We start from the raw sequence: 144,179 nt of genomic DNA, 5'->3' as shown, positions 1-144,179 counted from the left end.
TTGGGAATCACTGAGTCTTTACTCAGGGTCCATCCCTGCAGAAATATAGATGACTTTACTACCATTAACTCTACAAAGTGCTTTAAATTATCCATAAGGTGCTTTATATAACTGGAGTATTTTAATGAGTAATAATATACGAAGATGGTGTTGTCTATATATTTGCAGTTTTCATTGTCTCATAAATAAAGTACAACTTGGGCTTCCAGTTCACGAACAAGCAACTTGATCTCATAATTTGTTCCAACACCCACTTCTAAAAGCCAACCTATGACCTTCCAGAAGGATCTGTTTCTAAGAACATTACAGGATGACTTCAATTTTATGAGGCTTTGGGTAGCCTTCTCAGAATTCTGACTTGTATTTCACTTCAATAGTATGGTAAAAAAATATATATATATACATATATATATATATATTTAATTTTAGGCATATAAAAAAGTATAAATAATTTAAAGAAGTATAAAACCCATGTATTCATGAATTAGTTTGATACTTTATACATTATCACTCCCCCCTTTTTTTTATTTTTTTTTAAGTTTATTTATTTATAGAGAGACAGAATGAGCAGGGGAGGGGAAGAGAGGAGACCCTAAGCAGGTTATGCACTGTCAGCGCAGAGCCCAATGTGGGGCTCAAACTCACGAACTGCAGGTCATGACCTGAGCCAAAACCAAGAGTCAGAGGCTTAACCGACTGAGCCACCCAGGAGCCGCCCTCCCCCACCCCCTGTGTTTTAAATTTTTTTTTTATCACTCCCCTTTTTAATTTGGTGTTATCATTCCAGTTTTATACTTTTAATTCACACTTATGTATTCTTTTTTTTTAATGTTTATTCATTTTTGAGAGAAACAGAAAGACAGAGCATGAGTAGGGGAGGGGCAGAGAGAGAGGGAGACACAGAATCCAAAGCAAACTCCAGGCTCTGAGTGTCAGCACAGAGCCAGATGCGGGGCTAGAAACTCACCAGTCGTGAGATCATGACCTGAGCCAAAGTTGAACACTCAACTGACTGAACCATCCAGGCACCCCAATACTTATATATTCTTAAACAACATAAATTATTATTCCACACAGCCTGAAACTATACATATCCTCCTAAAACTTGCTTAAAGACATCATGTTTTAGACAGAAACATGTTTGTGAGATTTATCCATGATTATCATGTAGCGCTATTTCATTTTCACTATTGCTTATTTTATGAACATGTCAAAATTTATTTATTCTCCTCCATTAGCGGATATTTGGGCTTTTTCCTATCTTTCCCTCTTTTAAAGTATACTGCAGTGAATGATACCATAAATGTTTCCTTGTAGAAATATGCTTACATTTCTGACCAAAGATTTTTAACTTCCCAACAGTCCTCCATCAAGCCAGCTAAAAGGGCAAACTTCACATTTACCCAAACATAGAACTGATAGTTTACCTGAACAGATCAAAGATAAGGAGAAATTATTTTGACATCCAAGATAAACTGCTGCTCAACACTTTGAAAGTGCACTGGATTTTGCCCTTTTCCACTACAATCTGATCATATCAGACCAAACAAGTAAAATTCAGTCATGTCTGCTATGTCAATAATTTTCACAACTGGAAAACAACCAAGCTCTAGCTGGATTTAAGCTAATTCTTAAGAAAATAGAAAAGGGTTAACCATAATATAGGTAATGATCCTATCTATCTCCAGATTTGTCCCTTGTGCTATCATTCAGCTGACAGTCCTTTTTCTAAATAACTTTAATGAGATATTTATTAATCACTTATACACTTGTGCCTGGAGAAAAGGCCACCAGGAAAGCAGTTATCAACAACTCTGTAAGACTCTACCAAACCCAACTGGATTTTTTCAAATCTGCCTGAGGTGGTCACTTCAAGAAATGTCATTGAGGATTTTTTAAATTACCTTACAAAAGCCCTTTTTAATTGTACTGAAGTCAGGCAAAACATAGTCTATCATTACTGTATTTTCTTCTCCTTTCAACCTGGAAAACGAAATAGAGATACGTGAAATAATTAACTATGTATAAAATTACCCAAGAATCAACTTTCTGATTCTTAGATTACTATTATACATACTTTGCAATATCCATATCTCTATAAAAATCCTGAGACACATAGCATACATCTTCTTTCACTTGATTAATCACATGCGTTTCATCCATAACATGTAGCTGCCTAAATGGAAATAAAAACAGTAAAATTTGAAATGGAAAAATGTAAGTCTAATTTATAATTACCACTTAAAATATTTTTTCTGGGATGCCTGGGTGGCTCAGTTGGTTAAGCGTCCAACTTCAGCTCAGGTCTCAAACTCTCGGTTTGTGAGTTTGAGCCATGCATCAGACTTTGTGCAACAGCTTGGAGCCTGGAGATGGTTTTGGATTCTGTGTCTCCCTCTCTCTCTGAGCCTCCCCTGCTTATGCTCTGTCTCTCTCTCTCAAAAATAAAGATTAAAAAAAATTTTTTTAATAAAAAAAATAAAATATTTTTTCTGGAATTAAATCTGTGGGTAATTGATTTTTTTAATATTAAATTTCTGAATGTGTAAGATATTTTCAACTTTATGGAATAATTATACTTCAATTGTATATAATCTCCACATTACCCCTCTGAGGGCACATATCAGTTCAGTTTGCACAAAGAAATTGAAAATGAAGGCTTTAAGTATGGTAAGGCTTATCCAATTAGAGAGCAAACCTTTTCCTCTAACCATTCTGAATAGAATCTTGCTAAAATGACTTAATTCTTTACCCTTTCTTTTCTGATTATAGCAGTATTGTGGGTTAGCACACAGTACCTGGCACATAGTAGATGCCTAATAAATATCTGATGAGTGAATCCAAGAAAACACAGGCTTAATGAAGAAAACAAAGATGCTTTAAAACCAAAACTGAAGACAACACAAACAAATGGAAAGATATTCCATGCTCATGGCTTAGAACAATAAATGTTATTAAAATGCCCACACTACCCAAAGCAATCTACAAATTCAATGTAATCTCTATCAAAATACCAAAGTATCTTTCAGAGAACTAGGACAAATAATCCTAAAATTTGTATGGAACAACAAAAGACACCAAAAAGCCAAAGCAATCTTGAAAAAGAACAAAGCTGGGGCGGTATCATAATCCCAGACTTCAAGATATGCAACAAGATAAACTACAAAGTTATAGTAATAAGAACAGCATGGTACTGGCAGAAAAACAGCCACATAGATCAATGGAAGAACATTGAGCCCAGAAATAAACCCATGTTTATATGGTCAATTAATCTACAACAAAGGAAGCAAGGATATATAATGGGGAAAAGATAGTCTCTTCATTTGGTGTTGGGAACACTGGAGAGATACATGCAAAAGAATGAACCTGGGCGACTTTCTTACTCTATACACAAAAACAAACTCAAAATAGATTATTAAAGACCTAAATGTGAGATCTGAAACCATAAAACTCCTTAAAGAAAACAAGCAGTAATATTTTGGACACTGGCTTCAGCAACATTTTCCTAGATATGTCTCCTCAGGCCAAGGAAACAAGCAAAACAGAAACTATTGGGAGTACACCAATATAAAAATCTTTCACACAGTGAAAGGAACCATTAACAAAATGAAAAGACAACCTACTGAATGGGAGAAGATATTTATAAATGATATATCTGAAATGATGTATCTGATAAGGGGTTAATATCCAAAATATATAAAGATATTTTATAACTCAACACCAAAACAAACAAAGAAAAAAACAAACAAATAATCTGATTAAAAATGGGAAGAGGACCTGGATAGACATTTTACCAAAGACAACATGCAGAGGCCACGAGACACATGAAGACACTCAACATCACTCTCATCAGGGAGATGCAAATCAAAACCACAGTGAGATATCACCTCACACCTGTCAAAATGGCTAGTATCAAAAAGACAAAAAATAACAGGTGTTGGCAACAATATAGAAAAAGAAAAACTCTCAAGCGCTATTGGTGGGAATGTAAATTTGTACAGCCACTGTGGAAAATAGCATGGAGTCCTCAAAAAATTAAGAATAGAGGGGTACCTGGTTGGCTCAGTTGGTTAAGCGTCTGGCTTGGGTTCAGGTCATGATCTCAGTTTGTGAGTTCGAGCCCCACATTAGGCTCTCTGCTGTCAGCCCAGAGCCCACTTTGGATCCTCTGTCTCCCTCTCTCTCTGTCCCTCCCTCACTCTCTCTCGCTCTCAAAAATAAACCTTTTTTTTTTTTTTACAGTTAAAAACAGAAATATCATATGATCCACTAATTTACCCAAAGAAAACAAAAAGCCTAATTTGAAAAAATATATGTACCCCTTTTTTTGAAGCATTATTTATAATAGACAAAATATGGTAGCAACTTTATTGCCAATTGATAAATGGATAAAGAAAATGTAATGTACACCCACACCCACACCCACACACTGAAATACTAAGCTGTCATAAAAAAGAATGAGATCTTGCCATTTGTGACAACATGGATAAACTTAGATGATTTTATGCTAAATGAAATAAGTCAGATAAAGACAAATCATACATGATTTCACTTCTTTGTGGAATCTAAAGAACAAAACAAAGCAAAAACTGACCTGTTAATACAGAGAACTGGTAGTTGCCAAAGGGGAGAAGGTGGGGGGATGGGCAAAATAGGTGAAGAGGTGTAGGAGGTACAGGCTTCCAGTTATGGAATAAGTCACGGACATGAAAGGTACAGCATAGAGAATATAGTCAATGGTAGTGGTGACAGATGGTAGTTACACTTATAGTAAGACAACATGGAGTTGTCAAATTACTATGTTGTACACCTGAAATCAATGTAACATGTGAACTATGCTTCAATTAAAAAAATGCAAAAGAAAGAACAAAAATGTGAAGTTATTTCCTTTGAATATTTTTCTCTACACATATATACTACATTTACTTTTTTAGACTAAACATCATCTCACATTTTCTTATGCTATGATTCTTTAAAAATATGGTTATTTATGGTCCCATGATATTTATTAGAGCGATCTATGAGTATGTACTTATTAGCATTCCTAGTGTTGGAAGTTTAGGTAAGGAAAGAAAGATACTTGTGTGTGTATAAACATGGACTTTGGTTTTGTTGTTGTTTTTTTTAAATACGCTCTATGGCCAACTTGGGGCTTGAACTCATGACCCCAAGATCAAAAGTTGCATGCTCTACTGACTGAGCCAGCCAGGCACCCCAGACACCTTGGTTGAATCACAACTTAGCAACCAAGCTACTTGACCTCTCTGGGACTCAATCTCTTCAGCTCTAAAGGGGTCATGATAATAAGATCACCGACAACACGTCTGTGAGAAGTAAATTATTCTAATTATACATAAAGTATTTAGCATAATCCTTATACTTAATAAGTAAAAAACATTATTATTGCTTCCTTTTGCTTTTTGTTACCTTCATATACACCATGTTTTACCTTAAGACTCACTATTGCACCAATGAAAAGAAAAGATGGTAATTAAACTATGACAATTCTAAGGTATCAACAGCTGGAAGATCTGTCCCAACTAGAGATGTGGAAAAAGTATACCTCAAAATCGAAGCACTACAGGTATTTTTATCTATATCTCGGATTATCTCGTTATTTATTCACACTCTAGAACACAGAATTTGAAATACTGTTAGTATATTGGTATATTGCCAAACTGTTTACCAGAAAAGATATTTCAAGTTATGCTCTGATCGGCAGCTCTACTAGGAAGTACCATGAAAAAGAGGAACACTAGGGGTGCCTGGGTGGCTCAGTCGGTTAAGCATCTGACTTCAGCTCAGGCTGTGATCTTACAGTTCACGAGTTCGAGCCCTGCATCAGGCTTGTACTGACAGCTCAGAGCCTGGAGTCTGCTTCAGATTCTGTGTCTCCCTCTCTCTCTGACCCTCCCCTGCTCGCACTCTGTCCCTCTCTCTCAAAAATAAACATTAGAAAATTTTTTTTCGAAAAGAAACAGAGGAACTCTTATTGTTAACCCATATATCCCAACCTCCTAAATAAATGCTCAATAAATATTTTAACTGAATCTGTAGTTACTACAGATGTTTAACATTTTTTTTTATGTCTGAGAATTATCCATTTATATATTGTGACTGTATGTAACCCTAATGATTGTGCTACTGAACATTTGTTTTCTGAGAATCATCTAGTAACCATTTCATACCAAGGTAATGCTTTTTTTATGGATCAATAAGAGCCCTTAATATATTAAAGATAACAATTTGGTGTCACATTTATTCCAAATTTCTCAGGATTATGTTTGTATTTGTTTTCTTTACAAATGCTTGAAATTAGTGGTTTTCCAGACTAGAAGGGGACAAAGAGGGATGAGAATGCTGGTAATATTCTCCTTGAACTGTGTTCTGGTTACCTGGGTATATTGTTTTTAAAAATTCATTGGATTATACATTCCAGGCTTGTAAACTTTACTCTTTTAATTAAATATTTTCTTGTTGTGGTTTTATTTTTATATTTAAGTCTTGAATCCATTTGAACTTTAGAATATGAAGCAAAGGAAAATTTTTCTCCAAACAGCCAACTTTCCCTGTATCCTTTCTTAATCAATCTCCTCTTCAATGGTTTCTGATGCTTTTTTTTTTTTTTTTAATTTTTTTAACGTTTATTTATTTCTGAGACAGTGAGAGACAGAGCATGAACGGGGGAGGGCCAGAGAGAGGGAGACACAGAATCCGAAGCAGGCTCCAGGCTCTGAGCTGTCAGCACAGAGCCCTACGTGGGGCTTGAACCCACAAACCGTGAGATCATGACCTGAGCTGAATGAAGTCCGACGCTCAACCAACTGAGCCAATGAGGCTCATAACTGTTTCTAAGTATTTTCGCCACCTTGTTCTTTTCAAGCTGAACTTCAACAGCCTTCCTTTTTAAAATATATGAATTTTTTCCACTCAGCATGGAGAAATGATTAAGTGCACAGGCTCTGGACTCAGACTGTCTGGGGTTTGATTAACATCTTCATCTGCCTGAACTTTCTCTGCCTTTCCGATTTGCTGCTTCTAATCTGATGGGGATAGAGGAACTAAATATCCAAACCTTTTGAAACTGAGCCCAATTCTGTTTGGTTCTACAGTGAATAATATTCACATAATCTTAACACTGTAAATGCTACTTGTGAGCCTTCCACTTTTAGAATTAATATATAAGCAAGGCAAGAAGAGTTAACTATAGTAAAAAGTAATATGTAAATGTTATCTCAATAGTTAAGAAGTGGTATAGTATTATGTTTAATGAAAAAAGTGACTCTATGAAGGTTGCATACTATAGGATTCTGTTTCTTGAAACAACAAAACCACAGAAGTGGGAAACAAATTAGAGATTGCCAGGGGAGAGGGACACGGTGGGAAAGCAAATATAAAGGATTAGCAGCACAAAGGAGTTCCTTCGGAGCGATGGAATAGTTCTGTATCTTGACTGTGGTGGTGTTTACATGAATCTATACATGGGATAAAGTTGCATGGAAATACACACACATGAATGCATGTAAAAAATGTTGAACACCTAACATTACCTGTAGTCTGGGTAACAATATTATACCAGAGTCAATGTCATCATTTTTATATTGTAATAGTTATATAAGATGTTACTAAGGGTACACAGAGCTCAATGTACTATTCTACAACTTCCTGGGTCTGTTATTATTTAAAAATAAAAAATTTTTTACAAATGTACTAGAGGGGCGCCTGGGTGGCTCAGTTGGTTGAGCCTCCGACTTCAGCTCAGGTCATGGTCTCGCAGGTTGAGTGGGTTTGGGCCACACGATGGGCTCTGTGCTGGCAGCTTGGAGACTGGAGCCTGCTTCAGATTCTGTGTCTCCCTCTCTCTCTGTCCCTCCCTGCTTGTGCTCTCTCAAAGATAAATAAACATTTAAAAAAATTTAAAAAACAAAAACAAATGTACTAGAGCCACGAGGGATGGCTAAGGGGAGTGGGTTTCTTTTGGGGGTAATGAAAACATTCTAAAAATGTTCTAATACACTACAACCCATTGAAAATGTACCCTATGGGATGTGAATTATCTCTCAATAAAATTGTTTAAAAAACTGGGGCGCCTGGGTGGCTCAGTCGGTTAAGCGTCTGACTTCGGCCCAGGTCATGATCTCACATGAGTTTGTGTGTGAGTTCGAGCCCCACATCAGGCTCTGTGCTGACAGCTTGGAGCCTGGAGCCTGCTTCGGATTCTGTATCTCCCTCTCTCTTTCTCTCTGCCCCTCCCCAGCTGATGCTCGCACTCTGTCTCTGTCAAAAATAAATAAACTTAAAAAAAATTTTTTTTAAATAAAAAAAAAATTGTTTAAAAAACTAATGGTACATCTGACAGAATAAAGAAGGAAAATGTGGGAGGAAAGGTAGAAGGAAATGCAGATTCACTTATTTTTTCATATGACATAGAGGGGAACTGAGAGAAAGTGACAGTGTCATACAAGCCAAAGTTAATGTAGCAAGAAATTGAGATTTAAGAATCCTACTTACAAAACAAAACAAAAAAATCCCACTTACACTTTTAAACAAAATAAAATATAAAATAATAGCATAAATAAAATTTAGGAGCAGGAAAAGAGTTGGATGTGGCTAAGTACACTAATTCCTCATCTTTTAACAATGGGCAGTCAACTAATACTGGTTAATCCACAAACAGAAATATCAATATATTATTAAGGCTCATAGAGACTAAAAATATAAAAAAATACAGTTTAAAGATGATACTTTGTGTGGAATGGAACGGACATGAGAAACAGGGGAGGTAGAGATTTGTTTTCCTTTGAAACTCTTATTCCCTTAAATGCATTTTTAATTTGTTTTATAATATATAACATTTATAGTTTTTATAACATTTATAATTTTAAAATATTATAAACATATTAAACTCCCTAGAGTTTGGAGATACCCAAACTATGGTGGACATTAGCATTTTATATGCTAGAAAGCTTTTCTTTCTTTTCTTTCTTCCTTCCTTCCTTCTTTCCTTCCTTCCTTTTTTTTTTTTTAGTGAGCTCTACATCCAATGTGGAGTTTGAACTCCCAACCTAGAGATCAAGAGTTGTATGCTTCATCGACTGAGCCAGCCAGGCACCCTACTAGAAAGCTTTTCAAGTTGAACATCATTTGTATTTATATTATATGATACAGTTTTTAAAGCAATAGTATACAACTGTTACCTGAAGTTACAACTAATGGTTAAAGAATTACTTTATTATGTTTTTAAAAATAATTTTAAATTACTTTAAAAAGTTCATCACCAGCAGCCAACCCACCCAAGGACTCAAGTTAAGTATTACCTGTAAGATATAATCTCCTTTAGATGATTGGTTAGGAGTTTTCCTCCCACATTTATCCTAAAAAGGGAGAATGCAAATTTGGTTCAGTTTATCACACCTTTCATTCAGTTTTATCCTATGAAAGACATGAAAATTAAGTACAACTCACCGAATAATTGCTTCTTTTTTCTTTTTACTTCTACAGTAAGGAACTATATGTGTAAAGGAATATCCACTATCTACAATGATACAGCATAATTCGGAAGGATTATCTCGAAAATACCTATGTGCACTGAGAGCACCAGCTATTAAAAAAAAGATAAAAAAAACTGCATTAAATAAAAGTATAATTAATTTAAAGCAATAAAGAAAGGTAACAAATTAAGGCAAGCACAAAAACAAAAACTTTCTTTTATTTCTATATGCTAGTTTAAAACAATATCCACATGGGGCACCTGGGTGGCTCAGTCGGTTAAGCATCTGCTTTCGGCTCAGGTCATGATATCACGGTTCATAAGCTCAAGCCCTGCATCAGGCACTGTGATGCCAGCTCAGAGCCTGAAGTCTGCTTTGGATTCTGTGTCTCCATCTCTCTCTGCCCCTCCCCCCCCCCTTGTGTGTGTGTGTGTGTGTGTGTGTGTGTGTGTGTGTGCTCTCTCTCTCTCAAAAGTAAATAAACATTAAAAAAATTTTTAAAGATTGTGCTCTTAACCATTGTAGTATAGTATCGCTCATATAGACTCAACACCTGCAAGTTAAATATTTCAATACTTTCATTGTACAGTCCTGTAATGTAATTCTAGCTTTTAACAAACTTACTTCTAGATGGTATTTTCAGATTGTTTTTCCTCATATTGTCAGGCTAAGTAAGCTATTAACATTATTTCAATGAATGATAATAATAACAAACACATCAGTGACAGAAAAGATAACTACCACCGAAACAATAATCTTTTAGAAATTAAAAATATGTGGCTAGTGGAATCCCTAGCTGGCTTACTCAGTAGAGCATGGAACGCCTAACCTAGGGGTTGTGAGTCTGAATCCCACATTGGGCATAGAGATTACTTAAAAAATATATACATGTTGGGGAGCCTGCCTGGCTCAGTCAGTTAAGCCTCTGACTCTTGATTTTGGCTCAGGTCATAATCTCAAGGTTTGTGGGATCGAGCCCCACATCGGGGCTGTCAGCGCTGAGCCTGTTTGGGATTCTCTCTCCCTCTCTCTCTGCCCCTCCCCTGCTCACATGCGTGCACACTCTTTCTCTCTCAAAATAAATAAACTTAAAAAAAAATGTTGTGGGGCTCCTGGGTGGCTCAGTCGGGTGAGCATCCAACTTCGGCTCAGGTCATGATCTCACAGTCTGTGAGTTCAAGCCCCACATTGGGTTCTGTGCTGACAGCTCAGAACCTGGAGCCTGCTTCAAATTCTGTCTGCCCCTCCCCCGCTCATGCTCTGTCTCTCTCTCTCTGTCAAAAATAAATAAACATTAACAAAAAAATTTTTTTTAAATATGTTGCTAGTAACTTCACTGGGGAGAAAATATTGTACTAGTAAAAAGATGAAGTAAAATAAGTCTGACTAGATAATCTCTAAGAGTCCATCTAATTTTTAAATCCCATATTTTATTTCCTCCAAATCTAAAAGAATGTCACCCAGTATTCTTGGATTTTGAATGTTCCTCTTTATTCATTCCATATTTCTGTAACTTAATTGCAATCAAAATTTTAACTCACCATTTACTCTTAAGACTGCTTGGAACTGATATTCTTCAAATAGGATTTCATTCATTGATTCTTGAATTGAAGTGAAGTTAAAATATGGTTCTGTGATAATAATATTGGTATCTAAAAAATCAACCTATGAGACAAAAAAATCCCAGAAGTTTTATAACTTTGCAGTTATAAATACTTGTTTTACATATATAAACAAATGTATTAAATCCTCAAAATAATCATAGAAAACAAGCCTTATTACTATCTCCATTTAATCAGAGGGCAATCTGAGGTACAGAAGAGTTGAATAAGTTACCAAGCTTCATGGAACTAGTTAGGGACATAGCTAGGGTTTGAACCCAGAAAATTTGGTCACAAAATTCATGCGCTTCATTATTTAATTTTAACTCTCTTAATGGTAGCATTAATAAAATGGAACTGTCAAATTGCTTGAAGATCACTATGTAAAAGTAATGAACAGTATAATTACAAGCATTAGGGATGTTATCTTGTTTTCAAAGTTAAAAGACCAGAAGCTTTAGGATATTTAATGTTTAGATAATTCTCTACCACACTCTTCAGAAGCATTAAAAACTGAATATTCACTCACTATTCCTAAAGTTACACTACAGATATTAAAAGCACAAAATTCTCACATAATATTCACAATTCAGATATGTGGACAAAAATATTTTATTGTGAAAACAAAAATGAGATAGTGAATTGATCTAATAGTAGACATGTGAAGTGAAATTTTAATCTTGAGTTTCACAGACCATCTCTTAACCTCCAATTCCACTTCAAAATGGAAATTCTATTCACTTGCACTTATTTTATTTTTAAAAAATCACAGCTAATAACAGTATATGAAGTGACTTAAATATATACTAGAAATATGTTTAAAAGTTAAAGCTAGGCACCTCAATTCTCTTCAACTCCAATCCTTGACTTACTGTCTAGAATTAGTCCTTGACCTTTCCTCTCTATTCATACTGCCTTATCTTTCACCTGAAATCATGCCACTGCCTTCCCAATGCCCTTTCTACCTCCATTCTTTTCACCTTCTGATCTGTCTTCCGTACTGCTAGCATAATTATCACCAGATATTTTCCTAATTCAGAAATCTGATCATCCTCCCCAAATGTATTACTCACCACAGAAGTCTTCTCTTCCATGGCTTGACAATGCGTATGAAATAATGTCCATACATTTGCAATCTCACCCCCTTCGCCCCATCTTATAGTGTGTGCTGGTAAATGTTCAATAACCAGATTTCCAGAAAAAAAGAAAGCGCCCTGATTTGTAGAGCTTACCACAGTTATAAATATGGCCACAAAGACCGATTTCAAGCTATCCTGAAGTCACCAAACACTGAACACAGTTAGGAAGAGATGCACGTAATTGGTTCTCATGAGCCAGTATGAGGAACTTCAGCACAGGACTATTCAGTAAAAACTCTGACTCCATTCACCTTCATACCATGCACTCTCCCCCTGTAGACTTTAGCATAAATAATCTCAAGCATGTATTACTTTTCAGATACATGCATATTGTCACAGTATGCATAATCTTAAAAGTTAAAAATATGATTGTTATATACAATGAACATGTACAATAAGATTTATTTATGACATATTAATGAGTGAACTAGCTTCATATCCTATCTTATTGGTTCTCTTATTAACATTAGTTAATACATCTTTGATGCTGTAACTTTTCATTTGAATAAGACATGGAAATAGAAATTTGAATACATACTCCAATTTGTTACCTGATACATTTCTTTTCCAAAAAGGTAATCCCAAACTTGTCTTTGAACATCCCAATTCACCAAGTAGCCCTAAAAAAATTCTTGTATAAATTATCACAAATATTTGAACATTTAAAAATGACATTAATATATTATAAACCATTAATTTCTCTTTATGGTTACCTCCAAACCAATTATAATGGCATGTTTTTCTCCTTTTAAATATTCTAAAATTTACAAATTAACAATAAGCAAACATCAAAGATTCAAAAGACATATCAGTATATGGAGATGCCACTCCATTCTTACTTTTATTTTAATGTGTTCATCTCATTTAACTTTAACATAAACAAGTAAAATTCAGTACCCACAATCAGCAACTAAGCCATGGTCATTTATTGCTAACAAGACAAGTTAATTTCAATTTTTGGATAATAAGACCTTATATAAATTTTGAATAACTTTTCTCTGAGATCTAAAAATATTTACATACATACTAAATCTTAATTATACATTTAAAAATTGTTTTCAAATTTAGGTTTAGATTGCTAGAAATGACATATAATTGAATTACCTTCTGAAAAGGAAGAATATAAAAGAGTCCAGAAGGGTCCTTTATTTCATCTATCTGGTTGGCGGTAAAAGTTTTAAGACGTGCCGTTTTTGACCTGAACTGACAGTTAGGAATTACCCTATTAACAAAGAAACACATAATATAATTATTCCCTAAATACTTCCTAAAAATGCAATTACTTAACCACCCCACTGCAGGCAAAAAATATCCACAGTGTTTCTCATTCTGTCTTCAAATAATTTAAAAAAAATTTTTTTAAGTTCTAATACATACCACATTTTACACTGGACCCTTTATTTTTCTCGAGTACTCTTTAAGAAACTCTTCTAGAAAGAAAGAAAGAAAGAAAGAAAGAAAGAAAGAAAGAAAGAAAGAAAGAAAGAAGGAAGAAAGAAATTCTTCTAAGTGGGTGCTGATCCTGCCACCACATAGATGACAGGGCTCACGTAAAGTCATTCTGGCTTTAATGTGGAAATCTTAATACCACTCTGGTAAAAGATTTACAGGTTCAAAGTTCTAGCTATTAAAATTAAGTCACTAGGAAGTCAAAGATTTTCAATTAGCAAGATGTTATAAGGTACAGAAGTAGGAAGTAGTTTTAAATATGGTTGCTGCCCACCATAAGCTTACAATCTTGTTAGGAAGACAAACTAGAGTCATATCAACCATACACAGGTGTACACATGTATGTGTGTGTGGAGAAAGAGGGGAACAGAGAGAGAGAGGGAATTGGGACAATTCTATGTCCCAATAGTATTGGGACAATACTATGCTGTCACTTTTCTATATGTTTAAATATTCTTTGAGGACATGATTTTTTAAAACTGCATTGTTATCAATCTTATGGTTGTATTATAATTGTAGTCAATTTTCTATTCTTAATTATTTAGCTTGCTTTCTTTTTTTTTTAACTACATACACAATGTCTAAAATATAGAGCATGCTGTATTTACTCTTATCAAACACTTCTTATTTATTCCTTAGGTAACTGATAACAGAATTGCTGTGTCAAAGGATAAAAACAATCATACACATTGCAAAACATTTTCCAGACGACTGTTATCAATTTACATTCCTAAGCGGTCTGATTGTCCTCTTTAAAAAAGAAAGGAAAGGAGAAAGGGGGGGAAACCCTCTGTAAACATGATATATTCTACATATATAACATAAATATTTTGATTGCCATTGTAGTAATTCTGTTAAATCGACTCTATCAACCAGGTCAGCCGTTGAGCACTACGAAGGACTTAGGCACAAAGCCTTCAATGTTTCCAATTATTAAGGCCATTGTTTTTAAACTTTTGGGGGGTCACAGAACCCATCGAGAATCTGATAAAAGCCATAATTGCGTCCTCAAGAATATGCATACACACAAATGTCCACGATTCCTGAGGGTTCATGAATTTTGTGTATGCACCCCTCCTTCAGGAACCGCTTCTCTAGAAGCCTATTTTCCTGAGCTATTTCCTGTTATGAAAGGAAACACATGTCCCACTTCCGGGGCCGCGTAGCCTAAATTAACGCCAAAATCCCAGTTCAAAGCATCCCAGTCTCCCAACTCCAACCAGAGCATCCCTCTGGCTCAGGTTAGGGCCACGTAGGGGCATTTGCAATTTACTGTGATCCCAAAATGAAGCGTAGCATGTGAAACCATTAAGGGTCTGTCTTGTCCTAAGGAGCGAGAGAACACTTACGACACATTTTCATGGCTGTAACCGATTTTGGCATTATAGGCTCCGTTATCCAGCACTAAGGTTGTCATCTTAACGTGAACCAAACTGCACTCGCTTTCCCCTTCTGACACTTCCGTTCACTCTTTTTCCGGTACTCTATGGTTTGCATGGGCAGAGCGTAAGCGCGCTTCCGGTCTCCCTTAGCAACTGAGGACGCCGGAAGCCAGAGACTGCACAGTCTCTCGGCGGGTCCTTGAGTCCTGCAGTGCTTCTAAGACTAGCCTTTTTACGTCGGGGCAAGATCCAACAAGAATGGAAACGGCTAAGTGCTTTTTCGCCCATTGCATGTTTGTCCTCTACTTCGCAGATTGACTCGTCCCTGCAAATTTCTTCTAATCCCTGTAGCAAACCTGTAGCTTTGTGCCTCTCTCCCTGTGTGTGTGTTAACAATAGTATTGTTCAGTGACCTTTCCTAAAGTGCAAAACCATAAGCAATATGGAATTGGATATGAAGTCTCTTCAGCTTCATTTCCCGCCACTGCCCATTCGACTGTGGGGTCCAACCACCCTTAAATTACAAATATTTGTTCCCTCGACCGTCTTGCTTTTCTATTCAATCAGACTCTTTCCCTGCGTACCTGTTCTTCATAACACTACTCTCTCATTCTTATCTAAAAAGGTTTCTTAACATCTAACAACTACTCCGTTCTCCGTCTTAAAATTGGGTGCTCCTCCTCTGTGTTCCCCTAATGCCTGGGGCTAACTCCCACGTATAATAATGGTTAAGAGAATGAAATTTTAATCCGGATTCCACCACAAAATGTGTAACCTTGGGCAATGAAGATGATAATGGGTAACACTTACAAAAAGCTTAATATCTGTGGGTAAACTTTCTTAGAGGTTTATAGACATGTATATACACATACGTGTGTGTGTGTGTGTGTGTGTATACTAACTTAATTTTTAAATTTATGAAGTATTATTGAAATCAAAGAGATAGTGATTAATAGTGCAATCTCTGCATTCAAACTCCTGGGCCAAATCCTGGCTTTTAGTAGATGCTGTGGACAGGCTAGTTACTCTATGCCTTAGTTTCCTCATCTATAAAATAGAGTAAGCTAAATAACACTCCCTTGCAGAATTGTTTTATGAATAGTAAAAGATAAAATTCAAGTACCTGGTAGTAGTAATGATCATCATCATTTCATCATATAATCGTCTTTTTTTCTTAAGATTTTCTTTTTAAGTAATCTTTACACCTAACCTGAGGCTCGAACTCACAATCCTGACATCAAGAGTCACATGTTCCATAACTGAGCCAGCCATGCACCCCGTATAATCATTCTCATAACGTGCGTAGATGGAAAACTTCTTGAAGTCAGGCACTTTATTCCATTAGTGTCTATATCCTTTGTATCAAAGTCATTGAATGGCCAAATTTAATTATGTCCAATTTTAGTCATTCTATTTGCTCTATTATTAAATTGATAAAAATCCCTTACTATAAACATGTAAACAATATTTTATAAATCTTACATCATAGAGCTGCCCATCATTTCTTTTTTTTTTTAATTTTTAAAAAATTGTTTCAGGAGTAGAATTTAGTGATTCATCACGTATATATAACACCCAGTGTTCATCCCAACAAGTGCCCTCCTTAGTACCCATCACTCATTTAGCAACCCCCCCCCCACCTCCACCTCCTCTCCAGCAACTCTTAGTTTGTTCTCTATGGTTAAGAGTCTATTTCTTGGTTTGTATCTCTCCCCCAGCCGTGTTGTGTTCATTTGTTCTGTTTCTTAAATTCCACATATGAGTGAAATCATATGGTATTCATCTTTCTCTTATTTTGCTTAGCATAACACATTCTAGTTCCATCCACGTTGTTGCAAATGGCAAGATTTAATTCTTTTTAATTGCAGAGTAATATTCCACTGTATATATGCACCACATCTTCTTTATCCATTCATCAGTCAATGGAAATTTGGGCTCTTTCCATAATTTGGCTATTGATAATGCTGCTATAAACATTGGGATGCATGTGCCCCTTTTAATCAGCATTTATGTATCCCTTGGATAAATACCTAGTAGTGCAATTTCTGGATTGTAGGGTAGTTCTACTTTTAATTTTTTGAGGACCCTCCATATTGTTCTCTAGAGCGGTTGCACCAGTTTGCATTTCCACCAACAGTGCTGAAGTGTCCCCTTTCTCCCCATCCTCGCCAACATCTGTTGTTTCCTGAGTTGTTAATTCAGCCATTCTGACAGATGTGAGGTGGTATCTCATTATGGTTTTGATTTGTATTTCTTTGATTATGAGTGATGTTGAGCATCTTTTCATGTGTCTGTTAGCCTTCTGGGTGTCTTCCTTGGAAAAGTGTCTATTCGTGTGTTTTGCCCATTTCTTCCCCGGATTATTTGGGTTTTTTTGGGTGTTGAATTTGATAAGTTATTTATAAATTTTGGATACTAACCCTTTATCAGATATGTCATTTGCAAATATCTTCTCCCATTCCATTGGCTGCCTTTTAGTTTTGTTGGTTGTTTATGAGCTGCCATCATTTATATTCATCTCTCATCTTTTAAAATATGCTCTTTCCTTCTGAAAAAAAAATAAAATATGCTCTTTCCTTCTCGTTATCAGACCTTTCTCATTTAAGGTTCTCTTTTTGCTTTCCTCAACATTTACATACTCCTTGATCAAGATCATTTTTGTTCTTGGTTTCAGATATCATTAAATACTGATAAATCCTAAAGCAAAATTTCCACCTCCAACTGTAACCTGAATGTTTCTACCCAGATATCCTAAAATAACTTCAAAGGCAACAAATCCAAAACTTAATCTTATCTCCAAAACTGTTTGTTCCACCTAAATACTTACCTATCTATATTAGTGGTGTGTCCCAAGACCCACTTGATGCCCCAAGTTAGATACCTCAATTACCTTCAACTCTAACTTTTGACCTACTCTCTGGAATCTGACCTTGACCTTTCCTCTCTATTGATACTGCCTTATCTTTCAACTGAAATAATGTCACTGCCTTCCCAATGCCCTTTCTGCCTCCATTTTCTTTTCCTTCTGATCTGTCTTCTGTACTGCTGTCATAATTTTCACCAAATATTTTTCTAAATCAGAAATCTGACCATTCTCCCCAAATGTATTACTCACCACAGAAGTCTTCTCTTCCATGGCTTGACATTGTCTATGAAATAATGTCCATACATTTGCAATCTCATTCCCTTCACCCCATCTTACAGTGTGTGCTGGTAAATGTTTAACAACCAGATCTCCAGTAAAAAAAAAAGTTCTGATTTGTAGTGCTTACCACAGTTATAAATATAGTCACAAAGGGCAATTTCAAGCTATCCTGAAGTCACCAAACACTGAACACAGAGTTGGGAAGAGATGCATGCATTTGGTTCTCATGAACTAGTAGGAGCCAACTTCAGAATAAAACTGTTCAGTAAAAACTCTGATTCTATTTATCTTCACACCATGCACTCTCTCCTACAAGATTTTAGCACGAATAATCTCAAGCATGTACTACTTCTGTTAAATATAATGTAACTGAGAAAATTTGAAGATGTAACTGGCTTTACTGAAGAAACAATAATTGGCTTTACTGAAAGATTCATGAACTAGGCAGTATCCAATCTAGCAACTAGAGGGGAACTCCAAGGAGAGGTGTTGTACAAAATGGAAGGTTTTTATAGGAAGGAGGGTGGGGCTGGGAATGCAAGCTGGTCCAGCCACTCTGGAAAACAGTATGGAGGTTCCTCAAAAAGCTAAAAATAGAACTACCCTATAGGACCCAGCAATTGCACTACTAGTCATTTATCCACAGGATACAGTGGTGCTGTTTCAAAGGGACACATGCACCCCCATGTTTATAGCAGCACTATCAACAATAGTCAAAGTATGGAAAGAGCCTAAATGTCCGTCAATGGATGAATGGATAAAGAAGATGTGGTATACATACATATATATATATATACACACATATATATAATGGAGTATTACTCGGCAGTCAAAAAGAATGAAATCTTGCCATTTGCAACTACATGGATGGAACTGGAGGGTATTATGCTAAGTGAAATTAGTCAGAGAAAGACAAAAATCATGACTTCACTCATGAGGACTTTAAGAGACAAAACAGATGAACATAAAGGAAGGCAAATAAAAATAATATAAAAACAGGGAAGGGGACAAAACAGAAGAGACTCATAAATATGGAGAACAAACTGAGGGTTACTGGAGGGTTTGTTGGAGGGGGGATGGGCTAAATGGGTAAGGGGCACTAAGGAGTCTACTCCTGAAATCATTGTTGCACTGTATGGTAACTAATTTGGATGTAAATTTAAAAAAATAAAAAATAAAACAAGTTAATAAAAAAAAAAAAGGAAGGAGGGTGGGGCAAGAAAATATTGTCAAAGGACAAGAAAGGATTGTTTCAGGCAAGGTCATGTTCCCTGAAGGTGTAGGGCATGGGGTCTTATTAGGTGGATTACGTCATCTTCCTTTGTGGGGGGGTGGGGGATGGAGGGTCCATGTGACAGATTACCTCTTTGGTGCTGATCAGAAAATTCCTGACTGATCAGTTAAGACTATATTTCCCGAGGGAGTTTTAAACTTTAATTAGGTTAGTTATTAAGCATTGGTTTTATGACATGGCCTAGCACAAATGATTTCATTTTGGGCATGTCTTTTTTCTTTTCTTTTTTTAAATGTTTATTTGTTTATTTTGAGAGAGAGAGAGAGAGAGAGAGAGAGAAGACATGCAGGGGAGGGGCAGAGAGAGAGAGAGAGAGAGAGAATCCCAAGTAGGCTCCATCACAGAGCCCAAAGTGGAGCTCAGTCTCACGATGGTGAGATCGTGACTGAGCTGAAATCAAGAGCCAGACGGATGCTCAACCAACTGAGCCACCCAGGTGCCCCTCTATGGTTTCCTTTTTAACACTTTTCATGTACATGTATATTTTGGCAATGTATAATTGTTACCTGAAACTGTGTCCACCTCTTGGTGGGCAGTGAGCCAAAAGACACAACCAATACAAAAAATAAGAAAAGGAAAGGTTTTACTTGCAAGAAGTGAAGGAGACCACCAAGGATCTTTCCCAAAGCAGTGTCTCCTGAACAACAAAACTGGGGGAGTTATAACTTAAGAGTGCATAGATATTCATGAAGGGGCTTGTGCAATGGGGAATACAGCATAGAACTGGAGCAAAAGTTATTTTAAGGTGACCAGGTCAAAGTTGGAAGGGCAGCAAGGGTTAGCATCATCAATTCTCTGGCTCTAGTTGGCTTGGTATCTGGGTGCTCAAAGGAGCTTAGATCTTGTAGATAACTCAAGTGTGTGAGTCAGGTCAGGCTTCACTTGTGAATATGATTAGGCTATCTCCTGGCCTTATGGTGTCTGTTATATTCTTTCAGAAGATGGCTGGGAGGCTAAAATGACTTATGTGAAGGAAGTTATGTCTGTCTTTTTCGAGACACTCCTAACTCCTTCTGCTTACATAATCTTAAAAGACTTAAGGGGCATCTGGGTGGCTCAGTTAAGTGTCCGACTTCGGCTCAGGTCATGATCTCACGGTTCATGATTTTGAGTCCCGTATGGGGCTCTGTGCTGACAGCTCTTAGCCTGGAGTTTGCTTCGGATTCTGTGTCTCCCTCTCTCTCTGCCCCTCCCCGGCTCGTGCTCTGTCTCTCTCTTTCTCAAAAATAAATAAACATTAAAAAAATAAAATAAAATAAATAAAAGAGTTAAAAATATGACTTTGCTATAGGTACATAATAAACAGGTGCAGCAGATTTATTTAAGTCATGTTAGTGAGTGAACTAGCTCTATATCCTATTTTGTTGGCTTTTGAGTTAATATGAGTTAATAAATCTTTGGTGCGCCTTGATTATATAGTTGTCTGACGGTCATGTTTTTAACTTTCTAGAAATTATACTTTAATAATTAAAAAGCAATTAAGAGAAATGTAAACTAATATAAAACACTGAATTTGTAGTGGTTTTGTGACATTATATGTTCTCTCAATCCAGGGAGAGAAGAATTGAAGATGCATTTTCTCAGTAAAAAGATATTATTGAAAAGAAAACCACAGGCTCAAGGTAGAGTCAGTTGCCCACAGCAAACCAAGACCTAATTGCAGTTTCAACCTCTCTAGGTGTGGAATTGTAAGCCAATTAGCCTGGAATTTTCTGGTCTGCACCAATGAGGTAATCTGTTACTCAGGAGGTCCTTCCACCTGCCACTCCCCTCCCCCAAGATAAAGTAATCCACCTAATAGGACTCTCTGCCTTTCCCTCTAAGGAAAGGTGACCTTGACTGAAACAATCTTTTCTTTCTTTCTCCCTTTTCTTGCTAATAGCTTTCTGCCTCACCTTCCTTCCTATAAATACTTCCCATTTTGTATAACTCCTCTCCTGGGATCTTCCTTCTACTTGCTATGTGGGATGATCCTCCATTCATGAATTGCTTAATAAAGCCAATTAAATTCTCAGATTTCCTCAGTTGAACTTCTTAAAAAATATTATAACTAGAGTTATTAAGCTGTGAGATTCTTTGACACTTATTACTTTCAGGTTTTTTGTTTATTTATTTAGTTATTTATAAGTAGGATTCATACCCAGTGCAGAGACCATCATGGGGCCTGAACTCATGACCCTGAGATCAAGAACTGAACTGAGATCAAAAGTTGGACACTTAGCCAACTGAGCCACCCAGGTGCCCCTCGTATTACTTTGAAAAGGAATCCAGGTTTTGTTCTAGCCACAACAGTAAGCCACTTGCCATTTATAAGCCATGAATTTTGACACTCCCACCTGCTTGAAACATCCTCTTCTAGGTAGTGAATTAATAATAATAGCTTCCATTCTATTGTGTCGGGCACTCATCTTAAGTACTCAACCTTCATTAGCTTGGTTTAATCTTCACAGCAACTATCATGGAGCCTGAGTTTCCATACTTCTACAATCACATAGCTAAAAATCTGCAAGGCTAGGTTTTATATACAAATCTTGGACTTCAAGGTCTGTTCTGGTAACACATTGGGCTGATTTAGTCTCATTTTTGAAATAACATCTCCACTGTAAATCCGTCAATGACTCAAGGTTGAAGGAATCATTTCTTCCTTTGTGTTCTCACACACTTTGCTTCTGTTTTCAACAACGCTAATGATAACAATGACATTATTAAGAGCTTGTCATGTGCGGAGCACTTTGCTGAAAACTTTATATGCATAATCTCATTTAGACCTCATAAAGTTCTGAGTTAGAAAGTTTTAATATTATTTCCAATAGATGAGATAACTGAGGCTGACAGATTAAATGATTTCCGCAAGTTTACATAGCTACAAAACGGCTGAGATACCACTTGGCCCATAGACTAATGACATAGCTCAAGGTCTTAGCACTAAGACCTTGCTAGGCTGTTAACTCTTTCATGACAGAACAGGTTTTTTTGTCCCCCCCCCCCCCCCCCGCCAATAGTTTTTGGGGGGGGGGTTGTTTAGGTAATCCTAGATACTTGAATAGTGCTTAGGTTATAGTGCATGATAGTCAACCCACTATCTCCTTTCCTCTTTAAAAAAGGCCAGGTTGTTAGACTAGGTGAAAACTATCCCCACTCCTCCATACATAACCACATTCTTCCTGATACATTCCTGAGAGGTAGTCTAATTTCTTTCCCTCCTTTAGACATCACTGGGTGATCATTTTCACCTCAGAAAATGTTGGTTTAAGGCTGAGGGGGAGGAAGGATGGAGTTCAGAGCTGTAATAGTTCTCCCTATTTCAGGAATTTCCTTTCTTTTTATAGAAATTTTCAAGTGAAATTTTACATTCTGATTTCCTTAGGTACAACAACCTAAAGAGATGAGTAAGGAATACATTATTAACCTATTTTATAGATGATTAAACCAAAGCGAAAAGTAAGGAAATTATTTTCTCCACCCTAATGCGGCTAGAATAAAATATAGCTAGGACTTGAATTTAGGACTTCTAATTCCTAGGTCCTGGAATCTTTTAAGATAAGTTGTCAACTTTTACTTCCCTTAGGATTGGAATCACCAGAGGAAACATTAAATTATAGCATTGAGGGGTGGGGGGAAGGAGGGAGCAGTATATCTTAGCAAAGGGGAAGAAACTGAGGCAAGAATATGAAGAAAGCTGAGTAGAGCAGGTAGAGAGCAATGCATGCAGGGCAGTTTGTGGAGTAAATTATGAAAAATGAAAGACGAGTAGGATGTGGAAGGAATACTTGGTGATGGAGACCGGAACAGGACCAGAGAGTGGAGAGGGAGGACTGTAAAGCCCAAGAAGGTTCCGGGACTGGGAGTCGAAACACCCAGTGGCGTCAAGCGAGCTGAGGACGCACGCCCAGCCCCGGGCAAGGGTGGCGGGGCAGCACCTCTCCTGCGCCTGCCAGAGACCGCCTAGCTCCGCCCCGCGCGGAGTCCGCGCCGCCCCGCCCTCCCCCAGGTCGCTTAGGTGATGCTGCAGCCAAGATGGCGCCGGCAGCAGCCACGGAGGCTTGAGCGCGATGCTCCCGGTCTTCCGCAGCAGCGGCGGCGGCTGTGGCCTCGGCCGGGGCGTCCGGTCTCTCCCGGGCGTGAGCGCTCAGGCGACTCTCCTCCGGCCGGGTTAGCCCGGGTAACGAAGAGGCAGCCACGAAGAGAGGAGGCAGTGAGAACCGCAGAAAGAGAGTGGCGCCTCCTGCCCCGGCACCATGGCTGGGCTCATCAAGAAACAGATCCTGAAGCACCTCTCCAGGTCAGCAAGAGCTTCGGGTGTCGGGTGGGGGCCAGTCCGCCTCCGCCCTAGCCGGCACCGGTGGTTGCTTGCAGCCTCGGGGGCGGCGGGGACTGGCAGCCGTGTGGGAGGCGACTCTTGAGCTCCGGGATCCAGCCGAGGCTGGGTTCGCCGCCCCGATCTCCCGTCGCCTGCGGCGTCCGGCGCCGGCCTCGCGAGTCGGCCCCTTGGACGGCTTCTCCCCCACCCCGCTCGCAGAGGAGCGTGGAGGGCGGCCGGGGGAGGCATCGGGCTGAGATCGCTCCCCCACGCGGCGTCTGGGGGCGTCCCGGGGACCGCGCTTGGGTGGTCCTGTGCGGAGGCTGGGGTTGACTTTTGTGGCAGCGTGAACCCGAGCTCGGTGCTCGGCTCCCTTCGGGGCAGAGCGGTTCCGTTAACCGAGGGCGTCTGGAGCAGTGTGGACTCTTTGGGCCTCATGAGGCTTGTCTTATCCGTGAAATGTTAACCTTGTTATTTTCTGAATTCACCCCCACCTCGCCGGCCCGCTCTGATGCATTAGAGGGTGTGCCTGTTTGCACAGTTAGGATTTGTTTTAGGTAAATAGCCAGTTTTCAGCTTTGGCAGGTTCTTTCTGGAATCGTTTTAGCTCCACATCATTCTTGCAAAAACAGTTTTTTGCTTTTTAAAATTTGAGGTCTGTGAATTCAGGGATTCAACAGCTGCGGTGATAAACACAATACTTGTCATTCTTTCCATTTCATAACGCGGTTTTAGTCAGAAACATGACTCAGTAAAGCTGGCAGTTTGTTACTTCTGGCTTCTCCATATTTGTCTCAAGACACAGGCTAAATGTGGGATCTTGTTTCCAACTTGTTAACAGCGAATTCAAAGCACTTGGTTATGGCCCTTTTCTCTGTTATTAGTAAGTTAATGATATTAGGAGAGAACTTGGGTATACTGGTATGTTTATATGGTAAAGACAATTCTTGATTCTCCAGATCATTGAGTACCACAGGTTGTATTTTGGGGAATAAAATCAATATTTCTGTGAATCAGCAAATGTTTCCTTTACTTAAAACATTGAATAGAATGTAACATCGTTTTTTAAAATATAGCCAATTATAGCAGCATTTATGAATATACATTTCTGAATATTAGCATTAATTGGAAAATTTTTATATTGTACCTGATGGTCCAGTACTGAATTACCTTGTTTTGGAAAAGTTTTATCTTTACCTTTTAATTATTATTTAGGTAACGTCTGACTTATCAGATGTCCTTCAGCCTTTGTCATACTCTGTTTCACGAGAAAATTCAGAACTACAGAAAATGATTTGACTGTCCTCTTCCTCTTCCAAGGATGAGGGTACATAGCTAGTTTCATTCCAGGTGCATCGGAGAAAAGTTAATTCAGTCAGTGAGTGGCTTAGGGCGTTAGTTTAATTCTCTTCTAGAGCTCTAGTTGAGAAAGACTCTTAAAAATTAATAGCAACGGTGATGGCTTACTTCACAAAAGAGACCACGAATACACGTTCAGAATTAGGTTCTTAGTCCTTTTTAATCCGTATGATTTCTAATAGCTGTGCGGTAAATAGTAATGATATTTTCAGAGGTGAGGGTTTTTGTTTTTGCACCTTTGGCTTTTCCTTCTTTTTTCTTTCTTTCTCTTTCGACTTCGAGTTGACACACAATGTGAAAATTAGTTTCAGGTGTATAGCATAGTAATTTGACAACTCTATCGGTTATGCTATGCTTACCACAAGCGTAGCCACCGTCTGTCACCATCCAGTGTTATCACAGTACCATTGACCGAATTCCCTGTGTTGTGCCTTTCATCTCTGTGATTTATTCATTACATGCTGGAAGCTTGTACCTCCCACTTCCCTTCACCTATTTTGCCCATCCCCCAGCCTTTACTTTGGCAACCATCAGTTTGTTCTTTGTATTTATGGATCTGGTTCTGCTTTTTGTTTGTTTTCTTCTTTAGATTACACATATAAGTGAAATCATATGTTACTTGTTTTTCTCTGGGTGACTTATTCCACTTAGCATAAAACCTTCTAGGTCCATGTTGTTGCAAATGGCAGGATCTCATTCTTTTTTATGGCTGAGTACAGAGATGAGTTTTTGAAACACTTGATTTTTTAGTTATTTCATATTTCAAAACTTAACTGAGATAAATGAAGAGTGTCAAATTCATATTCTTGGTTAATGTATTAATCTTACTGCTATTACTGTTAACTCTTAAGAAAAATAAAGTTTCTTATGAATTTAAAGGACAATAGGTGAAACGAGATGGATATTATAATAAATTACAGTTATTCAAGTAGTGATGAACTTTTGAAATTACTTGGGTCAAGCTTAATTTTACAACTTATTCAGTAATAAAGATGTCTCTATATTGATATAATCATCGGTGGACAGTTTAATAATGTTTAACAGGAAATAGAACAACACATTACCTTCCAATAATAGACATTGCTTATGGCCAGTGGATGCCCCTCATGACATCTTCTCAAAGGAGGCCTTATGTGACCACCCTTCCCATTCTTCTCTGCCCATATATATGCTTGGTCTTTGTCTTCTCCACTTGAATGTAAAACTACATGGTGGCAGGGAGTTCAAGTCTAGCATAACATAGGCACTCAACAACTTTTTTTTAAAAAATAAATGTCACCAAAGCATTGACTTTCCCTCACATTTTCTTAACTAAGACTATATGCCACCAATATTATCACAGGTATTGAGTATGACCACTTTCCTTGTGGTTTGAGGAAGCATTGGGTAATTGAATCATTGAATAAATATGCCTTTGTTGTCCTGGAAAGGAAGGACTAGGAAAATGACCCTTTCTATATGGGGTCTTCTAATAAGGAAAAAGACTATATAGAAACCAACAGGAAAAAGAGAATACTTACTCTGAGCCTTGAGATTGAAGTATGGTGAAATTTTAACAGTAAAACCAGTGTTGGTGTGCTCAGGTCATGATCTCACAGTTTGTGAGTTCAAGCCCTGCATTGGGCTCTCTGGTGTCATCTGGGAGCCTGCTCTGGATCCTCTGTCTTCCTCTCTCTCTCTGCCCCTTCCCCACTTGTGCACACAGGTTCTCTCTCTCAAAAAATAAACTTAAAAAGTAAAATAATGTTTTTAAAAAAAAAGTGTTACCCAGATATAGGAACTTGAGACTCTGGTATATGAGAAAAGTATAGAAGAGAAATTATTAAAAAAAAAATTTTTTTAACATTTATTTATTTTTGAGAGAGAGACACGAAGCGTGAGTGGGTGAGGGGCCAAGAGAGAGGGAGACACAGAATCTGGAAGCAGGTTCCAGGCTCTGAGCTGTCAGCATAGAGCCCATTGTGGGGCTCGAACTCACTGCCAGATCATGACCTGAGCCGAAGTTGGATGCTCAACCGACTGAGCCACCCAGGCGCCCCTAGAAGAGAAATTCTTAAGAGATTAATAAATGCTTTAAGAAAATGCTAAACTATTTGAGAAGTGTAAGTCTGTATACTTGTCCCTGCCTAATTGTTTAGTTTGTAAACCAACCATGTGTTGCATTCTTAATGAAATTGGTTATGTACTTGGAACTGATCTGAAACTGAACAGAGAGAGAGAGAGAGAGCGTGCGCACAAGGGCAAGGCCGAGAGGGCAAGGAGTATGTGGGGAGGGGAGGTTGAACTAGTTACATTTTAAGAGAAGTGAAACAGGAAAAGTCTTTGAAGAGAAATTACAGTGATCTTTCATACTATAACAAGCACAGAATATATTTTGGAGTCTTTTCCAGGAGAGGATTTCTCCCCCAAGGGAACGGAGAGTTCTAAAGAAAAGTTATAACAAATATGAGAAAGGAAATAAGAACAAAAGCTACCTTTCAAGGCCTCATTATCTGTTAATGTGGCATTTGTACTTGTATGCTAGAGCAAAGGAGAAGAGGAGGAACATAGAAGCTGGAAGATGGAGAATAGTATATTTAAGCCAGGACCTGAAAAGGAGTAGGGAAGATTCAGATACAAATGCTCCTTCTCCTGGGGTACCTGGGTGGCTCAGTCAGTTAAGCTTCTTTTTTTTTAAAAAGAAAAATTTTTTTTCATTACTTATTTTTGAGAGAGAGAGAGAGAGAGCATGAGTAGGGCAGGGGCAGAGAGAGGAAGACACAGAATATGAAATAGTCTCCAGGCTCTGAGCTACCAGCACAGAACCTGATGTGGGGCTTGAACTCACGAACCTAGATCATGACCTGAGCTGAAGTCAGATACTCAACCGACTGAGCCACCCAGGCGCCCCCCCCCCCTTTTTTTGGGGTCAGTTAAGCTTCTGACTCTTGGTTTAGACTCAGGTCATGATCTTGGAATTTGTGGGTTTGAGCCCTGGCTGGGCTCTGCACTGATAGAGCTTGGGATTCTCTCCCTCTCTCTGCCCCTCCCCTGCTTGAGCTCTCTTTTTCTCTCAAAATAAACAAACTTAAAATGCTCCCTTTTCCCTTCTCCCTCCTCCTCCCCCCATGCTTTCCCTTTGGCTTATACCAACTTGTGCTGGACACAAGGTTTACTGGACGTGAGAGCTCGGAAGACGGACTTTGACCACACATGGGTGGAGTCTTTGTATAAAGTTTAAAGCTGTGGTTTTCAATTAGAGGTGATTTTGCCCCTTAAGGGACATTTGGCAATGTCTGGAGACATTTCCTATTGTCACAACTTTTTTTGGGGGGGGTGTAGAGGCCAAGGATGCTGTTAAACATCCTGTAGTGCATAGCACAGTCCCCACGACAAATAATTATTTGGCCCAAATGTCAATAGTTTTGAGGTTGAGAAACTGGTTTGAAGTATACAAATGTGTCAGATGATTGAACTAAGGTACTGTGCTGCTTAAGGTTATTTTGTCTGCAAACAGCAAAAACCTCCAACTTAGGTAATAAGGGAAATGTAACAGAAAGCTTCAGGCATGGGTCACAAAGTGTGGGAAAGGCAGGACCTTAACCAGCTCCTGAAACCTCATTGGACAAGATAATTCTTTGTTGTGAATTGCTGCCCTGTTTTTGTAGGATGCTTAACAGCATCTCTGGTCTCTACCAGATGCCAGTAGCACTCACAGCCTTGACAATGAAAAATTCTCCAGGCATTGCCAATTGTCTCCTGAGAGTAAAATCTCTCTCAGTTGAAAACTACTGCTTCCACCTCTCACAACTCCTAATCTGTGATCTTTCGTGTCAAGTTTTAGATTCTTGGGGGAGAGAATTTGTTTGGCCCACTTCTACTTGCCCGTGAATCAGTAACAAAGATAAAGGGTCATAAAGCAAAGATACAGTCATAGGGAGACCTATTTTGAGTCAGGTTTGCAGTTCCATTTGGTGTCTTTAATAGGCACTGAACTAAATTAGATTTCAGAGGGTCTTATTTGCTATATGAAAGAAATTGAACTTCATCCCAGGAGGTGACTGCTAATAAAGAATTCCGGACAAAAGAGGGACATGATCATTAAAAAATGCTTGGTTATCAGTTTGGTTTTTGCAATCCAGGGTTCAGGAGCAGTCAACTGGGGTGGAAATATAGAGTCTGTAGAGGGTCTCTGTTTAAGTGGAAAAGTAATGTATTAGAAGGATATCAGTACCCGCAGAATTTATGGGCCATACTTGGAAAGGGATTAAATCCAGGCCAGTTCCAAGGATCTAGGTAGGAGAACCCACTGGATAGTCTCAACAAGATATGTTCCCTAAACTAAGGGGAAGGAGCAAATAGAGTGGTTTGAGAAGATTGTTGAATATTTGGAATATTTGTTAGGGAGATTAGGAATAGTCGAACATTTGCCAGATCTTGTGACTGAATGGCAAGGTAATAGAGAGTTTAGGGTGCCTCACAGTGTATCGTGGACTAGCTTAAACTATGTGGGGGAGAAAAGGGGGGAGCAGTAGCTGATAGTCTGGAAAGAACCATCAAAGGATTGGAAATTTTATCTGGTGGGAGAGCAGTTGAGGAAAACAAATGTGAGAACTGGAAGGATTGGGGATTTTGTCTGAAAGTGTCATATTAAAGTTCAAAATTTTAGAGGAGGATTAAGACCTAGTTTAGGGCAAGGTATTCATTAAGGCCATGGAACTGAATTGCTGAAGAGAAGTTAAGGTGCATATAATTGGAGATGATTACTGCTAGGTCTGGAATCATTCCTGAATTAAACATTCTTAAGAGGAAACACAACATTATTTAGACTATCATATTATTTTTCGAATGATAATTTTGTATATTTATTGATGGGGTAATTACATCGTTCACTTTTATGGCAAAACTCAATAAATAATTTTGAGAGTTTATGTTTATCAGATCCTTGAATGCTAGGCATTGGAGATACAAAGATGGGTATGACACGGTCTCACCTCTTAGGAATCTTCAGCAATTCCTATCTGGGTATAGGATCACTGAATATAGCTGATTTCTAGAATTTTACTGCCATATGAAATTTGCGAGGTTTGATTTACTCGGATTGGTCAACTGAGAAAAAAATAGAGTTAATTATTACCTTTTAGGATTAGAAATAAATTTACTTTGTAAGTAAATTGGTGATTTTTTTTTATTTTTGATTAAAAAAAATTTTTTTTAATCTTTATTTATTTTTGGAGAGAGACAGAGACAGAGTGTGAGTGGGGGGAGGAACAGAGGGAGGGAGACACAATCTGAAGCAGGCTCTAGGCTCCGAGCTGTCAGCACAGAGCCCAATGCGGGGCTCAAACTCACAAACTGTGAGATCATGACCTGAGCTGAAGTCAGACGCTTGACCGACTGAGCCACCCAGGCGCCCCAGTTTGGTGACTTTTTTAAAAGTAATTTTTAGTTACTTAAGTTGACAGTATTTAAAAAAAAAAAATAACCTCCAATACTGTTGATTTTGACACTAGATATGTAACAGTTGTTTATTTAACAAATATTTACTAAGTGCTACTTTGTACCAGGTACTAGTCCATACTGCTGTGGCAAGAATCCCTGCCCTCAGTAGAGTTTACATTTTAATCAGAGGAGGCTGATAATAAAAAAGTGAAGGACATTGTATCAGTTTGTGGCAAGTGCTATTTTAAAAAATAACACAGTGGGGGGTGGGGGGGTGCCTGGGTGGTTCAGTCTGAAAAAAAAATAACAGAGGGTGCCTTGGGTGGTTTAGTCAGTTAAGCTTCCAATGTCAGATCAGGTCATAATCTCACAGTTCCATGTGTTCGAGTGCTGCATCAGCTGCTCTGCTGTCAGTGTGGAGCCCACTTCAGATCCTCTGTCCCCCCTCTTTCTGTCCCTCCCCCACTCATATTCTGTCTCTTTGTCAAAATAAATAAATAAATAACTTAAAATTTTTTTTTAGATAACACAGGGAAAGTGGATAGGAAGTGCAGGGAGGTAGAGATGGAGTTTGCAATTTTATTTATTTTTAATGTTTATTTTTGAGATAGAGTGTGTGTGCATGTGAGAGGGGCAGAGAGAGAGAGGCAGACACAGAATCTGAAGCAAGCTGCTGCCAACACAGCCCAACGCAGGGCTCGAACTCACGAACCGTGTGTGAGATCATGACCTGAGCCAAAGTCGGACGCTTACTTGACCGAGCCACCTAGGTGCCTGAAGTTTGCAGTTTTAAATCTGGTGATCAAGAAGTCCTAATTGAGAAGGTGGTATTTGAGAAAAGATATGAAAGAGGTGGTGGAAGCAAATGCAAAGATCCAAATGTGGAAGCTTGCTTGTCACTTTTGAAATATAGGCCACCAACATGAGTGAAGTAGAGTGAGGAGTGAAGGAAGATGAGGTCAAAGAGGAAATAGGGCCAGACCTTGTGGGGCCTTGTAATGACTTTGGCTTTTACCCTGAGTGAGGTTGGAAGCCGCTGGAAGGCTTTGAGCCAAGGATCACTCTGCAGCTATGTGGGAAATAAATAATAGGAGGACAAGGGCAGAAGCAGGAGTCCAATTAATAGTGTTAACAAGGGGCGCCTGGGTGGCTCAGTCGGTTAAGTATCTGACTTCAGCTCAGGTCATAATCTCAAGGTTCGTGGGTTTGAGCCCCTCATCGGGCTCTGTGCTGACAGCTCAAAGCCTGGAACCTACCTCAGATTCTGTTTCCCTCTCTCTCTGCCCCTCCCCCACTCGTGCTTTGTCTCTCTTTCTCAAAAATAAACATTAAAAATAAATAAATGTGTTAACTATCCAGGTGAGAAAGGGTTTGGCTTGGACCTAGGTCAATGCAGTGGACTTATTGAGATATAGTAAGGTTCTAGATGTATTTCAAAGGTAGAGCCACAGGATTTTCTGACAGATAAGATGTGGCTTGAGAGAGAAAGAGTGGTCATGACATAAACAACTGACAAGATGGAGTTGCTGTTAACTAAGTAGAAGACTGCAGGAGGGGCAGACTTATGGTAGAGGGCTGAAGAGTTTGGTTTTGGATGTATCAATTTGAATGCCTGTTAGATATCTGAATGGAGATCCCTTTTATTTGCGAACTGATTTAAGACTACACATTTTATTTTAGTCTACTCTTCTGTAAAATGGAAGTTTATGCAGAATGACCTTCAAAGACCCAAGGAGCCATAAGACCAAGAAAAACACCGCAAGTTCAGCTTGATGGGAAATAGTTTTATTAAGGGGACTTATGGACAGAAGCATGTCTTGGGTGGCTGCAAGGCGGGTAGATCTCCACACCCCACTTCCTGTAAAACCTGCTTTTATAGCTCTAGAGGCAGGGGAGTACATACTAGGAGACCACCAGGGAGGAAACTGAGAGAATGGGTATGTGATGTAGTCAAACTTCCAGAGCAGATAAAAAAAATGTTGTGTATCTGAAGGATGTACTTAAGGGTGCTGTCAAACAAAAGGAGAGAATGAGGGTGGGGCCTATTATCAAGAAGGCTTCAGATCACAGAGCAGTCATCATGGTATCAGTATGGTTTACGTGGCTAGCGGCACCAATGCCAAGGGTTTTGTGTGTGGTTGTGCTTTGATTCATACCGTGCATAATTACAGCGAAGTGAATTGTGAAATGAATTTTAAGGGGTAGACTTTATTATGTTGTATTTTTTGTTGTTAAGCACACTATGTAGAGGTACTGAGCAGGTGCCCATTTCTTTCACACTAATTTCCAACTAAAACCAGATATTCTTTGAAAGTTAGTTTCAAGAGATTGATTTGCAAACATTAGTTGAAAGGGGACGTGGATGCCTGGTCCATTGGATGTTGTAATGTTACCATTCTAGAATCAGAATGGGTTTGTTCCATTCCCTGAGACAAATTATTAAAATGCTGAGATTTGTGATTTGCCCAAGGTTTGACAGGGTAGTGTTGACTGGTTAAGTCACTGATCCAGTAGCCTTTGAATTTGATTATTCTATGCTGCCTGCTCAGGCTGATGTTCCTACCTAACAGTTTGCTTTTCTTTTACTCAGTTTTCAGCATTTATTTACTTATTTTTAAATAAATAATTTTTTTAATGTTTATTCCTTTTTGAGAGAGAGACAGACAAAGCTTGAGCGGGCGAGGGGGACACAGAGAGGGAGACACAGAATTTGAAACAGGCTCCAGGCTCAGAGCTATCAGCGCAGAGCCCAAAGCAGGGCTCAAACTCATGAACCGTGAGATCATGACCTGAGCTGAAGTCCAACACTCACCCGACTGAGCCACCCAGGCGTCTCTCAGCATTTATTTATTGTAAAATTTCAATCTTAGTATTTTGTGGTGTTTCACCATCCTGTTGCAGTATCCTTTAGGAGATTCTTTTATTATTTGGGAATTTTTTGACTCTGTAGTCCTTTGAAGCTTGGGAAACATAGTCTTTTGACTTAGCAATTCTGTGACATTGGGAAAGCACAATTTCTCCATTTCTTTATACTTGCATAATTTTTTTGCAATATTTCTTTTTGCAATATTACACTTTGCCTTAATACTGCAGTTTCCAATCTAAACATTTCCTTAATAAGTTGATCTGTTATGAGTTCTATATGTACTATAGTCTGCATATTATATTGCATATATTAGGATGAATAATTTGATATTTCTGTTAAATATTGGTATTTAACCAGTTGGTATTAGTGACTGAGCTCAGATGAACGTAAGTAACAGGTGGAAGACTTCATGAGTATTTCCATGAGTGAAATATGAGCAGTTATCACATCAAGACCAAGTTATTAAAACAAAATTGAAAGCTGCAGCAAATATGATTCAGGATATAATAATTATTGTTTATTTTTTCCAGACATTAGATTTACTGTTAGTCTGTCTGTTGATTTATTTTGAGATTTCTCCAAGCCAAAATGAATGTTATATATAAATTTTGAATCTCTAGATTAGTCTATTCTTTAAGACTTAATTTTAGCTATATGTTTATGTACTCTTTTCTACCCAAAAATACCATTAAGAGAGAGCTCTCTGGCTTCTTTTTGCCACTGCTAGCATAGCATCAAGTGTTGTTTTCCTCTACTCTCATGTCTTTGTAAACCTTTTGTTTTTGTAATTTTATTGTTAGGAATTAATATTTAGAGAAATACCAGAAAATTACCAGAAAATTCAGAAATACCAGAAAAATTCAGTCATTTTTAAATTTGGTAAAACTGTACTGTTAGATGTTAAATTCAGTTTCTGTTCCTAAGTTTTCTTCTGCTATGATGCAACTTCATATATAAGCTACACTATAAAAAAGGGGCATCATAAAATATGATTTATATTATTTTTAAGATTATAGGTATAATTATTCCCACTGATAAGTCATTTATTTATTCTTTCTACCAATACTTAAAGAGGATCTATTAGATATATAATTAAAATTAAGAATCTAGAAATGCCTTCTGAAAACAGTATGGTAGATGAGCAAATAGAAATCAAGGTAAAAAGTGAGTCTTAAGAGAGAGGCACAAAGTACTATATGCAACTTTAACAGAAATATAGACATTGAGACAGACAGAGGTGGTCTAAGTCCAGAGAAACTTATAAAGAAATAAGGAAATAAAAGCACACAAACAACAGCATATCATATGTGATATAAAATGGATAGTTATTAAATCTGTTTGCTTGGACAGTGGCATGTATACCAAGGGAATATTTAAAGCAATCATTTAGAGAAGTTAAGGATACTTTAGACCTTAGAAACTTGACTGCAATTTTTTCCCACTATTTTTCAATACTACACTTTTTCTCCCTTTTTTGTTTTACACCCATCTTTTGTTGTCTTATTTACTGCAGCCAGATTGTTTACATTCCTTCCTGACAGGTCACCCTCTTGTGCTTCATTTTACATGTACATCTTACACAGGCAGCTTTAACTAGGCTAGTCTTCCCTGGTCTTTTTCATTTTTTTAACTCCTTTAGGTCTTAAAATATATTGTTTTATTACAATAAAAGTTTTATGCCTTTAGTTCTACAGATTGTCATCTCTGGAGTAGCATGCAGGTGCCCCCTAGATTGTCCTCTCTTTAAGCACAGAATCACCCTGATAGACTGAATTCTGAAGGCAGTGATTATACTTCTCTTATTCGCTGTTGTACCTTTAGCATCTGCCACAGTACTGTTGTATGTAGTAGTTGTTCAGAAACATTTTCAGCTGACTGGAGAAGAGATTTATATTACTTTGGCCTTCATAGAATACACAGGATATATAGGTTGCCCCAAATACACTTTTGGCAGATGACTCACACCCCAAAAATTTAAAGTAAAAACTTTTTTTCTGATAAATACGGTAGTTCTCTGATTTGCTTTTTAGTATATATAGATATAATTTATTGCCAGATGTCTCTTTGGTTTGTGGGTTACTTTTCATAGCTAACTTTACTCTTTGGTATTCTCCATTAAATGGATTGAGGATTACAATTTTAAGTGGGTTTTTTGGCAGTTAAACTAATTTGGATAAATTTGTAAATCGCTTGTCTTTTAGAGTGCTTGTCCTAATTGGTTTCATTTGATGTTTAATTATACAGTTCAGTCTTGTATAACTTTTGTACAATAGAGCTATCTCATTTTTGTTAATATTTTTAATATAAAAAAATTTAAAAATATTTATTAGAGTAGTAGTAATACCAGTGGTAGAGAGAATGAAGGAAATCATAAATGGTTAATTTATCTTAGAATTTAAGCAGTAGTATTATTCCAGTGTGAAATACAACTGTATTTTTTAAAAGTGCATCACAGCTAAATATTTTTATCATATCATTCCTTTCCTCTTCCTTCCCTTAAACTTGCTCCCTCCTATGTCCCCTGTGTACCCATTCCCTACAGCGATCCCTGCTGGCTGTGGTGGAGATTGGTGTGCTGTGAATTTCCTAATCAAGGAATCTAAGAAACCCTGGCAACTGACTACTTGCTTTCACCAGGAATAGGGACCTTTTGTCTGAATTTCCTGCCCTCAGGTAATACCTCTATTCCCCATCATTTTGGGTTTCTTTTTCTTTTTATAAATGCAAGCGCTTATTATGCCCCACATAAAGATACTTTGAGAGTATTTTCTAATTCTTACTGTATTAGTCATACTGATCCCCCCCCCCCCACCCCCGTGTAGCTGCAGGCTCATGCAATTCCTCTCTTAGAATGTCTTTTCTAATACATGAGGTTTAGCAATGCACTTAGAGTTATAACCAAATCTTTGTTGTTAAAAGAAAGTTTTATAACTTAGAGTTAGCTATTTGGAAATAGTAATTAGCATTTGATGTAGTCTTTCATGGGTGAGATTTCATAGTCTAATGTAATTAATGAGGTATGAAGGCTCTTTTGATAAAGAGAATGTTTTCATCACTTTTCTTATTGAAGAACTTAAGAGTTTATTTTGTGTACTTAATGTTAATTGTAATCTTTATCAAACAGGTTTAAGTAAGTCTCAGGAATAGCAGTGAAAATAGAATTCATTTCTGAGGAATGTAAGGGCTTGTCACCCCATTTATTCCTTCTCTTCTCACCTACCCGTTTTAAAAATTTATTATCAGGGGAAGTATGTTGTAAAACCAGATACATGGAAATGGCACTGAATTTCTTTCAAGTTGGACTCAATGAAAAACCTAGAAACATCATTGAACACTTTTAGTGCCTGGGAAATTTATCCACAGAAATAATTTGAACCTATTCTAAAAGTCTAGTAAGAAATTAGTAATTAGAGATTAACCATGATTGAGGCTCCTGGCTGGCTCAGTCAGTGGAACACGTGATTCTTGATCTCAGGGTTGTGAGTTTGAGCCCCACGGTAGGTGTAGTGATTACTTAAAAATAAACAAATCCTTGGGGCTCCTGGGTGGCTCAGTCGGTTGTGTCCAACTTCGGCTCAAGCCATGATCTCCTGGTCGCAAGTTTGAGCCCTACATCAGGCTTTGTACTGACAGCTCAGAGCCTGGAGTCTGCTTCAGATTCTGTGTCTCTCTCTCTGCTCCTCCCCCACTCGTTCTCTCTTCTCTCTCTCTTAAAAGTAAATAAACATTTAAAAAATCCTTAAAAAAAAGATTAACCATAAGCAGAATTACCTAGTTACCTAGGAGTAATGTGACATTTGATAAATTTACTGGCCATATGTTGGCAATTGTATGGATATGATCAATTAAATATTGTTTTCTAATATTCTTGTTTACCTGGATTCTATGCTATCATATAGGTATCTGGATCTAAACCAAAATTGCCAAGGGAAAGATGTCAAGCTTTAACCTTAGATAGACTGTTACGGAAACCTTTGTGATTATCTCTAGGATATTGATAGTTAAGGATATTGTTTATAAAGGCATTCAAAGATGGTTCTGATTTTGTATATAGTTCTAGTAAATCCCCTAAGACCTTTGTTACTGAAGTATAGTCATAGCTGTAGTCCTTTGCTTTTTTTAATAATGATTTTTTTTAAGTTTATTTATTTTGAGAGAGAGAGCCTGCGAGAGCAGAGGAAGGGCAGAGGTAGAGAGAGAATCCCAAGAAGGCTGTACGCTGTCAGTGCAGACCCCAACATTGGACTTGAACTCATGAATCTTTTTTTTTTTAATGTTTATTTATTTTTGAGAGAGAGAGCACAAGCCAGGGAGGGGCAGAGAAAGAGGGAGACACAGAATCTGAAGCAGTCTCCAGGCTCTGAGCTGTCAGCATAGAGCCCAATGCAGGGCTTAAGCTCACGAACCATGAGATGATAACCAGAGCCAAAGTCGGATGCTTAACTGACTGAGCGACTCAGGCGTCCTCCAACTCATAAATCTTGAGATCGTGACTTGAGCTGAAGTCAAGAGTCAGACGCTTAACTAACTGAGCCACTCACACACCCCCTTTGCTTTTCTTAGATTACACTTTAACATACCTTTTTTGGCCTGATTTGTGCTTAGCTTATTGAAGATGAGGTGTTACGATTTACACCACATTGTTTATTCAAGTCACCTACCAAACTTAATTCCTTTTTTCTCTTTATATTCTTATTTTAATCATTTATGATGCCTTTTTATTTAAATAACTCATAGATTTATCTTCCTTATCCTGAATCTAGTACATAGTAGACTAATTGGCACAAAGTAGATACCAGTAAGACTCAAATGTCTCTTTTGTTATGACCCAGATTTAACTCAGCATTTCTTGCATTACTCTTGTAAATAAGAGTAATACTTCTGGTCTAATACTTCTTTATTCTATACTTGGCAATGTTACTAGACATACCTTTCCAAAACACTAATTTTATTATTTAATTTCTTGTTAAATTTTTAAAAAATATTTATTTGAATTCTAGTTGGTTAATATATTGTGCAATACTGGTTTCAGGAGTCGAATTCACTGATTCATCACTTATATATAACACCCAGTGCTCATCACAACATGTGCCCTCCTTAATACCCATCACCCATCTAGCCCATCCCCCACCTGCTTGTCTCCATCAACCCTCAGTTTATTCTCAATTCTTAAGAGTCTCTTATGGTTTGTTACCCTCTCTTTTTTTCTTTTATTCCCCCTTCCCATATGTTCATCTGCTTTGTTTCTTAAATTCCACATATGAGTGAAATCATATGGTATTTGTCTTTCTCTGATTGACTTATTTTGCTTTGCATAGTAGTACACTCTAGCTCCATTCCTATCCTTGGAAATGGCAAGATTTCATTCTTTTTTTTTTTTTTTAATGTTTATTTATTTATTTGAAGGGGGGGAGGGGCAGAGAAGTGGCTGGGAGAGAGAGAATCCCAAGCAATCTCTGTATTATCAGTGCAGAGCCTGACTTGGATCATGATCGTACAAACTGGGAGGTCATGACCTGAGCCAAAATCAAGAGTCAGACCCTCCACCGACTGAACCACCAATGTGCCCCAAGATTTCATTCTTTTTGATGACTAATGTTCTATTATACACACGCACACACACACACCATGTCTTCTTTATCCATTCAGCAGTTGATGGACATTTGGGCTCTTGCCATTATCTGGCTGTTGTTATTAATGCTGCTGTAAACATTAAGGGGCACGTACCCCTTCAGATCTGTATTTTTGTACCTTTTTGGTAAATACCTAGTAGTGTAATTGATGTGTCATAGTGTAGTTCTATTTTAGCTTTTTGAGGAATGTTCATACTGTTTTCCAGAGTGGCTACACCAGTTTGCATTCCTACCAACAGTGCAAGAGGGTTCCCCTTTTTCCACATCCTTACCAATACCTGTTGTTTCTTGTACTGTTAATGTTAACAATTCTGGCAGGTGTGAGGTGGTATCTCATTGTGATTTTGATTTGTATTTCCCTGATAATGAGTGATGTTGAGCATCTTTTCAATATTTTCTTTAGAAAGTGTCTATTCATGTCTTCTGCCCATTTGTCCCTGGATTATTTGGGTTTTTGGGGTTTTGAGTTTGAAGTTTTTATACATTTTGGATACTAACCTTTATCAGCTATGTCATTTGCAAATATGTTCTTCCATTCTGCAGGCTGCCTTTTAGTTTTGTTGATTGTTTCCTTCACTGTGAAGAAACTTTTTATCTTGATGAAGTCCCAATAGTTTATTTTTGCTTTTGTTTCCTTTGCCTCTGGCCACTTGTCTAGTAAGAAGTTTCTGTGGCCAATGTCAAAGAGGTTGCTGCCTGTGTTCTATAGGATTTATTGGTTTCCTGGCTCACATTTAGGTCTTCAATCCATTTTGAATTTATTTTATTTTATAAAAAAAATTTTTTTAATGTTTATTTTTGAGAGAGAGAGAGAGAGAACATGAGTGGGGAGGGGCAGAGAGAGAGGGAGACACAGAATCTGAATCAGGCTCCAGGCTCTGAGCTGTCTGCACAGAGCCTGACATGGGATTCGAACTCAGGAACTGTGAGATCATGACCTGAGCGGAAGTTGGATGCTTAACCGACTGAGTCACCCAGGTGCCCCTTGAATTTATTTTTGTGTATGGTGTAAGAAAGTGGTCCAGTTTCATTTGTCTGCGTGTCACTGTCCAGTTTTCCCAACAATATTTGTTGAAGAGACTGTTTTTCATTGGATATTCTTTCCTGCTTTGTTGAAGAATAGTTGACCATATAGTTAATCGTGGGTCCATTTCTGGGTTTTCTGTTCTGTTGCATTGATCTGTGTGTCTGTTTCTGTGGCAGTACCATACTGTCTTGATTACTACAGTTTGTAATATAGCTTGAAATCTGGAATCATGAAGCCTCCAGTTTTGTTTTTCTTTTTCAGGATCATTTTGGCTATTCAGGGTCTTTTTTGGTTCTACACAAATTTTAGGATTGTTTGTTCTGGCTCTGTGAAAACTGCTGGTGATATTTTGATAGGGACTGCATTAAATGTGTAGATTGTTTGGGGTAGTATAGACATTTTAATAATGTTTGTTCTTCCAATTCATAAGCATGGAATGTTTTTCCATTTCTTAGTGTCCTCTTTAATTTCTTTCCTGAGTGTTCTGTAGTTTTTAGGTATCAGGTCTTTCACCTTTTTGGTTAGGTTTATTGCAGGGTATCTTATTGTTTTTGGTGCAATTGCAAATGTGATCAATTCCTTGATTTCTTTTTCTGCTGCTTTGTTATTGGTGTACAGAAATGTAACTGATTTCTGTACATTGATTTTATATCCTGTGACTTTGCTGAATTCATGTATTCTAGCAATTTTTTTGAGTTTTCCATATAGAGTATCATTTCATCTGCAAATGGTGAAAGTTTGACTTCTTCCTTGCCATTGTGGATGCCTTTTATTTCTTTTAGTTGTCTGATTGCTGAGGCTAAGACTTCCAGTACTATAATAAATAGTAATGGTGAGAGTGGACATCCTCGTCTTGTTTTTGACCATAGAGGAAAGGCTCTCAGTTTTTCCCCATTGAGGATATTAGCTGTGGCTCTTTCATATGTGGCCTTTATGATGTTGAGGTATGTTCCATCTATCCCTACTTTGTTGATGGTTTTTGTCAAGAATGGATGCTGTATTTTGTCAGAATCTTTTTATCCATCTGTTGACAGGATCAATGGTTCTTATCCTTTCTTTTATTAATGTTGATAAAATGTTGATTGATTTGCAGATATTGAACCAGCTCTGCAGCCCAGGAATAAATTCCACTTGATTTTGGTGAATACTTTTAATGTACTTTTGAATTTGATTTGCTAGTATCTTGTTGAGAATTTTTGCATCCATGTTCATCAGGGATATTGGCCTGTAATTCTCTGTTTTAGTTGGTTCTTTGTCTGATTTTGGAATCAAGGTAATGCTGATCTCGTAGAATGAGTTTGGACGTTTTCCTTCCATTTCTATTTTTTGAGACAGTTTGAGAAGAATAGGTATTAACTCTTCTTTAAATGTCTGGCAAAATTCCCCTGGGAAGCCATCGGTCCCAGGGTTTTTGTTTGTTGGGAGATTTTTGAATATTGACTCAGTTTCTTTGCTGGTTATCTGTTCAAAGTTTTTATTTCTTCCTGTTTCAGTTTGGTAGTGTTTAAGTGTCTAGGAATTTGTCCATTTCTTCCAGATTGTACAGTTTGTTGGCATATAACTTTTCATAGTGTTCTCTTATAATAACTATATTTCTGTGGTGTTGGTTGTTATCTCCCCTTTCATTCATGGTTTTAATTATTTGGGTCCTTTCTCTTTTCTTTTTTGATAAGTCTGGCTAGGGGTTTACCAATTTTATTAACTCTTTTGAAGAACCAACTCTTAGTTTTGTTGATCTCTTATACTGTTTTTGTTTGTTTGTTTTTATATCATTTATTTCTGCTCTAATCTTTATTATTCCCCTTCTTCTGCTAGCTTTATGCTTTATTTGCTTTCCTTTTCTAGCTCCTTTAGGTGTAAGGTCAGTTTGTGTATTTGAGACTTTTCTTGCCTATATTGCAATATACTTTTCCCTTAGGGGGAAGCAGCCTTTGCTGCATCCCAAAGGTTTTGGACCATCTTGTTTTCATTTTCATATGCTTCCATCTATTTTATATTTCTTTTTTAATTTCCTGGTTAATCCGCTCATTCTTTAGTAGTATGTTCTTTAATCTCCATGTATTTATGGTCTTTCCAAATTTTTTCTTGTGCTTGAGTTCAAGTTTCATAGTGTTGTGGTCTGAAAATATGCACAGTATGAGTTCAATCTTTTTGTACGTGTTGAGACCTGATTTGTGACACAGTATATGATATATTCTGGGTAATGGTCCATGTGCATTTGAGAAGAATGTATATTCTGCTTTAGGATGAAATGTTCTGAACATATCTGTTAAGTCCATCTAGTCCAATGTGTCATTCAGAGCCATTGCTTCCTTGTTGATTTTCTGCTTAGATGATCTATAAGTGGGGTATTAAAGTCCCTTACTATTATTGTATTATTAACAATGAGTTAGTTTATGTTTGTTATTAATTGATTTATATATTTGGGTACTTCCAAGTTGGGGGCATAAATATTTACAATCATTAGATCTTCTTGATGGATAGACCCCTTATTTATGATGTAATGCCCTTCTTCATCTCTTGTTATAATCATTGGTTTAAAATCTCATTTTTCTGACATAAGATGGCTATTCCAGATTTCTTTTGATGTCCATTATCATGATAGATGGTTCTTCATCCCTCACTTTCCATCTGCAGGTGTCTTTGGATCCAAAATGAGGTTTGTAGGGGCACCTGGGTGGCTCATTCGGTTAAGCATCTGACTTCACCTCAGGCCATGATCTCTCAGTCCATGAGTTTGAGCCCCGCGTTGGGCTCTATGCTGACAGCTCGGAGCCTGGAGCCTGCTTCAGATTCTGTCTCCTTCTCTCTTTGCCCCTCCCCCACTTGCACTCTGTCTTTCTCTCTCTCAAAAATAAATAAACGTTAAAAAAATAAATGAGTTTTGTAGGCAGCATATATAGATGGATCTTGTTTTTTTTTTTTTTTTTTTTTTAATCCATTCTGACACCCTGTGTTTTTTGATTGGAGCATTTAGCCCATTTACATTCAGAGTGATAATTTAAAGATATGAATTTAGTGCTATTGTGTTACCTGTAAAGTTGGTTCTGGTGATGTTCTCTGTTCCTTTCTAATCTTTGTTCCTTTTGGTCTTTTTTCCCCCCAACTCAAAGTGTCCCCCTTAAAGTCTCCTTTAATATTTCTTGCAGGGCTGGTTTAGTGGTCATGAACTGTTTTAGGTTTTTTTTGTTGTTTGTCTGGTAAACTCTTTATCTCTCTTTCTATTCTGATTTCTATGCCTTGTTGGATAAGGTATTCTTGGCTGCATATTATTCCCATTCAGCAGTTGAATATATCCTGCCTTTCTCTTCTGGCCTGCCGAGTTTCTGTGGACAGATCTGCTGACCTGATCTGCCTTCGTTTGTAGGTGAAGGGCTTATTTTTCCCTTGCTGCTGTCAGGATTTCTTCCTTCTCTGTATTTTATGAATTTGACTATGATATGCCTTGGCCTTGGCTGGCTTTTATTGAATTTAATGGGAGTTCTCTGTGCTTTTCTTGGATTTTGATGTCTTTGTCTTTCCCCAGATTATGGATGTTTTCAGCTATAATTTGTTCAAATAAACCTTCTGCCCCTTTTTCTCTCTCTCTTCATTTTCTGGGACTCTTATGATGCAAATATTAATTATGTTTTATAAGTTGCTGAGTTCTCTAAATTCACCTTTGTAACCTATTACCTTTGTTTCTCTCGTATTTCCAGCTTCATTATTTTCCATAGTTTTATCTTTATCACTGATTTATTCCTCTGCTTCATCCGTCTTTGTTCTTGTGGCATCTATTCGAGTTTGCATCTCAGTTATAACATTTTTAATTGACTAGATTTTAGTTTTTTTATGTTTGCAGTAAGGGATTCTCTAGTGTCTCCTATGCTTTTTTCCAAGCCCAGCTAGAATCCTTATAATTATTGTTTTATTCTAGTTCAGACATCTTACTTACATTTCTACTGATTAAATCTCTGGCTGCCATTTCTTCCTGTTCTTTCTTTTGTGGTGAATTCCTCCATCTTGTTATTTTGGAGGTCAAAAAAATAAAATAAAAAATAAAATAAATTTAAAAATTAAAAAAGCATAAAGGAAGTAGATCCTGGATGTGTTTTGGTCTTCTTGTTAAGAGAAGCTTGATAGGAAAAAAAAACCCAAAAAGGATAATAAAATTTAAAGTAATTAAAATTAAAATTACTCTTTCTGTATACAAAACAAAAAACAAAAATAAAACAAACTCAAAGGAAGTTAGATCCAGTTTCCCCAAGAGCTGACGCTTTGCAGCACTCTATGATCAGTAGGCTTGGTGCCTCTGAGAGGCTTGTGCTGGTCATCTGAGGGAAGGGGCCTGCTGCTCAGATTCTCTGGTGCACTTGCCCAAGTGGAGATGGTGTCTGCAGGGTGCAGGTGGGCAGAGCTTGGTGTAAGTGGTTCTGGTCTTCATTCGGTGGTGCTGTTTTTGTCTCACTGAGGCCCACCACTGCTGGTTGACAAGGGGTAAATATTGCTTCGCCCCACTCTACCATCTTTAGATAAGGAAGCCCATGCCTGGCACTCCCTAGGAAGCCTTCACAGATGAACAAATTATTGCCCCCCTGTGTCCCCAGCTTCCATCAGATTTCTGCCCTCACCTTTTGTCTGAGCTGTCCACCTGTCAGCACTCCTGTGTTTTATCTCCTGTGAGGCTGGGTTTCAAAACTACACTTCAGTGAATCCAGCGGAACAGACCCACGCTGATCCTTTGGGGGAGGGTTTTGTGGCCATGTATCCTGTGCTGGCTTATCCCAGAAAACAGTTGTGCCACAGCACAGTGTTTGGATTTTATGGTAACTTGTAAAACACAGCCAGTGCCAGGGTTTGCTGCTCTCAACCTGTGTCTTTGTTCCCATGCCAGTAAATGGGGTAGCTTGATGGTGCCAGCAGGGTCCTTTGAGTGCGGAGAGGCTGTATCACCTCTACCAAATGTACTCTAAGCAGGGGAACCGCTGCTTCTCCTGCACTCAGGAGATCCTGAGACTGCCTAGCCAGCTTCTAGGGCTCCACCCTCTTTCCCCCAAGCAGTGTTAGGCGTGACCCTGGCAACAGCACTAACTTCTCAAACTTCATACTCTGTGCTGGACTGTTTATAAAAATTGGTAGTATTTTAACCCTCCCCTTTTTCCCAGTCAATGGTTTTGGGGAACAGTTTTCGTGTGCAGGTCCCTGTGCATGTTTTCACTTTTTTATTTTTATTTTTTTTTTGCTTTTTCTGTCTTATTCTCTCTCACTCCTCTGCGATCTGGGCTGTCTCCTCTGCTGCGGCTGTGGCACTTTTCTCCTCCAAATCAACTCTCTGCAACGCCTACCTTCCATGGGTCATTTTTTCTGCTTGTAGACTTGCAACTTTGTTCTCTAAGACCTCTGATTGATTTCTTGGGTATTCAGAATGATTTGATATTTATCTAGCTGTGTTCAAGGTAGGAGGCAAGCTTAGGGTCACTCTACTCCTCCACAATCTTAACTTTCTCCTCAAAGTCTTTCATTTTTTTAATTGAAATATAATTGACACACAATATTCCATTAATTTTAGGTGTACATCATAGTGAAATTTTATACAGTTCATTTAAAAACGATCCCACAATAAGTCATCATCTGTCACCATACAAAATTGTTACAATATTGTTGGCTATAGTACTTATGGTGTGCGTTACATCCCCATGGCATACTTATGTTGTAACTGGAAATATGTACCTCTTAAAATCCTTCACCTATTTTGCCCAGCCCCCAACCCCTCTCCAGTCTGATAGCTTGCTTCCTACATCTGTGAGTCTCTTTCTTTTTTGTTTGTTCATTTGCTTTGCTTTTTAGATTCTACATATAAGTCAAGTCCTATGGTATTTGTCTTTGACTTCTTGTAACATAAAACCCTCTAGGTCTATCCATGTTTTAAATGTCAAGATTTCATTCTTTTTTATGGCTGAGTAATATTCCATTGTGTATATATACACCACATCTTGTTTATCCATTCATCTATTGATGGACAGTTAGATTGCTTCCTTCCCTTGGCTAATGCTACAGTGAACATAGATGTGCATATATCTCTTTGAATTGGTGGTTGTTGGTTTTCTTGGATAAATACCTAGAAATTTAATTGATGGATTGTGCGGTAGCTCTAATTTTAATTTTTTGAGGTGCCTCCATATTGTTTTACATAGTGGCTGCACCACTTTACATTCCTACCAACAGTGTATGAAGGTTCCCTTTTCTTCACATCCTTGCCAACACCTGTTATTTTTTGTCCTTTTTATAATAGCCATTCTGACTGGTATGAAGTGATATCTCCTTGTGCTTTTGCTCTGTATTTCCCTGATGATTAGTGGTGTTGAGCATCTTTTCATGTGTCTGTTGGCCATTTGTATGTCTTCCTTAGGAGAATATTCAGATCCTTTCCTCATTTTTAAGTAGGTTTTTTTTTTTAAATATATGTATTAAGTTGTGTAAGTTCATTGTATATTTTGGATATTAATCCCTTATCAGATGTATAATTTGTAAATGTCTTCTTCCATTCAGTTAGGTTGTTTTTTATTTTGTTTAGGGTTTCTTCTGCTGTGCAAAAGCTGGTAGCTTGATATGATGCCGTTTATTCATTTTACCTTTTGTTGCCCTTGCCTGAGAAGACTGGTTCAAAAAAATATGAGTAAGACCAATGTTAAAAGGCTTATCATCTGTTTTCTTTCCCCCCACCCCTAGGGATTTCATGGTTTCTGGCCTCACATTCAAATCCTTAATTCATTTTGAGTTTGTTTTTGTGGTCCAGTTTAATTTTTTTGCACATGGCTGTCCAGTTTTCCCAATACCATTTATTGAAGAGACTATTTTTCCCCATTGTATATTCTTGCTTTCTTTGTTATAGATAGATTGAACATCTATGCGTGGGTTTATTTCTGAGCTCTCTTTTCTGTTTCACTGATATATGTGTCTGCGTTTTAATGCCAGTACCATACTGTTTTGATTACTGCAGCTTTGTAGTATTTGAAATCAGGAAGTGTGATAATCTCCAGCTTTGTTTTTTCTCAAGATTGTTTTGGCTGTTCAGGGTCTTTTCGTGGATCCATGCAAGTTTTGGGATTCTTTGTTTCAGTTCTATGAAAAATTCCATTGGTGTTTTGATGGGGATTGTGTTGAATCTATAGATTGCTTTGGGTAATATGGACATTTAAACACTATTAATTCTTCCATTCCATGAGCACAGAATATCTTTCCATTTATTTTTGCTGTCTTCAATTTCTTTCATCAATGTTTTACAGAATGTAGGTCTTTCATTCCCTAATAAAATTTATTCCTAGATATTTTATTCTTTTTGGTGCAGTTGTAAATGGGATTGTTTTCTTAATTTCTTTCTGATAGTTCATTATTAGTGCAACCTATTTCTGTATGTTAATTTTCATTTATTAGTTTGTATTAGTAGCTTTTTTTTGTGTGGAATCTGTAGGGTTTTCTATATATTGTATTATGTCATCTACAAATTGACAATTTTATTTCTTCCTTTCCAATTCTTGACTAACTACTATGGCTAGGACTTTGAATACTATGTTGAATAAAAGTGGTGAGAGTGGGCATCATTGTCTTAGAGGAAATTCCTTCAGCTTTTCACTTTTAAGTATGATGTTAGCTGTGGATTTGTCATAGGGCCTGTATTATGTTGAGGGGTAGATTTCTTCTATAACCACTTTGTTGAGGGTTTTTGTCATAAATAGATGTTGAATTTTGTCAAATGCTTTTTCTGCATCTATTTAGATGATCATATGATTTTTATCCTTTGTTTTGTTAATGTAGTGTATGGGTAAAGATTGGTAAAATATTTTTAATGGCTCATGTTCAAGCTTTTTAAAAAATAAATTTGTTTATAACAGAATTTTTTTGTTCAAAGAAATTTTAAAATAGAACAACTACATAAGGTAGGCAAAGTAGGGCTCCACTTGTTCTGTTAACAGAACAAGGATCAGGCTAAGTTCATAAATTATCTTTTAGTAATTTAGTTGAATCAGTAACTAGGGCAATTAGCTATTATACCTTTTCCCTTTTTATTTGTTTTCACAGCTATGTTGAATCATGAGTAATCTCCTTAGCACTGTGAGAACAATACTGATGTATAGGATGAAACTCACATTCCTCAGCATCGGATACAAGAGTCCTTCTTGATCTGGCCTTCAGTCCATCTTTCAAAGGCATACTATTTCTTCACAAACTGCATGATGCCTTGTATTTCAACCATGCCTACTTATGTGATCCTATAACCGTGAACATGGCAGTTGGCTGTTCCTAAAATGTCCTCTTCTCTCCTGTTCACCTGGAAGAAACATTACTCTTAAAAAACACAGCTCAAGTTCTTTCTTCTCCATGAAGCCTTCCCAAAACAGTATTTTTAGCAAATGATTATCACTTCTTTGGTACCTCCATCTTACTCTATTTTCATTTTTTTAAACAATTTTTTTTAACATGTGTTTATTTTTTGAGAGACAGAGAGAGACAGAGCATGAGCAGGGGAGGGGCAGAGAGAGAGAGAGGGAGTCACAGAATCCAAAGCAGGCTCCAGGCTCTGGGCTGTCAGCACAGAGCCCGACGCGGGACTTGAACTCACCAGCCGTGAGATCATGACCTAAGCTGAAGTCGGACGCTTAACTGACTGAGCCACCCAGGTGCCCCTATTTTCATTTTTAGTGTAATATCTGTCACACAGTGTTTGGCACATAGTAAAACTGTAACAGACTGCCATGATTTGCTTATGTGCTTGTCTCTAATAATAAACTGTGAGGTTTTTGAAAGTTGTAATTATGTCTTATTTGTCTAAGGTATCCAAGAGTATAATCATTGCTCCGTTTTTGCCATGAAGGATGCATGTCTCGTTGTGTCAGATCTTCCAGTGTTTCAACAAAATTAGGAAACTCAGATTTTAATACAAGGTGTGCTAATTGTAAATGTTAGCCACACATTTAGGTTTTTTAAAACACTATGCAGACAGACAAAATGTACTTGTGGGTAAAACATAGCTCACAGGCTGCCAACTTTGCAACCTTTCCATTCTTTAAAAGTGTTCAATTCTATAAATGTGAAAAAATTGGCTAGACAAGATTGGTTGATTTCCTTTATATGTGTATTATAAAAATAACCAAGCCAGACAAACTCTGTAAATTGAGAATACTTAAAAAAAAAAAAGAGAGAATTTATTATGAGCATAACTTGATCCTTCTATTAACGCCAGAGGTTTCTTTAAAGAAAATAGCACTTATGACTGAAATATTTAATAGGCCTCAAATTGACATTGAAAACTTGAAGGTAAGAATTGCCATATACTCCTACAATGCCTAAGAAATGTTCCTTAAATATTGTTGAATTGAAAATTGGTCAGTATGATAATGAAATGATGATTGATCTTGAAATACCTTTTAAATTAAAATTCTACAAATTTGATTATAGTCTTGGCTCTGCCTTGATGTGACCTTAGCAGTTGACTTAAACCCTTCTGGGCTTCACATTTTATACTGTAAAATGAAGATGTTGGATTAGAGGAACTTTTCAGGTGCTAAAATTCTAAAATTATTTGATATTCTTTGATAGTATGAAGGCTGCTTATGGATCTACTCAGTTTTGTTTTTTTTTTAACTTGGCTTAAAACTGCCCATATCTTCAGATGATGAGTAGTATGCTTTTCAAAAAGCTGTGACTCAAATATCTTAAAAATTTTTTTTTAATTTTTATTTTTTTAACGTTTATTTATTATTGAGAGAGAGAGCATGAGCATGGGAGGGGCAGAGAGGGAGACAGAATCTGAAGCAGGCTCCAGGCTTCCGAGCTGTCAGACAGAGCCTCCCAAACCGTGAGATCATAACCTGAGCTGAAGTCAGACGCTTAACCGACTGAGCCACCCAGGAGCCCCTTAAAAATTCTTAAAAAAAAAAAAAAATGTTTATTTTGAGAGAAAGCATGCACATGTATAAGCCAGGAAGGGACAGAGAGAGAATCCCAAGCAGGCTCCACGATTGGTGTAGAACCTGACATGGGGCTCAGTCTTACCACTGTGAGGTCATGACCTAAGTTGAAACCAAGAGTTGGATGCTTAACCAACTGAGCCAACCAGGTGCCCCTTAAAAATTCTTATTTCCTTGTATTTCATTAAGTTAACTAGTCCATTTTCTTTTTTATTAGGAAGTATGTATACACCTGTACACATAGGTTTGTGTGTGTGTGTGTGTGTGTGTGTGTGTGTGTGAAGGTGTGTTCATTATAAATTACCTTCATTTTTGAGCATTCTCAATTTATAGTTTATCTTGATTATTTTTGTAATATGCAATAAAGGGATTCCTGTCTCCCTGCCTCTACTCCACTTGCACACACCAACACTCCCCACCGCCCCCGAATAAATAAACATTTAAAAAAAAAAAAGTGGGGAAGCTTGGTGGCTCAGTTGGTTGAGCATCCAACTTGGTTTCAGCTCAGGTCATGATCTCACAGTTCATGGGTTTGAGCCCTGTGTTGGGCTCTGCTTGCAGTGTGGATCCTATTTGGGAATCTTTGTCTTCCTCTTTGCCCCTCCCCTGCCACTGATTGTGTGCATGCATGCAATCTCTGACTCTCTCAAAAATAAATAAACATTTAAAAAAGTATATATGACTTAAACAGATTTATTGAAATATAATTGATTTACATGCAATTAAACTGCACATATTTAAGGTATACAGCTTGATAAATTTTGACATATGCCCTTAAGTTTCCTCATGCCCCTTGGTAATTTTCTCCTTCCTCTCCTCCTGCCTCATCTTTTATTATTGTATAATCTATTTCATGTAGATTAATTTGCATTTTCTAGAATTTTGTATAAGTGAATCATATAGTATACCTTTTTTTGACCTCTTGCCCTCGGCATAATTATTTTACAATTAATCTGTTTTATGCATCCTCTCTTACTGCTGAATATATTCCATTTTGAATATGTCACAAGGTGTTTATTTACCTACTGATGATCATTTAGTTTGTTTCCAGTTTTCTACTATTACAAATGAAGCTACTGTAAACATTCATGTAGAAGTCTTTGTGAGGATACATGCTTTTTATTTCCCTTGGGTAAATGCCTAGGAGTAGAATGGTTGGGTTATAGATAGGTATATACATAAATTTTTAAGGAACTGGTAAACAGCTTTCCAAAGTGTACATGTTATGTTCTCACCAGCAAATATGTAAGATTAGAGTTCCAGTTGCTCCGCATCTTCAACAATACTCATTATTGTCAGTCTTTTTAATTTTCTCATTTTAGTGGTAAGTAATGGTGTGTTACTGTGGTTTTTAATTTGCAATTCCCAGTTGACTGGCTATATTGTACCTCTTTTCATCTGCTTATCTGCCATCTGTATGTCTTCTTTGGTTTGCCGGTCTGTTTAAATCTTTTGTCTATTTAATTAATGAGTTGTCTTACTTTTGAATTGCAAGAGTTCTTTATGTACTGTAGACACAAGTCCTTTTTCAAACACGTTTCATAAATATTTTCTCTCCCTCTGTGGTTTCTCCTTTAGTAACAGTGTTTGTGATAGGTGGGTTTTTAATTTTGATAAAACTTAAAGTATTGGTTTTCGCTTTTATGATTTGTGCATGTTTTTGTTATGTTAAAGAAATCTTTGCCAGGCCCAATATCACCAAGATTTTCTACTTTATTTTCTTACAGCAATTTTATAGATTCAGTTATTGGATTTTGGTCTGTGATCTAGTTATATTTAAATGTTTGTTTATGATGTGAGGTAAGTATCAAGGTTTTTTTTTTTTTTCTTTTTCTTTTGGCAGTGGCTATATAGTTGTTCCCACAGTTTATTAAAAATGCTTTTTCTTATTGATTTGCTTTTGCACGTTTGTTGAAAATTCCCTTACTATAAATTTGGTTCTATTTCAGGACGCTCTATTTTGCTCTGTTGTTCATTTATCTATCTTTACACCAGTCTCAGACTATTTTGAATGATGTAGGGTTTTGTTTTGTTTTGTTGTGGGTTTTTTTTTGTTTGTTTAATAAGTAAGCTCTTTGCACAATGTAGGACTTGAACTCATGACCCCTGAGAGTTGCATGCTGTACTGACTGAGCCAGTGATGTGCCCCAGTGTAGCTTTTTAAGAAGTCTTGAAATTGGTAGTACAAGGCCTCCAACTCTGTTCATCTTTTTTAAAGTTAGACATTCTACATCTTATATATTTACATAAATTTCAGAATCAGCCTGTTTCTACCAAAAAGTCTGCTGGGCATTTGCTTAGGGTCTATAATTCTGTTTGAGGAAACTTGACATCTTTAAAATACTGAGTCCTCTGATCTACCTATGTGTTATTTCTCCCTTTATTTATGTCTTTTAAAATTACAATATATAGGTCTTATATACCTTTATCAGATTTATCCCTAAAAATTTCATGCTTGTCATATTAATGGAAGTGGTACTTTAAAATTTTCAGTTTCCAATTGCTGCTAGCACATGGAAATTATGGGTTTTTTTAGTGGAATTTACATACAACAAAATAGATAAACCTTCTATATGCAACTTAAATGACCTTTTATTTTTATTTATTTATTTTTTATTTTTTTATTTATTTTTGGGACAGAGAGAGACAGAGCATGAACGGGGGAGGGGCAGAGAGAGAGGGAGACACAGAATCCGAAACAGGCTCCAGGCTCCGAGCCATCAGCCCAGAGCCTGATGCGGGGCTCGAACTCACGGACCGCGAGATCGTGACCTGGCTGAAGTCGGACGCTTAACCGACTGCGCCACCCAGGCGCCCCTTAAATGACCTTTTAAAATAAGGTTTTTATTTTGGAATACTTTCAGGTTTATAGGAAAGTGGTAAAGATAATACAGAGAGTTTTCATATACCTCACATCCCATCTCCCCAACTGTTTATGTGTGTGATTTCCTCTATTGTAGTTATTATTTATTCTTGAGAGAGAGAAAGAGAGACAGAGCATGAACAGGGGAGGGGCAGAGTGAGAGGGAGACACAGAATCCGAAGCAGGCTCCAGGCTCTGAGCTGTCAGCACGGAGCTCGAAGTGGAGCTCGAACCCACGTACTGTGAGATCATGACCTGAGCTGAAGTCAGAAGCTTAACTGACTGAGCCACCCAGACTCCCTTCTGTTGCAGTTATTTTTATTTTTGTGGAGGGATTACCATATAGTGCAGTGAAACACTGTGCATTTATCTCATTTTACTAGGATATACTCGTCAACTTCTCTGCTGAAAGTCTGTATTAAAAATATTTTTCTGTGAAAAAAAAATAAGCTTTGGATTTCTTGCTTGCATTCATTCTATAAAAAATCAGTGCCAGGTTGGCAGGTTTGTAAATATTTATTCTGAGCAGCAGTTCTGAGGCAGCCGTTTATTCCCCTGCACAATGCTCTCTGCTAAGTTACTAATAACAAAAATCTGCATATAAGAATTGCTGGAAAATTTTATTATTTAAGAAGTAATATCGGTTGAGAGACCTATAGCAAAGATATTTATTAGGCTTCTCATAGTTTTAATGAGAATTTTTCTGTGTTATGCTTTGGGTTTATGCTCTCAAGCAATTTTCATGAGTCATTAGAACTTTTCATTTACCCCTTTGATATAAGGTATACATGACAGATTTTTCTATGGTTGAGAAAAACAAGATTTTAAGAATTAGCTATTCATGGCCTATTTAAAAAAATGAAAAGGACAGGATTCAGTAGCATTGGAGTCCATCTCTTTTATTATTAATATTTTATATTAGTATGGTACATTTGTCTCAACTAATGAGCCAATATTTATAAATTATTATTTTTATTAAAAAATTAAAAAAAATTTTTTTTCAACGTTTATTTATTTTTTTGGGGACAGAGAGAGACAGAGCATGAACGGGGGAGGGGCAGAGAGAGAGGGAGACACAGAATCGGAAACAGGCTCCAGGCTCTGAGCCATCAGCCCAGAGCCTGACGCAGGGCTCAAACTCCCGGACCGCGAGATCGTGACCTGGCTGAAGTCGGACGCTTAACCGACTGCGCCACCCAGGCGTCCCTTAAAATTTTTTTTAACATTTATTTATTTTTGAGAGACAGACACAGAGTATGAGCAGGGTCAGGGCAGAGAGAGAGGGAGACATAGAATTCAAAGCAGGCTGCAGGCTCCGAGCCGTCATCACAGAGCCTGATGCGGGGCAGAAACTCACAAACCGCAAGATCATGACCTGAGCCGAAGTCGGACGCTTAACCAACTGAGCCACCCAGGCGCCCCTATAAATTCTTATTAAGTATAGCCTATACTTCATTTGAATTTCCGTAAGTTTTACCTAACGTCCGTCCTTTTTTTAAGTTCCTTTTTTACCTAACGTCTCATTGTGAATATCACATTATATTTAGTGATCATGTTTTTTAGACTCCTCCTGGGTGTTTCTCACACTTTCCTTCATTTTGATGGTCTTGAGAGTTTTCAGTAAGATTGGTTAGATATTTTGTTGAGTGTCTCTCAATCAATTATTGTGTAATGTTTTTTCTCATGATTAGAATGGGTTATGGGTTTTTGGCAAAAAGATCACAGAGGAAAAATGCCATTTTTATTATGTCATATCAAAATACCTACTATCAACATGTCATATTGTCCATGTTGGCCTTTGTCAGATTCTCCACCATAAAGTTACTCTTTTGCTCACTTCCATACTGTATACTTTGGAAAGAAAAGCAGCCATACACAAAAGGAGTGAAGGGTTATGTTCCACTTCCCTGAGATTGAAATAGAGAAAACATAAGTTATTTGGAAATTTTCAAATGGGAGATTTACTCTTATCTCCCAGTTATTTACTCAATCATGTATTTATATCTATGTGGACTCATGTATATGTATTTTATATTTTGAGTTATAATCTAATAATTTATTGACCAAATTGTTCCAGCTTTAGCCATTGGGAGTTCTTTCACTTGTTTCCTGTGTCCCTTCAATTAATTTTATTTTTTTTCTACTGCTCTTATATTCTGTAACCTTGCTTAACTCATTTATTAGTTTTTGTAGCCTTTTAAAAAGATTCTGTATGGTTTTCTATGCAGATGATCATGTTGTCTGAAGAAAAAAGACAGTTTTATTTTTCAAACAGAATGTCTTTTATTTTTTTCTTGCCTCATTTTTTGGCGAGAACCTGAATAGAAGTGGTAGGAGCAAATATCTTTGCCTTGTCTGTGTTTTAGGGACAAAACATTTTAATCTTTCATCTTTAAGTATGATTTTAGCTGTAGGATTTTCATAGATGTCCTCTGTAGTTTGGAGGAAGTTCTCTTCTGTTCCTAGTTTGTTGAGAGTTATTTTTGCATGCATGCTATTGACTTTTGTCCAGTGCTTTTTTGTGTCTCATTGAGATCATCATGTGATTTTACTTTTTAATATGGTAAATTATGCTGGTTGATTTTTGAATGTTAAACCAATCTTCATACTTAGTCATAATGTACTTCTTATATATTTCTGTTAAACTGTGAGTTACACCTGCCTTGTGAAATCTCTGTGGCAGGTTGTAATGACTTTTGAAAGAATGAAATAGAATAGAAAATATCAGACTGTATTAAACTATTGCTCTGTGAAATTTTCATTTTAATTGTGTGGGTGTTTCTGTAAGTACTAAAAGAAATAAAGTGTATTCCTTGACCTACCTTATATCAACATTTTTGAAAATAACTAGTTCACTTTTTGAGCCTGAAGATAATAAGGCACAGAGTAGGGCAAGAAAGCAAGTAACTCTAAGAGGAGAGTGCCAGATTAAAAGGTGTAACTGGGGTGAAAAAATGGGGTTAGATAATGGAGAAAATGAGGAAATATGGGTTTCCTTAGAAAAGCTTCATCTGTTTTTCTTAGTTTTGAGTAGAGTTATCTTTATGTCTGCATGATGAAGTCCATGGACTATGGAAGGATGTAATTAGTTGCAGATTAATAACTTACTGTTCCTATCCAAAGGACTTGATAGTCTATCAGATTTTGGGAAGTCTCTCCAGGAATATCTTCTCTTGTATGATCTTAACATGTAGTCTTAAGGTACTTTGTTCTCTTCTAGAAATACTGTTTTGAATAAAATCAAGCAAAAGCTACTAAATTTGCTTAAACATAGATACTGGTTTTTATAATAGGTCTTCATATACAATGAAAATTTAATCCTTGTAGGGAAGCACAGTTTTGAGATACCAGCTAGTGATTTCACTTACTAGTTTATTTCATAGGTCTGAGTTGGGCCCAATTTAGGAGAATGGAACAATGATGGGAGAAGAATCTTTAATGGTACCTTTACGTACTTTTTTTTGAATATATTTTTTTAACTATTTATTTTTGAGAGAGAGTATGTGCACGAGAGTGGGGGGTGGGATGGGGTGGGCAGAGTGAGAGGGAGACATGATCCAAAGTGGGCTGTGTGCTGACGGCAGAGAGCCTGATGCGAGTTCAGACTCACAAACCATGACATCATGACCAGAGCCGAAGTTGGATGCTTTGCCAACTGAGCCACCCAGGCGCCCTTATGGTGCCTTTACGTTCTAAAATATTGGATCTATGTTTTCTGTCAGTCATACTCCTTTGTTATTTATCACCTTGATACTAAAATAGTATTTTAGTTTCAAATTTCTGAAGGAAAGAATCTGATTAAACAGCCTAGATGCCTTTTCAACTTCTAGATCAATTAGCTGTACCCAGGGTATGTTAAAATGTCTTAGGTATGCACCTTTCTCCTGTATTTATAGCCTTTCTCTGGGAAGATAGAATCACTGGTAGCTGGACAGCCACCCTAAGCAGTGTTTGTTTATTAATAACAAGTTGATTATATTAAATAACAGTATTGAAAAATCAAATTATAATATTGAAGTTTATTTTCTGGATGGTTACAATTCTTTTTCTTTAAGGCAGTGGTTTTGATTATCTTTTCTTTGGCTCTAAAAGTCTCCTTTGAAAATAGGATAAAATATCTTGGACCCCTTGAAGTCCTCCCAAGAACTTCAGATTACAAGTTTCATAATCAAACAATTTAACATGCATTGTTAAATTCCTTGTAAAATCTAGTTGTTCATGCTATAGCATGAAATATCACAGAATGGAAATGATTATTTCTGCTCTCTTTGCCACATCTACTGCGAGAATGAAGACCATTCTAGCAATCAGACCGCAGACATTCCAGAAAATGTCAACATCACTCTGAAGGGATGCACTGTTATTGTAAAGGGCTCCAGAGGAACCCTGTGAAGGGACTTTTCAGTCACATCAATGTAGAACTCAGTCTTGGAAAGTAAAAGAAGAGGCTCTGAGTTAACAAATGGTGGGGAAATAGAGAAGAACTGGCTATTGTTTGCACCATCTATAGTCATGTACAGAACATGATCAAGGGTGTTACACTGGGCTTCCATTACAAGATGTCTGTGTTCGCTTCCCCATTAGTGTTGTTATTCAGGAGAATGGTTCTCTTGTCGAAATCCAAAATTTCTTGGGTGAAAAATACTTCTACAGGTGAGGCCAGGTGTTGCTTGTGCTGTATCACAAGCCCAGAACAATGAGTTAATTCTTGAAGGAAATGACATTGACTTGTATCAAACTCAGCTTCTCTGATTCAGCAAGTGATGGTTACACAATAAGGATATCAGAAAATTTTTGGATAGTATCTATGTTTCTGAAAAAGGGACAGTTCAGCAGCCTGATGAATAAGGTTTAAGTTGTCCAGCTACAGAAACAACAAGATTCTGGATGATTTTTCAGACTTTTTTGTGATATTTTAGTTTAAATTTTTTTTTAGCGTTTATTCACTTTTGAGAGACAGAGAGTGAGTGGGGGAGGGGCAGTGAGAGAGGGAGACACAGAATCCAAAGCAGACTCCAGGCTCTGAGCTGTCAGTGCAAAGCCCAATGCAGGGCTCAAACTTATGGACCATGAGATCATGACCTGAGCTGAAGTCGGATGCTCAACTGACTGAGCCACCCAGGTGCTCCTTATTTGTGATATTTTAAAGATGTAATAAATGTTGTTTTGATTTGGCTCACTGAGCAATGGCCAAATGAGTGATGGCCGAATGTCGGCTGCACCCAGGAACGCCCGCTGGACCCTGCTGCTGCCGGTGCCCCAAGACTGTGGCCAGGTGCCAGCCCGCCCCAGAAAAAGTTCGCGAGACAGTGTAGCAGCAGCATTTCAGGGATTATGAAAAATCACAACACACATCTGGCATCAGGCTTCACCCTTAACGATCTTGCCACAGCACCAGCGAATGTGGCCACCTTCTGGGGTCTGCTGGGACTGGGTGGCTTCAACAGTCTCTGCCAGGTGTCCTTCCAGCAGTGGAACCGCTTTTCCCCATGTGGCCCGAGAACCTCCCGGACCCCACTCTGTTCCTGGGGATTCGCCCTTCCCACGAGAGCACCGCCAGGTGGAACCGCTGGCAAGATGCAGATTTCCATGAAAACTTTTATGGGGAAGATTATCACTCTCGAGATTGAACCCTTGGATATAATAGAAAATGTAAAGGCCAAGATCCAAGATAAGGAAGGAATTCCTCTTGATCATCAGAGACTGATCTTGGCTGGCAAGCAACTGGAAGATGGATGTACTTTGACTACAACATTCAAAAGTAGTCCATTCTTCATCTTGTGTTGAGACTTGGTGTTGCTGAGAAAAGGAAGAGAAGTCTTTCACCACTCCCAAGAAGAAAAAACATAAACAAAGTTAAGCTGGTTGTCCTGAAGTACTATAAGGTGGATGAAAATGGCAAAATCAATAGCCTTCATCAGGAGTGCCCTTCAGATGAATGTACTGGAATTCTTAATATCAGACACTTTGACAGACATTATTGTGGCAAATGTTGTCTGACCTATTGCTTTAACAAACCATAAGACAAGTAATTGTATATGGATTAATATATGAACTAAAAAAAAAAAAGCTGTATTGATTTGGACCTTTCCTTAACCAATAATCATTTCCAACTATTTGGCAATTAAACCATTCAGAAGTTAAGAAAGAAAGGAAGGAAGGAAGAAAGAAAAGAAAGAGAAAGAAAAGGAAAGAAAAGAAAAGACAGAAAAGGGGGGGGAAGCACCTACGGGGCTCATTTAGTTAAGCGTCTGACTTCGGCTCAGGTCAATGATCTTGTGGCTCGTGGGTGTGTGACCCACGTTGGGCTCTGTGCTGACAGCTCAGAGCCTAGAGCTTGCTTTAGATTCTGTGTCTCCCTCTTTCTCTGCTCTTCCTGCTTGTGCCGTCTCTTCCTCCTCCTCCTCCTCCTCCCTCCCTCCCTCCCTCCCTCTCTCTCCTCCCTCCCTCCCTCCTCTCTCTCTCCCCCCCTCCCTCCCTCCCTCCCTCTCTCTCCCTCCTCCCTCCTCCCTCCCTCTCTCTCTCTCCCCCCTCCCTCCCTCCTCCCTCCCTCTCTCTCTCCCCCCTCCTCCTCCCTCCCTCCTCTCTCTCCCTCCCTCCCTCCCTCCCTCTCTCTCTCCCCCTCCCTCCTCCCTCCCTCCTCCTTTCTCTCTCTCTGTCTCAAAAATAAACATTAAAAAAATTTTTAACGATTATTTCTAGTTAAAACTGTAATTTGAGAAAATAATTGTCAAGTAGTACAGCCAATTACTAAGTCTAGAAGAATGGTAGAAATTGATGTGAATCTTTAATAACATGTACAATAACAGGAACCATAAACAATTTCAGGACAAAGTAAATGACTCAAGAAATGCAGATTTACTGATGAGGTTTGAAAAGAATGTCCCAGGGTTTTATTACATGATTGCAAAGAGGTAGGGGTAGAAGAATGTAGGTAAGTGGGTCAGAAAAGAGTTTATAAACTATGATGAGATTCTTGTGAGCTGTACGTGTTTGATTCTACCCCCCAAGTACTGTATTTAACTTGGAGATGGTACTTTTCAGAAATCTGTTTCAGGTTGCTTTAGCTAATAAAACTTTATGATCTTTGTTTTTATGATGTAGCTGTAGAATGGATGTGATGAAAATTCAAATAAATCACAACTAAAATTTATAGTAACATTTATGCTTTTATAGTAAATTTATGCTTTTTGATTTATGATCTGTTGCATACCTCATGTTTTATCAAGCCAAAAAAAAGTTTTTTGAAAAATTTTCACCACTCGTTATATAAGGTTTCTGTGTTCATAATTTTATTTAACCTGTGTCTTTGTATTAATAATAAGTAACACTCCCTGAGCTTTCCTATGTATTAGGGACATTTCCTAGCATTTTACATGTTCTAACTCAGTTAATCCTCAGAACAGCCCCATGAAAGCAGGTATTATTATTATCTCCATTCTACAGATAGGGAAACTAAAACAGAGAGAGGTTGTGTAGTAAATGGCATTTTTATTACAAAGCTGGAAATCTTGACTTTTTGGGTGTTATCGCCTGTTACTTTAAGCAAATTATAAATCTTTGATTACGGACTTAACTTTGTTTTGCCATAAATGTCTGTTTCGCACAGTGCTTTGCATGTAATAAATGTATAATCTAAGTCAAACACATTCTTTCCATTTGGAAATTTTATTTTTCTAGTTAGCTATTTTTGTTGTTTCTACTGAAAAAACTAGTAAATGTATTTTCATGTGTTATGTGTAATTAAAGAAAATTTTGGATGAAGTAGAAGCCTGTTTTCATGTTTTAAGTATGTTTTAAAATTGTTACAGTGTTAAAAATAAACCATAAAATTAACCAATAAAATATATACATTCATATTAAAATTTATTTCATGCTAGGGTTGAGGGTCCGACTCTTGATTTTGGCTCACATCATGGTCTCACAGTTTGTGGGATCGAGCCTGGCATCAGGCTCTTCACTGACTGCATGGAGCCTGTTTGGAATTCTCTTTCTCTGCCCCTGCTCCACTCACACACACACTCTGTCTCTCAAAATAAATAAACACTTATTTATTTTGACAATTTATTTCATAGGATACTGATGTAAGAGTTGAGGACACATGTTTATTTTAAAATAAACCACTGTGCCTGGCATAATAGTGTAGATAGTAATGAAGCTGTGTTTCTGAATTTTGAAAATAAAAAAATCAGTAAGAATTGTGCCCTAAAATTTTTATGACTTTGTTCTGTGCTGTTATACGGCTTTGATATATTCAGGTCAATCAGCTTCCTCCTTTATCCTTGTTTTGAGTCTTTGTTAACATCTATGTTGGTTTTATATATACGTTATGTTTCATTTCTCCTACCCCTCCATTTTCAGTCAATAAATAATTATTCAGAAGTTTAATTCATTGACTTAAATTTCTACCATATTTTTAAAGTTCAGTTTTAAAATGTTTATATAACTGTTTAGAGCTTTAAATTGTTCTTTAGTGAGCAGTAGTGGTTTATTTCATATAACAGATTATTCTCTTTAGGATCAGGCCCTTCTCAATTATACTATTCAGTAGAGTAATACAATTATCTGGGGATCTCAGATGGCAATTTAGTTCAAAGAGCTGTAGCAACACTTGGAAAAAGCATAGGTAGAAAAATACCTCTTCCACGCCTTAATACTCTTTTGTGAGTTTTCATCCCTTTGTTTGCCTAGTATATACATGTAATGAAGTTCTTCTTTTCCTATGTCAATTAAATTATGACAAATGTTGCTGAAGAATCATTCTCCTGTTTCTGTTTTTGGAAGAAACGTATTAATAAATGATTGAGAAACAGTTGTACAAAACTGAAATATATGTAAATTAATGCCTAATATGAATAATTGAAGATAAATAATTTGATATATACACACTGCTTACCCAGTATAGGGAATCAGCTTTTTAATAGCTGTGAATGTAAGTTACCAATATGTCTTCTGATTTCTATTTAAAACAGTTTAATAGATGAGCAATATTAATATGTTTTCAAGATTAACTCTATACCTTGGCTATTTTGAAGTATTATTTGGATAAACATGAACTTTTGATATTGGTTCAGTTAAAACTATAATCAATGTGTTCATGATTTAATCTAAATAGAAAGAGGGAAGGAAAAAGAGAACTGTTATTTGGATATCTGTTTTGTACCTGATGCTTTCCATATTATCTTTAGTCCTCACTAAAATTGTGTGAGGTCATGTTATTTTCCCCATTTTATAGATGAGCAAACTGAGGCAGAGAGGTATCACAGTAAGTAGCTAAACAAGAATTCAGACTTACTTGTCTGACTTTAAGGCTCATGCTCTTTGCAGATGTTGTCCTTTTAGTACGTACTAAATTGAAGGTATAATTTCTTGTTAATGACATGTATTTTAATCTTTTCATCTTTCACTTTTACTCTTGTCAGGCCTATCTTTTGGGTTTCTGATGAACTTTTGTTTTTATAAAAATGGCATATACTTACTAGAACATTTAAACATATGGAAAAATATAAAGATGAAGAAATCTAAAATCTTACCAACCAAAGGTACTCTTGATATTTGACATTTTCTAATGCATTTTTTACATAATTGAAATCATATTGTAATTTTGAACCTTGGATTTTCACCATAATAATATAGGCATTTTCTTTATATGGTTGGCAACACATATTACCTGATATGTATGTAGCATGATATATCATAAGTCAAGGGATTATTTCCCCTTGGGCATTTAAGTGCTTTCACTTTTTTCCTTTTGCAAATACCATTGAGATCAAGAACATTCTTGTACATAACCAGTCAGGATGTTCCTTGATTTCTCCACTAACCCTTCCCACATGCACACACACACCCACGCATCCCATCCTGCCCACCATTAAGGACATAGAGTCAAATTTGTGTTCATGAGTTACTCAGATAGTCTTTGTCTGTCCCTTTGTCCTTCTTTTCTTCCTATCTTCCACTTGAATATGCTTACAGTATTTTTAAAGTACAATTAGGTTCATTTGTTTAAGTTTCCTTTCAGTTTTAGATGCTTCCCCTTTTCTCATTCTTTCTCATTTTGTTTTTTATGTATGTAGAGTATTAACATGCTTTCCAAAGTCAAAACTATTCAAACCCCTCCTCTTGTGTACCACATCTGCTTTCATCTACTCAGGATTCAGCTCTAGCAATTGTCTGTCCTTACTGCACCATCAGTAGTTTTCTTTTTTCTGCGTTATTGTCACCAGTGTTTAAGCTTGCTGAGTTTTCTCTTACCTTAATAAAAAAACAAAACCTGGTTACAACCTGGTTTCTTTCCTACCTCAGTGGTTCTTCTTTTTTAATCTCCTTTATTGGTTTCTTTTACATTTCCTTGTCTTCTTAGTGGTCTCTGACCATAGTCTTTGAGCCATTTGATTTTCTGTCTTCATCTTGCAACCACAAATATCTATAACATTGGTGATTACCAAATTTGTATCTGCAGCTACAGAATGAGATTTCAATATCTGACTATCTAATTGGCATCTCTTCTTGGATTATCTAATAGTCATCTCTTAATTAAACTGTTCAAAGCCTAAATTCTGATCCTTAATCCCAAACTTATTTTTCCCTCTTTTTCTTTACCCTGAAAAATGGCAACTCTATCCTTCCATTTACTCAGAGTAAAAACCTTGAGTCATCCTTGACTTCATTCTGTTTAATCAGCTCCTGTTGGCTTTACCTTTAGCATATATCTAGATTGTTCCCTTTCTGCCACTTCCTACTTTTCCTTCGTGATTCAAGACATATATTCTTGAAGAAGGCAACATCTTCTCTTACCTGGAGTATCGCAATAACCTCCTGTCTGGGCTGCCTGCTTCTGTCCATGTCCACCCTTTCATATATTCTCAGTGGAGTGACCGTTAAAAGTTGAAGTTTCCTATTCTAGTTAAAACCATCTCCAATCACCAATCACTTTCATTTTTACTCATAGTAAAAACCAGAGTCCTTAGAGTGGCTTTAAAGGTCCCACATGATTTGTCCCCTCTTATTTCTCTAACTTACTCCATCTGCTTTTGGTCTTGCCTTTTTGTTCATTTCCTGTAGCCACATTAACCTTCTTGCTATTTCTCAGACATGCCAAGCATGTTCCCACCTCAACTTTTTTACCTTTGCTTCTCCTTGGCCTAGAGCTTTCTTTTCATTAGATATTTATATAGCTACCTCCTTCACTTCCTTCAGATCTTTTTGCCCACATGTCATCTTTTCACTGAGGATTTTCCTGTCCATCCCTTTAAAAATTAAAGGGATAGCTTGCCCCTGCTATCTTATTACTATATTGCTTTGTTTTTTTTCCTCCGTAGTCAGAATCTGGCTTACTATATATTTAACTTATTTTTTTCATTCTTTTCAGAACCCAGCCCCCTTAAGTCCATGAAGGCAGAGATTTTTATCTGTTTTGTTCATTGTCATATATCCATTTTCTGTTAATTTATAGGTATCAATTAAAATTTATTGAATGAATGAATGAATGTAATGGTTAAGGCCTTGTAGAATCAAGTCCCTTCATTGTCCTTTCAGATTTATCTTCTACTCTTCTGGCCCTCTTGTTACATTGTAGATGCTGATCTTTTTTCTGTTCTATTTTATACCATGCTCCCTCCTTCCTGAGAACCTTCCTTTGTATGTTTTATTCCCACTACTTGGAACACTCTTTCTTCCCTGACTCCCTTCTTTTCCTTGCCCAGTTAATTTCTACTCATTCTTAGATATCAGCTCAAAAGTCCCTGTCTTCAGAGAAGCTCTAGATTAAAGCCCTGTACTGTATTCTCTTAATCATGCTTTTTGGTGTTCTGTCTACCAGCTGAATTGAGAACTGCACAAAGGCAAGGACTTCTTGAGTGTTGCTTGTCAGTATATGTGTATGAATAGTGAATTCTCAGTAAGTAGGCATTGAATGCTCCCTTCTAGCTCTAATAGTGTGCCTTGAGGTAGTGGCAAGGCATTCCTATATGATTAGGGGTGGGAACCTATCAGGAAACATCATAGTATTAAACCAAACATGATTGGTGGTAAGTATAATATAACCTGGCATCACTGGTCAAATATGGGTTAAATATGAATTCTGCATTTTTCAGTTGACCTTCTGTGAAAAAATATGAATCCAGATAAAATATGGCTCAAAAAATTCTGGTTTAGAGTCAATGGGAAGCTTGTGTATATTGGTAGGTATTCTTGTTGATGTATAGGGCATAACCTGTATATCTTATTCCTTTAATATTTAGTTTCAAAAAATGGTAGAAGACTGGCTGATAACTCTTGTTACCCGGTAGTTAATTTTGTCAGTAGTTTCATTTTTGAAAAAAGCACTTCCTGGGCAGTTAGCAGTTTTTCATTTTTTAGGGCTGTTTGATTTATTTACTTTTTCATTTGAACAGTTTTTATTTAAAGTTGAATATAAGATTACTTTATTCCTTCATCTTTTCAATTGTTTCTTCCTTATATTTGCCCTTTTCCTACTTGGCGAGATTTGGCTTTATGTTCAAGGATCCTTTTGTGGTGTTTTTCTAGTTTTAGTCTAGTGATGGCCATCTTGCCAGGATGAATGCCCACATGGACAATTGTGCCATTTGCCTTCCGTCACAGTACTTGTTCAGTGTAGATGACCTGGAGTACTTTGCCAATTTGCTGACATTTGTAGTGTCTGTGCACAACCTGTAGTTCATCATCCTTTCAGATGGGTGTGAATTGAACATTGTAGTTCCATCTCAGCTCTTTTATTATTACTCTTATCATCATAATTAGTTGAGATATTGGGCAAATATGTTAGTTTCTCATTATGTTTACTCATCTAAACAGTGGAAATAAAAATAGTATTGACCCTAATGGGTTATCGTGGGAATTAGATGAAGTAATAATGCTTGCAAACAAAGAACCTGGTACGTAGTAAACCCTTGGAAAATGTCCAGTATTATTTAAAATTTTATTGTTACTTGCAATCTTTTTTCTTAGGTTTAAGAATTTTCATTTTTCATCATCGAGAATCTGTGTTCTTTGATTAGAATTTAGGGTCCACTCTCCCATGTGACTTTTGGCACTTTCATTAAACACTCTATACTTCATTTAGTTGAACTACAGAAAGGGTAAATGGTATTTGCACAGCCAATTTAGGATTATAAATAATTGGTATCTTTAAATGTCACATAGGAAACACTGAAATTGGCTGCCAAGTAGAGTTGCATGATCCTCTTTGTCAGAGACCTTTTAGAGAAAGATTTGTGTACTCTGATATATTCCTGAATGATCTGGGTTAGTTTTTAAAGCTGGGAATCTCTGGATGATTCTAAAAGGAGTACTGATAACTTTTGATATTGTTCTTGAAATGATAAATGGTAGCAACACTGATGCTACTTCTCAAGAGTCCCCTTAACCTTCTTTGTAGGTTGGTTCATAGAAGAGGAATATCTCTTTCTGCCAAGTGGTCTGTAGCAAAGTGAATATAATGTGATGTGGGATGGCTTTGAGCTATCCCCACTGCCTCACATAGTACCTGGAAATAGTAGACACTACTTAAATATTCATAAATTTGAAAGGCAGTAAGAACCAGAGTTTGATTGTATATGGGAATATGATATTCAAATGTATGCTGAAAATACTGCAGGCTTTATGTAAGAGAGCTATGGATAACAGATCAAAACAGTAATAACAAAAATGCATCAAAAAACATGGATTAAACTAGAGCTTGTCACTGCAGTTTTGTTTCTTTGTGCTGCTATTACATTTTTAATGCTCTGTATATTTGCAAGAATAACTGTGGTACAATAACTGACACTAAAATAAATGCAATATATATTCTCTTTCAGATTTACTAAGAATTTATCTCCTGACAAGATAAATCTGAGTACCCTCAAAGGAGAAGGTGAATTGAAGAATTTGGAGCTGGATGAAGAGGTGCTCCAGAATATGTTGGATTTGCCAACATGGCTTGCTATCAACAAAGTTTTTTGTAATAAAGCATCTATTAGGGTGAGATTTTGATATCTGTGGAAAGCATTTTCTATTTTCAGTTTTTATTTCATTCCTATTTCTTAAGTATTTTGTTATAGATCTATAAAAAGGCATTTTTATTAATATAATTTAAAAAGACAAATAACTATGTTTAAATAATTGCATGAATGTGTGTCTGGTGAACTTAATGAAGTCATATGCTAATATAATAGTAATTTATAGTTTAAAGTTTAATCCTAACATTTAAGTAACATTACTGATAGTTTTTTTTAAATTTATTTTTTAATATTTTTTTAGTTTTGAGAGAGAGACAGAGAGTGAGTGGGTAGGGGTAGAGAGAGAGGGAGACACAGAATCCGAAGCAGGCTTCAGGCTCTGAGCTGTCAGCACAGAGCCCGACATGAGGCTTGAACCCACAAACTGTGAGATCATGACCTGAGCCAAAGTTGGACGCTTAGCCAACTGAGTCACCCAGGCACCCCCATTACTGGTAGTTTATTAATAAAATAATTGACTAAATTTGGCACATATTCAAAGATATTTTTTCATAATATTTGTTAATTGGGACAATTTAAATTTGTAGTAAGTAAACACAATTTCAAATAAAGACATGAAGACACACATCTTACTCTGTACATTATACTTTTATTTGAAATTTTCTTTTCCTCATTTGTTTCTTCCTTGAGGATTTTTAAGTTTATTATTTCTCCTCATTATTATTGTTATTTTTCCTTATTAAAATTTATTCCTACTTACCTTTGAATTTAATTGTATGTCATATCACTTCTTGCTCTTAAAGACCAGGTGTTTTGAGAGTCTACTCAGTAGAAATAGTGCATGAGTAATCTGTTTCATAAAATTAAAATTAGACTCGAAAGAAAAGAGTGTGGAAAGGTTCCTATATCCTTTGATGGTCGCCTTTAATTTTTGTTATATCCTCCATAAACCCAAATATCTATAAAGATGTGATTTTTCAGTGTAAGGCATGCTTGGACATTAGTTATTTGATATTACCTACATTTTACATAAATAGCCTCGTTTGTGTATTTTTCTTGAATATCTACAAAAATATTGGTCAGAATTTTATTTTCTTTTATTTTTAATTTTTAAAAAAGATTTTATTTTTAAGTAATCTCCACACACCATATGGAGCTTGAACTCATGACTCTGAGATCAAAAGTCACATGCTTTTCTGACTGAGCCAGCCAGGTGCCCCATGGTCAGAATTTTAGAATTGAAAAAACTGTTAAATGAACAGTTAAATGAACAAAACACCCATCATGCTTTGCTGGGAAATCTTAAGTTATGACGTTAAGGGGTGCCTGGCTGGCTCAGTCTGTAGAGCATGTGATTTTTTAATCTCAGGGTCATGACTGTAAGTCCTACATTGGGTATGGAGCCTGAAAGAAAGAAGAAAAAGAAAGAAAGAAAGAAAGAAAGAAAGAGAGAAAGAAAGGAAGGAAGGAAGGAAGGATGAAGGGAGGGAGGGAGGAAGGAAGGAAGGAAGGAAGGAAGGAAGGAAGGAAGGAGGGAGGGAGGGAGGGAGGAAGGAAGAAAGGGAGGGAGGGAGGGAGGAAGGAAGGGGAAGGAAGGGAAAGGAAGGAAGTAAGGAAGGAAAAGAAAGAAAAGACGGAGGGAGGGAGGAAGGAAGGAAGAAAGAAGTTAACATATTTTTAAGGTCTGGAAAAAAAGAAACTTAAGAGGACCTGAAATTCTTATTTTAAAAGATAACCAAGAAAATAATGATTAGTAGTCTTTTCGTATACAAAACAGGTACATCTGATTTTAAGAGTCTGAATGAATTTCTCAGTTCATTATTTTGCAATTTGAGAAAAAAGCCATCTGATAAAATTTGGTATATCTATCACTAAATTAAGAGAGCATCTTGGGAGCCTGCGTGGCATAGTCAGTTAAGGTGTCTGATTCTTGATTTTGGCTCAGGTCATGATCTCACGATCCTGATATTGAGCCCCACGTTCGGCTCTGTGCTGACAGGACAGAGCCTGCTTCTCTCTGCCCCACCCCGCTCACGCGTGGGAGCGTGGGCGTGCTCTCTGAGTAAATAAACTTTTTTTTTTTTTAAAGAGAGAACATCTGTGTTGATTGCTATTTTTTTAATGATTGATTTTAAAGAAAACAATTTTTGTTTTTTTAATTTTTCTTTGGTAGATCCCATGGACAAAATTGAAAACACATCCCATCTGTTTGGTGAGTTCTGACTTACCTCAGAAATAAACATTTATATATGATATGATTTAAGTACTTTGCTAATATTAATGCTTTATTTCATAGAAATATGATCTTCTGGCTTTTCCACTAATTAGCTTTCATTTTATTTGAATAGTACTCAGTTTTCTCAGCCCTTAAATGAGAAGTTTGAACTTAAAATGGGAGGGTCTTTAAATTTTCACATGTGTTATGTTGTAAGTTGGTATATTTTTATTGTATCATTTAGCTCTTTATTGATATACTATGGCAGTATATATGGCAGTAAATAACATTTAATTCATGCTTTCTGTGTTTCTGATTTTAATCATCTAGCAAATTAAATAATATGCACATTAATATACTTTTCTTTTTTAAAGAAAATTTAAGAAAGATTGGTCATTTGGTTACTTATTGATTCATTTATTCCACAAATATTTATTGAGCACCTTCCCCATTTCCTGAGGGAGCTTAATATTTTTATAGAGGAGACTGACAATGAATAAGTAAACAAGATAATTTCAGATAATAAATGCTGTATTAAAATAGAGAATGAAGAATGACTAAGTTTTGTTAGTGATGACTACCAAAGACATTTGATCTTCAACAAAAACTGTTATCTTGAAAGAAATTTTTTCATTATGGGAATGTCTTTCCACATTTCTTTCATATTTCATATTTTTAATTGTTATATGTCTTAAATCTCAAGTCTTAGATTGGTAGGTCCCATTCATTAATACATAATCTCATTTAGCAATTAATAATGTTATACATTCTGGGACCAGAGATTGCACTCCTGTAAAATCTATTGATTTCACCAGCATATGGCTACTTGTAGTTTTTTTCTTTCATAATCGTATATGCCCACAGCCTTTTTTTTTTTTTTTTTTTTTTTTTTAAATCAGGTAATAAGTTCCTTGAGAAACGACTGAGCACATTGTTTTCTGTTTTGGTATTTGTTTGAAAGACATTTAAAGTGACTCTGCTTACTTACTGTTTACTTTGTTCCTAAAGAAATGAAAGAGAAAATAGCATTACATAATATTTCAAAACATACATAAAATAAAATACTGTATCTAATTTTTTACATTTTTGATGTTATTTTTATTAGTCCCTGGATAAAGTAATAATGGAAATGAGTACATGTGAAGAACCACGAAATCCTAATGGCCCATCACCAATTGCAACTGCTTCAGGACAAAGGTAAGCTATTTCCATTAATCTGCATGACTGGCAAAGGGAGTCCTTTTCTTTGGTCAGTTCTGTTATCTGTAGTGGTGGGACATAAAATTTCCTAATGTCAGACAATCTCTATTTCAGTCACCTTTCCCATCAAACAATTTGTAGTTTTGGTATTGTGCTGCCAAAATAGAATTTATTTTTAGCCTCTTTTGTTTATTCTGCTTTCCTTGATATTAAATAGTAATGATCAACCAAAAGCTTCTATAAATCAGATAGTCTCTTAGTCTCTAAGTAGTTTTTTTGCCTATCATTTATTTATTCTGTGCATCAGTGGAACTTTTATGACTCTTAAGAGTTAAGTTGGTGCCTTAAAAAAATTATAGGCCATTTGGGTTATTCTAAAACTCATTAAATATAGAATGCTCATACTTTATACAAATTGGATTTTGATAAATAAAAAATCAGATGCTAATAAAGTAGAAGCATGAGAGCCATTTCACAAAGTTTTGCTGAAAAGTTAGATCTTAATAGATCTTTAAAAAATTTCCTATTTATTGTATTCATTAAATTTGGATCTCATACTGTATTTCATTTCTTTAAGGCAGGATGTCTCCACTAATTTGGGGATTGTGCACCTATTCATATAAAATGTTCACATAGATTTTAATTTGATTAGTGTCTCTTCAAGTTATACAACATGGCAGCCTTAAGCATTTTATAGTGTTCCAGGTTCTGTGTAAAACCAGTGTTAAACTCTTCTTTGGAATGGATGCATACGGGGTACCTGGCTGGCTCAGTTAGTAGAAGATGCGACTCTTGATCTCAGGGTTATAAGTTTGAGCCCTACATTGGGTGTAGAGATTAATTAAAAATAAAATCTTAAAAAAATAAAATAAAATAAAAAATAGAATGAACATACACATCAGATACACAGACACACATGCATACACATTTCCACCTTCCTCTTTCAGCATGTTTTTATAGTACTTTATAATTTTGGCTTATGGTTAATCTACTTTGACATTTTCCAGACTTGCCTGATGGTAGCAATCACTTTGGGTGCTTATTAATAATCTATAGTCTCTTAGGGTCCTTTTTTTTTTTTTTTTTGAAATTATGATTCTTGAGGTCTTAGAATGGTTATCAAGACTGTGATTATATATTTTCAACAATTCTTTATACTTATACAATTTGGGGAAACACTGATTTATTTGATTTTGTCTCTAAGAGATTAAAATACAGGGAAATTAATATTTAACAGGAGGGCCTTCTGTGTAGGACTGGTGAGTTGATAATAGTCCTATAGATTAAAAAAAAATTTTTTTTTAATGTTTTTATTTTTTTTTTTTTTGAAAGAGAGAGAGAGAGAGAGACAGAGCATGAGTAGGGGAGGAACAGAGAGAGAGGGAGACACAGAATTCAAAGCAGGCTCCAGGCTCTAAGCTGTCAGCACAGAGCCTGATGCGGGGCTCAAACCCATGAATTGTGGGATCATGACCTGAGCCAAAGTTGGATGCCCAACAGACTGAGCCACCCAGGTGCCCTGATAATAGTCCTATAGATTAATGATCTAGCAAATTTGTAAGTTCAGAAATTTGATTTTACCGTGTCATATAGAGGAGATGTACTTCTATGTGAAGATAAATCAAACTTAGAAGAAACTTACTTGAAAACTGGAGTTTCACCTTTTAAATTTACAATGGATGACATAACCAGAAACTTGTCTACCTTAGTCATAGATTCAGGCTTCATGCCTCTGATGGTAAACCTCCAGTAAAGTCGTAACACTTTTTATTTTATTTATTTTTTAATTTTATTTTTAAAATTTGTATCCAAATTAGCATATAGTGCAACAATGATTTCAGGAGTAGATTTCTTAGTGCCCCTTACCCATTTAGCCCATCCCCCCCTCCCACAACCCCTCCAGTAAACCCTCAGTTTGTTCTCCATATTTATGAGTCTCTTATGCTTTGTCCCCCTCCCTGTTTTTATATTCTTTTTCTCTCCCTTCCCTTATGTTCTCTGTTTTGTCTCTTAAAGTCCTCGTATGAGTGAAGTCATATGATTTTTGTCTTTCTCTAATTTCACTTAGCATAATACCCTCCAGTTCCATCCATGTGATTGCAAATGGCAAGATTTCATTCTTTTTGATTTCGAGTAATTCTCCACTGTATGTATATATGTGTGTGTGTGTGTGTGTACACACACACACACACACACACACACACACACACCACATCATTTTTATCCATTCATCCATCAATGGACATTTGGGCTCTTTCCATACTTTGGCTGTTGTTGATAGTGCTGCTGTGGACATTGGGGTGCATGTGTCCCTTCAAAACAGCACACCTGTATCCCTTGGATAAATGCCTAGTAGTGCAATTGCTGGGTTGTAGGGTAGTTCTATTTTTAGTTTTTTGAGGAACCTCCATACTGTTTTCCAGAGTGGCTGCACCAGCTTGCCAAACAACTTTGGCTTCCCAAAGTTGTAACACTTTTTAATGTGCATAGGTTAGAACAGATGACATTGGATATTCCAGAGGGTGTTCCCAAATAATTATTATAGATATATTCATTCCAACTCCAGGAATATTTCTGTCTAAGTGACCAATATTTGTCCGTGGGATTAAAGCAACTTCTCCCTAGGATGCTGATGAGTTCTTCCTCTTTAGTTCTCAATTTTCTAAGCCCAAGGTAAACAACCAAAATTACCTAAGGCAAGCTAAGGACTATATAAACTATTGTACAAACACCATTTTACTTAAGGACCACAGCAACCTTTTGAAAATGTGTATAATAATAATTAATTTTAATGTTTATTTATTTATATTTGAGAGAAAAAGAGAGCACAAGCAGGGGAGGGGCAGAGAGACGGAGACAGGATCTGAAGCAGGCTCCAGGCTTTCAGTTGTGAGCTGTCAACACAGACCCCCACGCAGGGCTCAAACTCACTAGCAGTGAGATCATGACCTGAGCTGAAGTTGGATGCTTAACCAGCTGAGCCACCTGGTGCCCCAAAATATGTATTATTTTTATTTTACAAATGAAGATACTGAGGCTGAGTTTTTCATATGTTTTTTCACCCAGACTTTTCATAGTATTAATAAGAATATAATACTATTAGTACTATAAATAATAGTTGTGTTTCATAAAGTATCATGAATCAAGACATGGGCTGTTTGGTTCATATGCATTATTTCATGCAGCCCACATGTAACCTCAAAGTATTACCTGATTTAAAAGATAAGTCATTGGAGGATTAGGAAGTTTATTTACTTACTCAATGAGATAGAAAATAAGGAAGCCTAGCAGCAGGTAGAGGGGAAGGAAGTGCACGATCAACAAAGATGATAGGTTCACTTTCACGCATGTTGGCTTTAAAATGTGTGAGAGGCATCCAGATGGAAATATTTGGTGGACATCTGAATTTTTCTGAAGTTCATTTTTTTCTTTTTTCTTTGTCTCAATTTTCTTTTTTCTTTTTTAAAATTTACATCCAAATTAGCATATAGTGAAACAACGATTTCAGGAGTAGATTCCTTAATGCCCCTTACCCATTTAGCCCATCCCCCCTGCCACAACCCCTCTAGTAACCCTCAATTTGTTCTCCATGTTTATGAGTCTCTTATGCTTTGTCCCCCTCCCTGTTTTTATATTATTTTTGTTTCCCTTCCCTTATGTTCATCTGTTTTGTCTCTTAAAGTCCTCATATGAGTGAAGTCATATGATTTTTGTCTTTCTCTGACTAATTTCACTTAGCATAATACCCTCCAGTTCCATCCACATAGTTGCAAATGGCAAGATTTCATTCTTTTTGATTGCCGAGTAATACTCCAGTGTGTGTGTGTGTGTGTGTGTGTGTGTGTGTGTGTGTGTACACGTATATGTATACATTTATACACCACATCTTCTTCATCAATGGACATTTGGGCTCTTTCCATACTTTGGCTATTGTTGATAGTGCTGCTATAAATATGCATGTGTCCCTTCAAAACAGCATCCCTGTATCCCATGGATAAATGCCTAGTAGTGCAATTGCTGGGTCGTAGGGTAGTTCTATTTTTAGTTTTTTGAGAAACCTCCATACTGTTTTCCAGAGTGGCTACACCAGCTTGCATTCCCATAACAGTCTGAAGTTCTAGTGAGAGATCTGGATAGAGATGGATTTAGGAATAATGGTCATAGTGATGATAATTGAAGTAATGTGCCATTTGGGCAAATTTTCACCACCCCTCCTGCCAAAATATATTGATAATCTACATTCCAAGCATACTGTCCTACTCATTATTCCCTTTTTCTTTTCTTTTTTTTTTTTTTAATGTTTATTTATTTTGTGAGTAGGGGAGGGGCAGAGAGAGAGGGAGAGAGAATTCCAAGCAGGCCCTGCATTGTCAGCACGGAGCTGGATATGGAACTTGATCCCATGAACTGTGAGATCACTACCTGAGCTGAGATCAAGCATTAGATACTTAACCCAGGCACCCCATCTACTCATTATTCTCATTGTGACCTCTACTTTCCTACTTTTTTGCACTCGCTCATTCTTTTCCCTAATGTAAGATTTCCCTTTCTCCCATCTCTCCCTGAGGGAAATACATTTTCCTTTCCTGGATAGATTTCTCCCTAGTTATGAGCAATTTCTTCTACCAAGTGTAGTGATGATTCTATTTTTAAAGCACTTAATTATAGACTACCTTAATGTTTCAGTTCTTAGGGTATATGTGTTTTTCGTCTCCAAGGAACTTGCAAGCCCTAGAATACCACAACTATATTTTGGTTTCCTTATTTCCCAGCGTAGTGCGCATGGTAGATGTTCAACAAATATTTGCTGAATTGAATTAGAAAATGTGAACTTTTTCTGACTTTATTCCTGAATTATGAGATTATATTGTAGTTATAGTCTGTAACCTTCTTTGTGTCAAGAATTTAGCTCTCTTACTTATAGATTCCCAGTTGTCTGGATATCTGGCAACTTGAGAATAAGCAGCTTTGGATAATAATTACAATAACCTCATTTAAAGAGTAACCTTTACTCACACCTGTCAAAATGGCTAAAGTCAGAAGCACAAGACACAGGTATTTGTGAGGATGTGGAGAAAAAGGAACACTCATGCAGTGTTGGTAGGAATGCAAACTGGTGCAGCCACTCAGGAAAATAGCATGAAGGTTCCTCAAAAAATTAGAACTAGAACTACCAGATGATCCAGTAATTCTATTGGGTATTTACCCAAAGAATAAAAAAACATAATTTGAAAAGATAAATGCACCCCTATCTTATTGTCATATTATTTACAATAGCCAAGATATGGGAGCAGCCAAATGTCCATCAATTGATGAATAAAGAAAAAGTGATATATGTATATGTACATTGGAATATTATTCAGCCATAAAAAAGAATGAAATCTTGCCATTTGCAACAGCATGGATGGATCTGGAGAGTATAATACTAAGCAAGATAAGTCAGAGAAAGATAAATACCATATGCGGTATTTAAGAGACCGCATATGTCGTATTCACTCATATGTGAAATTTAAGAAAGAAAACAAACGAGCAAAGGCTAAAAAAGACAAACCAACAAACACTTTTTTTAATACTTTCTTTTAAGGTTTGTTTTGAGAGAGAGAGAGAGGGAGAGAGAAAATCCTAATAAGGCTCCACAGCATCAGTGTGGAGCCTGATGTGGGGCTCAAACCCATGTACCATGAGCTCATGACCTGAGCCGAAACCAAGAGTTGGACACTTAACCACATGAGCCACGCAGGTGCTCCCAGACTCATAAGTATAGAGAACAAACTGATGGCTACCAGAGGGGTGGGGAGGAGGATGAGTAAAATAGGTGATGGAGATTAAAGAGTACATTTATCATGAGTACTGAGTAGTGTATAGAATTGTTGAGTCACTCTATTGTACACCTGAAACGAATATATTACTGTGTATTAACTATACTGGAATTAAAATAAAAAATTTGTATAGAGTAATGTGAAATCTTAAAGATTTTTATCATTTTGACAACATTTTTATAATTTACATGCAATCAGGTGTGGGAAACCCTAGGTCCACGGCCCTTTGGGGTTGACAATCAGGCTAGATTATTGCTTTTACTGAAAATTTTTAAAAATAAAAATAATATTATGGTCCTTTTATACACTTGTGTGAAAATATTAACAGATAACTTATCAATGATTTATATGGGCTTTAGTGCATTATATTTTCCTTTATTTTTCCAGTGAATATGGCTTTGCTGAAAAAGTCGTTGAGGGAATTACTGTTTCTGTAAACTCCATTGTTATCCGCATTGGAGCAAAAGCTTTCAATGCATCCTTTGAACTTTCCCAGTTACGAATCTATAGTGTAAATGCAAACTGGGAACATGGAGATTTAAGATTTACTCGCATTCAAGATCCACAGAGAGGAGAGGTAAGCATTTTTTTTTCATTCTTTGTTTAAAAAATCTTTTAGTCACTGATAAATAAAAGAGGGCATTTTAAAATAATGACTTCTTATAGTTACCCTAGATTCACATACTGCATTTACTCTTGCCTTTTAACTCTACTTTTCTATGTATTTCTCTTAGTTATTTAATTTAAAATGTGCATATTTTAGTGTTTTTATGTAATAAATCTTTCAACTTATGGAGTTAATGAACCTCATTTTAACTTCTCAGCTACTCAGAATTGAATTTTAAATATACAAAACTAAAATCCTATTTAAGTTTTTCTTGGTCACATGATTCACATGCTTTTTGTGCTTTATATCAAATTCAGAGTAAAATATTAACAGCTTTACAAATAATTAATATAATTAGGAAGATATGTTACTGAATTTGTTGCAGCTATACAATTTTTAAAAATAAAAGCATAGTGAATATATCTAGAGTGTCATAAGAATATTAGTAAAGAGATAAATTTTATTTAGCTTTTTTGTTTTTACAGATCTACACAATTCTCATTCTGTGTCGCCTAAGTGAAGCTAATCTCTGTTCTCCTTAGGTTTTGACGTTTAAAGAAATAAATTGGCAGATGATTCGAATAGAGGCAGATGCTACTCAAAGTTCACATCTTGAAATTATGTGTGCTCCTGTTCGATTAATAACCAACCAATCAAAAATCAGAGTCACACTTAAAAGAAGAGTAAGTCAATAGGGTTACCTTTTTGGTTCATGTGATAACTAGTGGAATTGAGAGGAAATTTTAAATAAGTTTTAAGTGAAATATAGGAATACTTAAAAGCAAAATAAAAGGAAATATAGTGCCTTAAGCAGTATTTGAAAAAATCTAGTGTAATAACATTTTTCAGTCATCTACGTTTGATACTTAGATTTTTACTTTAAAAAAAAAATTTTTTTTAACGTTTATTTTTGAGACAGAGAGAGACAGAGCATGAACGGTGGAAGGTCAGAGAGAGAGGGACACACAGAATCTGAAACAGGCTCCAGGCTCTGAGCTGTCAGCACAGAGCCCAACGCAGGGCTCGAGCTCACGGACCGTGAGATCATGACCTGAGCCGAAGTCGGACGCTTAACCGACTAAGCCACCCAGGAGCCCCTAGATTTTTACTTTTGATAAATTGAATAGATTCTCCGTTGCCAAATATTGTTGAACATTATTAACTGTCTTGTAATTTCATTTCTTCTGTTGAATCTTGCTGTGGGTAAACTGCAAAGCCTCCAAAGTCACCAAAACTACTAGCCTTAGAAGGTTATTAACATATGAATGGTAATTTAGGTAAGTAGGGAAGATAGTGACTTCAAGATATCAGAAGTTGAGAGTTCTCTATAGATTGTGATGAAATTTAATGAAGGAGTCATGACTTTTTAAAACATGGCTCAGTTAAATTCTCAACAAAATGTTTTGTATCATTAGACACAAATAAATATACTAAATTAAGTTCAAAAAAAATTTCAGAGTACAGTGCTTACTACAGTATTCTGAAATGTGAAATGTGGGGGCACCTGGGTGGCTCAGTTGGTTGAGTGTCCAACTTCAGCTTGGATCATGATCTCACGGCTCGTGAGTTTGAGCCCCACGTCGGACTCTGTGCTGACAGCTCAGAGCCTGAAGTCTGCTTCAGATTCTGTGTCTCCCTCTCTTGCTGTGCCCCTCCCTCATTCATGCTCTGTCTCTCTTTCTCTCAAGAATAAATCAAACATAAAAAAAAAAAATTGAAATGTGAAATGTGGTTAACATAGCATTTCATGTTTAATTTTAATCCTTTTTGTACTAGAATTAGCACAATTATTGGAGGTAATTATATGACTTATTAGCTATAAATGAAAAATTAAATTATATAAGTACTTGTACTTGCATAATATGCACCTGTTAAGGTATAGGAATTTGTCAGTCTTTTTTACCACTGTATCTCCAGTACAAGGAGATATTTGTTCTATAATACAGGAACCCAGTAAATATTTGGTCAATGAAGGAAGGATCCATATTTAACTTCATTCAAACATTTTAAGCATTTTTTAAAACATTGTGCATTTGTAAGTTTTATGTCTTGGCTTAATTTTATGAATCATTTTTTTCTTACAGTTAAAGGACTGCAATGTTATTGCAACAAAGTTAGTTCTAATATTGGATGACTTATTATGGGTTTTAACTGATTCCCAGTTGAAGGCTATGGTACAATATGCAAAATCTCTTAGTGAAGCAATAGAAAAATCAACTGAACAAAGGAAGAGTATGGCTCCTGAACCTACACAGGTAAGCTTTTAAGAGGAAAAACACTTGACCTGTAAATGGTTTAAAAATCAAAATGGTTAGTTGTTTATATGAAGTAGATTGTAAGACTTTGAGTCTGAGAATCTTTTTTTTTTTAAGTTTATTATTTATTTATTTATTTTGAAAGAGAGAGGGAGGAGGAAGGGAGGGATGGTGAGAGAGGGAGAGAGAGAATTTCAAGCAGGCTCTGTGCCGTCAGTGCAGAACCTGACAGGGGGCTTGAACTCATGAACCTTGAGATCACATCCTCAACTGACATCAAGAGTCAGATGCATAACTGACTGAACCACCCATGTGCCCCATAGTCCAAGAATCTTTTATCTGGATATCTTATTGGGGCACCTGGATGGCTCAGTCGGTTGAGCGTCCAACCTCGGCTCAGGTCATGATCTCACGGTCTGTGAGTTCGAGCCCCGCATCGGGCTCTGTGCTGATGGCTCAGATCCTGGAGCCTGCTTCAGATTCTGTGTCTCCCTCTCTCTCTGACCCTCCCCCGCTCATGCTCTGTCTCTCTCTCTCTCTGTCAAAAATAAATAAAACATTAAAAAAAAATTTAGATATCTTACTGTATAATTTCTACACATGGTATCTCTATGAAAGCATATATGTGTTTCTATATATAGGGTGCTTATTTTGTTTGGAGCTCTGTATTAGGCACTAGAATTAATGATGACATAAAACTATTTGATATTATAAACACCTCTTTTCAGGAAATTAAATACAACTTAATTACTAAAGTAAAGGCAGGGGCGCCTGGGTGGCTCAGTCTTTGAGCAACTGACTTCAGCTCAGGTGACGATCTTGCCGTCCATGAGTTTGAGCCCTGCATCGGGCTCTGTGCAGACAGCTTAGTGCCTGGAGCCTGCTTCAGATTCTGTGTCTCCCTCTCTCTCTGACCCTCCCACACTCATGCTCTGTCTCTTTGTCAAAAATAAATAAACATTAAAAAAAAAAAAATAAAGGGCAGACAGGAAAAACCTGGGTATAGTCAAGGGAGAAATGCGAGAACAGGGCAGCAAGTGTAAAACCCTGTGGAAATGCTGAAATTGAACACAAAACTGTAGTGTTGTATCTATTCTTAACAAAAACAAGGGATATTGTGAAACCCTATTTCTTTGAAGCTATTTCTAAAGAAATAGCTTGTTGGTGATCTCACTTGGTACATGGAAATGGCATACACCTATGACTATCAAATTGGCATTATTTACTATCTACCTGCTATGTCATAAGGAACAGGGCTAGACACTGTGAATGTAAAAATGAATATTGTCTGACCTTGTCCTCAAGGAACTCAGGATATAAGGTATAACAGGAAGTCAAGTATAAAATAAGTCATTGCAGTGCAGCTTAAATGCTGGAGTGAAGGAACCATAGAGGCATAGAGAAGTTTTGGTCAACTGTTTGCATAGTTTGGAAAGGCTTCACAAAGAGGATAATGAAATTAAGTCTTAAAAATTAGAAGTTCACAGGTGAGGGAAAGGATCTTTCAGATGAGGGAATAGAATCTGCCAAAGTGTCTTGAATGGTGTTTCCTGATAAAAATAAGGAGTTTGGTGTTACTAGAGCAGTGTTTTTGAGAGTTATGTACACATGCCTCTCTGATACACACCTGTCCAGGTTTTGAGGAAATTGGCTTCTACATATTCCACTTTGATGTATTGTGTTCTTTCTTAAACTTTATCTGCTGGAGAAACTTACCTGCTTTCTTAAACTTTATCTGCTGCTTATGTTAAAACGTTGGATTCCTTCTCCCTTTCCCAAACTACTCTTACCTTGTTTGACAAATGAAAGGCCACCTTCTTACTTCTTACTCATTCTTACTATGATGGATTTGTCCAGTTTAAGGAAAAACTTAAAAAGTTTGGGGTGACAGGACAGAGGTAATTTGAATTATTGTTACTCATGTTGGAGTGAATGACTAATGAATAACAAAGTAACAAGTCAGGTGATTTCCACTCCCACTTCTTTGCTTTCAACACATTTGAAGTAGGATCTATAAATGTTAGCTATTAGATTATTAAAAATAATTTTTTAAAGATCATTTCATGAATCCTGGCATGTAACTTGAAGGAGTTCAAAGAGTCGTGCCATATTGCTAAAGTAAAACTCATTTTCATTGCAATCTACCTATTTATATGAATAGTTTTCTTAGTCATAAAAAGAAATAAATAAAGAATTGATGGTGACCCTTTTATCATTCTACCAATAAGTAATATTTATCCAGTGAGATATCTTCATTTCTCTGGGAGAACCTAATTTTAAGTTTAGTGAACAGAACACTGAACTGTAACACAGAGTAATTTTTTGGGCAGGTAGCCTGAGTTCAGGCAGAAGTATGTGGTGACTAGATGTAAAGGGCATTCATTATATGTTGAAGAATTTGGACTTTTTCCTGTAGGCATATGGAAGTCACTGGAAGTTTTTAAGTACAAAAGGACAATCAAATAATGCTTGGTGGTATTATAGTGGATGGACTGAAGAAGAGAAAGATTACCAGTCTAAAGAAGGGGTGAACTTGAACCTCTGGTAATGGTTTGAAAGAAGAAATCTACAAACCAAGTTGGGGAGAGATATCTGAGTGTTTCATCAGTTGAGGATGAAGAGCAAAATTGAGGATTTTCAAATGATAATTTGTAGTTCCATTAGCCAGTAAAGGGAATGCAGAAGGAAGCAGGTTTGATTAAGGGAGATAAGGCTAAAAAAAGGTAATAATGAGTTCCATTTTGAAATTGAAAGAACGTAAAGAAGTACAGGAAGTAATATTTTAAGTGTTACCATCATGAACACTAGTCTGTCAAAGTTTGCAATGAAGATTTATGTAGTTTAGGGTGTCAATAACAGAGATGGTAATTGAAATTAAAGGCTAATGGACAAAGTTTTGATGTTACTGTGGGTCTTACTTATACAACATGTGGATATATTTGTATAGATTATCACAGATAAGGAAACTAGAAAAAGGACAAAGTTCTGTAATCCAATCACCATAATAAAACCAGTGTTAGCATTTTGAAATATTTCCTTAAAGTTTTTTTTTGCCTCAGCACCTGCATTTTTCTTAGTTTTAGCAAGTGTGTAGTAAGTGGATATATACAATTTTCTTCCATATTGTTAGTCTTTAATTTTTATTTTTGGTTGCTCCCTAATATTTCATAGTAAAGTTACTTAACCACTCTAATTACCTTCAAGTTTCTTGGGTGGTCATTGTCACATTAACTACTTTAGGTATCATACAGAATGCCCTGATTATTTGAGGACTAAGAGAGTGGATTAGAGAGTAAAGTAGTTGACAGTGTTCCTTTGCTCAGCCTGACAACTTGACAGCCATCTTCTATCATAAATACTTGATTAGCTTCATCCTTTTCTTCCCTAAAAGGGAAGAATACACAGGAAACCGGGAAATGTTAAGATTATTCATTAGGCAAAAGAGTTTATAATGCCCACTCACCCCCCGACCCCAAACAGCATGTAAAAACTGAATCTACCACAACATTAAGAGAAAGGTTTCTATGGGGATTAAGGTTTATGTTTTGTGTATATCAGTATTTATGTTGATGAAGAACGTAAAAAAACATGGTTAAATACAGGGTAATGTTTTCCTTCAAAAATAGTACAATTGTATACATAAATAGTAGTCTGTTAAGGCTGTGAAAGTAGAAGAACATAAGTGATTTTTCTTATGGAAATTAGTTTGACAGTTAATTAGTGAAAGAATTTTTCTTGAGCCCCCTAGAATTTAAGGCTTCACAATTATATTTCATCTTTCCTTTTCTTTAATTACTGTGGGTCCTAATCATTTTCTTTGAGAGATTCTCATTTAACTGAGTATACTTTGAAATTCATTTACAGGTAGTTCTTAATAGATAATGTATAAATATGTATACATACAAAATGTACTTTAATTTTTCATACATAACTAACTACACTTTTATTAGTGAATTGTTCTTAATTAGAAACTTTTTAATATTTCTTGATGAAAAATTTGGTCTTCATTTTGTTATTACCAAATTTTCATGTACAGTTTTGTATCTTATAGATAAGATGATCTTACGGTATACTTATATAGAATCATTTTAGGCTATTATGTTCACATAAGTCTTTACACTTCAGCATTATTCTATACTTTTTCACTTTGGGGAGAAAAGAACTTGACTCACTGTCTCTTATAAATCTCTTCCACTTTCTGGCTTCTTCCAAGTTCAAAGGACATGCCACATCACTTTGGAGAGGTATCAGGGCACTTATAGTACTACACGATATCACAAGCACTTTTGCAAATAAGTGATTTATTTCTACAGGATATATAATAGTGTATACAACTGATATTTACAATGCTCACGTTTGTTTCTTTTTTAATATGTGGAGCTAATACTATTTGAATAAGCTGGCTTTAATAGTTAATATAAATATATTTTCTAGAATAAGGGCTATAAATATATAGATATAATTATTCAAGTATTTGAAACATTGGTTTCATATTCAAATGTGTATAGTTTTCCAATTTTTAGATTTAATTTTATTCCCATATAATTCAGAAAATATTTGGGGTGGAATTGAGTCATTGATAGAATAGAGATATATTAGCTTATATTTCATGACTTTACTACTAAAGGTATTTATTTAAGTTTTCTTGTTTGTGGAAATTCAAATATTTAACTTGTAGTGATAAGGCAGTTTTGAATCTTTTAGAGCTCAGCAGTAGCCCCATCTACCCAACAAGTGAAGACACCACAGACTTCAAATGCTCCTGATCTAAATGATGCCATTGTGAAACTATTCAATGACTTTGATGTTAAAGAAACGTCTCATCATTTAGTGATTTCTCATCTAGATCTACACATATGTGATGACATTCATGCTAAAGAAAAAGGTAATAAAAGTTGCTTATTTCAAACTACTTTTATTTTTAGGATTTCCTACGAAACTGGATTGTTTATCATTTGTAATATATAATATGTCTTGTACAATGACTGGTCATAATTTTATCATTCATATGAGATGCATAGATGAAAGTTGTACTTTTAAGCAATATATATTGGTATGAAATTTTTTGGCTTTAGTAGTTAGTATTTCAGCACAATTAATTATTAGCTACAGATGCTAACAGTAAAATTAAGTTTAAAAAATCAAGGACTGAATAGATGACATCCTTAGAGGATGATGAAATCTTAGACTTGCCTTTGAATTAACTTTTTAATAATTTTGAAATTATGTATACATTAAATTTTAGTCCATACTCAATTCATAATTATTTGCACATATGTTTCCACATGGTGGTCTATCTGCATTTTTCTGACCCCATTTGCATGTAAACACAACTATGTGGCTGTTTAACATTTCTTGTGTCTCTTCTCCAGTAATGCTCCCAAAATTTGGTTAGGAAGCCAAATTCCAGTTAGTTAAGTTTGTTTTCTTTACTTTTCGCTTTTGTTTCTCTTACTTTTCTTAATTTAGTAGACACAGGTAATGGAGAAATAGGAAGCTCTTCTTGGTCACTTTGAAAATCTGTGGTTCTGTAATCTAGGTACTTGCATTTCTTTCTCTCTGTTGGAGAGTGTCCCCGGCCCATAAGTGTTGGAAGGGTTTAGCGATTGGTCCTACTTCTAGGACAGTGGTTCTCAAACTTTGGTGAGCTTGAGGATCTCTTTAAAACAGAGATATCTGTATCTGACCTCTGTACCTCAGATCTGAATCACAGTCTACATCTGTGAAAATTGTTACTCTGTATTTTTAAAGCTGAGACTGACCTTGGATATTTAGCAGAAGTTACTCTGCCTTCATCAGATAAGGCAGCCAAGTACCAGTGACCAGATAAAAGGGTGGAATGGAAAAGATGAGGAAGATTTGGAGTTTAGAGAGGGATTTGTTGTCTTTTCTTTTGTCTACCTTTGTGTCATTTGTCTTAAAGTTGGTATCTTCTTTACTGATTTGACAGGAAAATGAAAAAGTTAAAATAAACCAACATAACAAAATGAGGGGGTCAAGGTTAAGTAATCAGCAAAAGAATAGAGACAAGTGTCTTCCAAGTTTTTGTTTTGTTTTGTTTTGTTTTTTACATTTCTCACTCTTTATACTCCCTCATAGAATAAGCTGAATTATGTTTTTTAAGGGGAAAACTACTCCACCAAAGTATTTCCTTCATGGTACAGATTTGTTCTAAAATCCAGAAAGGTCTGAAATGAATCATATTCATTCATACCTGGTTGTATCTTAATTTGTATTTTCTGTACTTGCAGTTGATTTATCCATGCTGTGTTAAAATTTGATTTTTATGTTGGAGTTACACTGAGTTGTGATCTGCTTCTAATCTTAATATAGCTATGTGACTTTGAACAACTACCTAATCTAGTAGACTCAAGTTCTTCTTCAATAAAAGACAAGATGATATAGTATAGTGGTTTACATTTCTTGGGTTCAAAATAAGCTCTGTGTTTATTGCCTGGTAAGACCTTGGTCTATTTAATTAACCTGTTTGTGTCTCAATTTACTTGTCTAGAAAATAATAATAATAATAATAGTATTATCTCAGGGTTGTGAGGAAGAGCAAATCAATAAGTATAACTAAAGTATTTAAAACAAAACAATATTTGGCATACGGTTAGAGCTATAAATATAAAAGTTCTACTCTTTTTGTACCCTCATCTTCTAGCTTTGTACAATGCAAATGATAGGGGCTCAGTAATACTAATTAGATTGCATTGCATTTCCTGAATTCCTTAATGTATATTGTTCATGACAATAGAGAGACAATCATTGCTTAGACTGCAAGTACAATACATGAAATGTTTCTGATATTTGCTAATGTTTCTTTCTCTTTCTCTCAATGCCAAATTTTTAATTTTCCCAGAGTCAAACAGACGTATTACTGGAGGGGCTATGCAACTGTCTTTTACACAGCTAACTATAGATTATTATCCTTATCACAAAGCAGGTATGTATAACAATTTCTTTAACAGACATAAATCTTGCCTTAAAGTTATATAGTCAATTTATCTCATTTCTTTTTGTATTTATTATTTTTTAATTCATTTTATTTTGTATTTATTTTAATTTATGTTTATTTTTTATTATTTTAATAGGTAACATACAGTGTCATATTAGTTTCAGGTGTGCAATATAGTGATTTAACAGCTGCATATATTACTTGGTACTTAGGACAAGTACACTCCTTAATCCCCATCACTTATTTCATGCAACCACCATCCACCCCCTCTCTCATCAGTTTGTTCTCTATAATTAAGAGTCTGTTTCTTAATTTAGCTCTTTTTCCCCCCTTTGCTCCTATGTTTTCTTTCTTAAATTTCACATGAGTGAAACCATATGGTATTTGTCTTTCTCTGACTGACTTACTTTGCTTAGCATTATACTTTCTAGCTCCATCCATATCCTTGCAAATGACAATATTTCTTTCTCTTTTATGGCTGATAATATTCCATTATGGATTGATACTACATGTTCCTTTATTCATCAATCGATGGATACTTGGGCTGCTACCGTATCTTGGCTTTATCCTTGTATTTTGCAAATTTCACTATGGTATGTCATGGTGTTGACCTGTTTTTGTTGATTTTGAAGGGAGTTCTGTATGCCTCTTGGACTTGGATACCTTTCTTTCCCCAGATTAGGGAAGTTATCAGCTATAATTTGTTCATATAAAGCTTTTGTCCCTTTCTCTCACTCTTCTTCTGACACTCATATGGTATATAGATTTTGTTTTGCTTCGTGGAAACACTTGGTTTTCTAAGTCTCCCCTTGTGTCTAGTAATTTCCCTCTTTTTTTCAGCTTCATTGTTTTCCTAATTTTTTCTTCTACTTTGCCTATTCTCTCCTCTGCTTCTTCAGTCCTTGCTGTCACTGTCTAGTTTATTTCGCATCTCAGTTACAGTATTTCTTAATTCATCATGACTAGTTGTTAGGTCTTTGATCTCTGCAGCAGGGGTTTCTCTGGTGTCTTCTATGCTTTTTTAAAGCCCAGCTAGTTGTCCTATGACTTGTTCTAAATTCTTGTTCAGGTACCTTGTTTATATCTGTTTTAAGCAAATCCCCGGGCTGTGATTTCTTCTTGACCTTTCTTTTGGGGAGAATTCCTCCATTGTGTCATTTGGGCTAAGTTTCTATCTTTGCGTGTTGTAAAAGCTTGTTATGATTCCTGCAGCTGAGCACTACTATATTAAAAAGGGGTCATACACTGTCCAGGGCCTGGTACTCCAGATTGTGTTTCAGGTATATGCTGTGTGTACTTTGCTGTTGTGTTTTGGCAGCTCTTTCCCACTGGTCATTTCTTTGCAGAGCTCTTTGCTTGCAGTGTTGGAGCGTTTAGACCTTTAACTAGGTGTGCTTTGATTTGTTTGTTGAAGTAACCTGGGAAAAAAGAGGTTGGGTGAAGCCTGATTCCATAAAAAGAGAAAAGGAAAGGTAACAAACCCCACAAACAATCAAAAAACTATAAAGCTGATTCCAACAGAAAAGAAAGAAAGAAGAAAAGAAAGTAGAAGAGAAAAGAAAGAAAAGAATAAAAAAGCCTAATTAAAAAAAAAAAGATAAAAGGAAATGACAAAAAAAAAAAAAAGAAATCAGAAACTATGATCCTGATTCCAAAAGAAAAAAAAGAGTTGTCTGTTGGTGCCTGGGAGATGGTGGCTGTGATGGTCTGGAGGAGAGGCCAGCTGTGGCTGCCTTGGCTCAGAGTCAGTCCTGCCCCAGAAGATAAGCAGTTGCCAGGCACATGGTGGGAGGGTGTTCGTGTAGGTGGGTCCCTGCCTCCCCTGGGGACTGCTGTGTTGCTCTCTGAATTCCCACCATGTTGGTGTTTGGGGGAAAAATGAAGCCACCCAATCTCTCATTCAGGGACTGGGGATCTCAACCCCTGCTATTTAGGCAGCCCTCACAAAGTAGAGAGGGAAGTCAGTTAGCCCTGTGTCAAAACTCTCTTGTGTTTTTCCTTTGGCGTGCAGCTGGGATTCAAAACTGACGGTTTTCTATTCTGTTGCATGTATCTGTGCATCCATTTTTGTGCTGGTATCATACTGTTTTGATTACCACAGCTTTGTAATATAACTTGGAAGCCCAGAGTTGTGATCTCTCTAGCTTTGCTTTGCTTTTTCAAGATTGCTTTGGCTATTCGAGGTCTCTTGTAGTCCCCTACAAATTTTAAGATTGTTCTAGTTCTGGGAAAAATACTGTTGGTATTTTTGATAGGGATTGTATTAAATGGGTAGATTGCTTTGGGTAGTATAGACATTTTAACAGTATTTGTTCTTCTAATCCATGAACATGAAATGTATTTCCATTTCTTTCATCATTGTTTTATAGTTTTCAGAGTATAGGTTCTTCACCTCTTTGGTTAAGTTTATTCCTAGGGATCTTACGGTTTTTAGTGCAGTTGTAAATGGGATTGATTCTTTGACTTTTTTTTCTGCTATTCATTATTGGTGTATAGAAATACAAGAGATTTCTGTACATTGATTTTTTTATCCTGAAACTTTATTGAATTCGTTTATCAGTTACAGCAGATTTTGCTGGAGTCTTTTGGGTTTTCTGTATATATTATCATGTCCTCTGCAAATAATGGAAGTTTTACATCTTCCTTACATATTTGGATGCTCTTTATTTCTTTTTGTTGTCTGATGCATGGCTAATACTTCCAGTACTATATTGAATAAACATGGTGAGAGTTGATATCCTTGTTTTGTTCCTGACCTTTCCCCATTAAAAATGTTTGCTGTGGGTGTTTCATATATGTTCATTATGTTGAGGTATGTTCCCTCCAAACCTACTTTGATGAGGGCTTTTTTATAATGAATGGATGTTGTACTGTGTCTAATGCTTTTTCTGCATCTATTGAAATGATCATATAGTTTTTATCCTTTTTCTTATTGATGTGATATTTCACATTGATTGATTTGCAAATATTGAACCACCCTTGCAACCCAGGAATAAGTCCCTACTTTATTGTGCTGAATGGTTTTTCTAATGTATTGTTGAATTCAGTTTGCTAGTATATGGTTGAGGATTTTTACATCTGTGTTCATCAGGGATATTGGTTTGTAGTTCTCTTTTTCACTGGTATCTTTATCTGGTTTTGTTATCAAAGTAATGCTGGCCTTGTAGAATGAATTTGGAACTTTCCTTCCTTTTCTATTTTTGGGAATAGTTTGGGAAGAATAGGTATTAACTCTTCTTTAATGTTGGTTAGAATTCACCTGTGAAGCCATCTTGTCGTGGACTTTTGTTTGTTGGGAGTTTTTTGATTACTGATTGAATTTCTTTGCTGCTTCCAAATTTTCTATTTCTTCCTGCTTGAGTTTTATTAGTTTATATGTTTCTAGGAATTTATCCATTTCTTTTAGGTTGTCCACAATTTGTTGGCATGTAGTGTTTCATAATCTCTTATATTTGTTGTTCTGTGGTCTTGGTTATTTCTACTCTTTCACTTGTGATTTTATTTATTTGAGTCTTGTTTGTTTTTTTCTTGATAAGTCTGGCTAGAATTTTGTCAATTCTATTGATTTTTTTTCTAAAGAAGTAACTCCTGGTTTTATTGATCTGTTCTTTTGTGGTTTTGTTGTTTGTTCTTTCCTTTGTTTTTCTGTATCACTTATTTCTGCTCTAATCTTTATTATGTCCTTCCTTCTACTGGTTGGGGTTTTGTTTTTTCTTCTTTTTCCTAGCTCCTTTAGGTGTAAGGTTAGGTTGCCTATTTGAGATTTTTGTTGCTTCTTGAGAATGATCTATTTGTCAATAAACTTCCCTTTTTAGAACTGCTTTTGCTGCATCCCAAAGGTTTTGGGCTGTTGTATTTTCATTTTCATTTGCTTCCATGTACTTTTTAATTTCTTCTTTTATTTTTTGGTTGACCCATTCATTGTTCAGTAGCATGTTATTTAACCTCCATATTTTTATGCTCTTTCCAGATTTTTTCTTGTGGTTGACGTCTAGTTTCATAACCTTGTGGTCAGAAAAGATTCATGGTATGACTTCAGTCTTCTTGAATTCATTGAGATCTATTTTGGACAGTATTTCATGTGTACTTGAAAAGAATGTGTATTCTGCTGTTTTAGGATGGCATTTTCTGAATATATCTATTAAATCCATCTGTTCCAGTTTGTCATTCAAAGCCATTATTTCTCATTGATTTTGTTTACTTGATCTGTCCATTGATGTGTAAGTGAGGTGTTAAAGTCCCCTAGTATTATTGTATTACTATCAATTAGTTCCTTTATTTTTGTAATTAACTGTTTTATGTATTTGGGTGCTACTGTGTTGGCAGCCTAAATATTTATAATTGTTATATCTTCTTGTTGGATTGTCCCCTTTTTGATTGTATAGTGTCCTTCTTTGTCTCTTGTTAAACTCTGATTTGTGTCATATAAGTATTGCTCCTCTGGCTTTTTTTGACATCCATTTGCATGATAGGTGTTTTTCCATCTCTTCACTTTGAATCTGCTGGTGTCCTTAGGTGTAAGATGAGTGTCTTGATGGCAGCATATAGATGTATCTTGTTCTTTTTGTGCATTCTGTCACCCTGTGGCTTTTGATGGAAGTGTTTAGTGCATTTACTTTCAAAGTATTTACAGATGTGTATTCATTGTCATTTTATTTTTTTGTGGTCATTTGTGATGATTTTCTCCTATCTTTTTTTGTTTCTCTTTCATGGTTTCCTGATTTTCTTCAGTGATATGTTTGCATTTCTTTATTTTTTCTTTGCGTATTTATTATTGGTTTATGATATGGTTACCATTAGCTTTGTATATAACCTCTTTTGCAGATAGCAATCTATATTAATTTGGTCATTTAGATTTGATCCCATTCTTACTCCTCTCCTCCCCATGGTTTACATATATGTTTTTATATTTTACAGTCTTTTATTTTGTGAGTTCCTTGACTAATTTTTTACAAAAACATTCATTTTTGCCTTTTTTGTGTTTTCTACCTTCAGACTGTCACTTTTGGTTTTTCCTCTCCATTCAGTGTGTTTCCTTTAATATTTCTTGCCGGGCTGGTTTAGTGGTCATGAGCTCCTTTAGTTAAGAGTATTCTCAGCAGATTTTTTCCAATTCGGCACTTTGAATGTATCATACCACTGACATCTTGCTTGGAAAGCCTCTGCTGAAAAATCTCCTGGTAGCCTTATAGGTGTTCCCTTGTAAGTTACTGTTTCCTTGTGTCTTGCTGCTTTAAAATTTTTTTCTTTATCACTATATTTTGTCAGTTTAATTAAAATCTGTCTAGGGGCGCCTGGGTGGCGCAGTCGGTTAAGCGTCCGACTTCAGCCAGGTCACGATCTCGCGGTCCGTGAGTTCAAGCCCCGCGTCAGGCTCTGGGCTGATGGCTCAGAGCCTGGAGCCTGTTTCAGATTCTGTGTCTCCCTCTCTCTCTGCCCCTCCCCCATTCATGCTCTGTCTCTCTCTGTCCCAAAAATAAATAAACGTTGAAAAAAAAATAAAAAAAAAAATATGTCTTGATGTGGATCTCTTTTGTTGATTTTGAGAGTTCTCTTTGCCTGCTGGATCTGGATATCTGTTTCCTTTCCTAGATTAGAGAAATTTTTAGCTTTTATTTCTTCAAATAAATTTTCTGCCCCATTCTCTCTCTCTTCTATAATATTATGTTTGATTGAGTCACTGAGTTTCCTAAGTCTGTTCTCATTTTGCATAATTCTTTTTTCTCTCTTTTGTTATGCTTGATTACTTTCCATTAATCTGTCTTCTAGGTCACTAATTTTTTTCCCCTGCTTCTTCCATCCTGCTGCTTATTCCATCAAGTGTGTTTCTCATTTTGTTTATTGAGCCCTTTATCTCTGCTATGTCATTCCATATCTCTTTGTTAAGGGTCTCACGAATGTCCTCCTCTTTTCTCAAGTCCAGTGAATATCCTTGTAATCATTACTTTAAATTCTCAATCTGGCTTGTTACTTGTATCTGTTTCTCTTAGATCTCTGGTCGTGTCCTGTCCTGTTCTCTCATTTTGTCTAAGTCTCTGTGCCTGTTTCTCTGTGTTAGGAAAGTCAGTTACATCTCCTGTTATTGAGGGTAATGGCCTTATGAAGCAGAGGTCATGGAGTGCCCTGTTTTGTTGTGTCCCCTGTTCCCCAGGTTCTGGTGCTTCTGGGAGTGTCTCCAATATGTGCTGCATGTGCTTTGCTGTTGTTTCCTAGCCACTTTATCCATCAGGCCAGTTGTATGCAGGGGCTCTGTTTGCCTCTCACTGGCGGTGTTTGGTCCCTGGCCTGAATATGGCACATTTTAACTAAGTGTGTTCTGGTCTGCTTGTGAAATGAAGCCTGTCGCCATTGCAGCTGGCACCGAGGCTCTGCAAAACTCCCACATAGGGAGACACAGTGCGAGCAGGGGTTTGGGTTGGTCTTTTGGGGGAGAGGGTCTGCTGTGCTGGGGCTGAGGCAAATTCCACTGGAGTGCATGGAGTGTGGCTTGGTGTAAGTGAGTTAGGTAGCGAATGTCTGCACTAAACTAATTCCCACCAGTTACCCCCTGCTTATTCTGAGGGATGGGGAAGGGAAATGGTGCTGGCTTATTCCTTTCTTCCCAGAGGGGTTTCTCTGTGAACGCTATCTCTCTGGTACACAATACAAGATGAGCAAATACCTTCCCCGGCGTGTGCTCCAGGTGCTCTTCAGATTACTGTTTCCATGCTATATGTTTGCGGGTTGTTTGCCTGACTTCTTCACAAGAGGTGCTCCAGTACCTTCTGAGCTCTCCAAGAGCTAAGCACGCTGACCTTTAAAATTCCAGGCTTTAAGCCCTGCTGGTTGGCAAAAGCCATGAAATTGGGTCCCTTTTGCTTTCCAAGTCAACTACTGTGGGGATTCATTTTCCCCATGCACTCCTCTGTGTGTGAGTTTGTCTCTAGCCCTTCTTAGCAACTGTGGCTCCCTCCCCAACATAGCAGCCACCATCCAATCCATTTCTCTCCCAAACCCTGTCACTGCACTTCGTAGCTTCCTTGTTGTGGCCTTTTCTCTACCTTTAGTTGTGGCATTTGTTCTGCCAGTCTTCAGGTCACTTTCTGGGATATTTAGGATGATTTGATGGTAATCTAGTTATATTCATGGGATGAGGTGAGCATAGTCATACTCCACTGGCATTTTTCTTTTCTCTTTAACTTTTTAAGGAAAAAAAGAGACCAAAATATTTGTTATTTTTCCCCAGTAGTATTTCACCAAGAAGATATAATTGCCATAGAAAATATTTATGCATTTTTATATAGAGTTTTATGTAGATTATTAGGAAGTACAATTGTTAGCAATTGGCAGTACTCTATTGATTTAAATGTTAAAATCAGAATTTGGAGGACATATTTTATGCTATTTTATTTTGTTAATTGTGACAAAAGTTAGTAATATGTTTTGAATTTTAAAAATCAGTATATATTAGTATATTTTAATATTAAAAACTCAAGAAAGGAAATAAAGTAAAAGGATAACAATGATTTCAGCCATGTTGTAGGATTCCAGGAACTTTTTAAAAAACTTTTCTGTGTTTTCTAAATTTCATTAATAGACTTTTTACATGTGATCTTAGCCAAAAGGCAGAGCAGTGATACATTAATAGACTTTTTAATAATTAAATATTGATAGGTTTTTTCCTCCCAAATAATAAAAAACAAAATATATAAGTTTATGGCCAAATTAAGTAATTTGACCTTATGCCCATCTCTGCATTTTGGTGATGTATGGATTTTTTTTTTTTAATTAACAAAAATAAGAAAGACAAGTTTAAGGAATTTTCCAGGACTTTAAGGAAGTGATAAAATTTTTCTGTTCACAAATTTATCCCTCTTCTGTTTGTTATTTCTGTGTGTGTGCTTGACGAATTTAAAGGTTATACTATTTGATTTTTGTTTGAAGTCTTTGTTGTATATTCTATATTCCTGATTTGTAAGTTACTTACACATATGTAAAGTTTTTTTAACTACAGAAATAATTCATATTTTGGAAGGTGAAACTTAGTCATAGATTTTTTTTTTTTAAGTTTATTTATTTTGAGAGAGTGTGTGTGCACATGAGCAGGGGAGAAGCAGAGAGAGGGGCAGAGAGAGAGGGATGAGTGGAGAGAGAGAATCTCAAGATGCAGATCATGACCTGAGCCGAAATCAAAAATCAGACCCTTAATTGACTGAGCTACCCAGGTGCCACCCAAAGATAGTGTTTCTGGGTGGGCACAATATTTTCTGAACCCTTTTATGTACATACTACTTTTCTCAGTTTTTGCTACAGAGAAACCTAATAATCCTAATTTTTTATTTTCCTTCCAAAAATTTTTATGTAGGTATAGATATATCTATATCTTTATGACTTGATATCCATCTTGAGAAATTTCATTGCTTTCTTAAGTGTTTTAATAATCCTCATCATTTTAAGGATAGGTTTTATTTGTCACTTTACAACAAATCTTTGATGAAAGGACTTTTTTCTGGTAGTATTTTCTGTAGTGTTTTCTTTCTAATGGAGGTATGTTTGATACTTGAGCATTCAGTGAAGGTTGACCAGCAGTACTGTTTGTAATTGAAATTTTGAGTCATGTTCTACCAATGGTTGATTTCTGATAGAAACCTCTAGATAACTTCCTTTTGAGACTCTTTGTGTGTATTTTAAATGTTTTGCTCAAATTTTCTAGGAAGATTAAAATCTCTTGTAGGTGAAGACTGCTCCCTTGAGAAAAAAACCCTTGGGAAATAAATAAATCTCATTAGAAGCATTGCTACAATAAAATAAATGAAAATTGTGCATTTTTCAGTTAAATACCTGTCATTCATTTTACAGGAGATAGTTGTAATCATTGGATGTATTTTAGTGATGCAACCAAAACAAAAAATGGATGGGCCAACGAATTGTTACATGAATTTGAGTGCAACGTTGAAATGCTTAAGCAGGCTGTAAAGGATCATAATGTAGGTTCACCTCCTAAATCCCCAACACATGCCTCTCCCCAGCACACACAAACAGGTATTTTACCTATAACGACATTATGGCATTCCCCTGATAGTGTGTGTGTGTGTGTGTGTGTGTGTGTGTGTGTGTGTGTGTGTGTGATCATGATAGGATATTTTCTGTAAATTTTCTGTAAAATTTAATTAATGTCTAAAAATTCTGCACCTTCTTCAGACCATAGGCTTATGGACTAAAAGCACTTTTTAAATTGACATGACCAATAAGAGTAATACCCCGTTAGAATGTTTGAGATTGTTAAATGGCTGATAGGTCTCTCTTTTTAACAATTTCTGGTAAAAGTTATTGTCTAAGAATATCTTAAATGTGGTGTATGACTCATGTTTAAAGAATAATCGCACAAAAGAATAATCATTATAATAACAAATTCCTGCATCAGTTTATATATAAAGTATTTTCACATATATTATTTTGTTTGACAAATTAGAGTTCATGTGTATTTCTAGTAGCTGTCTTAACAAAAAAGTGATTGTTAAAAATCATTTGCCATAAATTGAAAGTTTTTTTCTTCTTTCCCACAGAGAAAGACTCGGCTCTGAAAGGGACTTCCAGATCACCTTCAGTATTATCTCAGCAGTCCAAAGCTAAGTTAATGTCTAGTTCTGTTGTGGTTAGACTTGCAGATTTCAATATATACCAGGTATGATTCATTTTTAATTAAATCTTATGATAAAACATCTTCTGCAAGCAACTCATATTTTGTTTTAAATGTTTATTTATTTATTTTGAGAGACAGTGGGGCAGGGGCAGAGAGAGAGGGAGAGAGAGAATCCCAAGTAGGCTCCGTGCTGTCAGCACAGAGACTGAGGTGAGGCTTAATCCCACAACTGTGAGATCATGACCTGAGCCAAACTCTTAAATGACTAAGCCACCCAGATGCCCCTGCAAGCAACTCTTATAAACTACTGCCACTCTTTTATTTAAAAACATCTTGGCCAGTTTTGTTAAATGGCTAAATTAGACAGGATAGAAGATATCCATTCATTAGTTTTTGTTTATATGGTTATACAGAATTAACCAAACTGTGAGGTCAAGAGCATAGTCCTCCAGTCTGCCAAATCTGCACAAGACTTCTCACAGCAACTGTTTGGGAGTCTCCCCTAAGCCACCTTCAGATTCAAGAATTCATTGGAATAAATAATAGAATTCACTGAAATAAGTTATGCTAAGAAGCACATTTATACTAAGAATTACATATATTACAGGGAAGGATATAAATTGGATTCAGCCATAGGAAGAGAACCTGGATTGGGCTAAGAGGGTTCCAAATGTGGAACTTCCTTGTCCTCAGGGCACAAGGAACAATATACATGAAGTATACATAACAATATACATGAAGTATTACCCTCATAGATGAACTCAGTTGTTGTTAGATACCAGGTGACCCAAAGCCTCCAGTCTCTGAAGACTACTAAGACTATCAAGTATGGCCAACCTCACTCTTAGTCATCACTGTAAGCATAAACTGTCAGTTGTCCCAAGGATCTACCATGAATAGGGAATTCTAAGAATTTAGAATTACTTTCCAGAAGCAGGAACAAGGGCCAGACCTCTCTTAGGAGAGCACATTCCTTATTACACAATGCTCTTAGTGGAAGAAACTAAAATATTTTTTTGCCTTATTGAACTGAGTATTGGCTATCTTGTGAACATAATTTCATGGCTAAGAATTCTGTCCATTTATATTGTTCAGGCTGTAATCATACAATATGATATAATATTACAGTCCTTGAGACCAACATAATAGACTATAACATTCTTTAAAAATAAACAATTTCAGATAACATGTTATCATTTATGAATTGTTCTGGTTTATTTTGATGAGTCTATGGCTTTGAGACTTAGTTTTATCTGAAATTTTTTTATTTTACTCAGTGGTTTTCAACTGGGGTTGATTTTATACCCTAGGGGACATTTGCCAATGTCTGCTGACATCTTTGGTTGTCACAACTGGAGGAAGTTGTTGCTGACAAGTAGTGGGTAGAGACCAGTGATGCTGCTAAACATTGTGACAATGCACTGCACATTGTTAGCAGTGCCAAAACCAAGAATCATCTGGCCCCAAATGTCAGTAATGCCAATTTTGAGAAACCTTGATTATGCATTATTTTCTTATTGTACAATGGCTTCTTGTTTTACATTCCATATATAATGCATCTTATTTGAAGCTAGAAGATGTAAATAAATTCATACAGAAATAGCAGAGGTGAATCACCCATAATCCCAAGTAGTCGAGGGTGAAATAAAGTAAAGAAATCCCACATACACAGGGCACCTTGGTGGCTCAGTCGGTTGAGTGTCCGACTTCAGCTCAGGTCATGATCTCACAGTTTGTGAGTTTGAGCCCTGTGTTGGGTTCTGTGCTATCCGTTCAGAGCCTGGAGCCTGCTTCAGATTTTATGTCTGCTCACCCCCCGCCCACTCACATTCTGTGTCTTTTCTCTCTCAAAAGTAAATAAATATTTTAAAAAAAAAAAAAAAAAAAAAAGAAATCCCACATATACAAATACACCAGAACAAAACAAATAAAAATAACTGAAAGAAAATAGTATGTTTATATCAATTTGAATAACCTTTTAACTATTGAAGGAAAAAGGAAGTAAGCTATTGTCTATTAAAATAAGTTGATACTTTGAGGTGAAAAGGATTTGTTTCCATATATGCAAAGAAAAACTTCTTAATTAGATAATGCAAGGAACTGACTTAAATTTATAAAGTCTATACAAGGTTTCAAAGGTTTTATTAGCAATTTATACAAGAGAAATATTCTACTTCATATGAGAAATATACATGTTTGTTGAATGAATGAAAAAAGTTAACCTTGAGATACATACCTGAATATATACTAAACAAGTACAAATAAATGAAATTGATAAAACTATTGGTTGAACTTTGAGGGAAATTAGTATATACATTTTTTATGTAAATTCACCATTTTCAGGGGAGAGTGAAAAAGTGTAACAAGAACCTTAAAACTCATAGTCTTTTTAGAAGACAGTAAGTGAGGGGTGCCTGGGTGGCTCAGTTGGTTGGGTGTCCGACTTCAGGTCAGGTTATGATCTTTCCGTCCATGAGTTCGAGCCCCGCATCAGGTTCTGTGCTGACAGCTCAGAACCTGAAGTCCCCTTTCTCTCTGCCTCTCCCCCACTCACGCTCTGTGTCTCTCATAAATAAATTAACAAACAAACATTTAAAAAAAACAAGTGATCAAACTATTTGACAGAAGAATTTGTAGTTATTTTTAGGTTAATCTTTAATGTAAAATATGCATAACATGAAATTTACCATTTCAGCCATTTTTTAAAATTGAGATATAATTGACATGTAACATTGTTAGTTTCAAGCATACAATGTAATGACTTGATAACATTTTAGCTATTTTTAATTGTGCATTCATTCTCATTGTTTATTCACATAGTTGTATAACCATCACCATTATCTATTTCTGTAATTTTTTTATTATCCCAGACTAAAACTCTGTATATAGCTAACTTTTTCATGATAATAAATTATGGTAACAAATTACTGTAAAATACCTACCAGGGAAGCAGTCTATTCTTGAGGACTTGGATCTGTGTCCTGACTCTCCCATTTACTTACTTCTGTAATAGAAATACTCTGATATTTTAAGGCTTACAATAATAAGTTTGCAAGGACCTTACTAAAGAGTTGATTTTGTAACTGATAATACTTCAAAGGGGCTATAGGTTTTCTGAATAGTTGATTGGTGTTATTAAAAATAATTTAATTTGAAGTTAAATATATAATAAAGTTTGCATTGGAAATTAACCATTAATTAATTATTTGAAGTACTTTTAGGAGTTTGAAGTGATGCCCATGTGGCATAAATTGTTTGGAAAGAGCTTTATTCAGTGTTACTTCAATATACTTAATTATTTTTTCAGGTCTCTACAGCAGAACAGTGTCGTTCTTCCCCCAAAAGTATGATTTCTTGCAATAAGAAATCCCTGTATCTTCCACAAGAAATGTCAGCTGTTTATATAGAATTCACAGAATATTACTATCCAGATGGAAAGGATTTTCCAAGTAAGAGAGTTTCCTGTTTTGTTATTATTTGTCCATTACTTGGGAAGTTGTTTTTTGTTTTTGTTTTTTTTTTTGCTAAGTTTTCAACTTTTATAAATGTGAAAAAAAGAAACAAAAGCCCATTGTTCTTTACACTTGTTCTCATTGTTTTTAGTATATAACTCTATATAGCATTTCTTACATGTTCTGACTGTTTGTTCATATTTTTTTTTCTCTCACTAGCTTGTAGCATCCTTAATGTTGGGAATCATGTAGTAGTCATGCTTCATTTTATCCCTGAGGCTTGACTCATTTCTTTACTAGTAGCTGTTTGTTAAATGAAAGAATTTATGAAAGTTAGTTTATTTGTAGAATAAGGTCATTTTTTTTTCCATTAGTCAAAACCTATTTATATTTAAGCTATATAAAACTCTATATTTCTTTGAAAAATTAATAATGCATTTATTCTTTTAGCTATAGAGAATTTTTTTGGCTGTTTTATGCACAAATGTATATTTTGGACAACTTTTGGCACTTGTCTTTACTTTGAGCATTGAATTACATGAATTTTGATTTGTAAGCTATTTTGGGGTCCTAAAGTGAAAATGATTATGCATTTGTGTTCTTTGAATGCTAAATTTCTATGCGATTATCTGAGTTCATCTCATAGTTTTTCAAAATAAAATTGGCCATTGTTTATATGGTATCTTTTCTTTAACTGTTTAATTATTTAATCCTTGTTTGTGCCAAAGTTTTGGGATCTAATTCTCACCATCTTGATGCTTTTCAGCAGTCTTTTGTGTATTTCTTGTTTATCCTTTCTACCTTCCTGACCAAAACAGTGAGAAAATTAAAAAAGGTTAAGACATTTGCTTAGCACCTTAGTAAAATGGCACAGCTGAGATGGGGTCTTCTAAATCAGAATTCATGTGTCTTCCCCCCAGGCTGCAGCTATATTACACTGCCTTCCCATAATATTCACAACCATTTGTCTGTAACTGGAGAATCCCATTGTTTCCAGTCCTCCTTGCTCCTTACAAACAAGTGTTTTCCTTAAGTAATGCATCACTGAGTTAGTAATTCTTCAGAGTGAAGACTAGTTTCCAAGATTTCTGATTTCTAATCTAGGTTTATTTATATCATTTTTATTAACACGTGCCATAGGAATTGTAATCTTATTCTATAATATATATTTTTTCTGATAAAAACATTAAATTCCTTACAGCAATTTAAAGCCTAGCCCCCTAGATACTTAGGAATGGAATTGCTAGGTTATGTTTAACTGTGTTTAATTTAACTTTTCACCATGAAAATTTTCAAACATATACAAAGGTACAGGGATCCATTTTCAGTCCTTATATTTCATCTCTTTGTTAAGCAACCCAACTTTATAAAAATATAACTTTTAAAATAATTGTAAATGTAATATATGTTACGTTATTTAAAAAAAGAATATACCAAAAATAAAAAACTGGCCACGAGTCTACAGTTTAGAGACAACTTCTGCTAAAACATAAATGTATGAATTGTTAGGGCTGCTATAACAAAGCACCACCGACTGGGTGATTTAAACAAAAGACATTCATTTCTTCATAATTTTGGAGGTTGGAAGTTCTAGATCAAGTGTCAGCAGGGTTGTTTCTTCAGAGAATTCTTTTTTTTTGTTTTTACTTATTTTTGAGACAGAGTGAGACAGAGCATGAGCAGGGGAGGGGCAGAGAGAGGGGGAGACACAGAATCTGAAGCGGGCTCCAGGCTCTGAGCCGTCAGCACAGAGCCTGATGTGGGGCTCGAACTCACGGAGTGTGAGATCATGACCTGAGCTGAAGTCGGACGCTCAACCGACTGAGCCACCCAGGCGCCCCTCTTCAGAGAATTCTTATTGGCTTGTGGATGGCTGTCTGTTCACATGGTCTTTGCTCTGTGTGTGTTTCCTAATGATGCTGATTGTACTATATATACTAGGGCCCATCCATATGAACTCATTTTTACTATAATTGCCTCTTTAAAAGCTCTGTCTTCAAATACAGTCATATTCTGAGGTACCCTGGGTTAGCATACCAGTTTTGAGGGGACAGTTGAGACCATACAGTAAGTATAGTATTGCTCGTCCTGTTTTTAATGTATGTGTTTCTTTTGCATATTTGATTTACATCCTGTACCCTTCTTTTTTTTTTTTTTTTTAATTTTTTTTTCAATGTTTTTTATTCATTTTTGGGACAGAGAGAGACAGAGCATGAACGGGGAGGGGCAGAGAGAGAGGGAGACACAGAATCGGAAACAGGCTCCAGGCTCTGAGCCATCAGCCCAGAACCTGATGCGGGGCTCGAACTCACGGACCGCGAGATCTGACCTGGCTGAAGTCGGACGCTCAACCGACTGCGCCACCCAGGCGCCCCCTTGTACCCTTTTTTTAAGTTCTTTTTTTTTTTTTTTTTTTAAAGTTTGAGAGAGAGCAAGTGTGAGTGAGAGAGAGTAAGTGGGGGAGGGGCAGAGAGAGAGGCAGAGAATCTAAAGCAGCCTCTGTGCGGTCAGTGGGAGCTGACACAGAGCTCTATCCCATAAATCAGTAGATCATGACCTGAGCCAAGATCAAGAGTTTGGACACTTAACCAACTGAGCCACCTATATGCCCCTACATCCTTTCCCTTTGATGATATGAGCATATTCCAGGTTTCTACAGGTTTATTTAAGTATCTTTAATAACCATATAATAATCTATTTCATAAGTAGACCCCTGTTGGAAACTACTTGTAGTACTTGTACTACTATGTGTAGATTTTTCTCCCGCTTAGTGTACCAGTTTCTTCCTCTGTCCCAGATCTCCACAGCCCGGATTCTTCTTTCCTTCTGTGTTATAGCTTTGGGGACTACATGTGCTCTCTAGTCCTCTCTGTAGCTGTCATCATTACTCATTTTATACTTGAAAGGCCTTCTTTTTCCTTCCTTCCAGAGTATGATGTGATCTCTTCAACACCCCACTTCCTTTCAATTTCCAAATATAAGCACTGCCACATCCCAATTGGATGTCTCTGTTAGACTTGAATTACATTTTTCTACCTTTGTGTCTGTGTTGAGTAAAAATCTACAGACATTTTATTATTTTAGTGCTTAACACCATACACAAAATATTGTTGGCATTCAGTGAATCTTTCCTGGAAGAAAATGAATGAATGAGTGCAAAAAAACATCCTATTTAGGACATAGTTATAATGCTGTCTTTTTAATGATATCCTATACCTTGGATTTATTTTCCTTAAATTATTGTTGTCTAAAAAATCTAGATATACATGCTATTTGCTTTACTAGAAGTGAGTAGGTTTGAATGTTTGGGATAGAAGATTTTTTATCAAGATGCTCTGAAAACAATAATGGCTTTTATAGTATAAACAAAAGGATTTAAGAAAGAGGTGTATACTCTAATTGTGAATATTAGTTTAATATAAATTAGCACTAAAACACTTATCCAACCCGCAGGCATTCTAATATTTGAGGAGAGCTATGAAAAAGGAGTATATTCCTTTTATTATCTAGTAGATACTTGAATTTTTACTTTGCACCAAGCGCTATTCTAGGGTTAGGATTAAGTGGAGAATAAAACTGCATGGCCCCTCCTGCCAAAGGAGACCTGCCTGTTCACCACTTTCGTAAGAAATTAGTCATTAGACTCGGTTCTCTTATTTTAGAGGATTCAGATTATCATTCAGGTAGGAAAAGTCCTTACAGATACTAGGAAGAGAGATCTAAACGTTGTTTCCTATTTATAGATAGTTTTAGAATAAACAATATATTTTTCAGTTAGTGAAGCATAGAAAAATGTTTTTTGTCTGTCTAAATGTATTCATTATCATCCACATGTGTCACTTTAATTTTGTAAATAAAATTTCAAAACTTATTATCTTAATTTAAAAAGAATAAAAGTTAAAAATGTTTTTTCTCAGGGAAGATTTAGACTGTTGATTAAAAATCTTAAAAATTTTTTTTCTCCACAGTTCCATCTCCCAACCTTTATAGCCAACTGAATGCACTACAGTTTACCGTGGATGAAAGAAGTATTCTATGGTTAAATCAATTTCTCTTGGATTTAAAACAAAGTCTTAATCAATTTATGGCTGTATACAAGTTGAATGACAATTCAAAATCTGATGAGCATGTTGATATTCGAATTGATGGCTTAATGCTAAAGGTACCATATATACAAGTGACTGTGATAACAAAACCATTTTTAGAGAAGAAAAGTTAACATCGTAATTTCCAGGATTTAAGATGGGTGTTCAAATATAAATCAACTTTATTGTAATCTTAATTTTGATTTTGAAATTTTAATTTTAATTTTGATTTTCAGTTTAAAAAGCCTTAAGAGACTATTTTTCCCCCTTCTTTCTCTATCTTCCATTTAACCTGTTTCATTTTGTCACTGCTCATCCATTTGGAGGTAAGCAGAAATAACATTTAAATCTCAGTATTTTTTCCCCTACTTCCTACCGGAGCTATAAAATTTTTCTTTTAAAGTGGAAATTAATACAGTGAAACTTATGAATTAGATCTGGGTTTTATTTGTTCACAGTTATTCTGTTATTGATATCCAAAGATAATAGAAATTTGCTTTGTATTACAACCAAGTAGTTGATAATCTGAATCCCAGGGATATTTAAACTTTAAAGGAGCGAGGTTTTTTGTTTTGTTTTTTATGCACACTTTATCTATTTATTTATTCATTTTTATGAAATTTATTGTCAAATTGGTTTCCATACAACACCCAGTGCTCATCCCAAAAAATGCCCTCTTCAATACCCATCACCCACCCTCCCCTCCCTCCCACCCCCCATCAACCCTCAGTTTGTTCTCAGTTTTTAAGTCTCTTATGCTTTGGCTCTCTCCCACTCTAACCTCTCGTTTTGTTTTTTAAAAAAACAACAGCTACTGTAGTGTAGTAAATAGAGTAAGACTTGGATGAAAAATTTCAGTTTCTGGATCTGTTGGTGATACTCTAAATTTCTATACCTTTAATTTCTTCTCTGTAAAATGGGGTTATTCATAAATGTTAAAATTTCATTGCAGAAATGTTTTAAAGATTTTCTTAAAAATCTTACTATGTTCAATTATAAAAAGATGAATTTTATAAAATCACAATTATACTTTAAGACAGTTGTGTAATCTCTATATTTTCTCAATATGCACAGTTTTAAAACCAGTATTTTAAGGACTAAAAAAACCATATTTTAAGGACTGAGAGTAACTATTTCTGAAAAATTAGTAAATAGTTTGACCTATATGCTTAATAGTTTTATCTGAGAAAAGTGATTCTAATGGCATCTATCCAGTCATTCCATCCAGTTCTCCCCCACATCTCTTGGATTTAAAATATCTTTGTTTCAGATTCTATGTCTCCCTCTCTCTGACCCTCCCCCATTCATGCTCTGTCTCTCTCTGTCTCAAAAATAAATAAACGTTAAAAAAAAAATTTAAAATATCTTAACAAAAAGTTCTTTTTTCCAAATTTAACACTTAATTCTCAAGGCATAGTAAGCTTTTAGTAATATTGATTTAGTTTTAATTTTGTTTAAAGTTGTTCTTTTCTTAGTGGTTAGTTAAGTCCTTTTTGCTTGGTTTAATAAAAAGATTTGTGGGGAGAGAGTTCGTATATTATGTTTGGATAAGAAAGTAGTGTTTTGGTGGGATATACCAAAAAGAATTCCTGAGCTAAGTTATGTTCTTGATTATTTTATCTTCAAGATGTATGGAATTGTAAGTTAGACTAGATTAATGTTTTTTCTCTTATAGTTTGTCATTCCGTCTGAAATGAAATCTGAATGTCATCAAGATCAACCACGTGCAGTTTCTATTCAGAGTTCTGAAATGATTGCCACAAATACAAGGCACTGTCCAAACTGTCGACATTCTGATCTAGAAGCTTTGTTTCAAGACTTTAAAGATTGTGATTTTTTCAGTAAAGCATATACCAGCTTTCCCAAATCTGGTGACAATTTTAATCTGTTGCATCCAATCTTCCAGAGACATGCTCATGAACAAGATACTAAAATGCATGAAGTTTATAAAGGAAATATTATTCCCAAGTTGAATAAACACACTCTCAAAACTTCTGCTGCCACAGATGTTTGGGCTGTGTACTTTTCTCAATTTTGGATAGATTATGAAGGGATGAAAAGTGGAAAAGGGCGGCCAATAAATTTTATAGACTCTTTCCCTCTTTCCATCTGGATTTGCCAACCAACAAGGTATGCCCTGTCACAAAAAGAGCTGCAGACTTGTAATCAGGTATCTCTAAATACTTCACAAAGTGAATCTAGTGATCTGACTGGACGATTGAAGCGGAAGAAGCTCTTGAAAGAATATTATAGTACAGAATCTGAGCCCTTGACAAATGGTAGTCCAAAATCTTCAGATACATTTTTAAGATTTTCCTCTTCATCATCAGATGCAGATGTTCATGTCCTGGTTCACATTCATAAACATGTCAGTATGCAGATCAATCACTACCAGTATCTGCTCTTGCTTTTCCTCCACGAGTCACTCATTTTGCTTTTGGAGAACTTAAGAAAAGATGTAGAAGCTGTGACTGGCGCTCCTCCTAGTCAGACATCCATTTGCATTGGAATTTTACTTAAAAGTGCAGAAGTGGCTCTTTTGCTACATCCAGTGGATCAAGGAAATACTCTTAAGTCTCCTGTCACTGAAAGTGTGAGCCCAATGGTTCCTGATTATTTGCCTACAGAAAATGGAGAATGTTTGTCTTCAAAAAGGAGGCAAGTTAGTAGTGGTATAAATCAAATAAGAAGTGTAACTGTTAATCACATGTCAGACAACAGATCTATGAGTGTTGACCTTAGCCATGTCCCTTCAAAGGATCCTTTGCTTTTTAAATCAGCTAGTGATACAAATCTGCAAAAAGGTATTTCTTTTCTTGATTATTTATCAGATAAAAATTTAGGGAAAATAAGTGAAGATGAAAGTAGTGGAATTGTGTGCAAAAGTGGATCAGGAGAAATTGGATCAGAAACAAGTGACAAAAAGGATTCTTTGTATACAGATTCAAATAGTGTCTTAAACTACAGAGAAGATTCAAGTTTGCTGTCCTTTGATAATGATGGTAATCAAAACATACTTTCAAATAATTTAACTACTAGAGGACATGAAACCATAGAGTCAGTCTTTAAAGCTGAAGATTTGCTTCCAGAAACAGTTTCACTCTCTGAGAACCTAGAAATCAATCAAGAAGAAGCACCCACAGTTAGAACACTTAAATCACAGTCATCTTTCAGGTAACAACATACTATTGGAATTTGGGGGTTTTTGATTTTCTGGGCGTATGTATGTGGTGGGGGGCATATTTTGTTTTTGGACAGAAAACCTCCTGACAAAATATGACATTAGAGTTAACACATAGAAGAATAGGTTTTATGTGATGTTTTTCTAATAATTTTGTCAACAGTGGAAAGCCTAAGGAACGGATTCCACCCAACCTGGCTCCACTCTGTGTTTCTTATAAGAACATGAAAAGAAGCCCCTCACAGACCTCATTGGACACCATTTCACTTGACAGTATGATATTGGAAGAACAGTTGTTAGAAAGTGATGGAAGTGATACTCACATATTTTTGGAAAAAGGTAAAGCAATACAAGTTTAATAATTCATATTAAATAATCAAATCTTAGAAGCGTTCAAGGGTTAACTGTATAATAACTTAAAACAAACTGTGTTTTGTATGACTTGGGCTTTTCTAATCCACTGTTTCTAATAATTCACTTTTATGGTATTTTTAAAAGATACTGATCTATGATGGGCACAAAATTTTTTTAAGATTGTCTTTTTCCACAGAGTTTGAGAAATAATGAAATACAGCACACTGAAAAATTAAGGCAGGTAGGTAAGAACAGAGGGTGATCACATTGATTGTAGTGACATTAACTTCAGGTAGGAGATAATTAGAAGTGGTACTGAAAGGGGAAATGAAGTGGTTGGACTGGGGTTATTCAAAGTAGGACGGCAGAGAGGGAGGCATAGCTGGCTGACCAGGAACCCGCTATGCCAGCACCACACCAGCAATGTGAAGGCTGTGCTCAGTGTTTTTGAGTTCTTTTCCTACTACATTTAGGGCTTTAGTATCTCTAACATTTTATTGTGGACGTTATTTCTTATTATTTGCTAAACTAACTACAATTTAATTTTTCTTTGCTTATTGTCTTTTAAACAAGCCTTTGCTTGAGAAAGATTTGAAGGATAGCCCTTTTTGGTTAAATTTAACATTGTCGGATCGTTTGTATAAGACTGATTTTAATTTGTTAACTTTTTTATTATTTCAGGTATTAAAAAGAACTCAACTACGAATTACCAGAGCCTAACGGAGAGTGCAAATGCCAGTGCAAAGCTACAGAATTTTGGTGAAACCTCTCCAGATGCCATCAGTACAAATTCAGAGGGTGCTCAAGAAAATCAAGACCTGGTAATCATTTCACAGAGATTCTATGAAGAGAAATGCCACCACTTTTATTTCAGATAAATATGTACAGATTTTATGACATAATTATGTAAAGTGAATTGCCATAGTAGTGAGTGACTCACTTTGCTCGTTCTACTCTTGACACTTCTCCCTTCCCTCTTACTGAATTGTTTTTCTCTGAATTTCATTTTTCTAAATCTGTTTTTTTTCGTACTGTGGAGGGGAGGTTTTTACCTTTTGACCTTTATGTAGTTGCATTTAAATACACTTTGAAAACAAGTTTGATGGTTGATGGTAGTCAGTCCTTCTGAGGAACTTTCTACAAAAGAAATATGTTACTGGTTTGTTATAAGGCCTTTCCACCCAGTGAAATATTCTTACAGATGACTTAGAAAATATGTTCAGCTTTCAGTGAAAATAATTTCACACAGAAATGTTATCTGTGTGACCTAAAAAAATTCATCTCTTGACTGAATAGCAAGAAAGGAAGCTGAAGTTTGTCACTGTAATGTAATAACCAGGTTTTGTTGATCACAAGTATATTATTGGTTTTATTAGGTCACTGTTGTATTTTTAGAGATTTTAGTAGTTTCCTGTGTCATTTCTTAAATTTTGTTTTGAATTACTTGGTATGCTAATATTATTTATGCAATCATTATTAGATGTCAGTTGTGGTGTTTAAAATTACTGGTGTTAATGGGGAAATTGACATCCGAGGGGAAGATATGGAAATCTGTCTTCAAGTGGACCAAGTGACACCAGATCAGTTAGGCAATATCAGTCTTCGACATTACCTCTGTAATCGTCCAATAGGTAAGACTTTAATATGATTTAAATTTGTTGTGTTTTTTACATATAACTCCTCAGCAGTTCTGTCTTTGGTATAAATGAATTCAAGGAAAATTACATTTATTTATAATAATGTGAGAGATTTGTTTTCTTAGCTTACTTATTTTCATAAAGTATTTTGATTGTTATTAGAGATGTAATGTGTTGAGGATGTATTCTCTAATTTCTTTTTGTTTCTTTTGTTAAGTGCCATCGTTTTTAGTCTTCTCATTCTTTGAGATAATAGGTTTAAGAAAACAGGTCTTTTCTGTATGAAAAGAATAATAAAGTAATCCTAGAATGTCAAACTTAGCTCTATGCTAGAATAAATGTCAATTTTTACATTCCATTATCTTGCTTGTAAGCAAACATTTCCTGAGTCTGACATGATACCTGGTGTTTGGCAAAATCGTATGTCATGTTCTTACGGTCCTTCATTCTAACATCAACACATTCATCTGAACGTAGGGGGATAGGAACAACAAAACATGCAGTGTATAAAGAGGAAACCACATAAAACTATCCCTTTTTCAAAGTTTATATGGAGTTACCACTCATGGTTTTCAGTCATTTGAAGAAATTAACTTATTAGAATAGTTCTATTAAGCATTTAAAATGACATTGTTCAGGGGCGCCTGGGTGGCTCAGTCGGTTGAGCGTCCGACTTCGGCTCAGGTCATGATCTCACGGTCTGTGAGTTCAAGCCCCGCGTCGGGCTCTGTGCTGACAGCTCAGAGCCTGGAGCCTGTTTCAGATTCTGTGTCTCCCTCTCTGGCCCTCCCCCGTTCATGCTCTGTCTCTCTCTGTCTCAAAAATAAATAAAAAAACGTTAAAAAAATTTAAATAAAATAAAATGCCATTGCTCAAATTTTTAATTCTTTTAAAAAGCCACTGAGCTGTAAATATTTTTCTTTGCTATATATATAGAATGCTGTATCTGATACATATATTGTTGAAATACATAGTCCTGCATGGTATCAAATAAGTATACTATCACCTCACATCCTGGGAATTGCAGGTAAATGTGCCATTTGTCTTTAAATCAGCATCATAGAAAAAAAATTGTCTCCAGGCATTTTTCTATGTATAGGCCTTGCAGTTTACAGTGTAGCTGTTAAGAAATTTCAAGAATTTCCTGTTGGCAAGTATCAATCCCAAAAGCATGCAAAATAGTGGAAGCTAAATATACAATTGGAAAGGTTTCATAGTGGGCAAAAAACCAAAATTTCAAAACTTAGATCCTGTTCTATTCCCAAATCCAAAACAGTTTTCAAATTGTACACTCTTAAAATTATTTCCAGTTGCTCAATTGTTTTTACTTATTTTTATGGGTCAGTTAGTACCATGTCCTATTAATTTGTTTCATGTTGTTCCTTACTGAAATCATTTTGAAATGTCCTGTATGTATGGATCATATAGTCAGTGCTAATACCTTATTTTTCTCAACTGCCTCAGTTGTTTAAAGATAAAAAACAAGAAGGAAGCAGGGCGCCTGGGTGGCTTAGTTGGTTGAGCTTCCGACTTCAGCTCAGGTCATGATCTCAGGGTTTGTGAGTTCGAGCCCCATGTCGGGCTCTGTGCTGACAGCTTGGAGCCTGCAGCCTGCTTCAGATTCTGTGTCTCCCTCTCTCTCTGACCCTCCCCTGTTCATGCTCTGTCTCTCTCTGTCTCAAAAATATATAAACATTAAAAAAATTTTTTTTCTAAAAAACAAGAAGGAAGAAAGCAAAGGAAAAGAAAGGAGCAAGGGGAAATGAAATAAAAGGAAAAGGAGAAAAAACTAGTTTAGCTTGAACATTTAAAACATTAATAAACCATGCGAATAAAGATTGACCTACAGTTTGTATCTGCTGTCACTCTGACATGACCAGTTAAAATTGCAAAGTTGTTTTTGATTTTGTTTTTGTTTTTCTATAATGTGTGGATTTTGGAGTCCTTTAGTAGGAAGACCTTAATATAATAATTTCATGGCGTAAGAGGTAGAAGAGAGGAGTGAGTTTTGACTAGTGAAGATTTTGTTTTATCTCTGCTCCAAATAAATATTCTTTTTGTTTGAAATTATTTCTGGCTCTCAGCTCCTTAGACTGAGTAGGTAATCTCTCTCTCATTGTGTGTGTGTGTGTGTGTGTGTGTGTGTGTGTGTGTGTGTGTGTGTAGATACGTGGATAAACAGATGAAAGGCAAAACAAAGTCACATTTACAAAGTTGTTTCTAATTGTCCTTATTATTAAATAGATGTTAATAAACTCTTATTTTTTCTTGATATAGGAAAGAACACTAACCATTATCAATTTGTGGCTTTTGCCTTTTATTTAAAAAGAAAATCTTCTTAATTATTTAAAGAATGCTTTAGAATTTTATTTGAACTCTTCCTGTATATTATTTATTTATTTTGAATGTTGATTTGTAGTACTAACATTAATTAAACGTTATCCTGTACCTGAAATAAAGTTACAGAAACAACTCTCCACTTTGAATTGTGTATGGAGATCTATCCTTGATGTATAAATATGGGTATGTTTATTTTCTTACATCCCCTCCCCCTCACAAATATGTATAAATTTGGCCTTTATAGGACTAAAGGATTCACATCCATGCTGAGGGAAAATAAACACTCCATCATGAATTTAATTAGTAGGTCTTCCTACAAGGACCCATGAGACTGGTGACTTTGATATTTCAATAGTCTGACTTTTCCAGAACAGTTGTTTTTTTTTTAATTCATCGGTTCTGTAAATTGTGAAACTGATCACATTTTTCTCTTTGCTGCTAGGAAGTTCATTTTTGGTTCACCTGTGGCACAGAAAAAGTAAATAATGTGTTTGGAGTCATTAATCTTACTGCCCATCCTTACCTTTTTCCTTCTGTCCTTTTCCATTGCTTACTTATTTTTCATATGATTATACCATGAACGTTTTGCCTCTTACTCTTTTTGGAGCTAGGTAACGTAATACAAACAAAATAGTTGCTGTGAGGGTAGGTTCACTTAAGTGGTCATACTGATAACTTTTGTTTTTTAAAATCAGATTTTCTGTGAGTCTATTGAAATGATAAAATTTGTTTTTGAATTTAGTATTTATCTCAGCCAACTCAAAGTCTTTTTTGGAACAAGGCCAAGGCATAAATACATGTATACTATATTTATATATATGTATAAATCAGTATAAACATAAATGTAATATATATCTCCCTTGCTTTAATTTCAGTTTTAAAATTGTTTTCTAATAGAGACATTTTATTGAGGTCTTGTCTACTTACTTTTCTAATTATATAAGGACCCAATTTTAATGAGGAAGGTACAGAACTTCACTTTTTTGTTATTTCTTAAGAAATGGCTTAAGTGTCGCTTTAAGTGTCATGACTGTTTATCACATTTGTCTGTTACATTATAAATGAATAGATAGGTACACACTCAGACATTCTAAGTATCTTAGGTGTGCATCATATCAGATTTATATCATGGTATATGTTTTCATGGCACCAAAACATTAGAAAATATAGATAGGTCAACAGAAGTGCCATGGAAGGTCTATAAAAATTGAAGGGCTGTGTATGGTATATTGTATATGTACTGTAAATATCATGTAAATGAAAGATAAATATTAAAACTTTAAGATATTATTGCTTTAACATTATACAAAGTGACAATAATGTCTGATGACAAATAATTGAGAGTTTTTGAATAGTGCTACAAGTTATGATTTTCATGTGTTCTTTTTCCATAGGTTCGGATCATAAATCTGTAATTCATTCCAAATCCTCTCCTGAGATTACTCTGAGATTTGAGAGTGGGCCTGGTGCTGTAATACACTCTTTGCTTGCAGAAAAAAATGGATTTTTGCAATGCCATATAGAAAACTTTAGCACAGAGTTTTTTACATCTTCGCTTACTAATATTCAACATTTTTTGGAAGATGAAACTGTTGCAACCGTGATGCCAATGAAGATACAAGTTTCTAACACAAAAATAAATTTAAAAGTATGTTAATAAGTATTTATATATTTTCGTGTTGTGAATGTTCACTTTGCCGACTGGGACTTTAATTCATGCTTAAGAATGTGTCTTCTCTATAATATGTGCTTATTAGCATTTATTGATATGAGTTTTTGGTCTTTGTGGGGGAATAATGAAAAGAATCATAGAAATTAGAAATCATTTACTTTAATAACAACATGCTGATACCGCTTCTCTTTTTTACAGGACGACAGTCCTCGTAGTAGTACAATATCCCTTGAGCCAGCTCCTGTAACTGTTCATATTGACCATCTTGTGGTAGAGAGAAATGATGATGGTTCTTTTCATATCAGAGGTATATATGAAAAACATTGTTATTGAGCACCTACTGAGATTTAAAGTTATTGATATGCTGATTTGTTTACTTGTACTTCCTGTTTATAGATATGTAATATGTGGTAGTAGATGATTGGGGGACAATTTCACTACCTTAGAATAGAATATCATCTATGTATGGACCTTTTACCTCAAAAATAACTCATCTACAGTGGCTTTAATACCTGTTCTACAAATGTATTTTGAATGAAAGTGACACAGGTTTTTATGGTCTTACATGGCTCTTAAGCTTACTTGGGCTTCTTGATCTCTTTCTTAGCTTTATCTCCCACTATTCTTTTATATATAACTCAACCAACTTGGTGTACTTCCTGTAACAGAATTTTTTGTGCACTTTTCCATCTCCATGTTCTTATTTGCCTTCTTATTTCTCATTAGAATTGTATGTTTCCTTTCAAGTTTGTCTCAAGCTCCTCCTTTTCAATCAATTGTTCTTTATAACCTGGTGTAACTTCTTATAATTCTTGGGTACTTACTTATTCTCTATACATTAATTACTTATAATATATTGCTATGTATTTAGTTTTACTTTTATCTCAATGTAAGAATTAGTGTCTCCATTGTAACAAGATTGTTAAGGTCTCTAGTGTAAGGGCTATATCTTACAAGGTGATGTAGAGTAGAGGAAAGAGCTTGGCTTGGTTGACTTAGGTATTCCGGTCTCACTTTATTAGTAGTTTCTTGAGAGTGAAATATGAGGAGCTGTTATATGCGTCTGTTTCATCTATCAGACCTCACGAAATGACATATGTTAAAAGAAGAATAAAGTCATACAGTAAGAAAAGTAAGTGCCATCAGAGGATCAGAAATCCTTGGGACACGTGGGTGGCTCAGTTGGGTAAGCATCTGACTTTGGCTCAGGTCATGATCTTATGGTTCGTGAGTTCAAGCCCCATGTCAGGCTCTGTGCTGACAGCTCAGGGCCTGGAACCTGCTTTAGATTCTGTGTCTCCCTCTCTGTCTGCTCCTCCCTCACTCACACTCTGCCTCTGTCTCTCAAAAATAAATAACTGTTAAAAATTAAAAAAAAAAAAAATCCTTGTAAGTGCACAAAATCAGAGTACTTTGCCAAAGAGGCAAAACCAGAAAAATCTGGAGCCATAATCCCATCTAAAAGAGGACTGTTGCTAAGGTAGGATCAGTTCATGGGCAACTCTTAACTAACAAGTCTACCCCTTCTGGAATTTGGGAGCCAGAGCAAAGACATCAGGTCAATAAAGAAAAAAAAGTCAGTTTCTTTTCTGAAATAGCTCACATGGAGCAAATAGCTTAGGTGTAAGAAGATAAGTTTGCTTTACGTCTCTTTCCCCCCAAATACTTTAGATCCCAAAACAGGCAGGTCTGTCTTGTAGATAAAGCAGAATAGAATGCATCCTTTTTGTGGGCAATGCTTAGACCAAAGAAAGGAGAGACTGAATCTCACACAGTTCTTTTTTCTAAACTCATCACTCAAATGGTGTCAAGAGAGTATAGGAGACTTTTCTCCTCAAAAAGCATCCCAGCAGAATGCTGAAATTAGAATAGATCCCCTGAGGCAATAGGTGAACAATCTAGACACTTCTTTTTGAGACCATTTCCTGCGCTTCTACCAAATAGCACACTTCAGTGGGGTTTGCATATAGACTAAAACATGGAGGGTAAATTCTACAGCTGCCAGGCCCCAGGAAGGGAATGATTTTATACCCAGTTGATGAACTTGGTATCTCTCCCTTCCCTCCACCCCATCACTGGATGTCAGCTATGGCACATAGAAACAACATCCATAGTCAAGAAAATGGGATAAGCAAACACCCAAGAATTCTCAAACATTTGATTGATTGTAAATAGGCAGTAGTCATGATTGTAAGCAAGAAATATTCTCTAGCTAATTGAGTAGAGAAGGAGTTTAACAAAGATTATTGGAATGGAATAGAATTAAGAGACCAGAAATAAACTCTTACATTTATGATGAACTGAGTTTTGACAATGGTGCCAAGACCATTCAATGTGGGAAAGACTAGCCTTTTCTACAAATGGTGCTGAAACATACCACAAGAAGGAGCCTAGACCTCTTCCCTGTATCATCCACAAAAATGTACTCTTCATGGGTCAGAGTTTAAAGTAAGAGGTAAAACTATGTTGAAACTCATTAAAAGAAAATATAGGAATGAATCTTAATGACCCTGGGTTAAGAAGCCTTCTCAGATACCACACCAAAAGTGTAAATGACAAAAGAAAAATGTAGATGAATTGGCCTTCATGAAAATTTAAAACTTTTATGCCTCGAATGATACTGTCAGCAAAGTAAAAAGACAGCCCACAGGATGGAAGAAATATTCATAAGTCATTTATTTGGTAAGGGGCTGGTATCCAGGCTATATAAAGAACTCAAAACTAAAAAAGATACATAACCCAATTTAAAAATAGGCAAAGATTTGAACAGATACTTCTCTGATGAAGATATAAAAATGGCCAATGAGCACATGACAATATGCTTGACGTCATTAGCCATTATGGAAATGTAAATCAAAACCACAATGAGATAACACTTCAGACTTACTAAGGCGACTAATCAAAAAGACAGATGATAACAAGTGGTGGGAGGATGTGCAGAAATTGGAACCCTCCTACATAGCTGGGCTTGTAAAATGGTGTGGGTGCTTGAGAAACAATTTGGCAGTAACTCTGAAAGTTAAACAGAATTACTTATGACCCAGAAGTTCCACTCAAGAGAAGTAAAAACAGAGGTCCACTCAAAAACTTGTACACAAATGTTGATGTTGACAAGAACAATATTCATAATAGCCCAGAAGTGGAAACAACCCAAATGTCATCATGGTATGAGTGGACAAGGAAACTGTGATATATTCATACAATGGATTATTATTCAGCAATAAAAAGAATGAAGCACTAATACATGTCACAGCAGGGAAGCTTTGAAAACGTTATGCTAAATGAAAGAGGCCAGTTATGAAAGACCACATACTGTATGATTTCATTTACATGAAATTTCCAGGAAAGGCAGATCTGTAAAGACAAAGTAAATTAGTGGGTACCTAGGGCTGGAGGCAGGATTGGAAGGAAATGGGGAGAGACTGCTAATAGGTACAGTGGAATTTCAGGGTGATGAAAATGTTCTAAAAGTGATTGTGGTGATGGTTGTACCATTGGAGAGCGTACTAAAAACCTGTGGACCACGCACTTCATTAATTTTTTTTTTAATTTTGTAATGTTTACCTTTGAGAGAGAGAGAGAGAGAGACAGAGTGCAAGAGGGGAGGGGCAGAGAGAGAGGGAGACACAGAATCCAAAGCAGCTCCAGGCTCCAAGCTATCAGCACAGAGCCCAACATGGGGCTCGAACCCATGAACCACGAGATCATGACCTGAGCTGAAGTCAGATGCTTAACCAACTCAGCCACCCAGGCTCCCCTGGACCACACACTTTAAATGGGTAAATGGGACATGTGAATCATTTAACAAAGCTCTTAAATATATATGTTTTAGAATCATGGGCGATCTGGGGAACTAGGCTCAAGATTTACCTGTCAGATCCATACCCCCAAACCACACTACATTGTAATCTAGTGTGATGGGACACACTACTGCCTGACATTGGACACTTGATTTTTCATTTTGCACTACTGTCATTATTGGTCTGTGTATTCATCCTTACGGCAACTGCTGCAGTCAGCCCTGTTTGAACTTTTATTCTTAGGTACTTGACCTTGCCCCTACTGTCACCGCTGTTGCCCCCAGAAAGAGAAAGTTCTCTCCCTTCCCTTCTTTAGTATCTGAGGGAAATCTAGGGTGAGTACAATTTGAGGCAACATCTGTGTCACACTCATGGAAAGGAATCAGGAAGTTTCAGTAGTCTTTTCCAACATTTATTGAAGGAAGCAAATTTTACTCCCCCAATGAAATTCTTCACATTAAGAAAGGAATTCTGATGTTGGATGGGTGAAATAAATGACAAAATGCCTATTTCAAAAACCAATTAAGAGGCAAGAAATAAATGAATAATACAGTTAATGCCAAAGAAAAGTAGAGACTTTTATAAACACGTGATAGGATTTTGAACTCCTAGAATAAGAACAAGCTGTTATGGAAAATAATCGGTTAAAAATCTTTGAAGATTAAAAGTCTTATCTTTGAAATAAAAACAATAGCCTCCCTAAAACCACCAGCTTTAAGAGACAACCAGAATTGGACCTTTTCCTACCATCTATAACACTAGCACTTCCAAATCTGCTTGAATTATTCTGGTTAATTCCTAAGTTGTATTTCTTCTTCTGCCTTTGTTTGCCTGCACTATTACCAACCCACCAACCAGAGTACCACTGTTAAAATTTAATTTGTATCAAATAACTTCTCAACTAAAGACCCTCCACTGGCTTCCTTTTGCAATCCAATTAAAATTACTGAGGTCCTTCCAGTGGCTTTCGAAATCCAACATGATCTTGTTCTTTGCTTTTCTCCATCGTTATCCCCTGCTGTTTTCCCCCTCTGCACCATTCATTCCTGTTAGTCTGACTCCTGTCTCAGGGCGTTTGTACTTGGCAGTACTTTTGCCTGGAATTCTCTTACCTCAGATATCCCCATGCCTCAGTTCATTACTTTTCGCAGGTCTCTGGTCACATCCCCCCTTTTAGAGATTTCTGTCCATCCATCCTTCTCCCATTCCTGTCACTCCTTTTCTCCCTAGCCCTACTTACTGGTCTCAGTGAACATTTAGAACCTTTTGATATACTATATTCTTTCTTATTTGTTGAGTAGCATGTAAGTTACATGAGTGCAGGAATTCATTTGATACATTGCTATCCCTATCTCCTAAAATACTGTCTTGCCTAGTAGATATTCAAAAAACATACTTTTGTGATGTCTGGGTGAATAAAGACAGCTTAAAAACACTGGTATATATACTTGTATATATACTTGTATATACTTGTATAAAACACTTGTATATATAACCTTAGATTACTAAAGATAATAATCTTTAAACCATTAGGACTGAGGAGAAACTTGGATGACAATATCCAATTAATCTAACAAAAGGTAAAAAATTAAAAATGGAATAAAAAGGAAGCATGATAAATAGAAAACATTAAATTAGAATATAACAGTTAAGTCATTGTGGTAAATATGAATGGTTTAAATTCCCTTGTTAAAAGGCAGAGGCACTAAGATAGTGTTAGGGGAAAAATCAAGGTATGTGCGGCAGGACATATTCCTTCAAATTTCAAAAATATTCCTTCAAAATAAAATGACACAGAGACACTGAAAATATGTGATGGAACAAAAATATATACCAGACAAAAGCTAACAAAAAGGAAATGAGAGATAACATTAAATTTAAAACTAACAGTGGGAAATGGGACAGTTTTTTAAAAGAGTTTTAGGTTTTTAGGTTTTAGGTTTACAGCAAAATTGAGCAGAGGCACAGAAATTTCCCATATACCCACTGCTACCACAGGTGCATAACCTCATAGCCTCTCCTGTCATAAACATGTTCCACCTGAGTGATACTTTTGTTACAGTTGATGAACCTACATTGACACATCATTATCACTCAAAGCCCATAGTTTACATTAGAGTTATTCTTGGTGTCATACATTCTGTAAGTTTGGGCAAACATATAATGACATATATCCATCAGTTTAGTAATAACTTACAGAGCAGTCTTGCTGCCCTAAAAATCCTCTGTACTCTGTTTATCCTCCCTCCCCACTGCAGCCCCAATCTTATTACTGTCTCCATAGTTTTACCTTTTCCAGAATGTCATGTAGTTGGAATCATATAGTATGTAGTCTTACTAGATTGGTCTTTTTCATTTAGTAATATACATTAAAGATTCCTCTCTGTTTGTCCCCCCCCCCCCCCACCAAGGTTTAATAGCTGATTTCTTTTTAGAGCTGAATAATATTACATTGTATGTACCACAGTTTATTTATCCATTCACCTACTGAGGGACATTGTGGTTTCTTCCACTTTTTGGTAGTTATAAATAAAAAACTATCACAAAACATCCATGCGCAGGCTTTTGTGTGGACATAATTTTTCAGCTCCTTTGAGTAAATACCAAGGAACATGATTGCTGGGTCTTACGGTAAATATATGGTTTATTTTGTAAGAAAGTGGTTGTACCATTTCTCACCAGCAGTGAATGAGAGTTCCTGCTGCTCCACATCCTTCCTTGCATTTATTGTCTGTTCTGGATTTTGACCATTCTAAATCACTGTTTAGTCATAAGTTGTTTTAATTGCATTTCCCTGATCACATATGATGCAGAGTATGTTTTCATATGCCATTTGCCATCTGTTTATCTTATTTGGTGAAGTGCCTCTTAAATTTTTTGACCCCAAAGAAAGATTTCATTGATAAAAGACCTCCCAAAACACAAGTCTGTCTAACTTTTATCTAAACTTTTTTTATCTAAACTTTTATCTATCTAACAACATAACTGAAAAATATAAAGCAACCCTATTTGTAATCGTACCATATTAAGATACTATAACCATACTGAGGTGCCTGGGTGGCTCAGTCGGTTAAGCATCTGGTTCTTGCTTTTGGCTCAGGTCATGATCTTGCAGTTTTGGGGATCCTTCTTCCCTGTTCTTGCTGTCTCTCTCTCTCAAAATAAATAAACAGTAAAAAAAAAAAAAAGTATAACCATACTGAGAACCTGTTTCAGAGTACATTTTAAAATATTTTTTAAAAGTGAGTACATAAAAATCAATTATGGAGAATTTGAGTAATGTGGAGATACATATATGTATATGTATATGTATATGTATATGTATATGTATATGTATATGTATATGTATATGTATATATATGGATATGGATTCAAAAAACAGGAAAATTTAAATACCCATGAAACTTCTATTTATTGAATCTCAAAGAAATAGCACCTGATTCGAAACCTTACAGTTCATGCAGACTGCTTCTCTAATTTCAGTGAAATAAGGTTTGTCATTAACACAAAAGTATAGCAGAAAATAAAATATTTATGCTTGATAAGTTTTAAAACATCCTTAGAGTAATTCTTGGGGAATTATTGGCAATGAAGTGAGATTAGATTATTTTTAATGCTTCCCCACTCTAAAATGCTATCATTCAAGATTGATTCCTGGCATTTCTCACATTCCCTAAATGCAGAACCTAACTTACCAAATAAGTACTCTTTGCTAAAGAAGACAAAAGCAATATTGTTTTTAAATGAGAGGTTTGTAATATCTGAAAAAATCCACTTGCATACACATATTAGAGAAATAGAATTAAACATTAAAATGAATAAAAAACTAATTTAAAAATCCAGGGGCTTTATGGCTCCTGATCTCAGGGTTGTGAGTTCAAGCACCATGTTGGGTGTAGAGTTGGCTTAAAAAAATAAAAAAATTTAAACATAAAAAAAAAACCAAGGTGCTTGGAAATTTCTCCTCCTTGAGTGTTCTCCCCAACATTTCTTATCTGTATTTTACAGTTAGGTACGTATATATTTTACCAATTGTGAACTGTATTTTATTAATTTTTTTAGATTTTTATTTATTTTGAGAGAGAGAGGGAGCATGAGTGGGGGAGGGGCAGAGAGAGGCGTGAGAGAATCCCATTCAGGGAGGCCTTTGCAACATTTGGAATCGTGAGATCCTGTCCTGAGCCAAAATCAAGGGTCCGATGCTCATGGGACTGAGTAACCCAGGCACCCTGTGAGCTGTATTTTAATGCAGTAGCTAAAGGCCAAAGTAAATCACTGGTCAGGCAAAGGTATATGCATGAAGATTGGTTCAATATGGAAATTCTGTTTGCATTTGTCTTTAAAGTTGTGTGAATTTCAAAAAAAAAAATCACGTCTTAGTTACTAGTCTACCCTAATGAAAGCAAGGTAATAACTATTTTTATTTTCTCATTAAGGCATGTCTCACATATTATGCACTTAATTTCTTACATCTGGGAAAAATAGAAGCTGATCCTTATTAAATGTACTACATTTTAAGAATATATTTTTTCTTGTCTTTAAAATGATATTTAATTGGGTCTTTTCAGCACAGCACTTTAGGTAGTGAGGGCATATTAGAGGAAAAGGCATATGCTAGATTTTTAAAAATATCTAAACTCAGAAGCATCAAATTTAAGGCATCAAAGTATCAAAACAGTCTCCCATCTGGAGCAATGGCTATTGTGGCATTGATTCTCAACCCAAACGATTGTGATGGAGGGACTACCTCCCAATAGATTATATCAGAACGTAATGGGGGAGGGGCAATGGATATTTAAAGGTCTGTGATAAGCAGCTCTTCCATACACACTCCTAGAATCATTGCTGTAATGGTTCTTAACTGGGAATGTGGGAAGATTTTTTTAGTAATGAAACCTAGTGGTTGGTGTAAAGCCTAAACTCTGAAGAGTCTGTATGACCAGAGAAGAAAAATGAATAGAAATTTCTTATTGGAATAAACAAATAACTAGTAAAGTCTATATTTAAAGTCAGAAATTTATCAATACCTTCTGTAGTACTGATAACAATATTTGGATAATGCTTGCCAATTTATAAAGTTATTTTACATTAAATATCAACTAATTCTTACCAGAACCCTTTGAGATAATTAAGGCAAGTATTCTTATCACCTCCATTTTGCAAATGAAGAAATGTAAGTTTAGACACATCGAGTGGCTTCTTCAAGTTGAAAGAGCCTGTGCTAAGGGAAAAAGTATGTTACTGTAAGAAGCTGCCCATTTCATCCATGAGAGGCATGGATTTTTTCATCATAATTTGTCCAAAAAACTTGAAAGAAGCTCTTTAAAGTATATAAAAGGAAATAGATCTTTCTACTCTAACAGATTCCAATCACCTCTATCATTCACAGGTTCTCTCTCTTCCCATTCCCTGTCATCTTTTTACCTTCTTCCTCCTGCCCCTTCCCTCCCATTCTCTTCCTTTTTATTTCTTCCTTTTCACTTCCTACCTCCTCCTCTTTACTTACCTCTCCCTCTTTATCTCCCCTTACCCTGTACATGGCTCTTCCTCTCCTCCCATCCTCCCCACTCTTCCATTCTCCATCTTTCTTCTACCTCCTCCTCTGCCTCATTCCTTCTTTCCCTCTCCCCATATGTCTTTCTCTTCTCTTCTGTCTCCTCCTTCCCTTTTTTCTCCTCATCCATCTCCCAATGATTGAAATAAATGGATTTCAGAATTGTTTAGTCAGTGTTTTTTCATTATTCTTAGGATCCCATGAGAAGTGAGATATAAGCTAAATAGAGGAAGTCCTGTGTCCTCTATTATCCTAACTATAGTCAGTGTAACTCAGCTCTTATTTTTAGTCTATATTAGCATTCTGTGACAAGTTTCATTTAAAAGAAGTTTTGCTCCTTTTAAAGTCTGAAAATGAAAGTATAAGTTGCTAATCAAGTAGAGGTGTTATTAGAGAGTATAGAACTTGGCTTTCCTGTGGCATAGTATTTTCTTACAGTTTCTGTAAGTTTCTCTTACAGTCAGTACCAAGCTGAGTGGTATGCAAGTCTGAACCAACACAACAGTTTTTGTAGTTTTTTTCTAGTTATATTACTAAAAACATAACTGATGCAAGCCATTATTATAAAAAGTAGTTTTTGATTTGGGACCACTATAATAAAATGAAGCATAGAACGGACCAAAACTCAACTTGATGTCATTTAACCATGTAAATAGAACTATTCCATTTATATATAGAGAGAGAGTAGGGGTAAAATTAATGGAATCATCATGGAGAATAATTTGGCAGTATGAACAAAAGCTTTAAAAAATGTTTCTTCTTTGACTTTATCCCCTTCTTGGAATCTTTTTAAGGGGAAAAATTATATTGAGCAGATATTACTCCTTAGTCCACTCAATACAATTTGATTTGGCAAACTGCCGTTCTCTCATTTCATGTTATTTTGGTGGACCTGACAATCATGTGCCCCTATCACAAAAGTGGGAATAGGTCCCAGCTTGAACAATCAAAAGACTTCCACCTTTGGATGGGGGTGCTGGGTGGCTCAGTCAGTTAAGAGTCTTTGACTCAGGTCCCGATCCCATGATCTTGAAATCCAGCTCTACGTTGGTCATGGAGCCTGCTTGAGGCTCTCTCCCTCTCCCTCTGCCCCTCCCCCACTTACGCTTGTGCATGTGTGCACACACTCTCACTCAAAAAAAAAAAAAAAAAAGCCCAGCCTTTGGGACACAGTGGTACATGAGTTGACTATGATCCAAGTATTGAGGTTTTGTGAATTGATAAGGACACTAAAAGAGAAAGGGTCACAGGCTTTAAAACTTGTTTGGGGTCATTAGAGACCACCTTTGCCATCATATGACATCATATGTCCAACACAAAGGAAAAGAAAAATGGACTTGAGAAATATAAAATCAGGTTCCTAAAATGACACTCCTGAAGACATCATATGAACCCAATATCCACTATCAGTGATGGACTGAAGCACCATCATTTGGACTCCCTGTTAGAGTCAAATACATTTCCTTTTTTATTACAAAAAAAATTTATTTTTTTATTGAAGTATGGTTGACTCACAATGTTATATAAGTTTTAGGTACATTTTCTTTTTTAAAAGCAAGTTTTGATTTGGGCTTCAGTTCACATGCAACCTAAAGTGCTCTGACTATATATGATCCAAAAAGGAAGAAAAAATGTTGACGTAGATACTTCCTGCCTAATTTTTTTTATTAAAAATTAATTTTTAATAAAAACATTTTTGAGATATAATTTACATACCATACCATTCACCCAATTTAAGTATACAATTCAGTCATATTTAATATGTTCACAAATGGTGCAGTCTCTCCCCATTCCTCTTCCACCCCTAGACAACCACTGATTTACTTTTTGTCTCTGTAGATTTACCTATCTATTCTGGACATTTCATGTAAGTGAAATCATGTAGTATTATGGCCTTTTATTACTAACTTCTTTCGCTAGATATTTTCAGAGTTCATTAGTGTCGTTCCACATATTAGTACTTCATCCCTTTGTAAGGCCAAATAATATAATATTTATTATATGGATTTACTAAATATTGTTTATCCATCCATTGCATGATGGACATTTGGATTGTTTCTACTTTTTGGCTATTATGAATTATACTGCTATAAATATGTATGTATAAGTTTGTCTTCTGGGTATATATTTTAAGTATAGAATTATTGGGACATGTAACTATTTTTAACCATTTGAGGAACTGCCAGACTGTTCTCCATAGTGGTTGCACCATTCTACATATTTACCAGTAGCAGCGTATAAGAGTTCCAACTTCACTTGTTTGCCAACACTCATTAATACCTGACTTTTTTATTATAGGCATCTTAGTGCGTATGAGGTGGTTTACCGTTGTAGTTTTGGGTTTGTTTGTTTATTCATCATAATAAGTGTACTCTTTAATCCCCATCACCTATTACATCTCCTTCCCGCTCCCCTCCCCCCAACCATTCTCTGGTAACCATCAGTTTGTTCCCTATAGTTAGGAGTCTTTTTCTTGGTTTGTCTCTCTCTCTTTTTTCTTTGCTCATTTGTTTTTGTAAATTCCACATGTGGGTGAGATCATATGGTATTTGTCTTTCTTTGACTTATTTTGCTTAGCAATTACATTCTCTTCCTCGTCCATGTTGTTGCAAATGGCAAGATTTCATTCTTTTTCATGGCTCATGATATTCCATGTATGTATACATCTTACTTTATTCACTCATCTATCCATGACACATGGGCTGCTTCCATAGTTTGGCTATTGTAAATGATGCCGCAATAAATGTAAGGGTGTATGTATCCCTTCAGATTAGTGTTTTTGTATTTTGGGGGGGTAAATACCCAGTAGTGCAATTACTAGGTCATAGGGTAGTCATATTTTTAACTTTCTGAGGAATTTCCATACTGTTTTTTACAGTGGTTGCGCTGGTTTGCATCCCCACCAATAGTGTGTAAGGGTTACTTTTTCTCCACATCCTTGCCAACACTGGTTGTTTCTTCTTTGTTTGATTTTAGCCATTCTGACAGGTGTGAGATGATGTCTCATTGTAGTTTTGATTTGCATTTCCCAGATATTAATGAATGAATGATGTTGGGCATCTTTTCATGTGTCTTTTGAACAGGCCATCTGGATGTTTTCTTTGGAGAAATGTCTGGATTTTTATGGATTTTTTAATTGGATTTTTTTTTAATTTTTAATTGGGTTATTTGTGTTTTGGGGGTGGGTAATCAGTTGTATCAGTTCTTTATAGATTTTGGATACTAACCCTTTATCAGATATGTCATTTGCAAATAACTTCTCCCATTCAATAGGTTGCCTTTTAGTTTTGTTGATTATTTCCTTTGCTGTACAGAAACTTTATATTTTGATATAGTCCCAATAGTTTATTTTTACTTTTATTTACCTTGCCTAAGGAGACCTATCTAGAAAATTGTTGCTACAGCCGATTTCTACTGAAAGCTTAGAATTTTCTGAGCATAAGTTTTGCATATTTTTTGTTAAATTTATTTTTAAGTATTTTATTTTTTTGGTGACATTTTAAATAGAATTGTTTTCTTCATTTTAGTTGTGATTGTTCATTACAACTGTTTAGAATAACAACTGAATTTTGTATACTGACCTTATATCCTGCAACCTTGCTGAGCTCATTCATTAGTTCTAAGAGTGTTTTAGTGGATTCTTTAGAGTTTTTTCTATATACAAGATCATGTCATCTGTGAATAGAGATAGTTGTTCCCTTTCCTTCCTTCCTTCCTTCCTTCCTTCCTTCCTTCCTTCCTTCCTTCCTTCCTTCCTTCCTCTTTCTTTCTTTCTTTCTTTCTTTCTTTCTTTCTTTCTTTCTTTCTTTCTTTCTTTCTTTCTTTCTTTCTTTCTTTCTTTTCTTCAACCTTGCTGAGATCATCCATTAGTTCTAAGAGTGTTTTAGTGGATTCTTTAGGGTTTTTTTCTGTGTACAAGATCATGTCATATGTGAATAGAGATAGTTTGTTCCCTTTCCTTCCTTCCTTCCTTCCTTCCTTCCTTCCTTCCTTCCTTCCTTCCTTCCTTCCTTCCTTCCTTCCTTCCTTCCTTCTTTCCTTCCTTCTTTCTTTCTTTCTTTTCTTTTCTTTTCTTTTCTTTTCTTTTCTTTTCTTTTCTTTTCTTTTCTTTTCTTTTCTCCTTCCTTCCTTCCTTCCTTCCTTCCTTCCTTCCTTCCTTCCTTCCTTCCTTCCTTCCTTCCTTCCTTCCTTTCTCCCCCTCCCCCAAAGGAGAATGCATGTGTGCACACAAACAGGGGAGGGGGCAAGGGAGATTGGGAATCTTAGACTGGCTCCATGCCCAGCTCAATCTCACAACTGTGAGATTATGACGTGAGCTGAAATCAAGACTCAGACACTTAACTGACTGAGCCACACAGGTGCCCTATTTTTTTCCTTTCTAATCTGGATTCCTTTTACTTTTTTGTTTGTTTGTTTGTTTGCCTAATTGCATTGGCTAGAACCTCTAGGATAATGTTGAGTGAAAGTGGTGAGAACAAATACCCTGTCTTATTCCTGATCTTAGGGGGAAAATGTCTGGTCTCTTACCATTAAGTATGATATTAACTCAATAGATGCCCTTTATCAAATTGAGGAAGTTTCCTTTTGTTCCTAGTCTGCAGAGTATTTTTATCATGGAAGTGTTGATTTTTTCAGACGTTTTCTCCATCTATTGAGATGATCATGTGGCTTTTGTTGTATTGATGTGATGTATTACATTAATTGATTTTCGGATATTAAATTAACCTTGCATTCCTGGGATAAATCACACTTGGTCATGGTGTATAATTATTTATACATACTATGAGGTTCAGTTTACTAATGTTTTGTTGAAGATTTTTATTTTCATATTTATATAAGCATATTCATTTTAGTTTTCATGTGGTTTCTTTGTCTGGCTTTATATAATGAATTGAGAAATGCTCCTCAATTTTTGAAAGAGTTTGTAAAGATTTGTAGTTAAATCTTTCCATGTTTGATATAATTCACCATTGAAGCCATATGGGCCTGGGCTTTTTATTTGTGGGTGGGTTTTTTGATTCTTAATCAGACTCTTTACCTGCTATATGTGTATTTGCATTGTCTATTTCTTCTTTAAGTCTATTTTAGTATTTTGGGTTTTGGGGAATTATTGTTTCATGTAGGTTAATCTAATTTATTGGTGTATAGTTCATAGTATTCCTTTTAATTTTTATTTGTGTAAGGTTGATAGTAATGTCACCTTCTTAATTTCAGATTCTAGTAATTTCTTTCTTTTTTTTTTTTTTTTTGTCAGTTTAACTAGACTTTTGTTGATTTTGTTCACCTTTTCAGTGAACGAGCTTTTGGCTTTATTGACTTAACTTGTGTTTCTATTTAATTATAATGTTTTCATACTAATAGAGATATATTTCCTAAAATTAGTTTTTCACAATAGAACTTAATATATATCACATATTTTGCAATGTTACCTGAGCATTTTATTTGTCCGATCAGATTCTCAGATGCTTAACACTGGAAATGATTTGAAAAACAAAGTCAAAAGTGACTCAGTGCTGCTTACCAGTGAAGAGTATGATGTGAAGGAACAGCACAGCATCACTCAAGCCACTCAGACAAGTCCAGAGGTTCCTTGGCCTTCTCAGTTGGTTAACTTTCCTGGGTGCTCCTTTGATTTTACTAGGGAACAGGTAATAGGAAAACTAATTTATTCTCATTCATTTTGGGCAATTAAAACAAATACTAGATACTAAAAAGTTAAAACATTATTCATTTATTCATTTAAATAATGTTTATTGAGTGCTTATTATGTGCCCAGGCACTGTGTTAGATGCCATGGATATAGTGTTGAGCAAGATTGGAACATTCCCAGCCTTCACAAAGGTTGTAGTGTAATGAGAAAGTAGAGGAGTAAATGTGGGAGAGTACCAGTTCCTGGAATCTAGAAAAGAATCCTGGAGGATAGGTTCTTTTTGATGTCTTATTTTTAAGTTTGTGGAAGTATTATAATATTTCAGAACATTGGAAAATATTTTTAAACAACTTTAATGCATTCTAACTGTCTGCAGTGCTATCAATATATATTTTAAAAATTTTCCTCTCAGACTCTTTTCCATAATTTTTCAAAATAATTATTATTCTAATGTATATACTATATATATTTTTTACTTAACATGGTTTAACAAATATTTTTCCATATTGCTACATATGCTTCATATTTATTTTAATGGCAGAGTAATATGGATGTGAATGTACTATCACTTTTTTTTAAGTTTATTTATTTATTTTGAGAGACACAGAAAAAGTGCAAGCAGGGGAGGGGCAGAGAGAGAGGGAGAATCTCAAGCAGGCTCTGTGCACAAAGCCTGACATGGGCTGGCTCGAACTCATGAAACTGTGAGATCATGACCTGAGCCAAAGTCAGGAGTTGGATACTCAACCAACTGAGCCACCCAGGTACCCCGTGCCATCACTTCTAATTCTTCCTCTTAATATTCGTTAACATTTGAGTTGCTTCTTATTTTTGTTATTATAAATAAAATATCCAGCAGAATTTTAATTCTCTATGCTAGAACCAAAGAATGAGTTCACTTATCTGTTCACCAGAATTTTTTGGATGTCACCTTTGAGCTAGGAATAGAAAATTGAACAATATAGCATCCCTATCAATAAACTTGAAGTCTAGTGGGAAAGATAGAAGTGTGTAATTGATGGTCATAACATACTGCAATGCAAGTGCAATGCTGGAGATTGGAGAAATATAGGGAATACCCAACTTGGTTTAAGGCAGGAATTCTTAAGCTGGACCCAAAGAAGTCTTGAGAACTTTTTGAAATTAAACATGTGTATATTAATGTATCTGTGTAAATGTGTTTTGGAGGAGAGAAAGGTTTTACTGAGTTTTATCATTAAATCTTCATAGTTAGGGGTTAGGGAATAGTTCGAAGAGGAAAAAGTACTTCAACTGAGTCTTAATGTGGGAGGGGAGACCTATTGGCCATCTGGATGAAATGTTTAATGAGATATTCAGAATATGGGCCTGTGGCTCAAGACAAAGTTTCGTGCTAGATCAAGTTTTGTGATAGACCCATAGGAGTAGATGAGATCATCTAAGAGAGTGAGTGACTCAAGTTATAAGATGACCAATTACAGAATCTAACAGAGTAGTAACATTTAAGGGTTCTTAAACAGCAGAGGAAAAGAAGAAAAGCCTGTGGGTGAACAGAGATAAACATGAAAGAACTGAGGCATAAAAGGTAAAAGAGAGAGGCTTAGGAAGGAAGAGCAAGGTCAGCAGTGTGTAAAACCACAGAGAGGTCGAGGGGATTTGAAATTAAACAAAATCACTATGAGATTTATAAAGTGCTTCATCTTAAGTCCACTCTCACCCGCCCTGGGTGTTTTTACTATCCCAAGTGTCACACCTTTAGATACTGTGTAAATAGTCTGTATATTCTGAAAATGATTAAATTCTCTTACTTCCCAAATTTATCATTTCAGCTCATGGAAGAGAATGAATTTCTTAAACAGGAATTGGCCAAAGCTAAAATGGCTCTTGCAGAGGCTCACTTGGAAAAAGATGCTCTTCTTCATCATATAAAGAAGATGACAGTTGAATAACAGGAATGGCAATCAAAAATTAAAATTAATAGCTGTGGAGTAGGGAGGTTGTATTTATAATGTTATGTTACCAATAGCAGAAGACTTTCCTTTTCATGAAATGACAATAAAATGAAGTAGAATGTGATGAAGTGGTGACTGTTCCAAAGCCAGTTTAGAAAGTATTAGGTACGGGCATTACAATCTTTTGGTTGTTTTGTGTTTTGGGGTTTAACCCTCTTTTAAACTGGTATGATATGGGGAAGTCAACACATACTGTAAAATAATTACATGCCTAATGGAAAGAAGGTGTCACTTCCTAATTTTGATATCACATTATAGGCACTTTTTAAAAAGAAAATTGGAAAGCTATTGTGTTCCCACAGATTGCTGGTTTTATTTATCACTATTTGTTAATAATTTATTTACAAAGATTCAAATGCTTTTAGGGCTAATGTAATTAAAAGGAGGCTTACCTTTTAAATGTTATTAAAATTATGTACTTAAATCTATAATTATTTAATTACTGTGGAAAAGTCCAATCAAGTTAATAAATTATATTGACTGGGTTTGAAAATTCTGGAAAATCATCACCCTACTGAACTTTCAAAGTAACTTGAAAATGTGAAAAACAAATCATTTAAAATGATTAATAAACTGTATAAGTTAAAGCTATAATTTTCAACTAAAAGATCGTACAAATGTAAAAATAAAAAGCACAAACTGTAAAAAAGCAAAGCATTACAGTATATGGCCAACTGATTTAGAAAGCATTACTTGTACGTTCCTTAAACAGTTTATGTTAGAAGTAAAAGAGTAATTTAACTATCCCTACATTTGGTAGCATTTGTAATTACAAGAATTTTAATTAATACTATTTATATTATTTCTTTACCTTTATCTTTTCTCTATTTAAGGAGGGGAATGTTTGCAGAGAATTTTCTTTTCATATACATAAAATTTCATACCATTCTTGTAGTAACATATTAGGTAGATGTTTACACATATTGTATTTATAAACCTAGTTTTGATTAAAGGTCTCTGTGATATAAATATTATCTTCTATAATAAGAATAATGGTACATTTTGAATTCTATTTTCTAGGGATTGTTAAGATTGAAACCAACGTGAGAGAGAAAATCATGCATTATAAAAGTTTATGAGTGTTTAAGAAACAGATGTTTTTAAAGATTTAAAATATATTTCTGATAGAATTAAACTAAGTAGGGTCTATTTTAAAATTCACATTCTTAAACATAAATATATCCAAGCTATAACATGAAACAGCTCAGAGTACTCTTTCTTTAAGATACTTGAAGATTTTAAATGACATTACAACACTTATGGTGCTTTGCTTGTTTGGCATGACTTCCATAGCCATCCCTATATCGGAATACTTGGAGGAAAATACATGTTTCATTTACATTAAGTGTTGGAGTGATTTAGATTTCACTGAAAACAATACTGGCCTTTTTTTTCCTTCTGTAACATCCATTTTCATTGACATTATTTAAAAATACAGGCCTGTTGTGGGAGCTGAGGATATAGCAAAGAACAAATTAAATTGTTAATTTTTTACCTCAGAGTATTTTAAAAATCACCTTTAAACCATGTTAATCTAAAACTATATAGTAGTCTTAGACTAAAAGCAAAGGTCTAATTAAAGATTTAAAACATACAGCTTATATCCTTAGTTTAGAGTACTGTTGATTTGTAGGTATTCAACAAAAGCAGTCTCTTACACAAAAGCAGGACTGATGGGACATTAACTTCTTCAGAGCTGACAGTTTCTCAGGACTGCCTTATTTGCTCCATAGAAGTTTTAAATTTGTGGTGTAATTGTTTAGTGTTACAGAAGCTGGATGTTTTCCTGTTTCCTTTTTAGTTTACTTGGCCTTCTCAAGAAGCATATAAACAGTAGAGATGATAATTAATATTGATTTGAGCATTCTTATATGCTTTGTTGGACTTTTTAAATTTATAGTGAGTACTATTTTTATAGAGATTTAAAATTCGTAAAGCACTTTGAAAAACATTATCTCATGTAATTCTCACAACAAATCTGGGAGGTAGGTATTACTGACATTTTATAACTTTTACCAAACAAACAAACCCTGTGGCTTAAAAAAGAACAAGTGACTTGACTGAAATCACAATCAATAACTTGCCCTTTTGACTTAAATCCCAATTATATGTTTTTATTTTACCTTTGTCATTAATTTACAGATTTTGCCAGAGGTAGGGAAAGGAGTCATTTACTTACTTTTATCTGGTTTTTTTTTATAAGATAAATATAATACTTTTAATTGTGCAAGTGTGATGTGTGTATATTTTTCAAACTACTTAGAAGATAGTGGGAGAACCTTTGTTTAAGTTAACCCCAACCTTTTCACAGTGTGAGAAATACAGTAATAAACCTATGATAAACTTACCAGAATTTTTTAATGACCATAAAGTAGAAAAAAAAAGTTGCCGTATTTTTTTTTTTTTACTTTTACGTTATTTGCACCGAGTCTCTAGCCAGAGATGTTAGTGATCACGGGCTGAAATGGTAATTGTGTTTTGCCTTTTAATTTTATGTACATCAAAAACATTTTCTTAGTATCTTGTATTTTTTTTTCTTATCTCATTTTGTCCTAGAATTTCAAAAGCACCCTGTGACATTAATTGTGATGAAATGTTATTTTTATTTAAGCCACATAAGAATGGCTAGGTGTGATTGCATGAAAATATATGTAGAAAAATTAACCAGAAACTCCTTTCTGGATTTGTTGTAGTTATTTGGTATTTGTCACAACAAGAGTTATAATAACTTCCACTTTAACAAGTTTTTATTAATCTCCACTCTACTCAAGACATTTCCTATTTCAGTGAATGGTACCACCATCACCCTGGTTCCCAAACTGGAAACCCTGAACTACTCTTAGACACTTTCCTCTCCCTACCTGCCCCCCACCGTCAGCTCTTTACCAGGTCCTGTCATCTCTCGTATTTGTTGGCTTCTCTCCACCTCTCATCGCCTCCCTAGCCACCATCAGCACCTTTTGCCTGCTTTACTGCAGTTGCCTCCTGACTGGTCTTCCTACAGCTCCTCTGGCCCTCCTCTCATTCACTCTACTGCAGGCAAAATTCTCTTTTGAAGTGCAGTTTTAATCAAGGCAACCCCCCCCCCCCCCCCAATCCCTATTCTTACCCACTTTAATGGCTTTTTCTTGCTCTTAAGATGAAAACAAAAATATTTAAGTTAGAGCCACTATTTAGGGTATAATTCTGAGCATTAAAAGAGTTAATGTCCAAACCATTAAAACGGTGGCTGGCACATAATTGTACATCGTGTTTCAGTTACTTTGTTACTTCGTTGCACTTCAAGTATCTGGAATGAGTGGGAATTAAAGTGCTTCTTCCACCACAGGAGCCTTTGTTTGTGTTCCTTTGTCTTGAAATACCTCTTCCTGTTGCATTGCCTAGTTTAATTCTTATTTGTCTTTCAGATCTCACTTATTCATCGCTTCCTCAGGGAAGCATTCCTTAATTCCGGTCACACAGTAAGAACCACTGTTGTCTGTTATCACATGAACACATACCTCTACTTAGCGTTGAACATTTTTGTAATTTTATATGTATTTATTTGATTAATGTAGACCCTCTAGACTGTAAACCCCCATGAGGACAGGAACTGTGTTTTTGTTGTCAATGTTCAACTTTGTATTCCTTATGCCTCATACAGTGGCTGGCACATAGTAGGTGCTCAATAAATCTGTTGAAAGACTAAAATGAGTGGATGAGGTATCAAGGGTGTTTTTTAGGTATTAAGTTTTTCCTCTACGTTGGATTGAGGAGAGATGGAACACTGGTAGAAAGTAAATAGTGGTAGTTATTTAAAGGAACAGACACTTTGAGTCCTTAGGGAAAGAAAAAGGTGGGCAATGGAGAAATTTGCGATAGTGTTTTCTTCAGAATTTTTAGTCTCTGAACTTGTAGTTGATTTATCACAAACCATCACAAAACAGAAAATTAGCACATCACTTCATGAAACTGCTAGAGTGCCAGAATGTCATCTGGCTTTGATTGTAACATATGGTGTTGTGGCTGTGAAGATCTGACAGTCCTATCAGCCAAACAAAATGGAAACAAGGCCAAAAGAGTACTGGCTGAAATAGTTTTCGATTTTTGACAAATTGACTAGTACACAGGATCAGTAGTGCCTAATTCCTTAAAGTACAAAAATCTCATTTTGGTACTCACTTGTTCCTAGAGATGGTGAAAAAAGTAAATTTTGAGCTAAGCTTCAGTTTATTTTTAAAAATGTGAAATACTAAAAGCTAGACTTAACACAGGATATAGAAACAAATAATGTTTTTAAAACACTCATTTCTTCATTAAATTATACTACCCAATAAGTTTTTTTTTTAATTTTTTGCCACCTTTATTTGAGAAATACAAAGGTAAAAGGAAGCAAAAATGTAAGCATGATTGTTTTTACCAAATATTAGATGTCTGATGAATTCTTGTAGAGTGGAGGAAATTCACGTTACTGTTACAGTATTGAAATGTAGCATATATGTTGCTAACACTATTGTGTAGTCTTGGCAGGTTTGAGAATTTGAAACTCAGAAAAATTTTAAGAAATATGAAATGAACTTAATGTCTTTTTTTCCTACTTGTGTAATAAAACATATGTGATAATGTTTTGTTCTTAGAAAACATATCACTAAATCAAAAGAAGAGTAAACTGGGTTTTAAAAGATTTGAAACCATTTAGACAAAAAGGCAGTACTTTATTATAAATTAGATTTTATCTTCAATTTGCTTGTGTCATCTATCAAAAGTCAATTCCTTCTTTACAAGTTATACTAAACTGAATGTTAAGTACAATACTCATTCTTAACTCTTCACTGTTTATATGAAAAAATATTTGCTCAATTAGTGAAGAAATACTTGAGCGTGATGGAGATTAGGAGAGCACAGTGAGGTGATTTAGTCTTTTTCTTGCAGCCATTTGGCAGAATTGTTTTGGCTGATATGACAAAACACTCAAATACTGAATCACAAATGCCACTAAGAATAAATGAGAATAAAAAATAGGTATATGAATGAAAGCTTAAATAAATAGAGATCAGAAGTATCTCTGAAGGATATGAGTGAAATAAATACAGGGGTATGATCAAAGCCTATCATTCCCAGTATTTAAAATCATTCCAATTAAAATAGGTATATAGTATAATCAGAGCAGGAAATTTTTAAAGTAACCATAGTAAACAAATACGGTGTAAGGAATATGGTGGACAATATTCCAATAATAAAGCACTTGAAAAAGATTTGTGGGAAGGAATTCACTTCAGTTAAAACCCAAAGCAAAAAATTGGTATGGAAATTCTGTTTTTTTAAATGTTTATTTATTTATTTTGATTTGAGAGAACGCGCAAGTTGGGGAGAGGGCAGAGGGAGAGAGATAGAATCCCACGCAGGCTCCACACTGAGTGATGTAGGGCTTGATCTACAACCCTGGGATCATGGCCTAAGCTGAAATCAAGAGTCAGATGCTCAACCGACTGAGCCACCCAGGCACCCCTGATATGAAAATTCTTAAATGTAATGTGAAAAATTGGCACATGCAGAAATTCAATTCTTCACTAAATGATATGCCCACAACTGTTAAGATTCTAATTTCAACATGGAAAGTGAGGAAATTCACTGCTAGTGGAGACATTTTATTGGTATAGCAATAATATGACATCTTACTTAGCATTTTGTCCAAATTCAAGATATTTGCTTCGTAATACTTATTAGCATAATTAGCACAGACAGGTATGATAATCATTTGCTGCTCTTTAAAAAATTTTTAATTTATATCCAAGTTAGTTAGCGTATAGTACAATAATGATTTCAGGACTAGAATCCAGTGATTCATCCTCTACATATAATACCCAGTGCTCGTCTCAACAAGTGTCCTCCTCAGTGCCCCTCGCCCAATTAGCCAATTCCCCCACCCAAAGCCCCTCCAGCAATCCTCAGTTTGTTCTGTATATTTAAGAGTCTCTTATGTTTTGTCCCTCTCCCTGATTTTATATTATTTTTGCTTCCCTTCCCTTATTTATGTTCATCTGTTTTGTATTTTAAATTCCTCATATGAGTGAAGTCGTATATTTGTCTTTCTCTGGCCAATTTTGCTTAGCATAATACACTCTAGTTCCATCCATGTTGTTGCAAATGGCAAGATTTCATTCTTTTTGATTGCTGAGTAATACTCCACTGTATCTAGAAACCACATCTTTATCCATCCGTCCGTCGATGGACATTTGGGCTCTTTCCATACTTTGGCTATTGTCGATAGCGCTGCTGTAAACATTGGGGTGCGTGTGCTCATTTGCTGCTTTCTTTACTCTGATTTTTTACTTTCTTCATCCCTTGCAATTGAACGAGATTTTTTTGTGCAAAACAAAAGTTATGAAGGTAAGAGAGTCTGAATAGGCATATGGAATGAGCAAGTTCAGCAACTTTTTCATATCCCATTTCTATAAATTTCCATAATTTAAAGAATTCTTATATCAATAAAAATATGCCCAGGCCAAGAATATCTTTATGAAAAGTGATAGGTTTTTGCTACATTAGTACAGATATTTGAGAAATACTGTAAATGTATATGAGCCTTTTCTATAATTTTAGTGGGGGTACAGTTAATACTTTGCAATTTTTACATGTATCTTTTAGTCTCCTCCCCTACTTTTTGCCTTCAGAATTCAATTTCTTGTAAATATGTTTTGTTAGGGAGGATTTAGCTTGATTTTGTTTCGATCCACTTTTTGTGTAGCTTCATTAGTATGCCCAGAGACCATTTTAGTATGTGACCAAATTTAGAAATTGAAGCACAAATAATAAAAATAATATACACTGGTGGTTTTATATTCATTTTTTCCTTCCTGTTTGTACAGTCAATATTGCAATATATCATTAAGTCAAAGAATAAAATTGCAGAAGAGTTGGAAGGAAACTTAGAAGTCCTCTAGTTCAGCCTCCCACTCAAAACCAGTCCAGAGGGTTGCCTGGATGGCTCAGTCAGTTGAGTGTCCGACTTTGGCTTGGGTCATGATCTCCCGGTTCGTGAGTTTGAGCCCCACATGGGGGTCTCTGCTGTCAGTGCCAAACCTGCTTCAGATCCTCTGTTCCCCTCTCTCTCCTCCCGTCCCCAGCTTGTGGGTGCTCTCTCTCTCTCTCTCTCTCTCTCAAAAATAAACATTAAAAAAAAAAAAATCCAGAGTTTCCAACATGGAGTCACCAAATTACAGCTGAAATTCCTAATGAGAAAACATTCTACCAGACAAACCTTCCTGTTTTAAGTAGTTCTAATTGGCCATTTTTTTTTCCTATTAGTGAATTAGAACATCTCCCTTGTACTACATGTTGGTCCTACATTTTTTATTCACATACAAAAATGATTATATCTCCTGCCAAGTCTCTTTTCTAGGCTTAGCATCCATGATCCCTTATTTTTCAAAAGACAGTTTGTTCAAAGACTTTACCATTATTTGTCATTTGGATGTACCCCAGTTTGCTAAAGTCCCTCTTAAAACATTTAAATAAATTTGGATGTCTCTGTCTACAATTTAAAGAAAACTGACTTTAAAGGTAGTGATTCCCTAAAAGTTTACTTTAAGTAGAAGTGGTTTAATGTTTCATATTACAAAACAATACATCTAGAGATGAGTGGTTACTGATGCTCATTGATGTTATCATGGATTAAATTCTTTCCATCTTTCTGTCTTCTTCATTTCAGGGCATTTTAGCTTCATACTTCTCTCATGGTTACGAGTTAACCACAGCAAGCTCCAAGCAAAATCTCTTTACACAGCTTCATCCACAGGCAGGGGGAAAGAAAAAAAGTGTTTTCCCTCATCTTCTTTTTAAATAAAACCTCCCCAAATTCCTCAGCAGATGCGCCCTTATATCTTGTTTTGAAATACATCGCATTCCTGTCAAAACCACCATTGGTTAAAATTCATCACTTCCAGTGGATGCTTCCCTGAATATGTGGTCACTCAAAGGTGAGAACCTGGTTAAAAGGGTCTCTGCCTACCAGAAGGGTGGGAAGCAGATAGATTTGAGTAGGAAATCAACAGTGCAAATCACCAACACTGAATACTTAACACCACGTGGTCTGACGAGGAATACAGTGGGATTTACTAACACAAAACATATTTAAAAGCTAGTAAATGGCAGGCAGCAGGTCTGATGTTAGCATACCAGCTACCTATTCCTAATCACTATTCCCATAGATTCAATCTGGTGGGGGAGATGGGCAAGTAAATTTCAGTTTCAATATGATGTGTTAAGTCCTATGATAAGTGCATGTAACCCAGCCTTGGGGAATCAGAGTAATTCCGAGAGGAGATGTCATCTAAGCCAAAGTCTGAAAGACGTGTCAATTGACTAGAGAGAAGTTTCTAGGCAGCGAACAGTTTGGAGACGAGTATATATATTGGAGCATGGTTGCTTTCAGGAGAACCGCACTACTGGTTCAGATGTGTCTTTTCAGGGGAGTCCAAGAGTATATTTACTTGGTTTTTAAAGCACTTTCCCCTTCCATATATAATTTTGCCGATTTGTAACCATCAGGACTTTTCCATTCAAGTACATTACTGCTGATTCAGGTCTCCTATCTTGTATATTTGCAATTTATTTCTTAAACTTGAGTGTAAGTCTTCCCATTTACTTCATCCATTTAAGCCCAATACATATTAGGCCAGGAGTCCACAAAATTTTTTTCTATAAAATTTTTTTCTATCTAGCGATAGTTTTTTGTGGATCATGTGGTCTCTGTTACAGCTACTCAACTCTGCCACTGTAGAGGGAAGGCAGCCACAGGCAATATGTAAAGGAGTGGATGTGGCTATACTCCAGCAAATCTTTACAGAAATAGGCACTTGGCCTTCGTGTGTCGACCCTGATCTAAACCAGACTGCCTGTATTAATCTAGTCCCAGGATAACTTAAACGCAGCACCAGGAAAGGGAGATTCCATATGTCTTCCTAGTAAGTCTTCCACAGGGATGCTGACCTGAGAAAGAATGGAGACTGTGGATCTGTAGTTAAATGATGGTATTAACTATACTGACTTGATCAGAGCCATCAGAGAAAGCTACATGTCCAGATAGGCAAGCTCACAAGTTGGTTCAACATTTAGATGTTACAACTACTTTGTAATCTCTCTTCATTCCACCCACATTCCCAAGCGGTGCCTTCTTGGATGGCCATACAGTTTTATCCTTTCATTATCATATCGTTATATTAAGAGTGGTTTGGTGCCTTTGACAATCTTGTTTTGTCCCTTTCCAGCCCTTCCTTGGTGATAACTATGATACTATTAAGTTTTCTTCCAGAGTATGTATGTTGTCTCCATGATCAAAAATATATGAAAACATAGGGCACTCATGGCATTTGTTTTTTAACTGATCTCCTACATTTCACCCTCTGTGTTAGTTTCCTATTGCTGTCATAACAAAATACCAGAGTTATTATTTCACAGTGCAGTGGGTCAGAATTCTAGGAACGGTGTGGTTCAGCTGGGCCCACTTCTTAGGGCCACACAAGGCTGAAGTCATGGTGTCGGCAAGGCTGCATTCCTTGCTGGGGTCTCGGGTGAATCTGCTTCCAAGCACAGTTTGTGTGAGCCAAGATTAGTTCCTTGTACTTTTAGGGCTGCCGTCCCATTTCCTTGCTGGCTATCTTTCTCATCTGAGAATTGTTCTCTGCTTCTAGAAGTTACCCACATTCATGAGCTTGAGACACCCTTTCTCCATCTTCAAACTCTGTGACAGCAGCTTGGGCCCGTCTCATACTTCACATCTCCTGACCTCCCCATTCTGCTTCTACTACAGAAAGTTCACTGCTTGTAAGGGCTCCTACAATTAGTTTGGGCTCACTTGGATAATCCAGGATAGTCACTCAGTTTAAAGGTCTGTAACCTTAATTATGTCTACAGAGCCCCTCCCTTGTGCCATGGAAAACAATATAAAGTTCTGGGGAGGGAGGTGAATCTTTGGGGGTCATTATCCCAACTATCACAACCTTGTACTTTGTTTGTTGTTGCTGTTGTTGTTTAAGCATAATTGCTTGGATTGTTCACTTAGTTCTAAAATAACCTTCTTAGTATATTTTCTGAGCGTGCTATTTTTAAAATGTTCTCATCATTTTATTTTTCAATTGTACAAATTACTTGGCATTTACATTTATGTAATCACGAAATAGTTTTACTCCTTAATATATCATAAAATTTTCTCCCATGTCACTGAGTTCTTTATAATTTTAATTATTATATAATACTTCATTGAGTAGATATACTAAAATTTATTTAACAGTTGCTCCATTGTTAATTACTTGGATTTTTCCCAGTATTTCACTGTTATGAATAACTCTATAATGAACATTTTTTGTGCCCCAAAATTACCTATATGTTGGAGTAATTTCTTAGGATAGATTCTCAAAAGTAGAATAACTGCATCGAAGGCCATGGATTTCTCATGATAGAAACTAGCTTCCAAAAGGTTTAAACAAAGTTTGTATCCTCAGAAGCACTTTTACCTGTTTGAATGTCATCATTAAAAACAAAGCAAACAGAATTGAAATGAAAGGACATTACAGGGGCCCCTGGCTGACTCAGTTGGTGAAGTGTCTGACTTCGACCCAGGTCATGATCTCCCTGTTGGTGAGTTAAAGCCCCGCGTCGGGCTTTGTGCTGATAGCTCAGAGCCTGAAGCCTGCTTCGGATTCTCTCTCTCTCTCTCTCTCTCTCTCTGCCCCTCTTCTGCTTGTGCTCTGTGGGTAAATACATAGACAATGATAAAAGCTAGTATTACTGTAACAATGTTGTGTAGCTCTATTTTTTGTTTTCCATAAAATTTAAGAGACTAATACATTTTTAAAAACAGTCTAAAAGCTAGTATTATTGTAATTTTGGTTTGTAACTCCATATTTTTTATCTATATAATTTAAGAGACTAATGCATTAAGTTATTAGTTAATATTTTTGGAGACACTGTATAAAGATGAAATTTTGTGTGACATCAACTGAAAGGAGTAGGGACAGAACTGGGGAAAGAGCAGAAACGGTGAGAAGTGGTTGGAAACTGAATATAATTTGAAGGTGCAGCCATTGGGGATTTGCTATTGGAATGGATGCAGTTAGTGAAATAGGAGTCTGTGCTTTATGACCTGAGCAATTTACTGAAATGCCTAGCAGAGTGTTTGACCTCTCTGGATCTGAACATTTCATCTGTGATCACACACCCACATTCAGCAAAACGAAATCCCTGCAGATTACCCTCTTCCTTAGACAAAGTTAGGAACCATCTACTGTTATTTGAGCACACCTCTGTGTGTGTGTGTGTCTGTGTGTGTGTGTGTGTGTGTGTGTGTGTGTGTGTGTGTGTGTTGTGGGGGAGGTATGATGGATTTTAGCTCCTTCCCTAAGTAGCTTGGTAGAATGACAAGGAAGGAATAAGTAAAAGGAGAAGGGAATAAAAAGCTGACGAGGTTTAAAGACTGAGCTCTTTGCCACTCCAGTGTCCAGAGGCCAGAGAAGTGAGGAAGAACCAGGACAGGAGACCCTGAAGCAGTGACAGGAGGAAAATCGGGACAGTGTGGTGCCCTGAAAGCCAAGTGAAGAAATTTTTTAAGAAGGGGACAATGATTGGCCATGTTAAATGCTGCTCAAAGGTCAAAAAGATGAGGAGTGAAAATTGACAATTGGGTTGAACAATATGGACAATAGAGTGGTGGAGGCAAGACCTATTTGCAGTGGTGCACAGAAGAGGATAAAAGGTGAGCAATTGGAGACAATGAGCATAGATAACTCTTTGAAGGAGTTTTACATTAAAACATAAGCTGACCTGGGGCACCTGGGTGGCTCAGTCTGTTAAGCGTGTGACTTTGGCTCAGGTCCTGATCTCACAGCTCATGAGTTCAAGCCCCACATCGGGCTCTGTGCTGACAGCTTGGAGCCTGGAGCCTGCCTCGGATTCTGTGTCTCCCTCTCTCTTTCTGCCCCTCTCCCACTCACACTCTGTCCCTCTCTCTCAAACAATAAATAAACCTTAAGAAAAATTTAAAAAAATACATAAGCTGACCATATGAATTGCACTCCAAACGAACACGTTTGAAAAGAGCACCATTAATAATTAAGCCAAGATTTGATTAATAATCAAGTATAAACTAGAACTGTCATGACAAATGATTAAATGTCATTTCATGAAGGAAAGAAGAGAGGGTTATAACTGGAGGGGAGTTGGTTGGTTAGTTTTTTTTTTTTTTTTTAGAAAAGGAGAAATAGTAGCTATGAGGAATGATCTAGTAAAGAGGGAAATTTTTATGATGGAGAAGAAAAAGGACATTTTTGGAGCAATATCTTTGAGTAGGCAAGAGAGGATAGTATTTAGTGCTCAAGTAGAAGGACTGGTTTTAGCCAGTAGCACAGATAGAATGCAAAGAATATGGGGACACATGCAAGTAGGTGAGGTGATGTGGGAGCTTGTGGAAATTTTCTTATGAAGGTTTGTATTTTCTCATTGAAATAGGTAGTGAGGTCATTAGCTAAGAGTGAGGATTAGGGAGGTGTAGTTGGAGGCGTTAAGAGAGAGAAGATAATGAGTTTTATAGGAGAAAGGAAGAATGAATGAAGTAGAGAAATACAATATGATTGCCAAACACTATGAGGGTTCAATTACAGTTAATAATCATGTATTTTAAGTGAGACCAAAGGTTGTGTATTTTACTCAAGCCAGGTTTTACCATGAAGGTATAGTCATGGAGAGAGGTAAAAATTAGATTTAATCACGGCTTATTGTTTAGCCAGGTGCAACAAAATAAGAAAAGCAAGAGAATTCAGAGTGTATACAAGGGGATGATTTTATCATTTGACCATTTAATAACTTTTTGAGAGACAGCATGTGTGCACTCAAATGGGGAAGAGGCAAGGGGAGAGGGAGAGAGAATCTTACACAGGCTCCATACCCAGCGTGGAGCCCAACACGGGTCTCAATCTCATGACCATGAAATCATGACCTGAGCCAAAATCAAGAATTAGGCGCTTAACCGACTGAACCACTCAGCCCCCCCCCCCAACCATTTAATAATTTTTATCATATGACCATATATAATTTAACCTGGTGTATTAGTTTCATAGGGTTGCTATAACAGACTACCACAAATTGAGTAGTTTAAAACAAAAATTTATTGTCTCACAGTTATGGAATCTAGAAGTCTTTAATCAATGTGTTTTGCAGGGCTGTGCTCCCTTTAAAGCTTCTAGGGGCATATGTATCCTTTTTTAAAATTTTAATTTTATTTACTTATTTTTTTAAATTTACATCCAAATTAGTTAGCATATAGTGCAAAAATGATTTCAGGAGTGGATTCCTTAGTGCCCCTTACCCATTTAGCCCATTCCCCCACCCACAACCTCTCCAGTAACCCTCAGTTTGTTCTCCAAATTTATGAGTCTCTTCTGTTTTGTCCCCCTCCCTGTTTTTATATCATTTTTGTTTTCCTTCCCTTATGTTTATCTGTTTTGTCTCTTAAAGTCCTCATATGAGTGAAGTCATATGATTTTTGTCTTTCTCTGACTAATTTCACTTAGCATAATACCCTCCAGTTCCACCCATGTAGTTGCAAATGGCAAGATTTCATTCTTTTGGATTGGTGAGTAATACTCCATTGTATGTATATACCACATCTTCTTTATCCATTCATCCATCGATGGACATTTGGGATCTTTCCATACTTTGGCTATTGTTGATAGTGTTGCTGTAAACATGGGGGTGCATGTGTCCCTTTGAAACAGCACACCTGTATCCTGTGGATAAATGCCTACTAGTGCAATTGCTGGGTCATAGGGTAGTTCTATTTTTAGTTTTTTAAGTTTTTAAGTTTTTTAAGTTTTTCCATACTGTTTTCCAGAGTGGCTGCACCAGCTTTCATTGCCACCAACAATGCAAAAGAGATCCTCTTTCTCCACATCCTCGCCAACATCTGTTGTTGCCTGAGTTGTTAATGTTAGCCATTCTGACAGGTGTAAGGTGGTATCTCAATGTGGTTTTGATTTGTATCTCCCTGATGATGATGTTGAGCATTTTTTAATGTGTCAGTTGGCCATCTGGATGTCTTCCTTGGAGAAGTGTCTATTCATGTCTTTTGCCCATTTCTTCACTGGATTATTTGTTTTTTGGGTGTTGAGTTTGATAAGTTCTTTATAGATTTTGGATACTAACCCTTTATCTGATATGTCGTTTGCAAATATCTTCTCCCATTCCATCGGTTGCCTTTTAGTTTTTCTGATGTTCCTTCGCTGTGCAGAAGTTTTTATTTTGATGAGGTCCCAATAGTTCATTTTTGTTTTTATTTCCCTTGCCTCTGGAGACGTGTTGAGTAAGAAGTTGCTGCAGGCAAGATTAAAGAGGTTTTTGCCTGCTTTCTCCTCAAGGATTTAGATGGCTTCCTGTCTTACATTGAGGTCTTTCATCCATTTTGAGTTTATTTTTGTGTCTGGTGTAAGAAAGTGGTCCAGGTTCATTCTTCTGCATGTTGCTGTCCAGTTTTCCCAGCACCACTTGCTGAAGAGACTGTCTTTATTCCGTTGCATATTCTTTCCTGCTTTGTCAAAGATTAGTTGGCCATACGCTTGTGGGTCCATTTCTGGATTCTCTATTCTGTTCCATTATCGGGGTGTCTGTTCTTGTGCTAGTACCATACTGTCTTGATGATTACAGCTTTGTAGTATAGCTTGAAGTCTTTGAAGGTATTGTGATGCCTCCTGCTTTGGTTTTCTTTTTCAAGATTGCTTTGGCTATTTGGAGTCTTTTCTGGTTCCCTACAAATTTTAGGATTATTTGTTCTAGCTCTCTGAAGAATGCTGGTGTTACTTGGATAGGGATTGCATTGAATATGTAGATTGCTTTGGGTAGTATCAACATTTTCACAGTATTTTTTCTTCCTATCCAGGAGC

At 36.1% G+C, this 144,179-nt stretch overlaps 2 protein-coding genes and 1 pseudogene across 3 annotated transcripts in view; 2 read left to right on the top strand and 1 right to left on the bottom strand.

Annotated features, from left to right (window-relative positions):
* Window positions 1–15,188, bottom strand: part of ACTR6 (actin related protein 6) — a 26,436-nt gene extending 11,248 nt beyond the window's left edge. Inside the window, exons 1-8 of the mRNA XM_015070854.3 lie at window positions 15,030–15,188; window positions 13,336–13,453; window positions 12,783–12,851; window positions 11,033–11,156; window positions 9,466–9,601; window positions 9,318–9,374; window positions 2,078–2,176; window positions 1,905–1,983 (exon numbers count right to left, since the gene is read on the bottom strand). Coding sequence (XP_014926340.1) covers window positions 1,905–1,983; window positions 2,078–2,176; window positions 9,318–9,374; window positions 9,466–9,601; window positions 11,033–11,156; window positions 12,783–12,851; window positions 13,336–13,453; window positions 15,030–15,097 — 750 coding nt within the window. The 5' untranslated portion in view covers window positions 15,098–15,188. The remainder of the gene's footprint in view (window positions 1–1,904; window positions 1,984–2,077; window positions 2,177–9,317; window positions 9,375–9,465; window positions 9,602–11,032; window positions 11,157–12,782; window positions 12,852–13,335; window positions 13,454–15,029) is intronic.
* An 8,291-nt stretch (window positions 15,189–23,479) lies between these two features.
* Window positions 23,480–132,600, top strand: BLTP3B (bridge-like lipid transfer protein family member 3B). 2 transcript variants are annotated; one of them, XM_027071013.2, is made up of 22 exons: window positions 23,480–23,783; window positions 35,990–36,120; window positions 66,738–66,900; window positions 69,052–69,090; window positions 70,199–70,290; window positions 76,500–76,689; window positions 77,262–77,402; window positions 78,804–78,974; window positions 83,679–83,859; window positions 85,837–85,920; window positions 94,771–94,953; window positions 95,478–95,596; window positions 98,862–99,003; window positions 102,975–103,168; window positions 104,767–106,265; window positions 106,436–106,611; window positions 107,308–107,447; window positions 108,107–108,257; window positions 111,998–112,251; window positions 112,474–112,582; window positions 127,084–127,277; window positions 129,088–132,600. In XM_027071013.2, exons 3-22 carry the CDS (start codon window positions 66,838–66,840, stop codon window positions 129,205–129,207), a joined length of 4,242 nt encoding a protein of 1,413 aa, XP_026926814.1. In that variant the 5' UTR covers window positions 23,480–23,783; window positions 35,990–36,120; window positions 66,738–66,837; the 3' UTR covers window positions 129,208–132,600. The 2 variants fall into 2 exon arrangements, with proteins under 2 accessions (XP_026926814.1, XP_026926813.1); XM_027071012.2 differs by lacking the exon at window positions 35,990–36,120.
* Window positions 54,148–58,949, top strand: LOC106973751 (ubiquitin-40S ribosomal protein S27a-like; annotated as a pseudogene).
* Window positions 132,601–144,179: the final 11,579 nt, after the last annotated feature.

The sequence above is a fragment of the Acinonyx jubatus genome, chromosome B4, assembly GCF_027475565.1.
Source record: "Acinonyx jubatus isolate Ajub_Pintada_27869175 chromosome B4, VMU_Ajub_asm_v1.0, whole genome shotgun sequence".
NCBI classification, from domain to species: Eukaryota; Metazoa; Chordata; class Mammalia; order Carnivora; family Felidae; genus Acinonyx; species Acinonyx jubatus.
Note: the sequence above shows the minus strand (reverse complement) of the source record. Positions and strands in the feature narration are given on the sequence as shown.

What these genes read in the sequence shown, in the direction of transcription:
- BLTP3B (XM_027071012.2), top strand. Translation starts at nt 23,740, where the DNA reads ATGGCTGGGCTCATCAAGAAACAGATCCTGAAGCACCTCTCCAG. An exon ending in GCAACTGCTTCAGGACAAAG is followed by an intron (nt 70,291 to 76,499) that starts GTAAGCTATTTC and finishes TTATTTTTCCAG; the next exon opens with TGAATATGGCTTTGCTGAAA. An exon ending in CTCAAGAAAATCAAGACCTG is followed by an intron (nt 107,448 to 108,106) that starts GTAATCATTTCA and finishes AATCATTATTAG; the next exon opens with ATGTCAGTTGTGGTGTTTAA.